This window comes from Gorilla gorilla, chromosome 6 (assembly GCF_029281585.2).
Source record: "Gorilla gorilla gorilla isolate KB3781 chromosome 6, NHGRI_mGorGor1-v2.1_pri, whole genome shotgun sequence".
Classification (NCBI taxonomy): domain Eukaryota; kingdom Metazoa; phylum Chordata; class Mammalia; order Primates; family Hominidae; genus Gorilla; species Gorilla gorilla.
Genome location: NC_073230.2, coordinates 64,189,242 through 64,307,562, shown reverse-complemented (window position 1 = coordinate 64,307,562; position 118,321 = coordinate 64,189,242). Strand labels below are relative to the sequence as shown.

The window sequence follows — 118,321 nt, the reverse complement described above, 5'->3', positions numbered from 1 at the left end:
TTTTTTTTTTTTTTTTTTTGAGACAGGGTCTTGCTCTGTTACCCAGGCTGGAGTGCAGTGGTGCGATCTTGGCTCACCGCAACTTCTGCCTCCCGCACTCAAGTGATTCTTCTGCCTCAGCTTCCCAAGTAGCTGGGATTACAGGTGCCACCATGCCTGGCTAATTTTGGTTTTTGTTTTTTTGTGGGTTTTTTTGTTTATTTTTTGAGATGGAGTTTTGCTCTTGTTGCCCAGGCTGGAGTGCAATGACACAATCTCGGCTCACCACAACCTCTGCCTCCTGGGTTCAAGCGATTATCCTGCCTTAGCCTGTTGAGTAGCTGGGATTACAGGCATGCACCACCACTCCTGGCTAATTTTGTACTTTTAGTAGAGACGGGGGTTTCTCCATGTTAGTCAGGCTGGTCTCAAACCCCCGACCTCAGGTGTTCCACCCGCCTTGGCCTCCCAAAGTGCTAGGATCACAGGCATTAGCCACCGCACCCAGCCTAATTTTTGTACTTTTAGTAGAGATGGGGTTTTACCATGCTGGCCAGGCTGGCTCGATTTTCTAACCTTAAGTGATCCGCCTGCCTCGGCCTTTCCAAGTGTTGGAATTACAGGCGTGAGTCACCACGCCCAGGCAGCCCTATTTCTTTAAACCTATATAGTTTGCACTTGTTAAAAGTATTTGCACATACACTTATCCAGCTTCCCTTGTTTATGTATGCTTGAATTTTGTATAAGCTTAAATATTTTTTCCAATGTAAGCTTTATTTTATCCCCTTTCTTCTACATTTGTATAACTTTAGGTGACTGTCTTTGTTAAAGTTTTTTCTGAAAAGGCTTAAAATAGAATATAGTTCTTGGCATCAACTTGAAAGTTATTTGAGGAGAAAGGGAGATTTATAATGATGATTCAAATGAAGCAAACTAAAAAATAATGAAGCAAGACGAGGAAAAAGCAGTATTCACTTGAGCACATCCCAAAAGAGTAACATTTCAAATGTAACTAGAAAAAGTATACTGAAGTTCACAATACAGAAAGAATTATTAATACTCAAAATAGCTTTAAAGCCCTGCTCAGCTTTTGAATGTTGGGAATTGACCCGGAGGTGGCTGTAACCTAAGATGGTTCCTTCAGTAATGACCATTTTTTCTTTTTCAAGATGATGATTATTCTCCACCTTCTAAGAGACAAAGACCAACGAGCCACCACAGCCACCAGTCCCGGAACCCGCCAATGCTGGGGAACGGAAAGTGAGGGAGTTCAACTCTGGTAAGTTCTCAGTGAAATCCACAACCTTTTCCTTCATCTTCCGGACTCTCAATGTGACTGATTAAACTTACAACATGCTCTGCAGGGGGAAACGCTTTAGCATGTATTACTACATTTTAATCACATCTTTGTAAAGCCAGGAGCATTTTGAAAGCCACATTACATACATTGTTTAAACATGGTTTCTATTTACCAAAGCATAAGACGTTGTATCATCTCATATTAATTAGTTAGTTGGCTCAAAATTAGTGGTAATGACTTAGTAATTCAATAATTTCTCTTAGCTTTAAAACCTTGTTTATTTCAGAACTATTTCACCTCTTGGTTTTTGTTTTTGCTGTGCATCACTGCCTGCCAGCTGCTAAACTCTTATCTCCTAGTGGATTATGTGTCCTGTGAAGGGACTGAATGAGATATTAGTGGCAAATTATGTTGATGATTCATATTTTGAATCAATAGATTAAGCTTGTATACATTTTGAAAATAGTATTTTAATATTTTACTGTCATAGTCAATACCTGGGGGTACTCTTAGGCTCCCCAAGTTTCCCTGGCCGTGGCCGGCTGTGCTGCTGGCCTGGGCATCTGATGAGCCTGCAAGGGTGACTCCCGAGAGGCAGGTGGTCCAGGAGCTAGGGCAGGAACTTTGGAGTCACGCTGTTGGCTTTGAATCCAGACTCCTACACTTGGTAGCTGTGACCTCTCCATGCCTCAGTGACCTGGAGAACTGAGCTCTGTCTGAGCCAGGTCCCATTCAGGCTCTACGGATCCATCCAGAGGGAAACTGCCCCAGGTTGCTCACTGTTCACTGCCAGCCTTGTGCGATGTCTCAAGGGCTTTCCCAAGCAGATCCTTGTCTCCTTCAAGGCTCTCACAATCCAGTGAAGGAGGCAAAACTCATCTGCTTCTGTCCCTCTGGGCACACCTCATGCCAGGTGCATCTGTGGACATGGGCCGTGCTCCTGGGCTTCCAAAGTTGGAGAATGTTGCCAGGCTCAGGTGGGTACATCAGAGCAGCTGCTGCACTCTGGACACAGTGACAAAAAACACTCTTGGCCTGCCGGGCACGATGGCTCATGCCTGTAATCCCAGCACTTTGGGAGGCCGAGGCGGGCAGATCACCTGAGGTCAGGAGTTCGAGACCAGCCTGGCCAACACAGGGAAACCCTATCTCCAGTAAAAATACAAAAATTAGCTGAGTGTGTTGGCAGGCACCTGTAATCCCAGCTATTCAGGAGGCTGAGGCAGGAGAATCGCTTGAATCCGAGAGGTAAAGTTTGCAGTGAGCCGAGATGACGTCACTGCACTCCAGCCTGGGTGACAGAGTGAGACTCTGTCTCAAAAAAACAAAAAACAAAAACACTCTGGGCCTGGAGTCCTGGTCTGGGGCATTGGACAAGGCTCTTGCACTTCTTTGAGCTTGTTTCCCCATCTAGAAAGTGCGCTGATTGTATCTTCCTGTGGGCACTGAGGGCTCAGTGTTAGTTTGAGAGCCAGCACCTGGGGGGGTCTATAATTGGTCTATAATTCCCCTTTGGCCCTATAGCTGGGGGGAACCGGAGACTTTGTTGGGATTACCTTAGGCATCAGTCTAGATTCCTGCCCCTAGCTTGGGCTCAGCATCTGAAGTAGTCTGGGGGGCAGGTGGTCTCGGTGGAGGTTGGGGCTTTTCTCCAGACTGAGGTCACACCCAGAGCCAGAAATCTTGGCACCTGCTCTGGGCTAAGGATGCTCCTGGCCCCCAGGGTGCAGGTAACTTCCCACCTTACCTGGTTTCTGCCTTCCAGGGCCAATCTTCAGAACTTGGGACTTCTCAGCCTATTCCACCTCCCTCTCTGGCCAGCTTTGAATGCTTGTGGGTCCAGCACTTTTTCCAGGCTATCTCCTAGTTGTTCTCCTGGTTGTTCAGCCTGGGCTCATGCTGCTCCCGCTCCCACTCACCAAGACCCACAAGGACCACTCCACACCCAGCTCAGCCCCATCCCCTCAGATAGTCCTGTCTCTTTCCTCAGGTGACCAGGTGCATATTTTGGTGTAAGGACCTTCACTGCACCTGGGAATGCCTACTGGTCACCTTGGTCACAGAGACCAAGGCATTTACTTGATATGAGTGCCCTTGGTTCACTGTCTACATGGCCAGGGAGGGAGTGAATAATAGGCTTTTCACTTGCTGCAGGGGCCAGTTCTCCTGGCCCCATGGCTCTAGGGATGGAGGATGCTGCAGGAGACACACCCCTCACTTCCCAGCTGAGGAGTGTGGGTCATCTCAGGGCAATTTCACTGTCCCTGCATGCCCCATCTCCTCAGCTCTGCAAATACCAAGCAGTGCTGCCTGCCTACGGGACAGTGGGCTCAGGAGTGGCCAGGTAGTCCCCAGAATGCCCTTGGCAGGCTCCTCATCTAGCTTCTCCCACAGCTCTGTAGCAAGAGTTCTAAACTTTTTTGAGTGTGGAGAGACTGCTGAGAGTAAGAGCTGTGGACCGTTTTCCAAGAAACGCATGTACACGCTCTCCACACAAAACCTTACATTGTTTCAGGGGGCTCACACCTTCCTAAGGGCCCAGTAATTGTACCCGTGGACCTGAGGTGAGAAACCTTACCTCAGCTCTTCCCCAGTTGATCACCCCAGGAGTAAGGGAGGAGAGGCCAGAAAGCAGAACCCATGGGGAGGGCCCCCTCCTGGAGTTTGAGGCCCACTCCCTCCTGCCCCTGCCTCTCCTCTGTCCAGAACTCCTCCCTATTCTGCCCTACTCCTGGGGCCATGGCCAGGGGGGGTCTGCATTTTGATATAGGCCCCAGTGGCAACCCTGGGCCCAAAGTGGGCAGGCTCACCTGGAGGGGATCAGAGTAACATGGCAGGAAGTGAGGGGGAAAGCCGCCCTGGAACCGCGCCTCTCTACCCCCTGACGTCACTGGCGTGCACTCCTCCCTCCCCTCACTCAGGCAGTGGCATGAGTTCCATGCGAGTGCTGTCCTGCTCCCTCTGCTGCCTCTTTCTAGTCTTAGGGCTATCATAACACTTTCCCTTCCCCAGCCCTGCCAACCCGGTGGGACATTGGGCTTCCCTCTCACAGAGTCCTTGGGACAGGCCCATCCTGTATCATACCCACAGAGAGACCCTTTTTTTCTTCAGGGCCTGGGGAGCAGCCAGGTTCCATGAGTTAAATGTAGGTCTGACCCATACCAAGCTGGGATTGGGAAACACACTCTCTTCTACCGAAAAGTAGCTAGGGATTCCAACTTGGTGAGAGGGAAAGTGGGGCAGAACCAGACCAGACAAGAACTGATCACCTGGAAAAGGCCTGCCATCAAAGGTCTTGGCAAGTGCTGGGTGTAGTGGCTCACTCCTGTAATCCCAGCACTTTGGGAGGCTGAGACACGTCGATCACTTGAGGCCAGGTGTTCGAGTCCAGCCTGAGCAACATGGTGAAAATTCGTCTCTACTAAAAATACAAAAATTAGCTAGGCATGCTATGCTCCTGTAATCCCAGCTACTCGGGAGGCTGAGGCAGGAGAATCACTTGAACTGGGGAGCCAGAAGTTGAAGTGAGCTGAGATCTTGCCACTGCACTCCAGCCTGGGAGACAGAGTGAAACTGTGTAAAGAAAATGGCCTTGTCAGAGGGGATGGCCCGGCAGTACCTTCCCTTGGGTTTCTCCTGGGTAGGCCTCTGCCATGAGGAGGTGCTTCCTTCTGCCTGTCCATGGCCCACAGCAAAGGAATGTCTGCTTCTGGGGGTTGGGTGGGAGATGGCTGACAGAACTGGAAATCTTCTTCAGGTGGGTTGTTTTCTTGTTTTGTTTTGTTTTGTTTTTTTGTTTTTGAGACAGAGTCTCGCTCTGTTGCCCAGGCTGGAGTGCAGTGGTGCAATCTTGGCTCACTGCAACCTTCACCACCCTGGGTTCAAGCAATTCCCATGTCTCAGCCTCCTGAGCAGCTGAGATTACAGGCATGTGCCACCATGCCTGGCTAATTTTTGTACTCTTTGTAGAGACGGGATTTCACCATGTTGGCCAGGCTGGTCTGAAACTCCTGACCTCAAGTGATCTGCCCACCTTGGCCTCAGAAAGTGCTGGGATTACAGGCATGAGCCGCCACCCGCCGGCCCCTTCAGGTGGGTTTTGAGGCTTCACTACAATACTAGTTTCTAGTTGCTGCTGCAACAAATTACCACACACTTAGTGGCTTAAAATTACACAGATGTATTCCCTTAGAGTTCTGAAGGCCAGAATTCTAGTCAGTCCCACTGAGTGAAGGTGGGAGCAGGTTCGATGCCTTGCAAGGCTCTCCGGGAGAATCCATTTCCTGGTCCTGGGGGCGGCCTTCACTCATCAGCTTTTGCTGCCCTTTTTCAATGACTCATGTTTCCTGCTTCCATCACTACACCTCCCACCCTCTCCATCACCTGCTCTTCTAAGGATCCTGGTGAGTACATCAACCCCGCAGGGACAAGCTGGGATAATCCTCCTGGCCAAAAATCCTTAACTTCATTATATCTGCAAAGCTCCTTTTGCCATATACGGTCATGTTCACCGATCCCTGGGATTGGGATATGAGCATTTTGGGGGGGTCACTATCAGTCTACTACAGCTAGGCTGCAAAACTATTATACTCTCCTGGTGTTTCAGTGATTGGGATTGGGAGACAAAGTGTTGGGATTTTTTGCTTTGGGGTCTCTCTTTTTTTTTTTTTTTTTGAGAGGGAGTCTTGCTCTGTTGCCAGGCTGGAGTGTGGTGGCGCGATCTTGGCTCACTGTCACCTCCGCCTCCTGGGGTCACGCCATTCTCCTGCCTCAGCCTCCTGAATAGCTAGGACTACAGGTGTGTGCCACCACACCTGGCTAATTTTTTGTATACATTTTTAGTAGAGATGGGGTTTCACCATGTTGACCAGGATGGTCTAGATCTTTTGACCTCGTGATCCACCCACCTCAGCCTCCCATATCCCAGGCATGAGCCACCATGCTCAGCCAGGGTCCCTCTTAAACTTGTATTTTTAAGGTTTGGGGTCCCTCTTAACCTTTTTTTTTTTTTCCTTCTTTCTTTTTTGAGATGGAGTCTTGTTCTGTCACCCAGGCCGGCAGTGGGGCATGGTCTCGGCTCACTGCAATGTTCACCTTCTGGGCTCAAGCGATTCTCCTGCCTCGGCCTCCTGAGTAGCTGGGACTACAGGCACCTGCCACAACACCTGGCTTAGTTTCATATTTTTGGTAGAGATGGGGGCAGGGGTGGAGGTGGGGAGGGGGGTTTCTGCTATGTTGCCCTGAGCTCAAAGCGATCCGCCCACCTCTGCTCCCAAAGTGCTAGGATTACAGGCCTGAACCGTCACACCCAGCTGCTGTAAAGTCTTATTTCCACACAGCTGAGACATGTTTTAGGAAGTTTGCTAACAGACCCCTGGAGACCTCCTCATTGTGGCCTCCCTGTTGTTTTTGATTCATCTTTTCTGCCCTCCTGCTTTTCAGAAATTAAAAGGCTAAAAAGAGGTACTAAACTTTAAAACTTCTCTTATAGTCTCCCATTAAAATAATTCTAAGAACCACCAAAAAAGGGAAAAAAAATTTCAAAAGCAGTGAAATGATATGGACTGTGAGGATGTAAAATATTGGAAATAAGTCATTATATGTTAGTGCTGCTCTGACATAGGGACATATTATTGAGAATCAACTTTTGCTCAATTTTCAGAGAAATGGAATAATCTTATCGCTGATCTATGTAAACAAGTTGAAGAATTGTCTGAAAGAAAATATGGTATGTCTAAACTGGAAAAGTCCTGTAATCCTTTGTTCATGGGCATTTACACAATGGAGTTACTGTTCATCATGGGGTACTGTGGACAAGCCCAGGGCTGCTGGTGAATCCTGCCATACTTACAGGTTTCTCCTTGTAAGGTTCTTTGTAGTGTCTAAATATTAGAAACATTCTTTGTTTCTAGATTACTGCAAAGCTAAGGAAAAGTTGTACTTCTTTAATTATCATTATCATTTCTTTTAAACTTTCAGCATGGATATTGGAGATTTACTTACATATTTATTGCAAAGCCCTGGATCTTAGGGATTTAATTGAATTTTTTAATACTGTTTCTCTTAATCTGCTTTGTTAAATTTGGTATTCACCAAGATGCCCCTATTGTCTCTACTTTTATCTTTTTTTTTTTTTTTTTTGGGGGACAGTCTCGCACTGTTGCCCAGGCTGCAGTGCAATGGTGCGATCTCGGCTCACTGCAACTTCTGCCTCCCGGGTTCAACCCACACTCCTGTCTCAGCCTCCTGAGTAACTGGGATTACAGATGCCCACCACCACACCCCGCTAATTTTTTTTGTAGTTTTTAGTAGAGACGGAGTTTCACTATGTTGGCCAGGCTGGTCTCGAACTCCTGACCTCATGACACACCCGCCTTGGCCTCCCAAAGTGCTGGGATTACAGGTGTGAGCCACCGCGCCCAGCCTCTACTTTTATCTTGATGCATCACCGAGTTGATGTTAGATTTCAAATTCTTCTTTGCCCTTATGCCATTCTATCCTGAACCCACCTTTATATGATGATGAAAGAAATTAGCAATATGTTATTATCTATCTGTTGGTATATATCAAATGCTCACCTAAAAATAGCAACAACCAGTGAAAAACATCATGTGCTTTGGTGTTTTTATTTGGATGACTATTTACTTTGCAATCTACTAGAGCAAGCTATAATATTGTGTGATATGCAGAATTTTAACTGAATTGCTTTAAGTGAACATTTAAACATGATAAACCATATTGATGGTATTTATGTTAATATACTTGAAATGAACATTTTTTCTTCATCATGAGTAATATATCCCTCAATGAAAATCTAGAATTAGAGTAAATTTGCTAATGAATTCAATAACTTTTCCATAATATTTTTAGTCAAGTGCTTAAGGTTCTCTTAGTGTTTCTCCCACTTTTTAACAGCTTATGCCTTTTTTGCCTTTGTTTTTTATTGGTTCATTTTAAAGCAAAAACCTCACAACATGTGCTCCCCAGAAGCACTGTAACCTAGTGGTAAGATCATAGACTCTGGGGACACAGGCTGGCCACGTCTCTTCTCCTGTCTGAGCCTTAGTATCCTCTTGTAGTCATGAGAACTGAAGATTTATCCTGAAGATTTGATAAGATAGTAAAGTGCTTCACATAATATCGGGCATATAAATACATAATAAATGCTTCCTGACCTCAGGTGATCCTCCCACCTCAGCCTCCCAAAGTGCTGGGATTACAGGTGTGAGCCACCACACCCAACCAAGAAATTCTTATGTAAAAAGAGGCTGGGCTCAGTGCCTCAATCCTAGCACTTTGGGAGGTCAGGGCAGGTGGATCACTTGAGGTCGGAAGTTTGAGACCGGCACGGGCAACATGATGAAACCCCATCTCTACTAAAAAATAAAAATAATTATCCAGGTGTGGTAGTGGGCGCCTATAATCCCAGCTTCTCAGGAGGCTGAGGCAGGAGAATCACTTGAACCTAAGAGGCGGAGGTTGCAGTGAGCCGAGATCATGCCACTGCACTCCAGCCTGGGCAACAACAGCAAGACTCCATATCAAAAAAAAAAAAAAAAAAAAAAAGACTCCATCTCAAACAAAAACAAAACACAACAAAAATGTGGTATGGCAATGAAAATAATTGCTGTGTTAAAGACAGTTTCATAGAAAATAAAAGACCACTCAAATACAATAAGCTGTCTTTTTAGATGGGTATAATTATTATTCTTATTTAACAGCTAAAGAAACAGGCTCAGAGAATGTTATTTGATTGGACTGTGTTGCATCTCTGGACAGTGCAGCTGAGATCAGACTTCATGTGTAACTCCACTAGCCTACCAGGGTGCCTCTCATAAAGGTAAAAAATGTAAATCTGGCCTAATCTACAAAGTTGCCAGGGCAGCACTGGGTCAATTCTACATACAGTACTTCTATATTCATAAAGAGAAACATTAAGGGAAGGTGAAAATGCTTCTAGAAGGCGACTGGACACCAGCACCCTTGCTTACTACCTTTGGGCTCTTCTTTAAGGCCAACAGTGACCCGAAATTATTGACTGACTTTTCCAATCAACTGGAGAAAATGGTACCAAGGTCACCAACATCAGACAAATTCACTTGAGGACCTATCTATGTGCTTTGAAAGACAAAACTGCTTTTGTAAAGGATACAGTATTTCAGAAAAACAATCATATTAACAACTAATAACACTGTAAAATACTGATGTGTTGAACGCTACTTTAGAAAAACAGGTTCAAATCTAGGAAAAAAATTTCCGACAGAAAACTATGTATCAATTATCTAGCTAGCTATCTAGAGACATGGTCTCATTCTATTGCTCAGGATGGAGAGCAGTGGGATGATCATAGCTCACTGCAGCCTTGAGTTGCTGGCCCCAAGTGATCCCCCTGCCTCAGCCTCCTAAGTAGCTGGGGCCACAGGTGGACACAGGTACACCTGGCTTTTTTTGTCTGTTTTGTAGAAACAAGGTTTCACTACATTGCCCAGGCTGGTCTCATACTCTGGAGTCTCGATCTGTCACCCAGGCTAAGATGCAGTGGTGCGACCTCGGCTCACTGCAACCTCCACCTCCCAGGTTCAAGCAATTCTCCCGTCTCAGCTTTCTGAGTAGCTGGGATTACAGGCATGTGCCACCACACACAGCTAATTTTTGCGTTTTTTGTAGAGACCAGGTTTCACCACATGGGCCAAGATGGTCTCGAACTCCTGACCTCAGGTGATCCACCCGCCTTGGCCTCCCAAGGTGAGACGGAGTCACCACACTTTCTTATGTTATTAAATAGCCTAACCCAGGAAGGGTGTGGTGGCTTACAGCTGTAATCCCAACAACTCTAAAGGCCAAGGTGAGAAGATCACTTGAACCCAGGACGAAACCGGCCTGGGCAACATAGCGAGACCCCCATCTCTACAAAAAATACAAAAATTAGGCCAGGGGTGCACCGCACCCGGCTAATTTTTGTATCTTTTGTAGGGACGGGGTTTCGTCATGTTGCCCAAGCCATCCATTCTCCCGCCTCGGCCTCCCAAAATGCTGGGATTACAGGGCCCAGTCAGCCTCATGTTTTCTTTAAGCAGTCCCTCCCTATTGCACACTTGGATAGTTTTCTTTTTTATTTTTTTAGACAGAGTTTACCTCAGTCTCGCAGGCTGGGGTGATGTAGTGGGAACATAGCTCATTGGAGCCATGAACCTTGGAGTTCAAGTAGCTGGGAAGCTGACGTGGGACTTCAGAGATGGGGTCGCGCCATGTTGCCCAGGCTGCTCTTGACTGCCTGGCCTGAAGGGATCCACATCCGCCGCGCCTGAACATAGTTTCCTATTTTTGACCAACATAAACACTGTGCTGAGTTGGAGTTTGTCAGCTACCCTTCTCCAGCAACAACAGGACCTGGCGGGGAGGTCCGGGTTACCAGGCTGCACTCCAAGGAGAAGACAGCCCTGCTCCAGGCACTGTACCGCCACTGTGACGTCGTCGAAGGTCCGCCTCTGTGGCGTCGCCGAAGGCACCCCCACCTTCACGCGGAGCCCATCGGAAATCGAGGCGGGGCTGCTGGGTCTTCCAGGAGCGCCCAGACGCGGGCAGGTGGCCGCCGGTGGCCACAGGCCTGGGCAGGATGGCAGCGGCCACAAAGCGGGCGCTTCCACGTCTGCAGGCTCTGGCCCGGCCGCCGCCACCCATAAGCTACGAGGAGGAGCTTTATGACTGCCTGGACTACTACTACCTGCGCGACTTCCCGGCCTGCGGGGCCGGGCGCAGCAAGGGCCGGACTCGGCGCGAGCAGGCGCTACGCACCAACTGGCCTGCACCTGGCGGGCACCAGCGCAAGGTCGCGCAGAAGCTCCTCAATGGCCAGCGCAAGCGCCGCCAGCGCCAGCTGCAACCCGGGCTGCGCACTCGCCTCACCTGAGCCTGGGTACATGCGCCCAACACCTCCCCCAACCAGGGCCCCGGGGACCCTAGGAGCGTCCCCCCACCGCGCGGCGCTGCTCGCCCTGGGCAGAGTCGGCTGCCTCTGAGGGAACCGTATTAGGGAACCGCACCCGCCAGCTTGGCCTCTTATGGCCATAGCAATAGCATTAAAGCCTGCGGAACTTCATAGGAGGGTAGAAGGGGCTAGGAAACGAAGAAAACATCTTTTTAAAAATATAAGCGATCGATGCCTGGGTGCAGTGGCTCACGCCTGTAATCCCAGCACTTTGGGAGGCCGAGGCGGGCGGATCACAAGGTCAGGAGATCGAAACCATCCTGGCCAACATGGTGAAACCCCATCTCTACTAAAATATATATATATATTTAAAAAAATTAGCCAGGCACTGTGGTGCACGCCTGTAGTCCCAGCTACTTGGGAGGCTGAAGCAGGGGAATGGCTTGAACCCGGGAGGTGGAGGTTGCAGTTAGCCGAGATCGTGCCACTGCACTCCAGCCTGGCGACAGAGCGAGACTCCGTCACACACACACACACACACACACACACACACACACACACACACACACACACACACACTATATATGCGATCGAGCCCGGGAGGTTGAGGTTACAGTGAGCCGAGCGGAGATTGCGCCACTGCTCTCCAGCCTGGGTGACAGAGGGAGACCCTGTCTCTAAAAAAAATAGATGCAGGTAAGAGCTTTTCTTCCGGCGCTCATACTCAGACTGAAGAAAGTAATTGGGCTGGGCCGGGTGGCTCAGACCTGTAATTCCAGCACTTTGGGAGGCCCAGGCAGACGTATCACTTTAGCTCAGGAGTTCCAGACTAGCCTGGTCAACGTGGTGAAACCACGTCGCTACAAAAATACAAAAAATAAGCTGGGCGTGGTGGCGCGTGCTTGTAGTCTCCGCTACTTGCGTGGCTGAGGCGGCAGGATCGCTTGAATCCAGGAGGTCTAGGCTGCAGTGAGCCATGGTCGCCCCACTTCACTCCAGCCTAGGCGACAGAGTGAGACCCTGTGTCAAAAAAAGAAAAACAAAAAAAGTAACTGACCTGCGTTTTTGTCTGTATTTCCTACAGGATACCGAAGGACCTGTTCGAAGTATTTACTGTAACTCCAACTGTAACTTGGTTCTGAGGAGGAGAAAATCCATGTTTGGTCAACAGAACTTTTCGCTGTCACTTAAGTTTACTGCTTCGATATCTTTTCATTACTAATTGATTGTTAATTAAGTAGTGCCCAAGTGGATTAGGCTTTTTAGAGTTTATTAATTAAAAGAGAGCAGCAAGAATGCCATTTTAACTCTCCCGGGTTTTTTTTCAGTTACTATGGTAACTCTTTTCAAGTCCACAAATGATTTGTTCTTATCTGTAAAGAAAAGGTCACAAAGATAAGCGGAGAGAGACCAAAGATAGGAATATGTGTAAGATTTCTACCTAAATGTCGGCCGGGCACTGTAGCTCACTCCTGTAATCCCAGCACTTTGGGAGGCCGAGGCGGGGAGATCACCTGAGGTCAGGAGTTTGAGACCAACTTGGCAAACATGGCAAAACCCCATTTCTACTAAAAATACAAAAATTAGCTGGACATGGTGGTGGGTGCCTGTATCCCAGCTACTCGGGAGCCTGAGTCAGGAGAATTGCTTGAACCTTGGAGGCCAAGGTTGCAGTGAGCCGAGATCATGCCACTGTGCTACAGCCTGGGCGACAGAGCAAGACTACATCTCAAAAAAAAAAAAAAAAAAAAAAAAAGGATTTCTACCTAAATGTGATAGACTACTCTGAAGGTTAATATTTGCATATTATAATGTATATTGCACAGCGTGCCAACCTCAAATAATCAAAAGGGTCAGAATCTAAAGGGAGTTTATTCATGCACAGAGTTTTAGGAGGGCCACCTGGGAACCACAGATACCAAAGAGTGGAAGTCAGTGTTCCAAGGCTTAGAAGTTTGGGATCACTTACATAGACAAAGTTTAGAGAAGCTTAGCAGAATTAAAGCACCTCTCCGTTTAGTCCAGGTGGTCTTTCTTTCACTCTGTCACCCAGGCTGGAGTGCAGGGGCACAATTGCAGCTCACTACAGCCTCAACCTCTCAGGCTCAAGCCATCCTCCCACCTTAGCATCCCTAGTAGCTGGGACTACAGGCACACACCAACACACCCAACTAATTTTTGTATTTTTTGTAGAGACAGGGTTTTGCCACATTGCTCAGGTGGTCTCAAACTGCTGGGCTTAAGCAATCCACTCACCTCGGCCTCTCAAAGTACTAGGATTACAGGCATGAGTGACTATGCCCAGATGAGGTGGTCTTTTTTCCGGGAAAGGTGTGTTTAACCTTCCACACTGAAGATGTAAGTCATAGAGTCTTTTGTGCCATCTGGTGTGAGTTAGGTACAGAACAATAAAGGAGGCAGTTAGTCTCTTAACAAAGATGAGTGATTGGAAGGAGAGGAGGTCTAGTCTCTGGTCTCTCATAGTCATTTACAGAATGAAAATAATAAGGAAAGAATAAATTATAATTTAAGAACCAGAAGTTACAAACATGCTATGTGGCTCAATCAGGGTGTAACTTCCCCCTTGGTGTGATAAATTTATATGGGGTCCTGAAACTTTTCTTTATAGTTGGTAGGTTCTCCACACTATTGATCCCACAACAATTTTTCGAGGTAGATGCTGTTATCCACATTTTGGTTTTTTTTTGAGACAGTGTCTTGCTCTGTCGTCCAAGCTGGAGTACAGTGGCATGATCTCAGCTCACTGCAACCTCTGCTTCCTGGGTTCAAGCAATTCTCCAGACTCAGCCTCCCAACTAGCTGGGATTAAAGGTGCCCACAACCATGCCTGGCTAATTTTTGTATTTTTCATAAAGACCAGGTTTCACCTTGTTGGCCAGGCTGGTGTCGAACACCTGACCTCAGATGATCTACCCACCTCAGCCTCCCAAAGTGCTGGGATTACAGGCATGAGCCACTGCGCCCAGCCCACATTTTAGAAAAGGGATTCTAAGGCACAGAGAGTTCAAGTACCTTTCCAAAGATGACACAGCTAATTAGATAGCAGACCAGGTGGCCTGACCCCAGGACTTTTGCCTTTGGCCTCTATACTACCTTGTTGAGCACAGCAGTAAATATTTCATATGTAGTTTTATCCAGAATTTTCCTGTTGGTTGTGGTAAACCATGTTTTGTTCTTTTGAGACAGGGGCAAGCTCTGTTGCCCAGGCTTCTGGTGTGCAGTGGCACAAACACCAGCCTCAACCTCTTGGGCCCAGACAATCCATTTCAGCCTCCCAAAGTGCTGGGATTACAGGAATGAGCCATCATGCCCGGCCTCACACTATATTTTAATGCTTTTTTTGAAAATGGAAACTTTTACAGGCAATTCACTTCCTTGAAACTAATGATAAGGAAATGATGCTGTTCTGTTTTGTTTTGTTTTTACATGTTTTTTTTGTGTTTGTTTGTTTCTTTTTTGAGACAGGGTCTTGCTCTGTTGCCCAGGCTGGAGTGTGGTGGTGCAATCATGGCTCACTTCAGCCTTGACCTCCCAGGCTCAAGCAATCCTTCCCCCTAAGCCTCCCAAGTAGCTGGGACTGCAAGTGCATGCTACCACACTTGGCCAATTTTTGTATTTTTTGTAGAGACAGGTTTTCACCATGTTGCCGAGGCTGGTCTCAAACTCCTGGGCTCAGCTATCCTCTACCCTCGGCCTCCCAAAGTGCTGGGATTACAGGCATGAGCCACTGTGCCTGGCTGATGCTGTTCTTTTCAAATGCATTTGTTGGTTTTTTATGGTTTTTTTTTTTTTTTTTTGAGATGGGGTCTCTGTCTCCCAGGCTGGAGTGCAGTGGTGCAATCTCTGCTCACAGCAGGCTGGTCTCAAACTCCTGACGTCAGATGTTCTTCCCACCTCAATATCCCAAAGTGCTGAGATGACAGGTGTGATCAACTGCACCTGGTGATTTTGCTCATTTAGCTAGTAGAACTTTTTAATTTAAAAAAAAAATGTTGTCGAGCTGGAGTGCAGTGGCGTGATCTGGGCTCACTGCAACCTCTGCCTACCGGCTTCAAGTGATTATCCTGCCTCAGCCTCTCAAGTAGCTGGGACTACAGGTGCATGCCACCACACCCAGGTAATTTTTGTATTTTTAGCAGAGATGGGGTTTCACCATGTTGGCAAGGATAGTCTCGATCTCTTGACCTTGTGATCCGCCCGCCTCGGCCTCCCAAAGTGCTGGGATTACAGGCATGAGCCACCACCCCTGGCCAAAAAAAATTTTCTTTTGAGACACAGTCTCACTGTCCCACAGGCTAGAGTACCGTTGCACAGTCACAGCTCACAGCAGCCTCAACTTCCTGGACTCAAGTGATTCTCCCACCATAGTCTCCCAAGTATCTGAGACCACAGGTACACACCACCACACCCGGCTAATTTTTTTTGTATTTTGTAGAGCAGGGGTTTTGCCATGTTGCCCAGACTGGTCTCAAACCCCTGGGCTCAAGCGATCTTCCAGACTCAGCCTCCCAAAGTGCTGGGATTACAGGCATGAGCCACTGCACCTGGCCTTTTTAATTAAATTTAAATTGTAAATGTGGTCACTGTAGGAAATATGTGTATTACTTATCTACTGCTATATAACAAATTACTCCAAACCTAGTGGCTTAAAATAAATACTTAGGGCCGGGCACAGTGGCTCATGACTGTAATCCCAACACTTTGGGAGGCCGAGGTGGGCACATCACAAGTCCAGAAGTTCAATACCAGCCTGGGCGACATCATGAGACTCCATCTCTACAGAAAATGCAAAAATTAGCCAAGCATGGTGGTGCGCACCTGTGGTCCCAGCTACTCAGGAGGCTGACGCAGGAGAATCAGTTGAGCCCGGGGGGCAGAGGTTGTAGTGAGCCAAGATCACACCACTGCACTCCAGCCTGGGTGACAGAGTGAGAGACTGTCTCAAAAATAAATAAATATTAAAAAAACTTAGATCTCCATTTCTGTGGGTCAGGAATTCGGGAGTGACATAGCTGGGTCATTTGGGCTCAGGGTGTCTCACGACATTGCAGTCAAGCTGTCGACTGAGACTGCAGTCACCTAAAGCCTGTTTCCAAGGTGGCTCACTTAAGGTGACTGCTGACCTGAGGCCTCACTTCCTGTCACATGAGCCTCTCTACAGGCTGCTTAGGTGTCATGGTGTGACAGCTGGCTTTCCCAAGTGAGTAATCAAAGAGTGAACAAGGAGGAAGCCACAGTACCTTTTATGATGTAGTTTGCAAAGTTGCAAACCATCACTTTTGCTTTTTCCTATCTGTCAGAAGGGAATCAGGTAACCCAGCCCCCACTCAAGGGGATAGGGACTGGGCTCCACCTTTTGAAGAGAATATCAAAGAATTTGTGGACATATTTTAAACTACCATGCTATGTTTAATTATGGGAAGTATGGTCACTGTAGAAAAACTGGAAAATAGGGACAAGCAAAAAAAAAAAAGTCACTTATAATTCCATGACTCAATGGATGACATTACTAGTTGGGTATATATAATTCCAATATTCAAAATATATATTTACTTTCTCAAACTATAAACACACTGTGTACTATTGTGTAATCTTCTCTTTCACACAATGTATTGTATGTATTGTAAACATACCTTTCATGTCAAATATTCTTTCCTAACTTTTTTTTTTCTTGAGACGGAGTTTCCTTCTCGTCGCCCAGGCTGGAGTGCAGTGGTGCAATCTCTACTCACTGCAACCTCCGCCTCCCAGCTTCAAGCAATTCTCCTGTCTCAGCCTCCCAAGTAGCTGGGATTACAAGCATGAGCCACCCACACCCAGCTAATTTTTTGTATTTTTAGTAGAGATGGGGTTTCACCATGTTGGCCAGGCTAGTCTCAAACTCCTGACTTCAAGTGATCCACCCACCTTAGCTCCCCAAAGTGCTGAGATTACAGGTTTGATCCACCGTGCCCAGCCCCTCATAATATTTTTTAATGGCTGCATACATTTCATCATATGTGTGTATCATAACTTATTTAACGAATTCTATTATAGGACACTTAGGTTGTTTACAAGTTTTTCCTGTTTTACACATTTTGTTAAATAAACATCCCTACGACACATTTATTTGTACAATCTTGACTGTTTCTTAAATTCCTAGAAGTAAAATTTCTGGAATACAGTTTGCATAATTTTAAAACTTCAAACACCTGTTACCTAATTTGAGCAGAATGTTTACTACAATATTCAAGAGTCCATTCAGCCAATGTTATATCTATGATGAAACCTGCAAAAGTTCGGATATTAATAACTGTAAGTAAATTTGTTGAGAGTGACTGAAATCACTATGGGATGAGAAGTTGCTATAGAAATTTTACTAAAGAGCGAACTAGCCAGGCACAGTGGCTCACACTTGTAATTCTAGCACTTTGGGAGGCCGAGGTGGGTGGATCACTTGAGGTCAGGAGTTTGAGACCAGCCTAACCAACATGGTGAAACCCCATCTCTACTAAAAATACAAAATTAGTCAGGTATGGTGGTGCACACCTGTAATCCCAGCTACTTGCGAGGCTGAGGCAGGAGAATTGCTTCAACCTGTGAGGCAGAGGTTGCAGCAAGCCAAGATTGCGCCTGGGCAACAAGAGCGAAACTCCGTCTCAAAAAAACAGAGTGAACTTCACACATCTGTCCCAGCAAACTATAAATGGTATATAGCAGAATTCTGGTATTTTCCATTCTGAGTTTTTTGTTCTTTGTTTTAATTAACTTTTTCTTAATTTGTTTTTTGGATAGAATACATTAACTGCTTCAAAATCCAAAAGCTACTGACTGCCCCCCCACCACCACAGACACCCAGTCCCACTGCCTGAAGGCAACCAGTGTTATCAACTTCAGATAGTTTATGCATATCCAATATGGTCTTTTCTGTTTTACACAAATAATAGCACACTGTACTCAATTCTACCCCTTCCTTTTTTTAATCACTTGTAGTTTATTTTGGAAATCATTTCACATCAATATACAGAGAAGATTCCTCATTCTTTTTTTATAGTTGCATATTATGTGAATGTGTCTTTTTTTTTTTTTTTTTTGAGACGGAGTCTTGCTGTGTCGCCCAGGCTGGAATGCAGTGGTGCAATCTTGGCTCACTGCAACCTCCGCCTCCTGGGATCACGCCATTCTTCTGCCTCAGCCTCCCCAGTAGCTGGGACTACAGGCACGTGCCACCTCGCCCGGCTAATTTTTGTATTTTTACTAGAGACAGGGTTTCACCATGTTAGCCAGGATGGTCTCGATCTGCTGACCTTGTGATCCGCCCACCTCGGCATCCCAAAGTGCTGGGATTACAGGCGTGAGCCACCGCGCCCAGCCTGCCATTATTTTTTTAACCAATATTCTATTGGCAGGAATTTAGGTTTTCTCCAATCCCTTACCAACACAAAATAACTTTGTGTGAACATCTAATAGTCTTTCAATTTAGGAATGAATGACTTAGCCACGTTTGAGTAAAACGGTGCCTGTTCTGGTCTGGATTCCTTTCTGTCTTGAACTGTCCAAAGTTCTCCTCACTCTAAACCCTTCTTGTGCCAGAATGTATCCTTTATAAGACTGCTTTTCTTCATCTCTGCTTCTGAATTATCTAAAAGCAAGTAAAAAGTCTTATTATTTGTAAAGCATTCATTCTTTTAAGAAGTTATGTAAAAATAAAGCTTTGTTTTTTACAAAAGATTTTTGTATAATTCACCCTTTTTATTGTTTGAAATCTTTTTATTTCAATACTTTTGGGGGAACAGGTGGTGTTTGGTTACATGGAAAAGTTCTTTAGTGGTGATTTGTGAGGTTTTGATGCACCCATCACCCGAGCAGTGTACACCGTACTCAACAGTGTAGTCTTTTATCCCTTACCCCCCTAGCACATCCCTCCAAATCCCCAGAGCCCATTATATCATTCTTTTGCCTTTGCATCCTCATAGCTTAGCTCCCACATTATTCACCCTTTAGTTCCAAGTACATTCTGCTGTTGCTGGGACACAGGAAGGCTGTTTTAAACTCTACTTCCTCTGATGGAAGGGAGAAATTTCTGATTGACATCAAGCAGAAATGGTTCCATGTCTGCTTCCTCTCCTCAATAAACCTCACTCCAACCGCAAGGGACTTTCCCATGAGCCCCTTATGAAATGCCACTAGCCAAATTTCCCCTTATTTTAGCGATGTTTAATGTAACTGTTGAAAGCATTTCAGGCTGGGCCTGGTGGCTTATGCCTGTAATCCCAGCACTTGCAGGCCGAGGTAGATGGATCACCTGAGGTCAAGAGCTCAAGACCAGCCTGACCAACATGGCGAAACCCTGTTTCTACTAAAATAAAAAATTAGCCAGGCGGGTTGACGTGCGCCTGTAATCCCAACTACTCGGAAGGCTGAGGCAGGAGAATCGCTTGAATCCGGGAGGCGGAGGCTGCAGTGAGCTGAGAACGCGCCACTGCACTCCAGCCTGGGCGACAGAGCCAGACTCCGTCTCAAAAAAAAAAAAAAAAAAAAAGCATTTCACACCAAGTATCACTAAAGCACAGATCCTTGGGGCCTTTGCAATTGCTGTTCTCTCTTCCTCTAATGTTCTTATCTTCATAAACACATGGCTTGCTTCCCCACCTCTTCAAGGGCTCCGTTCAAATGACCTCCCCCCTCGCCTAACCTCTAATTTCCAGTCTCCTTCCTCTCTTTTCATGTCACCACCACCTGATTTACGTAGGCGTTTGTGTCTCCCCTCCTTGAAACTTAACTTCGTGAAGGTAGAATTTTATCTGATTTGGTGCAGTATCTCCAGAACCCAGCTAGACAGTAAATTTTTGTTGAATTTACCAGTGTATGGTTACTGTCCCAATTCTGGACACAAATTCTATAATACATACGAAAAGGAGCTGAAAATATATAGTAATACATAAATGTAAAACATTATTGCTGCCTGAATTTAACTTTTGCTGACTGGATCCACAGACAAGAAAGAGAAATAGAAAATACAACTAATTCAACTCTGTTTATTTTTGACGAAACCGATTTCTTTCATTCAGTTCATACTACGCGTCCACACTGTGCCTCCAAAAATATTTGCCCTTATAACCGAATGCTCAGAAAGGCTAAGAAATCTGCCCAAGAGGCCAGGCGCGGTGGCTCACGCCTGTAATCCCAGCACTTTGGGAGGCCGAGGCGGGTGGATCACGAGGTCAGGAGATCGAGACCATCCTGGCTAACACGGTGAAACCCCGTCTCTACTAAAAATACTAAAAAAATTAGCCGGGCGTGGTGGCGGGCGCCTGTAGTCCCAGCTACTCGGGAGGCTGAGGCAGGAGAATGGCGTGAACCCAGGAGGCGGAGCTTGCAGTGAGCCGAGATCGCGCCACTGCACTCCAGCCTGGGCGACAGAGCGAGACTCCGTCTCAAAAAAAGAAATCTGCCCAAGGTCCCCTGGCAATCCAGCCAGAGATGTGAGTCACTCTTAAGGTTGCATTTAATACAAATGTTTGAAGGACGGAGCGACAGTCCAGCTGCCCTAGGGAAGCAAAATGCTAAGTGCTCTGATGCGAGGACCAGAGGACAAGGTTCGCGGATGAACCACAGGAACTTCCGGGTTTTAAAGAGCCTGGCGCCAAGTTCTGGGCGTTGACCGCGAAGGACGAGGCGTCCCCGTGACTTCCTGCTCTTCCAATGACCTTCAGGCCTGCGGAGACGTCGGAGAACGGAAGTTCTCTGCCTGTGTGCTGGTTGGTTGCGCGTTGAGGCCAGCCCCGCCTCCCATCTTCCGGTCTCCTCAGAAGTCGCTTAGCTCTTCAGTGGTTGTCACACGTCCGGAGGCCTAGCCGTCGTGTACCTAGGATGCCGCGTGGAAGCCGAAGCCGCACCTCCCGCATGGCCCCTCCGGCCAGGTGAGACCATCGCAGGGTTTGAGACCAAAGCGCGGCCGTCCGGACTCTACTGGGGCAATGACGCAGAGGGAGGCCGCGGGCGGGGGCGAACCAAGGTCGGCTGCGGCGTGGGCTCGCCTCTGCCAGGCGGGGGTAGATTGAACGTAAAGCCTATGTTAGGGGAGTGTGGGGAGGGAATTCACTTACGGAAAAAGCTTCCTATCCAAACAACGGGAAAGGCATAACGTTATGGCCAGGTGGTAGGAAGGCATAAATTTTGACCTAGCTTGATTTCGGGGAAAAGAGCACCCAAGGAAATAATCCGGAAATGGTCAGAGGGAGCGTGATACATATGAAGATTTTTAAATACGTGCAGGACATAATTAGTCTTTTGTTATTTGAGAAGGGGTCTCGAAATTGTTGAAAGCATCTGAACGTTGAACAGATGAGGAATAGTTGAAGTTGCTTTTGGTATAATAGTTCAGACGAGTTACTTTGGCCAGTCTTGTTTTGTAATGTGTAAAATGAAGGAATTGGACTAGATTATTTCCCCAGTTGACCATCTTTAGGTCTTAATTAGAATGTTTATTTATTTATATTTTGAGTCAGAGTCTAACTCAGGCTGTAGTGCAGTGACGTAATCATGGCTAACTGCAGCCTTGACTTTCTGGGCTCAAGCTATTCTACCACGTCAGCCTCCAGAGTAACTGGGACTACAGGCATGCGCCACCTGTGCACCACACCTGGCGACTTTATTCTATTTTATATTTTAGCAGAGACAGGGTCTCATTATGTGGCCCTGGCTGGTCTCAAAGTCCTGGCCTCAAATGATCCTTTCGCCTCCACTTCCCTAATCACTGGGATTACAGGCAAGAGCCACCACTCCGCAGCCTGTGTTAATTATTTGATCCGTCAATAAAATGTAAACTCCATGAATGCAGAGATTTTTGTCTCTAGTTCACAGTTACATTACCAGCGCCTTGTAGTTACCTAATACTTGAATGAATGAATCCTGTAAGAATCTTTCTAACTTTTAGTAGTCTGTATTTCTTATGACATGTTGGATATGTCTTTAAAGATACTGTGGGCTATGCGAATACATGGAAATGGTTGTAAAGAAGCAGAAAAAACTAGTATGTCCTAGGCTATTACTATTATAAGAAAAGATTAAGGTGGCCGGGCGTGGTGGCTCATGCCTGTAATCCCAACACTTTGGGAGGTCGAGGCGGGTGGATCACTTGAGGTCGGGAGTTCGAGACCAGCCTGGCCAACATGGTGAAACTCCGTCTCTACTAGAAATACAAAAATTAGCCAGGTGTGGTGGTGCGCGCCTGTAATCCCAGCTACTTGGGAAGCGGAGGCAGAAGAATCGGTTGAACCCAGGAGGCAGAGGTTGCAGTGAGATTGGATCGTGACACTGCACTCCAGTCTGGGCATCAGAGTGAGGCCCTGTCTCAAAAAAAAAAAAATTAGGCCGTGCGCGGTGGTTCACACCTGTAATCCCAGCACTTTGGGAGTCCGAGGCGGGTGGATCACCTGAGGTCAGGAGCTTGAGACCAGCCATGGTCACCATAGTGAAACCTCGTCTCTACTAAAAATACAAAAAATTAGCCGGAGGTGGTCGCAGGTGCCTGTTATCCCAGCTACTCGGAAGGCTGAGGCAAGAGAATCGATTGAGTCTGGAGGTGGAGGTTGCAATGAGCTGAGATTGCGCCATTGCACTCCAGCCTGGGCAACAAGAGCGAAGCTCCATCTCAAAAAAAAAAAAAAATTGAAGAGAGAAAATGATGTAAATAATTTGAAATGAAAATCTTGAGGTCCATTTTAATATGTAAGTTATTTTAAGTTGACAATTTCCAAAACTGGTTGGAATTGGGAACTTGATGTTTTTTTCTTTTCTTTCACAGCCGGGCCCCTCAGATGAGAGCTGCACCCAGGCCAGCACCAGTCGCTCAGCCACCAGCAGCGGCACCCCCATCTGCAGTTGGTTCTTCTGCTGCTGCGCCCCGGCAGCCAGGTCTGATGGCCCAGATGGCAACCACTGCAGCTGGCGTGGCTGTGGGCTCTGCTGTGGGGCACACACTGGGTCACGCCATTACTGGGGGCTTCAGTGGAGGAAGTAATGCTGAGCCTGCGAGGCCTGACATCACTTACCAGGTGGGAATTTAGGCAGCATTTCCCTTCCATGGGTGGATTTTATGAGAAAAGCCAGATGTTTGTAAGTTCCTTAAGTGTAGGAATTGTCTTTGATTTTAGAACCCATTGTGCTGTTAATAGACAATGGGTTTTAAAGCCACATTTGGCCATTGAGTTATTGCCTTAGGCCAGCACCAACAAGTACTGTACAAATTGTGTTTCTTCCCAAGGAGGAGACTTACAACAGTCCACTTGACTCACTGTAAAACAACCACTTTTCCCTTTGAATATTTCATCCCAGTGACACTTCCTACTAATCCTGTCTTGATCTTAGTTAACAAATCAAAAATCTCGCATAACTGTGTGTTCTTTTATGTGATGTTTGCCATTACCCATCTTTCTGATGGGTGTGGGCTTTCTAGTCTAATGAGCATAGGTGTGTATACTCTTGTATTTCCGGTGTGCTTGAAACTGCTACATCCATTTTTCTATAATAGTACCATTTTTCCTCCCTGAAGCTTCAGTAAACCATTTAGTCTTGATAACAAGATAATAATTCCACTTTATTTAGGAATCTTTCTGGCTGTAATTGGAATTTTGTTAAAACTGTTGGCTTTCAGCTTTTAAATATTTTCACTTTTGGCTGGGCACGGAGGCTCATGCCTATAATCCCAGCACATTGGGAGGCTGAAGTGAGGGGATTGCTTGAACCCAGAAGTTTGAGACCAGGCTGGGCAACATAGCGCAACCCTGTCTTTACTAAAAGTATTTATTTAAATTCTTCTTTTTTGGAGGTGGAGTCTCGCTCTGTTATCCAGGCTCCACCGCCCGGGTTCAAGCAATTCTCCTGCCTCAGCCTCCCAAGTAGCTGGGATTACAGGTGCCTGCTACCACGCCCGGCTAATTTTTGTATTTTTAGTAGGGACAGGGTTTCACCATATTGGCCAGGCTGGTCTCAAACGCCTGACCTCAAGTGATCCACCCTTCTCGGCTTCCCAAAGTGTTGGAGTTAACAGGCGTGAGCCACCATGTTTGGCCTAAAATATTTTTTAAGTAAATGAAGATTTAAATGTTTTCACTTTCCATGTTAATAGATGGAAACTTTAATTTGCATCTGGTGCTAGTTCCATTTTCCATTAACCTCAAAGAGGATGGATACTCTTCATTGTCTAGGCATAAGTATGATTTTCTTTCTCAGCAGCGTTGAATGTTTTGCCTTTGCAGGAGCCTCAGGGAACCCAGCCAGCACAGCAGCAGCAGCCTTGCCTCTATGAGATCAAACAGTTTCTGGAGTGTGCCCAGAACCAGGGTGACATCAAGCTCTGTGAGGGTTTCAATGAGGTGCTGAAACAGTGCCGACTTGCAAACGGTAGGTAATTTGTCCAATTTACATCTGCTTAATTCACAGTGGAATTCCTGGATCCTGTAGAACTTAGGGGAATCTGTGTTTAATAAATTAATAAATTAGAGAAGACTTTGTTGAAATTTCTCTAGAATTAACTCCTAACAACTGGGCCAGAGGTTTCTAGTCATTTTTATGAGTAATTTTCTGAATTTTCTTCCTTTAGAAGGTAAAGGCCAGGCACAGTGGCTCACGCTTGTAATCCCAGCACTTTGGGAGGCCAAGACAGGTGGATCACCTGATGTCAGGAGTTTGAGGCCAGCCTGGCCAACATGGCAAAACCCCATCTGTACTAAAAATACAAAAAATTAGCTGGGTGTGGTGGCAGGCACCTGTAATCCCAGCTACTCAGGAGGCTGAGGCAGGAGAATTGCTTGAACCCGGGAGGCGGAGGTTGCAGTGAGCCAAGATCCCACCACTGCATTCCAGCCTGGGCAACAGTGGGAGACTCCGTCTCAAATTTAAAAGAAAAAAAAAGAGAAGGTATAAATCAGTATGCCAGATCTTACTGTGATTACTGGATGTAAGTGACCTTCTAACCTTAAGGCTGCGAATATAAGATTAGATTCTGTTTTCACCAAAATCCAAGAATAGACAAAAAGACTGATACCTGGTATCTGTACCTCATTGAGTGAAATGAGTTAATTAAGTTCCTCAGGGGAACTCCGAAGATTTAGGGTGTCTTGTTAGTTGTAGGATGCCTTCAGTAGCTTACAAACAAAACCATAACCTTCCTGGAACCCAGCACTCTGGAAGGCCAAGGTGGGAGGATTGCTTGAGTCCAGGAATTCGAGACCAGCCTGGGCAACATAGCAAGACCTCATCTCTTTTTTATCAAAAAAAAAAAAAAAAAAGCCATAGCCTTGGCCTTTTGTCGCTGCTTTCATAATTTGGAAGGCTTCTGTTTTATTGAGTATATGAAGCTAGCATTCTTCTAACTTAATCTTTTCTGTTTGCAGGATTGGCCTAATGAAGAAGTTCAACCTGGAAAGATGGAAAATCAGCTCTCATAACTAAGTTAATTTAGTATAAAAATAGAATTGATAGTGAGGGTATAAAGTGTAACCATCAGTTAAACCTCTCCTGTCATTCCTAGCTTCCTTGCTTCAGAATTGAAATGGAAGTGGGGGTGTCCCTACTCTGTAGAATCTGGGACTGGGCAAATGTTTGTGTGGCCTCCTTAAACTAGCTGTTATGTTATGATTTTATTCTTTGTGAGTTAATTAGAATAAAGTCATTTTCTTCCAAGGGATGGTTCATTTAGTCTATAGTCTCTGGTTATGAAATTAGCATCTTCCCAGATCTGACAGCTCCCTGAGGGGTTATATAAGGAGTAGCTCAATTGCAAACATAACATGCTGCTCAATTCAAAGGTTCTAGGTGCTGTGGGTCTGGAGTTACGTAAGCTAAGCAGTAGCAGGAAACTCTGCTTAAAATATTGTTTAAAGCTGTGCGTGCTGGCATGTGCCTGTAATCCCAGCTACTTGGGAGACTGAGGCGGGAGAATCGCTTGAACCCAGGAGGTGGAGGTTGCAGTGAACTGAGACCATGCCACTGCACTCACTGACAGAGCAAGACTCTGTCTCAAAAAAAAGAAAAAAAAACATTGTTTTAATCAGGTGAATGATAAAGGAAACAGGAATAGGTCTATTTGGGGTGGGTTCCCTGTGGCTAGGTCAGCACTGCATGTCACTGTTCCTCTACTGTTTCCAAGCAAGCTTGTGCAACCCACCTTTTGTTCTGTTTTCTTTTGCTTTAGGCTTTTAGCAGCCTGGAGTCATAGTTTGTCTCTAGTGATAAGTGGAAAAGAGGGATGAGGAAGGGGTTTTACTGGCCTAACCATAAACTGTAACTAAACCCATGACTGTATTCTCTCCCTTGGATGCCCCTGATTGAAGATAAAAAACCATTCTTAATATATGCAGTTCCCCTGAAGGTGCTTTTCCTCTGTTTAAGGTGTTGTAGCCTCCTCTTCCTAAAACACTCAGACTAACTGCCATCCCCCACTCCGTGCTAGGGAAGAACTTTAAGGGGATGGAATTCAATTTGGAGTAGGCCACTTTTTTCATGTCAGATGGGTAATGTGTCAATGCAACCAGTTTTGAGGGAGGCACACTTCATGAGCGTGAAAACCCTGTCATCACACTTAACTACAAAAGGATCAGCAGGTCTTTTTTTTTCTTTTTTTAAAGTGAGCAGCAGAGATGGTTTCACTATGTTGATCAGGCTGGTATAGAACTCCTGACCTCAGGTGATCCTCCAGCCTCGGCATCCCAAAGTGCTGGGATTGTAGGCATGAGCCACCACACCTGGCCTCCGTAGGTTCTGTTTTCTGATTTTTTTTCTGAGTTTCAGAGCCCTACATCACTGCCAGGTGAGTGAAATGCTGGTGATTGAGGGAATTAGCCAGTTGCTATCTCGCCTCCTATCAGCTGTGTTCCTGGAGTGCCTAAACATTTCAGTTCCTGAAAGAGGCTCCCTTTCAGAAAGAGGGTCTCAGCACGGTTCACTCCTGGCCAGTTCCCCGGCATATTCCCTCCTGGGTTTATAGAAGACACTTTTGCTCATTTTCCTGGAGGCTCAGGACCTCTGTGAGTCTGTAGTGTTAATGCTCAGATGTCCCTCGTGTCCAGGTGTAGTGGTGATTCAAATAAATTGAATCAAAGAAAAATGACAAAATGTAAGCGTGACTGGCCAGGCCTACTCCCTGGTAGGAGTCATTGCTACAAGGAGAAAGGTGTGGAATAATCCTCTAGGTGCACTGGCCTTTTGCCCTAAAGTCAGAAAGGATTTTGTGATGCATTCATTTATTGTCCAGTTGGTGCTCCAATTCCCTGAGTTTGGTGTCCATGGATTCAGCCAATCAAGGATTGAGAATATTTGAAGTCTGTGCAATAAAGTGAGATCCCTACAAAAAATAAATCAACCAGGTGCAGTAGCATGCACCTGTAGTCCCAGCCACTAGGGAGGCCGAGGTGGGGGGATCGCAGAAGCCCAGTTCAAGGTTGCAGTGATCTATGATCACACCACTGAACTCCAGCCCAGAGTGAGACCCTGTCTCAAAATAGTTGTTTGGAAAAATTCATGGTCATTTCTGTAGGAAACATGTAGACTATTTTCCTTGTCATTCCCTAAACAATACAGTGTAACAACTTTACATCCTGTTTACATTATACTAGGTATTATAAGTAATCTAGAGATGATTTAAAGTATACAGCAGGAAATGCATAGGTTATATGCAAGTAATGTGGCATTTTATGTAAGGGACGTGAGCATCCGTGGATTTTTGTTATCCATAGGAGCCTTGGAACCAATCATCTGAAGATACCTTAGAAACCAGCAAGAGTCAAATCTGTAGCTTAGAAATGTGAGGGAGAAAATAGGTTTTTAATGGTAAATTAGGCAGGGCTCAGTGGCTCATGCCTGTAATCCCAGCACGTTGGGAGGCTGAGGAGGGCGGATCACCTGAGTTCAGGAGTTTGAGACCAGCCTAGCTAACATGGTGAAATCTCATCTCTACTAAAAACAAAAATTAGCAAGCATGGTGGTGGGTGCCTGTAATCCCAGCTACTTGGGAGGCTGAGGCAGGGGAATTGATTGAACCTGGGAAGCAGAGGTTGCAGTGAGACGAGATTGTGCCACTGCACTCCAGCCTGGGCAACAGAGCAGGACTGTCTCAAAAAAAAAAAAAAAAATTAGCCAGGCCTGGTGGCACACACTTGTAGTCTCAGCTACTCAGGCTGAGGCAAGGAGAATTGCTTGAACCCTGGATGCAGTGTGCCAGGATCGTGCTACTGCACTCCAGCCTGGGTGACAGAGTGAGACTCTTCTCTCAAAAAAAAAAAAAAAAAAAAAAAGCAAATTAGACCTGGCACAGTGGCTCATGCCTGTGATCCCAGCACTTTGGGATGCTGAGGTGGGCAGATAACCTGAGGTCAGGAGTTCAAGACCAGCCTGGCTAACATGGTGAAACCCCATCTCTACTAAAAATAAAAATAAATTAGCCAGGTGTGGTGATGTACGCCTGTAATCCTAGCTACTCAGGAGGCTGAGGCAGGAGAATTGCTTGAACCCGGGAGGCAGAGGTTACAGTGAGCCAAGATTGTGCCATTGCACTCCAGCCTGGGCTACAAGAGTGAAACTCCGTCTCAAAAAAAAAAAAGAAAAAACAATTGCTGGCCATGGTGTTGCCCGCTTTTGGTCTCAGCTATTCAGGAGCCTGAGGCAAGAAGATCTCTTGAGTCCAAGAGGTCAAGGCTGTAGTGAGCCATGTTTGCACCACTGCACTGCAGCCTGGGCAACAGAGCAAGACCCTGTATAAAAAGCAAAAAAAAGAGAAAACAGTAAGTTAAAGAGTTCCAGGTATTTAAAACCTTGCAGAATTTGTGTTTCAATGTGTTGCATTTCAGTAAGTTGGAGGCTTTTATGCTTAGCACTCATTCCCTGAAGTATTTTTCAGCTCTTTTGTATGTAGACAATTCAACAAAAATTTTCCCCAAAGTGAAAGAAATAGATGGTCAGCATTATTATTTTTTTTTATTTTTGGGACAGAGTCTAGCATTATTATTATTATTATTATTTTATTATTGAGACGGAGTCTAGCTCTGTTGCCAGGCTGGAGTTCAGTGGTGCGATCTCGGCTCACTGCAGTGCCTCCCGGGTTCAAACAATTCACCTGCCTCAGCCTCCTGAGTAGTTGGGATTACAGGCATGTGCCACTGTGCCCAGTTAATTTTTGTATTTTTAGTAGAGACGGTTTCACCATGTTGGACAGGATGGTCTCAATCTCCTGACCTCATGATCCGCCCACCTCAGCCTCCCAAAATGCTGGGATTACAGATGTGAGCCACCGCACCCAGCCAGATGGTCAGCATTATAAGGAACTGCTGGCGCCCACAACATCCGGGGTTAATCTAGGCTCTCCGACTCACCTACTTGGCAACCTTGACCACGTTGCAATCTCTCTAAAATTGGCTTAATACCAGGGTTTCGTTGTCCAAGTGAAACTGTATGAAGTGCTTTGTAAAATGTGTATCAATTAGGTATCTGTGGTCAAGTGTGGTTTCTCACACCTGTAATCCCAGCACTTTGGGAGGACCAAAACAGGAGGATTGCTTAAGCCCAGAACTTTGAGACCAGTCTAGGCAACATCGTGAGACCCCTATCTGTTGTTATTTTATTTTTTATTTTTTATTTTTTTTGAGGCAGAGTCTCGCTCTGTCACCCAGGCTGGAGTGCAGTGGCACGATCTCGGCTCACTGAAACCTCTGCCTCCCGGGTTCAAGCAATTCTCCTGCTTCAACGTCCAGAGTACCTGGGACTACAGGCACCCACCACCACGCTGGACTAATTTTTGTTTTGTTTGTTTGTTTGTTTGTTTCTTGAGACGGAGTCTCGCTCTATTGCCCAGGCTGGAGTGCAGTGGCGCAATCTCGGCTGACTGCAAGCTTCATCTCCCAGGTTCACGCCATTCTCCTGACTCAGCCTCCTGAGTAGCTGGGACTGCAGGCATCCACCACCATGCCCGGCTACTTTTTGTATTTTCAGTAGAGACGGGGTTTCACCGTGTTAGCCAGGATGGTCTCGATATCCTGACCTCGTGATCCACCTGCCTCGGCCTCCCAAAGTGCTGGGATTACAGGCGTGAGCCACCACGCCCAGCCTAATTTTTGTATTTTTAGTAGAGATGGGGTTTCACCATGTTGGCCAGGCTGGCCTCGAACTCCTGACCTCAGGTGATCCGCCCACCTCAGCCTCCCGAAGTGCTGGGATTGCAGATGTGAGCCATCGCACGCAGCTCCCATCTCTATTTTAAAAATTAAAAATACATACAAAATTAAAAACAGCCAGGCGCCATGGCACGCGCCTGTAGTGCCAACTACTCGGGAGACTGAGGCAGGGGAATCACTTGAACTTGGGAGGCGGAGGTTGCAGTGAGACAAGATCTCACCATTGCACTCCATCCTGCCAACAGAGGGAGACTCCATCTCAAAAAAAAAAAAAAAAGAAAGAAAAAAATTAAAAACATATTTGTGGGCTCAGATCATGGGTAAAGCACTGTCTCCCCTACGTTCACCCCCTGCCATCAATTTGGAATATTAGGGGTTTGGAAAAAGGTAGTTTTAGAATGAGAGGGAACAATGAAAACTAAGTGTCCACTGTGTGCCTGCATGCTGCACAGTGCTGCCAGTTTTGTCAACTCCCTGTAAGGTAGACTCATACTGATGAGGACCCTGGCAGGAAGTCGCATGCACCGAGAGACCACGTTTTTCCTGGCTTATGAAACTCCTCACAATAGAAACTGCAGGCTGAAAATGAAATGGGTAAGAAAGGTTCTTTAAAAAAATAAAAATAGGGCTGGGGGTGGTGGCTCACACCTGTAATCCGAGCACTTTGGGAGGCCAAGGCAGGCGGATCATGAGGTCAGGGGTTCGAAACCAGACTGACCAACATGGTGAAACCTCGTCTCTACTAAAAACAAAAATCAGCCGGGCGTGGGGGCACGTGCCTATAGTCCCAGCTACTCAGGTGGCTGAGGCCAGAGAATCGCTTGAACCCGGGAGGCAGAGGTTGCAGTAAGCCGAGATTGCGCCACTGCACTCCAACCTGAGTGACACAGTGAGACTCTGTTTCAATAAATAAATAAATACATAAATAAAATAATAAAAGTCCGGGCACAGTGGCTCACGCCTGTAATCCCAGCACTTTGGGAGGCTGAGGCGAGCAGATCACCTGTCAGGAGTTCGAGACCAGCCTGTTCAATATGGTGAAACCCTGTCTCTACTACAAATACAAAAATTAGCCGGGCATGGTGGCATCTATAATCCCAGGTACTCAAGAGGCTGAGGCAGGAGAATCGCTTGAACCCGGGAGGCAGAGGTTGCAGTGAGCCAAGATCGCACCGTTGCACTCCAGCCTGGGCGACAAGAGTGAGACTCCATCTCAAAAAAAAAAAAAAAAAGAAAAGAAATGCAAAAATTAGCCGGGCATGGTGGCTTGCACCTGTAATCCCAGCTACTCGGGAGGCTGAGGCAGGAGAATCACCTGAACCCCAAAGGCGGAGGTTGCAGTGAGCCGAGATGGCACCACTGCAGTCCAGCCTGGGCAACAGAGCAAGACTCCATCTCAAAAAAATAAAATAGGCCAGGTGTGGTGGCTCACGCCTGTAATCCCAGCACTTTGGGAGGCTGAGGCAGGCGGATCACGAAGTCAGGAATTCGAGACCAGCCTGGCCAAAATGGTGAAACCCCGTCTCTACTAAAAATACAAAAATTAGCCTGGCATGGTGGTGCGTGCTTGTAATCCCAGCTACTCAGGAGGCTAAAGCAGGAGAATCATTTGAACCTGGGAGGCGGAGGTTGCAGTGAACCAAGACCGTGCCACTGCACTCCAGCCTGGGTGACAGAGCAAGACTCTGTCTCATAAAAATAAACAAATAAAATAAATAAATAAATAAATAAAATAAAATAATAAAAATAAAAGGCTGGGCATGGTGGCTCACGCCTGTAATCCCAACACTTTGGGAGGCCAAGGCGAGTGGATCATCTGAGGTCAGGAGTTTGAGACCAGCCTGGTCAACATGGTGAAATCCTTTCTTTACTAGAAATACAAAAATTAGCCAGGTGTGGTGGCAAGCATCTGTAATCCCAGGTACTCAGGAGGCTGAGGCAGGAGAATCGCTTGAACCTGGGAGGCAGAGGTTGCAGTGAGCCGAGACTGTGCCATTGCACTCCAGCCTGGGCAACAAGAGTGAGACTCCATCCCCCCAAAAAAAGGGCCAGGCACGGTGGCTCACGCCTGTAATTCCAGCACTTTGGGAGGTCGAGGCAGGCGGATCACCTGAGGTCAGGAGTTCGAGACCAGCCTGACCAACATGGAGAAACCCCGTCTCTACTAAAAATACAAAATTAGCCAGGTGTGGTGGCACATGCCTGAGTAATCCCAGCTACTTGGGAGGCTGAGGCAGGAGAATTGCTTGAACCCGGGAGGTGGATGTTGCAGTGAGCCAAGATCACGCCATTGCACTCCAGCCTGGGCAACAAGAGCAAAACTCTGTTTCAAAAAAAAAAAAAGAAAGAAATACAAAAATTAGCCGGGCATGGTGGCTTGCGCCTATAATCCCAGCTACTCGGGAGGCTGAGGCAGGAGAATCGCTTGAACCCCAGAGGCAGAGGTTGCAGTGTGCCAAGATCAAACCACTGCACTCCAGCCTGGGCAACAGAGCGAGACTCCATCTCAAAAAAATAAAATAGGCTGGGTGTGGTGGCTTACGCCTGTAGTCTCAGGAATTTGGGAGGCCAAGGCGGGCAGATCACCTGAGGTCAGGAATTCGAGACCAGCCTGGCCAACATGGCGAACGAACCCCCATCTGTACTAAAAATACAAAAATTGCTCGGTGTGGTGGTGGGCACCTGTAATCCCAGCTACTTGGGAGACTGAGGCAGGAGAACCGCTTGAACATGGGAGGCAGAGGTTGCAGTGAGCCGAGATCATGCCACTGCCCTCCAGCCCAGGCAACAGAGCAAGACTCCGTCTCAATAAAATAAAATAAATAAAACACATAAATAATTTTAAAAACCCACACATCTGATGTAAGATTAAAGGAAGGTTTTTTTGTTTTGAGACAGGGTCTCCGTTTGTCACCCTGGCTGGAGTGCAGTGGCATGACTTCGGCTCACTGCAACTTCCGCTTTCCAGGTTTAAGTGATTCTCCTGTCTCAGCCTCCTGAGTAGCTGGGATTACAGGTGCGCACTACCACACCTGGCTAATTTTTGTATTCTTGGTAGAGATAGGGTTTCGTCATGTTGTCCAGGCTAGTCTCGAACTCCTGACTTCAGGTGATCCACCCGCCGTGGCCTCCCAAAGTGCTGGGATTACAGGCATGAGCCACCGTGCCTGGCCTTAAAGGAAGGCTTTTTAGATGAAATTATGGAGGGTAGATCAGAGGTGGATTCCTGCAGGGGAAGGTCCCTTATTGATTGATTGATTGATTGAGACTGAGTCTCTGTTGCTCAGGCTGGAGTGCAGTGGCACGATCATAGCTCACTGAAGCCTTGACCTCCCAGGCTCAAGTGATCCTCCCCACTAAGCCTCTTGAGTAGCTGGGACCACAGGTGTGTGCCACTACACCTGGCTAATTTTTTAATTTTTTTGTAGAGCCAGGGTCTCACTTTGTTGCCCAGGCTGCTGTCAAATTCTTGGACTTAAACAATCCTCCTGCCTCGGTCTCCCAAAGCGCTGGGTGTGAGCCACTGCACCCGGCCTCCCTAACCTGTACAGGTCTGCATTATGTAGGGTGATCATGCACACTGTCCCTGCGACAGCCCGGGCAGTCAGCTGCTGTAGTCATGCATTGAGAAAGCCTCCAGGGCAGTGCTCTCAGCATACGTGGAAATCAAAATTGCTCCCAGAGAAGCAAGTGCCCTCCGCACAAGGCTGGATTTACGTTCTCTGGGCCTGGAGGCCAAGGGAGCTCCAGAGGGGAGACTGATCACTATTACATCCTGTCTGAGACCAGGCCACCCAAGCTTCCCTCACCCTCCACCAGAGGTCCCCCACCTCCCGCCAGGAGACTCGGCTCCATGCCCTGTCCCTGCGGAGCCTTGGCCTGCCTCCCGGGTTTGCAGTTGTGATTTATTTTTGGCACGTTAGCCTCCGGTCATCAAATAGCAAAACCCAAAACAACAGCAGATGATATCTTCCAAGTGTCTGCTCAGGACTCGGCTTCAGCCCTCTGTGGTCCCCTCTCCCCGGGGGCTTTGGGATTCTTGTCAAGCTCCTTCAAGAGCCTGCAAGCACTTAACCGTGAGTAGCTAGCCCAGTGATGGACAAAAGCCAGGTGACAGGCAGGGAGCGGGGAGGACTGGGGGTGGAGAAGATAGAAACCCCCACATCCATTCCATCCATGTCTCTTTTCTGAAGGCGGATGGACCCGGGAGAGTGGCAGCATTGACCCTTGAAACCCCCATCTGGGGGACTTTCCTACAGAAAAGAGGTCCCCAGGGCTGATCTGGTTTTTGGACTCTCAGAGTTCAGGGGAGGGAAGTTATGTGCCAAAAAGTACCAGGCCAGGCAGGCGCGATGGCTCATGCCTATAATCCCAGCACTTTGGGAGGCCAAGGAGGGAGGGTCACTTGAGGTCAGGAGTTCAAGACCAGCCTGGCCAACATGGTGAAACCCCGTATCTACTAAAAATACAAAAATTAGCTGGGTATGGTGGTTCGTGCCTGTAGTCCTAGCTACTCAGGAGGCTGAGGCAAGAGAATCGCTTGAACCCGGAAAGCAGAAGTTGCAGTGAGCTGAGATCTCACCACTGCACTCCAGCCTGGGCGACAGAGCGAAATTCTGTCTAAAAAAAGGACTGGGCCACCTACTCCCATGTGGTGACCCTGTCCACAGGGGTCTTGGGAAAGGTGTGAGGGGGGGGTGGGCCAGTAGACAGAGGCACAAAGTTGGCCCCAGTCAGAGCTGGGGCTGGAGCAAGATAACCGCCTCCTCAGCCCCCCAGGAAAGGTGAGTGCAGCCACAAGTTGGCCAAATTGGCTGTGCCAAGGACTGGAGGCTTGCGCCTAGGCTGGCATCTCATATGGGGGTCCAAGTGTACTTTCTGCTCATGGAGGGCTGGGGGAGAGAAGAGAGCTGGCACTACCCAGCTTTGGGAGGTGATGAGGCAAAGGTGCCCATTGTGAGGACTTAGGACTTACCAGCAAATGGGCTTGTTTTTATGGGAAACAGACAGTCCCAGGCTCCGCCGAGTTGCTGATAGGGCAGGCAGAGAAGGCCTGTGTGTGAGCAGCCCAGGGGCCTGGCACCAGCAGAGGGGACTTGTTATTCTAAACCTTCTTCTGGTAACCAGGCACCCAGTAGTGGGGCCACCAGGATTCCTGGAACAGCCTGCCCAATCCCGGAGGCAGCCAGAGCTGCTGTTGGCTGGTCAGCAAATTGGCTCCTGTATGAGACCAGGCCTTCTTAGGCCCAGAAGTAGTGGGGGAAAGGGGGTTGGAGGCAGCTTTGGCACTGCTGAGTGGCAGGTTGGGCCTGTTTTCTATCTGCCCTTTTCCCTGTTGGTTTTCTGCATTCCTCAAATCCTGCATCTGATTTTGTTTTGTTTTGTCTTTTTTTTTTTTTTGAGGTGGAGTCTCACTCTGTTGCCCAGGCTGGAGTGCAATGGCATGATCTCAGCTCACTGCAAGCTCCACCTCCCGGGTTCACACCATTCTCCTGCCTCAGCCTCCTGAGTAGCTGGGACTACAGGTGCCTGCCACCACGCCCGGCTAATTTTTTGTATTTTTTAGTAGAAACAGGGTTTCACTGTGTTAGCCAGGATGGTCTCGATTTCCTGACCTCGTGATCCTCCTGCCTCGGCCTCCCAAAGTGCTGGGATTACAGGCATGAGCCACTGCGCCCAGCCTGTTTTGTCTTGTTTTTTGAGACAGAGTCTCACTCACTCCGTCACCTAGGCTGGAGTGCACTGGTGCGCTCTCAGCTCACTGCAACCCCACCTCCTGGGTTCAAGTGATCCTCCTGCCTCAGCCTCCCAAGTAGCTGGGACCACAGGCCCGAGAGCCATCATGCCTGGCTAATTTTTGTATTTTTTGCAGAGATGGGGTTTCGCCATGTAGCCCAGGCTGGTCTTGAACTCCTGACCTCAAGTGATCTGCCCACCTCAGCCTCCCAAAGTGCTGGGATGACAGGTGTGAGCCATCACGCCAGGCCTAAATCCTACATCTGAAGCAGGAGTTGAGTTCCCTGGTAGGAGCCTCCATGTTCCTGACACAAGGCGGGGTAGCTCAGCACCTCTGTGTACAGGCCTGAGTGTCCTGGCTCTGTACTGCCTCTATCCTGCAGCAGGACCACTCAGGGCTCACTGGCCATTGTTAAGTAGGACATGGGGCATTCATCCGGCAGGACCCTGAGCCAAAGGGGTACCTGCCCAACCCTTGACTCACATTCAAGGTATAGCCCCTGCCGGACACCTGCACTGGGTATGGGGGGCAGAGATGGCTAGGACATCCTAGAGATAATAATCTAGTGGGGGAGGTAACAGCATACACTGACAAGTGACACCAGAGGCAGGGACCAGGATGGACCCACCCAGCTCTCCATCCCTCAGAGCACCCAGCATGGTGGCTGGCAAAGAGTGGGTGTTCAGTGTCTGCAGAATGGAGATGTAATGAATGAATGAGTGAGTGATTATGAAAGTCCCAGTTATGGATAGAATACATGAGGAAGGGCCGGGTGCGGTGGCTCATGCCTGTAATCCCAGCACTTTGGGAGGCCAAGGTGTGTGGATCATTTGCGGTCAGGAGTTCGAGACCATCCCGGCCAACATAGTGAAACCCCATCTCTACTAAAAATACAAAAATTAGCCAGGCATGGTGGTGTATGTCTGTAATCCCAGCTACTCTGGAGGCTGAGGCAGGAGAATTGCTTGAACCTGGGAGGTGGAGGTTGCAGTGAACCAAGACCACACCACTGCACTTCAGCCTGGGTGACAGACTGAGACTCCATCTCCACAAAAAACACCAAAAACAAAAACAAACAAACAAAAAAACATGAGGAAGGAGCAGTGGGATGGAGTGCAGGAAGCCTGTCCTAGAAGGGGGTGTGTTTTCAGGGAACACAGTCACAACAAGGGGAGATAAGGAGAGGCTACAGGAGTGGCCTATTTAAAAGGAAATTGTGGCCAGGTCCAGTGGTGGTTCATGCCTATAATCTCATCTCTTTGGGAGGCTGAGGCGGGAAGATTGCTTGAGGCCAGGAGTTTGAGACTAGCTTGGGCAACATAGGGAGACCCCGTCTCTACAAAAAAACTTAAATATTAGGGCCGGGCGTGGTGTTTCACACCTTTAATCCCAGCACTTTGGGAGACCAAGGTGGGAGGATCACCTGAGGTGAGGAGTTCGAGACCAGCCTGGCCAACATGGCGAAACCGTGTCTCTAATAAAAATACAACAGTTAGCCGGGCGTGGTGGTAGGTGCTTGTAATTCCAGCTACTTGGGAGGCTGAGGCAGGAGAATCGCTTGAACCTGGGAGGTGGAGGGTGCAGTGAGCTGAGAGCCAAGATTGTGCCACTGCATTCCAGCCTGGGGGATACTTTAGTCCCAGCTACTCAGGAGGCTAGGGTGTGAGGATCACTTGAGCCCAGGTGGTTGAGGTGGCAGTGAGCTATAATCGTACCACTGCACTCTAGCCTGGGTAACAGAGCATGACCCCATCTCTACAAAGAGGATTTTTTTTTTTTTTTGAGCCGGAGTCTGGCTGTGTCGCCCAGGCTGGAGGGCAGTGATGCAATCTCGGCTCACGGCAACCTCTGCCTCCTGGGTTCAAGCAATTCTCCTGCCTCAGCCTCCCAATAAGCTGAGACTACAAGCGTGTGCCACCACACCCGGCTAATTTTTGTATAGTAGAGATGAGGTTTCACCATGTTGGCCAGGCTGGTCTCGAAATCCTGGCCTCAAGTGATCTGTCTGCCTCAGCCTCCCAAAGTCTGGGATTATAGGTGTGAGCCACCACACCCGGCCTCAATTCACAAACATTTATTTGGAACATTCACTATAGGCCAGTGTGGTGCCAGGAGATGTAAGGATGAGTGAGAAACAGTTCCAGATCCCAAGGAGAATAGCCCCTGGGTCAGGAAGGCTGACAGCTTCTTTCTTTTCCCCTCTCAGAGCCACCCAGAGTTCCCTCACTGAAGATCTGAGCATGACCCGGGACGAGGCACTGCCGGACTCTCATTCTGCACAGGACTTCTATGAGAATTATGAGCCCAAAGAGATCCTGGGCAGGTAAAGCCCAAGCTTTCCCCACGAAGTGCGGTCCTAGGCAGGCCCTGTGGGCTACAGCCAGCTCTGCTCCACCCCGAGTACTAACGCCACTTTCATCCCCAAAGTGCTGTTCACTTGGAGAAACCTTTGTTTGGGGTCCTGCCCTCCTGAAGCCAGGACAGATAAGAGAAACCTCTCCCAGCAAAAAGTTCCCAGGGGCAGGCGCAATGGCTCACACCTGTAATCCCAGCACTTTGGGAGGCTGAGGTGGGAGGATTGCTTGAGGCCAAGAGTTCAAGATCAACCTGGGCAACATAGCAAGACCCCGTATCTTTTTTTTTTTTTTTTTTAAGATAGGGTCTTGCCCTGTCATCCAGGTTGGAATACAGTGGCATGATCTTGACTCACTACGATCTCTGCCTCCTAGGCTCAAGTGATCCTCCCACCTCAGCCTCCCTAGTAGCTGGGACAACAGGTATGTGCCACCAGGTCTGGCTAACCATCTCTATTTTTTTTTTTAAAAAGGGGGGGCCAGGCACAGTGGCTCATGCCTGCAATAGCAGCACTTCCTGCAATAGCAGGGAAGCCGAGGCAGGAGGATCACCTGAGATCAGGAGTTTGAGACCAGCCTGGCCAACATGTTGAAACCCCGTCTCCAGTAAAAATACAAAAATTAGCTCTGTGTGGTGGCAGGCACCTGTAGTCCCAGCTACTCAGGAGGCTGAGGCAAGAGAATTGCTTGAACCCGAGAGGTGGAGGTTGCAGTGAACCAAGATTGTGCCACTGCACTCCAGCCTGGCAATAGAGTGAGACTCCGTCTCAAAAAAAAAAAAAAAGCACTGAACGGCTCAAAAAGGAAAAAAAAATAAGAGTCACATGGCCTGAGAGCAGGCTTGTTACTCACCAGTTCTGGGCAAATCACCTGTCTGTGCCTGTATTTATTCATCCACCATTTCCAAAAGCTCAGAGGAAGTTGGGGGAAAGTGTAAATCTCTGTCAAGGGCAGGACATCTCTGCTGCAGCCTCTAATCTGGGACCCCCCATGGGGTGAGGGGCCCCCCGAGGCCATCTGTCCTCTGCACTCCCAGGGGCGTTAGCAGTGTGGTCAGGCGATGCATCCACAAGCCCACGAGCCAGGAGTACGCCGTGAAGGTCATCGACGTCACCGGTGGAGGCAGCTTCAGCCCGGAGGAGGTGCGGGAGCTGCGAGAAGCCACGCTGAAGGAGGTGGACATCCTGCGCAAGGTCTCAGGGCACCCCAACATCAGTGAGTGATGGCCCCAAACCACACGGCGGGGTGCCCCCCTGTGATTCTGCCCTGACAGCCCAAGCCAGGGAGTGTGGCCCCACAGCACAGCCAGCTAGAACCACCGAGGCTCAAGGCTCCCAGCTCCACCCTTGCTGCTCTGATAGAAGGGGTCCCAGGCAGGGATGGATGCAGGCAGGGGAATGGGGGTTTGATGTCCCTGGGCTGAATTAGCCAGGCGTGCTGGTGCATGCCTGTAATCCCAGCCACTCGGGAGGCTGAAGCAGGAGCATCACTCAAGCCCAGTAGTTTGAGGCTGCAGTGAGTTATGATTGCACTATTACACTCCAGCCTGGGTGAGACAGTGAGATCCTGTCTCTAATAATAATAATAATAATAAAGTCCCTGGGCCTGCCCACATCCCAGGTTGATGTCTTTGAGCACCCTCCTGATTCCCCTGTCAGCTTTTGAAGTTAGCCCACAGCAGCCTCGGTCCCTGACCCCCGTGCCCCGGCTGCCCCTGCCTGGGCTCCCCTGCTACTTGAGACAAGCTAGCTATTTCCATTTCAGTACAGCTGAAGGACACTTATGAGACCAACACTTTCTTCTTCTTGGTGTTTGACCTGTAAGTACCCAGCGCTGGAGCAAGCCACACCTGAGAGAACCTCTGACTGTTGTCCCTTCCCCAACTCCAGGGCTGCCTGGAGACCACAGCCAGCTCCTGCGCTGAGGATGCCAAATACAATCACGGTGTTTAGACAGATCAGCCCCTGGGGTCAGGCTGTCAGGTTTGGAAACCTAGGTTCACCACTTGTGGGCTGGATCATTTCTTTAAATCTTGGTTTTCTCATCAGTATTATGGGAGTGATAATAGCACAGTGACTGGCATAGTGTGAATACTAGTAATTATTAGCTACAGGCAGGCTCAGTAGCTCACAACTGTAATCCCAGCAGTTTGGGAGGCTGAGGCCACAGCTACATGGGAGGCTGAGGCAGGAGAATCGCTTGAACCCAGGAGGTGGAGGTTGAAGTGAGCCGAGATCGCGCCGTTGAACTCCAGCCTGGGCTACGAGAGCGAAACTCCATCTCAAAAACAAAAACAAAACAAAACAAAAAAAACCCCAAAACTCTTGGCCTCACGTGATTCTCCCACCTCGGCCTCCCAAAGTGCTGGGATTACAGGCATAAGCCACCGTGCCTGGCACAGTATAGTGATATAATTGTTCTATTTTATTATTGGTTGTTAGTCTCTGACTGTGCCTAACTTATAAACTTCACTTAGGTATGTACATACAGGAAAAGCATAGTAAGTATAGGCATCAGTGCTATCCATGGTTTCAGGCATCCACTGGGGGTCTTGGAACATATCCTATGCAGATAAAGAGGGATGACTGTAGACATATATAAAGTAGAACAAGGGGTTAGCAAGAGACAGGGGCTTCCTTAGACCGAGTGGTCAGGAAAGCATGTCCAGGAAGTGACCCAAGCAGAGGGTGGCAGGATGTAAGGTCGGTCAGCACCAAAGACCAGGTCCTGCAGGCATTTTAGCCATGGTAAGGAGTTTGGAGGGTCAAGACTGGGAGGGTGACATGATCTACTTTTTTTTTTTTTTTTTTGAGACAGTTTTGCTATTGTCGCCCAGGCTGGAGTATAGTGGTGCGATCTAGGCTCACTGCAACCTCCGTCTCCTGGGTTCAAGTGATTCTCCTGCCTCAGCCTCCCAAGTAGCTGGGATTACAGGCACCCACCACCATGCCCAGCAAATTTTTTATGTGTGTACTGTTTTAGTAGAGACAGGGTTTTGCCATGTTGGCCAGTCTGGTCTCGAACTCCTGACTTCAAGTGATCCACTCGCCTCGGCCTCCCAAAGTGCTGGGATTACAGGCATGAGCCACCGCACCCAGGCTGACTTCCTTTTGAAAAGATCTCACTGACTATCTAGGGATGACTGTAATGAGGCGGGATTGGAAAAAGGGAGGCCAGCAGTATTGAGGAGAGAGGCAGGTGGTAGAGGTTGCATCTGGGGTGTGGTCCAAAGATCAATATCATCATCACCATCACCACCATCATCATGCCCCTGCTTTGGCATCAATAGGATTAGTAAGATGAGCCCCTTATTGCTGAGCATCAAATGTGAACAACACAAAGTGCTCTGTGAAATGCAAATTCCAGACTTATCATGGGCCAGGCACAGTGCCTGTGTCACACCTGTAATCTCAACACTTTGGGAGGCTGTGGTGGGAGGATTGCTTGAGGCCAGGAGTTTGAGGCCAGCCTGGGCAACAAAGTGAGACCCCATCTCTACAAAAAAATATAAAATTAAGGCCGGGCATGGTGGTTCACCCCTGTAATCCCAGTACTTTGGGAGGCTGAGGCAGGCGGATCAGATGAAGCCTGGAGTTCGAGACTAGCCTGGGCAACATGGCGAAACCCCATCTCTACAAAAAATACAAAAGTTAGCCCAGCATGGTGACAGATATCTGTAATCCCAGTCACTCAGGAGGATGAGGCACAAGAATGGCATGAACCCAGGAAGCAGAGGTTGCAGTTAGCTGAGATCGTGCCACTGCACTCCAGCCTGGGCAACAGAGGGAGACTTTCTCGGACCCCTCCAGACTCACCAGCTGCAGCTGTCTCGACTGCTCTGTGGCACTGTCCTGTATAGCCCTTGGGGACAGCTCAAATGTCTTTAACCTTTGAAGAAGTTGCTGGGGGAAGCTATTTTTAATGCTGCCCTGAGGAGCCCTCCAGGGTATAACTAGATTGTTCTAGCAGAGTTCTTTCTAGATCATCCCAGGAGGTAAGAAGATTGCACCTCAATTCTTAATCCCGTAATTGGCAAACTTTGCTCCTGCAACTCTTGCACAGCCGATTCTTCCCATTTGTTTCCTGGGAAAAAATCGGGATACTCGGCCAGGCGTGGTGGCTCATGCCTGTAATCCCAACACTTTGGGAGGCTGAGGCGGGTGATCACCTGAGGTCAGGAGTTGAAGACCAGCCTGGGCAACATGATGAAACGCTGTCTCTACTAAAAATACAAAAATTAGCTGAGTGTGGTAGTGGGCACCTGTAATCCCAGCTACTCGGGAGGCTGAGGCAGGAGAATTGCTTGAACCTGGGAGGCAGAGGTTGCAGTGAGCCGAGATTACATCATTGCACTCCAGCCTGGGTGACGAGCAAAAACTCCATCTCAAAAAAAAAAAAAAAAAAAAAAAAATCGGGATACTCACGTCCTTCTGATCTGGGTCTGGGGTCCTGGGCCAGTGGTTCATAGTCCCCTCTTTCAGCCTCCAGCCATCATTTAGGCCCCGATACATCCCAGTCCACACTGTCACTTCCACAGATGGGAAGACACTGATACAATGGAGATGGAACAGAAATGGTGCTTGGACTGGGACTCCCCCAAGTCCACCAACTTCAGGGCCCAGGGCAGGGCAAGGTACTGCTCACAGGGCCACCAGTTCGGGGCCCATTGCTTCCCTGGTCACTTCTAGCCATCCTGGCCTGGAACTAGGGTAATGGGAACCTGGGGAGGGGACTTAGCTGAAGAAATGCCTACCTCATGAAATGGTGGGAAAAATTTTTCCAGGGGAAAAATTCAGTCAGAGGAGAAACCTAGGCCATCTCTATTCCTCGGAGGGTTGATGAGAGCCTGAGCCCCTGATGTGGGCCACCTCTCCAGCCTCCTCTGCTTTTCTCCCAGTTCTTCCAGAACACTTCTCTCCTCACTTCCCCAGCTCCTCTCCCCAGACTGTGGTTCTCCATGGAGAGTGGCCCACTTAGCTTCTAGAGGTATCAGGGCGGAAGGCAGCTCTCTGGGAGCAGGGTAAGGGCAGTGGTGGTCTTGGGACCGATCCAGCTATCAACCCTCTGTTTCCACAGGATGAAGAGAGGGGAGCTCTTTGACTACCTCACTGAGAAGGTCACCTTGAGTGAGAAGGAAACCAGGTGAGGGTCCCTTTGCCCTTCTCTCCGCTCCCTCCCACTTGGCTTAGGGCCACAGGCACTGGGGTCTCAGGGGAGGCAGGGCGTGCATGTGTCTGGGCTGGGCGTGTGTGCTGCTCCCTTGCAGTGTGGCTGAAATGTGAGCTGCGTCTCCCTGCCTGTTACCTGACCCTGAGCAGAGGAAGAGTAACAAGTGTGTGCCCCACCCTAGAAAGATCATGCGAGCTCTGCTGGAGGTGATCTGCACCTTGCACAAACTCAACATCGTGCACCGGGACCTGAAGCCCGAGAACATTCTCTTGGATGACAACATGAACATCAAGCTTACAGACTTTGGCTTTTCCTGCCAGCTGGAGCCGGGAGAGAGGCTGCGAGGTCTGGTAACATGGTCTTGGCCCACGTCCAGGCCTCGGGTGCTCAATCAACCGTCCACAGAATAGAGATGGTCTGGGTTTCTCCCCTAACTTAATTGTTCCCTGGAATAAAAATTCCACCATTTCAAGGGCTAGGGATTTTTTTTTTCTTTTTCTTTCTTTTTTTTTTTTTTGAGATGGAGTCTCACTCTGTCGCCCAGGCTGGAGTGCAGTGGCACGATGTCGGCTCACTGCAACTTCCACCTCCCGAGTTCAAGCGATTCTCCTGCCTCAACCTCCTGAGTAGCTGGGATTGCAGGCACGCGCCACAACGCTCGGCTAATTTTTGTATTTTTAGTAGAGACAGGGTTTCACCATGTTGGTCAGGCTGGTCTTGAACTCCTGACCTTATGATCCGCCCGCCTCGGCCTCCCAAAGTGCTGTGATTACAGGCGTGAGCCACCGCGCCCAGCAGGGCTAGGCATTTCTTCAGGTAAGTCCTCTCCCAGGTTCCCATTACCCTTGTTCCAGGCCAGGATGGCTAGAAGTGACCAGGGAAGCAATGGGCCATGAGCTGGTGGCCCTGTGGGCAGTATCCCGCCCTGCCCTGGGCCTTGAAGTTGGTGGATATTGGGGGAGTCCCAGCCCGAGTGCCATTTCTGTTCCATCTCCATTGTCTCTTTGGACTTCCTTTTCCTTTTTTTTTTTTTTTTTTGAGACAGAGTCTCACTCTGTCACCAGGCTGGAGTGAAGTGGGGCGATCTCAGCTCACTGCAACCTCCACCTCCCAGGTTCAAGCGATTCTCCTGCCTCAGCCTCCTGAGCAGCTGGGACTACAGGCACATGCCACCACGCCCAGCTAATTTTTGTATTTTTAGTAGAGATGGAGTTTTGCCATGTTGGCCAGGCTGGTCTCGAACTCCTGGCCTCAGGTGAGCCGCCTGCCTTGGCCTCCCAAAGTGCTAGGCTTATAGAAATGAGCCACTGCAGCCAGCCTGGACTTCCTCTTCTGAGCGCCCTGCTGACCTGCCCTGATGATGACTGTTCCTGCAGAGGTCTGCGGGACCCCCAGTTACCTGGCCCCTGAGATTATCGAGTGCTCCATGAATGAGGACCACCCGGGCTACGGGAAAGAGGTGGACATGTGAGTGCGCCGGGAAAGGAGGAGCACCCAGCTAGGCTGGGCAAGGGAGGAAGTAGGCAGCGCTGGGCCGGTGCCCCTGGCGCTGGGTAAGTGGCCCTGGGCCCTCGCATGTCCAGGTGGAGCACTGGCGTCATCATGTACACGCTGCTGGCCGGCTCCCCGCCCTTCTGGCACCGGAAGCAGATGCTGATGCTGAGGATGATCATGAGCGGCAACTACCAGTTTGGCTCGCCCGAGTGGGATGATTACTCGGACACCGTGAAGGACCTGGTGAGAGGCCAGGCCAACTGGCTCCTGGGCTCAGGGCCGCGATGCCAGGCGCCCCTGCCCAGGGAGGCCCCGCCTCTCCTGACATGCTGGAGGGGACCTGCCTTGACATTCTCAGTTCCCCTCTCCTCCTCTCACAGGTGTCCCGATTCCTGGTGGTGCAACCCCAGAACCGCTACACAGCAGAAGAGGCCTTGGCACACCCCTTCTTCCAGCAGTACGTGGTGGAGGAAGTGCGGCACTTCAGCCCCCGGGGGAAGTTCAAGGTACTAAGCGTCCTGATCCAGGCCCGCCAGCTCCCTAAGTGCAAACCTCTAAGCCCTCTCCTCTCCCAGGAGTCCTTACACCCCGTGAATTTCCAGAGTACCCATCCCTCCCCTCCCAGCTGCCCCGTGATGGCTTCAAAGACAGCAGGTGTCAGCCCACTGGCTCGGTCCCTGAGGATGCTGGCCAAGTGGGAAGTGGGGGACACTAGGAAGGCCCCGCAGAAGCCACCCAAGGCTTCGTGGCAAACGAGCCCAGAGCGTCCCTGTGCTGGAGGGGCAGGGCCTGGCAGGGCAGGGGCTGCAGCCCAGCTTCTCCGCCTGGCCCTGCAGGTGATCGCTCTTACCGTGCTGGCTTCAGTGCGGATCTACTACCAGTACCGCCGGGTGAAGCCTGTGACCCGGGAGATCGTCATCCGAGACCCCTATGCCCTCCGGCCTCTGCGCCGGCTCATCGACGCCTACGCTTTCCGAATCTATGGCCACTGGGTGAAGAAGGGGCAGCAGCAGAACCGGGCAGCCCTTTTCGAGAACACACCCAAGGCCGTGCTCCTCTCCCTGGCTGAGGAGGACTACTGAGGGGCTGGCCAGTCAGGGAGGGCTAGGGGGCAGGTGGGGAGGGGAAGCCACGGAAATACAAGTCAAAGGGGTGAGACGCGTGCAGACCTCTGCAGAAGGAGCACTTGGCCCTGGCCAGGAACCCCTGGGGCTGAGGCCATGATCCCCTCTCAAAGGCTGTGCACAAGGGAAGCGGGTGTTCCCACCACACAGCAATACCTGCAGGCTGGGGCAGGCCCTGGGTGGGCAGAGATCACACGTGGCCTGAGAACCAGGAACCCCCTGCTCCTCCACTTCCTAGATGAGCCACCATCTCCATTTCTCTTTAGGGGAGGCCCAGAGTTACTGACACTCAGGCTTTCTTCCCTTAGGGTCACAGGGTGAGGATCAAAGACACACAAATGTCTGAGATACACAATTGCAGGAGATTTTATTGGCCCCATGACATCCAGTGACAGTGTGGGAGCAGGCTACTCTCCAGGGACATGTTTTTGGAGGCATATGGAGAAGGGGGCCCAGGCGAGGTGGCTCACACCTGTAATCCCAGCACTTTGGGAGGTCGAGGTGGGAGGATCGCTTGAGGCCAGGAGTTCGAGACCACCCTGGGCAACAGAGTGAGATCCCATCACTACAAAAATTCAAAAAATTAGCCAGGCATGGTGGTGCACACTTGTAGTCCCAGCTACTCAGGAGGCTGAGGTGGGAGAATTGCTTGGGCCCAGGAGTTCAAGGCTACAGTGAGCCGTGATCACCACTGCACTCTAGCCTGGGCAACAGAGAAAGACCCTGTCTCAAAAAAAAAAAAAAGAATAGGAAGCTTCTGATATTTGTCTTTCTGGAGTACTATTTGCTTTGTGATTCCCACAATGCACTGCTTCACTTAGTACATCATCTGGTTCTCCCAGACCCTTTTAGGACTGAACTGTGCTTTAAATAGTTACATGTTTGCCTGTTACACAGTGGAAACTAGTTTCCTTCAGAGGGACACGAAACCACAGATGAGGCCACGAAGAAAGCATTCTCCTTCCACAGCAACTGGCTGAGAAAACAGAACCAGGAAAATTCTGCCTTGAGGAAACAATGTCAGCTTCCTGAATCATCCAGGGAGAAAGGGGGAGAGAATAGATTTTAAAATGCTTAACAAATGGCCTTTCAGAGCACTCTGTTCCAATTGTTTGTATGTTTGCAATCCTGTGTCAATAATACTTGGCCTCTAACAGAAACACCTGGCCCCCAGCCATCGTCAACACACACTGGGGCCCTTCTCCAAAACACAGGAGGCTGAGTCCTCTCCTGCCCTGGTGAGAGGCGCCTGCCACAGAGGGATGGGAGACAGGGAAGGGGAAGTTCTTTCCTGAGGCTGAAGCTCTTGAGCTTGGAATTGCGCTGTTTGCAACATGGCCAGGGAATGACAGTGACCCTAGAAGGCTTTTCTCCTTGTCACCACCCGGCTGCTTACAGCTCCCCTGGCGGCCGGCCTGCGTCTGCAGCACAGCGGAAACCGAGGTTGTCTGAGGCTGAATCTGGAGTGTTGCCCATCCTGCCAGCAGAGAAGGGGAGAGAGGACAGACACGTCCTGAGAAAGAGGCCTAGGGCTTACCCATCTTCCCTGCTTCATCCGCAGGGCCGGCCATGATCAGGGAGCATGAGGGGTGGGGAGAGCATGGTCTGGAAAGAAGCCTAGTGTGAGGACAGGTCCTGAGCCTGTGCCAGTCCTGGGAGAAAGGGGACAAGAAGGGGCTTGGGGACAAAAGGAGCCTTGCAAGAGTAGGGGGAGGGACAGTGGCCCCAAGAGACAGCACTGGAGAGCAGAAAAGACAGTGACTAACTTCTATGTTAGCAGTTGACAACAGCTCAGTAGAGAAAACCTGTCCACAAGCAATGAGAATATCACGGCCGGGTGCAGTGGCTCACGCCTGTAATCCTAGCATTCTGGGAGGCCAAGGCGGGCTGATTGCTTGAGTCCAGGAGTATGAGACAAACCTAGGCAGCATGGCAAAAACTCATCTCTACAAAAATTAGCCATGCCTGTAGTCCCAGATACTTGAGGAGCTGAGGTGGGAGAATCGCTAGAGTCTGGCAGTTTGAGGCTGTAGTGAGCTGAGACTGTGCCACTGCACTCCAGCCTGGACAACAGAGCAAGACTCTGTCTCAAAAAAAAAAAGATTTTTCGTGTGCCCACCAGTTTGAAGAGTCAGTAAGTCTATGACCACCAGTAATGACCTACTGGTGTGGTCATTCTACTTCCCTCCCTTTGCCCACCTAGTGGTAAGGACAAGAAGAGAAACCCCATAATTAAGATGCCACACACAGTCTCCCTGGGTACCAAGAGCTGGCAGGAGAGTCACAAGGTGTCCTGGGTCCCTCTGCTTTTCATAGCAAGTGCTGCTGGCTTTCTTTTCTGTACCCACAACTGGGCACAGGCTCAGGGAGATGCTGGGACCAGCTCATTACACACTGACGGTTGGTGGTGTGAAGGTGGGGACACTCTGGGACCGGGATTCAGACCTCAGCCCCCAGCTACAAGGCCCCGTGTTGCCTGGGACCAAGCCCCTTACCTGGTGGTGACCCGGGCCCGGTGATTGGCAGAGCCATCAGCTGTGTCGATCCAGGATGCCCCCCGGAGGACGCGCATGTCCTGCTCAGCAGCCTGGTACGGTGATGCTGTCCACTCCCACACGTTCCCCAGGAGGTCATAGAGCCCTGCAGCCCCACCGGCGGGTCAGGCCAGGCTGGGACCCGCCGACCACCCCGCCTACCCTCTGAGGTCCTGGGGGCCAAATGGCAGAAGGGAGGTGCTTCCCTCTGCCTCCTCTCTCAGACACGATGGTCCCAACAGCCAGTTCATGGGCACAGCTGCAAGCCCAAGACAGCTCTTACCGTAGTTGTTCTGGGCGGGGAAAGCATTCACTGGGGAGACTCCATGGAAGCCATCCTCAGCTTTGTCTCCCTTGGGGAACTTTCCCTGATGGGAGAAAGGAAGGGTAAAGGATTTACCACCTGTCCCAAAGCAGGTCCTCATGCCTATCCAGAGGAAAACCAAGATCGTCTTGCTGTCGCATCTGGGGAAGGGGAAGGGCACAGGGCGGTGACCTAAGATTCCTATCTAGAGCTCCCAAACCCATCACCTCACATCCCCAGGGTGACCCCCGCTGCTGGATTAGGAAGAGTGTTTCCCCTGTACCCACAGGGCTCCAGGTCAAGCCCAGCCCACACGTGACTTCTCCACTCTTAGCAACATCCTGCCCTCTGCCTGGAACCCCACATGCCACAGTGCCTCAAGAAGACAGGATCCTCCACATCCTGCCCCCGTGTCTCATGCCTGAGCACTGCAGCCTATTCCTGCTGGCCTTCTCAGGACAGTGCTTTTTTATTTGCTTATTTTAGTTTTATTTATTATTTATTCACTTTTTTTTTTTGAGGCAGGGTCTCATTCTGTCGCCAAGGCTAGAGTACAGTGGTAGCATGATCTTAGCTCACTGCAACCTCCGCCTCCTGGGTTCAAATGATTCTCCTGCCCAAGGCCCAAGCAGCTGGGATTACAGGTGCATGCCACCATGCCCAGCTAATCTTTTATTTTTTGTAGAAGCAGGGTTTCACCATATTGGGCAGGCTGGTCTTGAACTCCTGACCTCAGGTGATCCACCCGCCTCGGCCTCCCAAAGTGCTGGGATTACAGGCGTGAGCCACTGCACCCAGCCCTACAACTCTTTAATAGAAAGTACTTATGCTGGCTGGGCACAGTGGCTCATGCCTGTAATCCCAGCACTTTAGGAGGCCAAGGCGGGTGGATCACCTGAGGTCAGGAGTTTGAGACCAGCTTGGCCAACATGGCAAAACCCCATCTCTACTAAAAATACAAAAAAATTAGCCGGGCATGGTGGCAGGCACCTGTAATGCCAACTACTTGGGAGACTGGGGCAGGAGAATCGCTTGAACCTGGGAGGCGGAGGTTGCAGTGAGCCAAGATCGCACCACTGCACTCCAGCGTGGGCAACAGAGAGAGACTCTGTCTCAAAAAAAAAAGAAAGCACTTATGACCCATTGTCTTTTGCTTTACCAGCTTATGAGTCATCAGTTGCATTAGAACCCAAGCCTTCTGGATGCCGCGGCCTAACAACACAGTGCCCAGCCTCCAGCAGGTCTCTGTCAATGCTTGGTGAAAGGAGGAACATAGGTCTTACCTGCCACAGGTTGGTGCGGTTTGGCTGGAACCGGTTCCCCCATGGGTAAACTTGACCTGCGAGGAGAGCAAGGAGGCAGCAGAGGAGGGGGAGGTGAAGAATTAGGGAAGGAAAAAAGAACACAGAAAGAGTGAGGGAATCAAAAGGAAGTTAGAGGGTGATGAGAAAAAAGAGTGAATGACCTGCTTTTATTTCCCATGCCCATCCTCTCCACTCGCTGAACTACATTAGAGGGCCCTGGCCTCCTCATGTGCTCCAGGGCAATGCAATCCTAAGCATGGTTCTGGGACCTGAGCCAGTTTATAAAGCATCTGTTATCAGTTTATGTTGAGAAAAGTACAGAAATCGAGAAACTTGAAATTGGACTTAGATTGCATAAATGAATGAGCCAGAGGCAACCTCACAGGTCATATTAAAAACTTCGATCACTGGCTGGGTGCGGTGGCTCACACTTGTAATCCCAGCACTTTGGGAGACCGAGGCAGATGGATCACGAGGTCAGAAGTTCGAGACCAGCCTGGCCAACACAGTGAAATCCCGCCTCTACTAAAAATACAAAAATTATGCAGGGCGTGGTGGCTCACGCCTGTAATCCCAGCACTTTGGGAGGCCAAGGCAGACGGATCAGGAGGTCGGGAGATCGAGATCATCCTGGCTAACACGGTGAAACCCTGTCTCTACTAAAAATACAAAAAATTAGCCGGGCGAGGTGGCGGGCGCATGTAGTCCCAGCTACTTGGGAGGCTAAGGCAGGAGAATGGCGTGAACCCGGGAGGCGGAGCTTGCAGTGAGCCGAGATCGTGCCACCACACTCCAGCCTGGGCGACAGAGCGACACGCTGTCTCAAAAAAAAAAAAAAAAAAATAGCCGGGCATGGTGGCAGGTGCCTGTAATCCCAGGTACTAGGGAGGTTGAGGCAGGAGAATCCCTTGAACCCGGGAGGCACAGGTTGCAGGAAGCTGAGATTGTGCCACTGTACTCCAGCCTTGGGCGACAGAGCTAGACTGTCTCAAAACAAAAAACAAAAAACAAAAAACAAAAAACTTTGATCACTGATGTACCTGGTGTTCACTGAAAGATTGTGTAGAGGGGTTTAATGTGCAGAGTTGCTTTTTGCTGTCCTAACTTTTTGTGTAATTAGGATTGCAGAATGACAAATGACTGAGTTAGGAGCAAACAGTGATTCTTTTTTTTTTTTTTTTTGAGACGGAGTCTCACTCTGTCGCCCAGGCTGGAGTGCAGTGGCGTGATCTCGGCTCACTGCAACCTCCACCTGCCAGGTTCACGCCATTCTCCTGCCTCAGCCTCCCAAGTAGCTGGGACTACAGGCGCCCACCACCAAGCCCAGCTAATTTTTTTTTGTATTTTTAGTAGAGACGGGGTTTCACTGTGTCAGCCAGGATGGTCTCAACCTCCTGACCTCGTGATCCACCCGCCTCGGCCTCCCAAAGTGCTTTGATTACAGGTGTGAGCCACTGCGCCCGGCCGCAAACAGTGATTCTTAACATTAATCCCTGTACCCCAGAGGCAGAAGTGTGTAGTCTTGGTAATTCTTCTTTTTCCTTATGCTATGTTGCTCTAGTTATAGTTATTGAAATGTAACATGTCTGTGGAATTTCCAATAAAATATTTTATGTCTGTTCTTTCAATTTTCCAGTTATTAATTTTTATGGTATTTTATAAATATATCAGTCTGAGACGGACTAGAAATTAAAAAAAAAAAAAAAAACACTGGTCCTCCACCACAGATAGCTTAAGAAGCACTGCTCTAGGGAACACAGACCCTTCCTGCCCCATCCCCCCTGCTTTTTCTTTTGAGACAGGGTCTTGTTCTGTCACTCAGGCCAGACAGCAGTGGTGCGATCATAGCTCGCTGCAGCTTTGAACTCCTAGGCTCAAAGGATCTTCCCACCTCAGCCTCCTGAGTAGCTGGGACTACAGGCACATGCCACCAGGCCCAGCTCATTTTTGTATTTTTCGGAGAGACAGGGTCTCCCTATATTGCCCAGGCTAGTCTTTTACTCCTGGCCTCAAGCGATCCTCCTGCCCCAGCCTCCCAAAGTGTTGGGATTACAGGCATGAGCCACCGCGCCCAGCCCCCTTCCACCCTTTAAAGCCCCTCATGCTGGGCAGGATGGGGAGAAGAATAAAGGAAAATCGCCTTATCATCTGGATACCCTTCAAGCCCCCTCGGGCGGCAAACTCCCACTCTTCCTCCGTGGGCAGTCGTTTTCCCCGCCAAACACAGTAGGCACGGGCGTCATTCCAGCTCACATGTAACACTGGGTGCTCCAGTCTCTCTCGGATGCCAGAGCCAGGACCTGCAGGCTGACAGCCAGGATTAAGTGAGACAGGCTTCCGGGAGCGCATTAAGTCGGAGGCAGGCTAGGTTTAGGGCGCCCGCGTTCAGCTTTTACCACTAGATGGAGCAAGAGAGCTGGAAGAGAGCCGGGTGAGTGACGAGTGGTCGGAGTCAGAAAAAAGAGACTACAGGAGGCTGAAGGGAGAAATGGATGGGTAACAGGAAGCAGGATTCGGGCAGGCGAAACAGGCCTGCTGAGCGCTTTCCCTGATATTCTCCTATCCTCCTTTGAAACTCAGTGTTCCTGGATGTACGAGGGGTAGAGAGGAGGCTGGGCCTGGAGAATAAGAGTCAAGCAGGGGTAGAAAATGAGGTAGCGGAATCAGCCCTTACCTGCCTCCAAAATGCCTTTTCCACTGGAAGCCACCAGAGTACAGACTGCAAAAAAGAAGGAGACCGACTGCAAGATGCTCCGGCCCAGCAAAGGCACCTCCCCGACTGAGCCACAGGACGCAGAACAGAGACGTCAGGCTGAGACTCAGGCGGTCTAAGTGAGGTTGTGGCTGAATTTTTTTTTTTTTTTTTTTTTTGAGACAAGATCTTGCTCTGTCACTCAGGCTAGAGTGCAGTGGCACCATCACAGCTCACTGCAGTCTCAACCTCCTGGACTCAGGTAATCCTCCCACCTCAACCTCCTGAGTAGCTGGGACTACAGGTGTGCATGACCATGCCCAGCTAATTTTCTTTTTTTTCTTTTTTTTGTAGATATGGGATCTATGTTGCCCAGGCTGGTCTTGAATTCTTGGGCTCAAGCAATTGTCCCACCTCGGCCTCCCAAAGTGCTGGGGTTACAGGCGTGAGCTGCTGCGCCCAGCTGAGACTGGAATCTTTATAGAGCCCATCTTACCACCCTTATTATAGGTTGGCTTGCCAAGGTGATCTCTCTTTTTTTTTTTTCTTTTGAGACACAGTCTCACTCTGTCACCCAGGCTGGAGTGCAGTGGCGCCATCTCGGCTCACTGCAACCTCTGCCTCCCAGGTTCAAGCGATTCTCATGCCTCAGCCTCCTGAGTAGCTCGGATTACAGGAGCGTGCCACCACGCCTGTCTAATTTTTGTATTTTTAGTATAGACGGGGTTTCGCCATGTTGGTCTTGAACTCCTGACCTCAGGTGATCCACTCACCTCAGCCTCTCAAAGTGCTGGGATTATAGGCATGAGCCACCATGCTCGGCCCACCAAGGTGATCTCTTGATTCAAGTTCCTTGGACCCTATCCTGACTTGGACATTTAGGCAAGAGCTGACTTGGGTTCAGGGTTAACTTCTTGGGAGTGTGTACTGATTTGACGCTCCATGGTGAGTTTCTCTTGCTTCCCCTCTGCCTCCACCTCTCAGGTCTGATTCTCCACTGTGTCCCAGGTAACCCATGTCCCACAGGATTCCCTGTCCAGGTCCCACTCCTATCCGCTCAGCTGCAAGACCGGGTTCTCTCACCTTCATTGGCTGGGTGGCTTTGTTTCTCAGCTCATCAGAGACAAAGTCCTCAAAGACAAAGCTCCATCCAAACATCTCAGCTTCTGTCCGATACTTTTTCTCCCTGACAAAATCCCTGTAAAGACATAGTTCAGCTGGTTCAGCTGGTGAGGTTCTGTGCCCACCCCATCTCCTCCTGCTCCAGGAAACTTCAGATATCCCTGTCCTGTAAGTTATACACCACAGTGTGTTCATGATTGCCAAGGAATTAACCTGAAGCCTGAGTGATTTTCTTTTAAATTAGAATACAACGAATTCACATACAGTAAAATTCACTCTCTTCAGTGTTTAGTTCTGTGAGGTTAATTAATTTTTTATTTTATTTGTTTATTTGTGTATTTATTTAGAGATGGAGTCTCACTCTGTCGCCCAGGCTGGAGTGCAATGGTGTGATCTCGGCTCACTGCAAGCTCTGCCTCCCGGTTTCACGTCATTCTCCTGCCTCAGCCTCCCAAGTAGCTGGGATTACAGGCGTCTGCCACCACGCCCAGGTAATTTTTGTATTTTTAGTAGTGACAGGGTTTCACCATGTTGGCCAGGCTGGTCTCGAACTCCTGACCTAGTGATCCACCTGCCTCGGCCTCCCAAAGGGCTGAGATTACAGGCGTGAGCCACCACACCTGTCCTATTTATTTATTTTTTTGAGACAAAGTCTCACTCTGTTGCCCAGGCTGGAGTGCAGTGGCACAATCTCAGCTCACTGCAACCTCCACCTCCCAGGTTCAAGTGATTCTCTAGCCTCAGTCTCTTAAGTAGCTGGGATTACAGACGCATACCACCACGCCCAGCTAATTTTTGTATTTTTTGTAAAGATAGGGTTTCGCAATGTTAGCCAGGCTGGTCTCGAACTCCTAACTTCAGGTGATCCACCCAAAGTGGCCTCCCAAAGTGTTGGGATTACAGGTGTGAGGCACAACACCTGGCCAATATATTTTTTTTTTTTTTTTTGACATAGAGTCTTGCTCTGTCTCAAAAAGACTGTTGCCCAGGCTGGAGTGCAGTGGTGCAATCTCAGCTCACTGCAACCTCCACCTCCTGGGTTCAAGCGATTCTCTTGCCTCAGCTTCCCCAGTAGCTAGGATTACAGGTGCACACCACCATGCCCGCTAATTTTTGTCTTTTTAGTAGAGACGGGTTTCACCATGTTGGCCAGGCTGGTCTCAAACTCCTGACCTCATGATCTGCCCGCCTCGGCCTCCCAAAGTGCTGGGATTGCAGGCATGAGCCACTGTGCCCAAATTATTTTTTATTTAATTATTTAATTAATTATTTATTTATTTATTTTTAGACGGAGTCTCACTCTATGGCCCAGGCTTGAGTGCAGTGGCGTGATCTCAGCTCACTGCAACCTCTACCTCCTGGGTTCAAGCGATACTCCTGCCTCAGCCTCCTGAGTAGCTGGGATTACAGGTGTATGCCAGCACACCCGGCTAATTTTTGTATTTTTAGTAGTGATGGGGTTTCACCATGTTGGTCAGGTTGGTCTCGAACTCCTGACCTTGTGATCTGCCTGCCTCAGCCTCCCAAAGTGCTGGGATTACACATGTGAGCCACCGCGCCCAGCCAATCATTTATTTTTTTGAGACCAGGTCTCACTCTGTCACCCAGGCTGGAGTGCAGTGGCACAATCATGGCTCACTGTAGCATCGACCTCCTGGGTTCAAGCGATTCTCGTGCCTCAGCCTCCCGATTTATTTTAATTATTTATATTTTGAGACTGGGTCTCACTCTGTCACCCAGACTGGAGTGCAGTGGCATAATCACAGCTCACTGCAGCCTTGACCTCCTGGGCCCAAGCAATTTTCCCTCCTCAGCCTCCCAAGTAGCTGTGACTACAGGTGCATGCCACCATGCCTAGCTAATTTTGTAGAGATGGGGTCTCACTATGTTGCCCAGGCTGGTCTAAAAATTCTGAGCTCAAGTGATCCACACACCTCAGGCTCCCAAAGTGTTGGGATTACAGGCATGAGCCCTGTGCTCAGCAGTTCTGTGAGTTTGACAAAGCATATAGTCACTACAATAATCAAGATACAGAATAGTTCCATCGGTCACCTCCAAAAAAATTTCCCTGCAACTCACCAACCACGGACCAGGTTTTTTTGTCCCTATAGTTTTGCCTTTCCCAGAACACCATATAACTTGAATCATACAGTATGTAGTCTTCTGGGTCTGGCAGAGGTTTCCTTCACTTAGCAAAAGGCTTCTGAGATTCATCCATGTTGTTGCCATTAGTAGTCTGTCCCTTTTTATCGATGAGTAGTATCTTATTGTATGGACATACCATATTTTGTTCATACACTTACCAGCTGAAGATCATGTGAGTTATCTCCTGTTTTTGGAGATCATGAATAAAGCCACTGAGCAGGAGATTTAAGGGTGGGGAATGTGTCTCTTTACTGAAAGGTCTCCAGCACATCTTTTTTTTTTTTTCTTTTTTTTGAGAAAGGATGTCTCTCTGTTGCCCAGGCTGGAGTGCAGTGGTGCAATCATGGCTCACTACAGCCTCAACCTTCCACACTCAAGTGATCCTCCTGCCTCAACCTCCCTACTAGCTGAGACTACAAGTGTGTGCTACCATGAAGGGCTAATTTTTTTTTTTTAATTTTTAGTAGAGATGGGGTCTGTGTTGCCCAGGATGGTCTCGAACTCCTGGGCTCAAGTGATCCTCCCACCTCAGCCTCCCAAATTGTTGGGATTACAGACGTGAGCCACTGCATCCAGCCCTTCATCACATATCTAATCTCACAACAACCATCAGAGATAGATGTAACAGGTGTTATTGTTATTAACTCCATTTAAGAGGTGAAAAACACTGAACCAAATAGAAGTGAAAAATTGGGCTTTTAAAATGGATTTTCGGCCGGGCATGGTGGCTCACAGCTGTAATCCCAACACTTCAGGAGGCCAAGGCAGGCGGATCACCTGAGGTCAAGAGTTCAAGACCAGCCTGACCAACATGGAGAAACCCTGTCTCTACTAAAACTACAAAAAATAGCTGGGCGTGGTGGTGCATGCCTGTAATCCCAGCTACTCAGGAGGCTGAGGTAGGAGAATCGCTTGAACCCAGGAGGTGGAGGTTGTGGTGAGCTGAGATCGCACCATTGCACTCCAGCCTAGGCAACAAGAGGAAAACTGTGTCTCTAAATAAATAAATAAATAAAAATAAATAAAATGGATTTTCAAGGCCAGGCATGGTGGGTCACACCTATAATCCCAGCATTTTGGGAGGCCACAGAGAAGGATCACTTGAGCCCAGGAGTTCGAGACCAGCCTGGGCAACAGGGCAAAACCCTGTCTCTACCAAAAATACAAAACAAAATAAGCCGGGTGTGGTAGTGCGCACCTGTAGTCCCAGCTACTCAGGAGGCTGAGATGGGAGGATGGTTTGAGCCTGGGACGCAGAGGCTGCAGCAAGTTGAGATCATACCACTGAACTTCAGCCTGGGTGACAGAGCCAGACCCTGTCTCAAAAAAATAATTACAATAATAATAATAAAATGAATTTTCATATACTTTGGTATGGTTTAGTAAGTTTCAGGGGGCAGATTGTCAGGGTAAGATGGATTGTTATATATATATATTTATATATATATATGTGTGTGTGTGTGTGTATTTATATACTTATTTACTTATTTATTTATTTTAGCAGAGATAGGGTCTCCCTATGTTACCAGCCTGGTCTCAGACTCCTGAGCTCAAGCAATCCTCCCACCTCGGCCTCCCAAAGTGCTCACATTGCAGGTGTGAGCCAGCACACCTGGCCTATAAGGGGAATTTAAAGGACTCTCTACTATGATGTCCCTTCTCCCAATCCCTTTCCCCATGTAGAAGAGGGTTCTGTTGAGTGACTGGCGTTTGCTTATATTTCTCAGTGCTATGCCCAGTGTAATGGAAAATGCACTGGCTCAAGAGCCCAGGGATTTGAGTTCCAGGCCAAGCTCATCCACTAACTGAGAGAGTCAGTCAAACCTCTTTGGATTTCAGGTTCTTCATCTGAATAACATATCCCATAGTACACTGCAAAGATGACACGTGACAGTGAACAAGTTAGTTTTCCTTTAGATATTAAGAATGAGGCCAGGTGCAGTGGCTCATGCCTGTAATCCCAGCACTTTGGGAGGCTGAGGTGGGCAGATCAGTTGAGGTCAGGAGTTCGAGCCCAGCCTGGCCAACGTGGTGAAACCCCGTCTCTACTAAAAAAATACAAAAAAAAAAAAATTAGCCGGGCGTGGTGGTGAACACCTGTAATTCCAGCTGCTCGGGAGGCAAAGGCAGGAGAATTGCTTGAACCCGGGAGGTGGAGGTTGCAGTGAGCAAGATTTGCGCCACTGCACTCCAGCACCTGGGTGACAGAGGGAGTCAGTCTCAAAAAACAAAAAAAAAAAAAAAAAAAAGAAAAAAGAATGAGATTAGAGAGGGTATTCATTCCTCCTGGAAGAATACCTGATGTACCTGAAATCTCTGTTGGTGACAGGAAATATGTCGATGGCAAAGGGTTTCACTGTCACCTCCCGCACAGGCCCTTCATCTCTGCTGTCTGGAGAATTTGTTCCCATCAGGAATCTCCCACCCTGCAGTTGGACCATGCTAGTAGCCTGTCCATTTCCTGCAGAGAAAAAAGAGAGTTACCAGTAATACATGCATATATATAAAACAAGTGGTAATATTTGGATCATATGCAATACTCATGATGGTATAACAAAACACAACAAAAAATGTGGAGGCTTAAAAATCTGGCTTTAAATTCCTTTTGGGCTGGGCACGGCGGCTCACACCTGTAATCCCAGCACTTTGAGAGGCCGAGGCGGGCAGATGACGAGGTCAGATCAAGACCATCCTGGCTAACACGGTGAAACCCCTTCTCTACTAAAAATACAAAAAAAAAATTAGCCGGGTGTGGTGGCAGGCGCCTGTGGTCCCAGCTACTTGGGAGGCTGAGGCAGGAGAATGGTGTAAACCCAGGAGGCAGAGCTTGCAGTGAGCCGAGATTGTGCCACTGCACTCCACCTGGGCAACAGAGCGAGACTCTGTCTCAAAAAAAAAAAAAAAAAAGAAAAAAGAAAAAAAGAAAATTCCTTTTGCGTTTTGTTTGTTTGGCTTCACATTCTTGTTCTGCCACTTAATTTGCTGGGAAACCTTAGGCAAATTACTTAATCTGAGATTCAATTTCTTTTTTTTTTTTTTTCATGACAGGATCTCGCTGTGTCACCCAGACTGGAGTGCAGTGGTGCACTCTTGGTTCATTGCAACCTCTGCCCCCATCAGCTCAAGCAATCCTCCCACCTCAGCCTCGTGAGTAGCTGGGACCACAAGTGTGCACCACCACACCTGGCTAATTTTTGTATTTTTTGTAGAGATGGGGTTTTGTTATGTCGCCCAGGCTGGTCTCAAACTCCTGAGCTCAAATGATCCTTCCACCTCAGCCTCCCAAAGTGCTGGGATTATAGGTGTGAGCCAGCACGCCCAGCTGAGATTCAATTTCTTCATCTGAAAAATGGGGATATCTATGGACGACCATAGCTTATTAATAAAAGAAAAAAATAAGTATGAAAAATAGTGATAATATCTCACTATCTCTTAGGTAGCAGCTGTATCAATTAAAATAACATGGAACCAGGAGCAATGGCTCAGAGACAGGGTGCAGAGGCTAAGGCAGGAGGATTGCTTGAGCCCAGGAGTTCAAGGTTGTAGTGAGCTATCATTGTGTCACTGCATTCCAGCCTGGGTGACAGAGTGAGACCCTGTCTCAAAAAATAAAAAATAAAACGATAATAATAACAATAAAATAGCATGAGTGAAATGTTGAACACATGGTAGATTTGCACTTACCTCTTTCTTCCTCTACACAAGTCCTTTTCTTCCTCTACACAAGCCCTTGTCCCAGCTAGGTGAATTTAGACACTCTATCCTAAAATACATCTAGCACTTTCTTTCCATCCTTCTGCTCATGCTGTTTCTCTGCCTCTTCCTCTCCACTTACTGAACTCTTATCAGTTCTTAGTGATTCTCACCATTATATGCACCAGAAGAGAAGCATATAATACATATATGTTTGACAGTATATCCCTGGCCTCTGCCATAAGTGCATAATTATTGCCAAATAGTTGAATGAGCACCTTTAGACTTGTAGGAATGCCTCAGAAAATCATAGAATTAAAAAGGACCGGCCAGGTGCGATGGCTCACACCTGGAATCCCAGCACTTTGGGAGGCCGAGGCGGGCAGATTACCTGAGGTCAGGAGTTGGAGACCAGTCTGGCCAACATGGCGAAACCCCGTCTCTACTAAAAATACAAAAATCAGCCAGGCGTGGTGTCAGGTGCCTGTAATCCCAGCTCTCAGGAGGCTGAGGCGGAGAATCGCTTGCACCCGGGAGGCGGAGGTTGCAGTGAGCCGAGATCACGCCACTGCACTCCAGCCTGGGCGACAGGAGCGAGACTCTGTCTCAAAGAAACAAACAAAACCAAAAATAAGCCAGGTATGATGGTGTACACCTGTAATCCCAACTACTCCGGAAGCTGAGGCAGGAGAATCACTTGAACCTGGCGGGGCGGAGGTTGCAATGAGCCAAGATCGCGCCACTGCACTCCAGCCTGGAGGGACACAGAAAGACTCTGTCTCAAAATAAATAAATAATAATAAAGGGTCTTTGCTTCAACCTCCTTATTCCACAGGAGCAAACCAAGACCCAAAAAAGAAATATGACTTAAAGAGCTGGTTAGCAGGAGACAGGACTAGATTTAGGTCTCTTTACGGTGCTGTTTCCAATAAGCCATACTGCTTCAGCTGATGCACCACTTCAGTGTCTTTCCAAGAAAGGATGTCTAAGCACTACAACTTCTTTCAAGGCAGAGTCCTGGTCTTTTGATGTTCCTCAAGATCCTATCTTTGGATCTCTTATTCTGACACACTCACAGTGATTTCATCCATTTTCAGTTTTTCGTTTTTTTTGTTTTGTTTTGTTTTGTTTTGTGAGGCGGAGCCTTGCTCTCTTGCCCCGGTCAGAGTGCAGTGGCCCGATCTCGGAAAACTGCAACCTCCGCCTCCTGGGTTCAAGCGATTCTCCCGCCTCAGCCTCCTGAATAGCTGGGACTACAGGCGCCCGCCACCACGCCCGGCTAATTTTTTTGTATTTTTAGTAGAGACGGGGTTTCACCATGTTGGGCAGGCTGCTCGAACTCCTGACCTTGTGATCCGCCCGCCTCAGGCTCTTAAAGTGCTGGGATTTCAAGCGTGAGCCACCTCACCTGGCCCATTTTCAGTTTCTTTCACAAATATATTGCAAAGGGAAAAAACGGATCATCCTGGCATGGTGGCTTACGCCTGTAATCCCAGCACTTTGGAAAACTGAGGCAGGGATTGCTTGAGGCTGCAGTCAGCTATGATGGAACCATTCACTCCAGCCTGGGCAACACGTCGAGACCTTGCCCCCCGTCCCACCAAAAATAAATAAATAAATAAATAAATAAATAAATAAATAAATAAATAAATAAAAGGAGTAAGTAGGGAAATCTCAGATTGAATCGGAATTAAGAAATAACAAACAATTGCAATGTATGAGCTTTATTTTGTCCCTAATTCGCCAGCAAACGTTAAAAACCATTTATGAGATAATAGATGAATCTGAACAGACTGAATATATTATTAAGAAGCACTGTCAATTTTTTTAGGTGAGAAACGGTTTGACTATTCAAGCTTAATAAATCCCTAGAATAAAATGGGATAATGTCTGGACCCACTTCCAAATGGCTCCAGGAGAGGGGGAATGTGCGATTCCGCAGGAGCAGGACTGGCCACAAACTGGCAGCTATTTAAGCTGGCCGAGGAGTACGTGGGGGCGGGGGTCGTTCCTCGTTATATTCTCCTCTTTCCTTTTTTTTTTTTTTTTTTTTGAGACGGAGTCTCCCTGTCGCCCAGGCTGGAGTGCAGTGGCGCTATCTCCGCTCACTGCAGGCTCCACCCCCCGGGGTTCACGCCATTCTCCTGCCTCAGCCTCCCTAGTAGCTGGGACTACAAGCGCCCGCCATCACGCCCGGCTAATTTTTTGTATTTTTAGTAGAGACGGGGTTTCACTGTGTTAGCCAGGATGGTCTCGATCTCCTGACCTCGTGATCCGCCCGCCTCGGCCTCCCAAAGTGCTGGGATTACAGGCGTGAGCCACCGCGTCCGGCCTTTTTTTTTTTTTTTTTTTTTTTTTTTTGAGATAAAGTATCGATCTGTCGCCCAGGCTGGAATGCAATGGCACGATCTCGGCTCACTGCAACCTCCGCCTCCTGGGTTCAAGCGAGTCTCCTGTCTCAGCCTCCCGAGTAGGTGGGATTACAGGCACCCGCCGCCACGCCCGGATAGTTGTGTTTTTTTGTTTTTGTATTTTTGTAGAGACGGGGTTTCACGTTGGCCAGGCTGGTCTCCAACTCCTGACCTCAAGTGATCCACCCGCCTCGGCCTCCCAAAGTGCTGGGATTACAGGCTCGAGCCACCGCGCCCGGCCTCTCTTTCCCTTTTTTAGGTTTGAAAGATTCCACAGCAAGAAGTTGAAAAGTATAAGGCGGTGAGGCGCCACGCGCACCGAGAGCTACCTCCCGAGCCGGCCGCTGCAGCCGCATCCCGGAAGCCGGCAGAAGGGCCTAGGGCTCTCTCCCGTCAGGGCGGAGCGCCCCAACCCCTTCCCAGCGCCCCCAGGATGGACGGCTGGTTCACTGACCTAGCTTGAGCCACGCGCCGACCAGGAGCGACAGCAGGGGCATCAGCGGTAACCCATGCCGGGCCATCAGGACTGCCGCGCTGCGCCGCGTACACCCACGGCCCCGCTGCGCATGCGCCCTCATGCACCGCAGCGGCAGTCGACCCCTATGCACATGCGCAGGCTGCTCCACCACCCGCCCCGCACCCGACAGTTCAGCAGGGGGAAACTTACGGAGCGAGGCGGAGGACTGGCCACACCACCTTCAGGACCGCCCAGGGAATTAAGGATAACCACGTTGAGGGTCCCCAGCCGTTCCAGAGGCCCCTTCACTACTTTTCTGAACCTTTGGACAGTTTTCATTCCCCTTAAGATTGCTTTTGTGCGTCATACCATTCCAAGAACAGAAAGGAGGTTTCAACTTAACATTTATTGCACAACTCACTTCAGGCCACTGCTGACATCCCAAAACACAGCCTAGTAACACACAACTTCACCTTCAAGGACTGCAGAGATAGACCAACTATATATAAATAATCTCGTGGAAACGTAGTAATTTGGGTGAGAAAAATGTGACGCTAGAGACTTTGGGATGAATATTTTGCCTAAGTTCAGAAGCTTGAAAATACAGTTGGCCTACAATCTCAAATTTCACCCAATAACCGTGGCCCTTAGTCACCACACCTTCCATCATCTTTTTACCTCTGCCTGTTTTTGCCCTTTACACTTGCAGCTCTCTCAACTCCCTTGCCTCTAGTTGACTCCTCTTCCCATTTCCTACAACTTTGTGGCGGGAGCATTTTAGCAAAGCCATTTCAAAGGTTCAAAGTCCAACTGATCCAATGCATTTACTCATAAATTTATACCAACAGGGATGCTTTCAATATTTTAAATTACTTGAGCATTTATATTAGCATAAAAATTTTAAAACCAAATGCTTAACAATAGGGTACTGTTGGATAATTTAACATACGTCCACATAAAATTAAACCATTAAAATTTGCTTTTCAAGAAATATTTAATAACAAGGTAAGTAACATATGCTTATCTAACATGGAATTTTATGTCACTGCTGCTAAAGCAAAACATCCTGTTCACTGGATAAAAGACCTGCTTTATGTGTATACACTTCAGTGCAATTTTTTAAAATACTATAATTTCAGAACTTCCAAATTTCAACAGATGCCAGTGTTCTCTCCTTTTTTCATATGGGAAAATTTCTTTCAAAATTATTTGAAGCTTGGACAAAAATTCCACAGCTGTATTCCTCAGGATCACTTTGCAGTCTTCAAGATTCAGATACAGAGGAAGCTTCAATTCAACCTTTCAGAGAAGACATTCCAGCTCGCATGATCTCATCAACCAAGAGAATGTTGGTGGCAATCACAGTGCTGAAAGGGGGACAAAAATAAGATGGCTCAGATGATTAGGAGCCCTAATTCGACTCAACTTCCCACTTCCAACCAAGCTGCACACATTACATCCTATTAAATTTCCCCCTTCCCCTCTACACATCAGAGGGCTAGTTCAGTTTCCATACTTCCAGCTGATCACATTATTCATGGCGGGGAAAGGACCAACTAAACAGAGAACACCAAATGAAAAAAGTATGATTCTCTAACAGTTTAGTTTTCATTTTCCCAAACTTACCAAGAGTGAAGAAGCTGTTTCTTTACACAATAGTTATCCCATACGCCTACTTCTGCTGCTACCATTGGCTCACCTAAAAGGCAACCAGATCTTAAAATAAGTTCAGTCAGTAAGAACCAACAATATTGTGTGCAGCTTTGCTTATCACTGATGACTCAATTCCTCCAGTATTAACTATGAGAATTCAAAGCTTCTCTGTTAGCCCAATTTTCTACTCTAAACCATGACCCCCGTCCACAATATTTGATGAATGTCTGACTTATACTCAGAAGTCCTGAACACCCCTCTCTTCTTCTGGATACATTTCTGTTTACTCATACTGAAGTATATAGCACTTCAACTATAATCTGACTAAAATGGACTGATCATTTCCCTCATTCCAGAAGCCTTTTCTATTAAATAATAATGTTGACAACAATAGGTCTTGCACATACTGCATGGAGGTACCTGTTATCTCCTACTTTGTACTTAATTTGTGTTGTTTTGTTACAGGAACCTAAGATCAGGGCTGTCACCATTTCACTAGATTTCTAGATCCCCTTTTCTGGCATTAATTGCTATCTTTAGCTGGTTTTCACCCATGAATATAATCACCACATCTATTTTCTTATCATAGTACTTGATTAAAAACTGAGTAAGGCAAATGCAATATGAAAATCCTTCAACATTAATCTGAACCATCTACCACCACTCAACATCTCCAAAATTGTATCCCCAAATTACTCGTCTACTCGTCCCTTAATTATACCTAGTCATTCCATTTTTTATCAATATCCTATTTTATCCCATTTTAGAACCCAGAGTTCCCTAACAGCACTGGTGTCAAATTGCAAAGCAAAACATTTTTAATCTTTCCTGGCTTCAACTCACACGTATTACATCTAGTTTTCCCTCTACAACAGTTGCATTCTCTTACCTGTGTTCAGGTCCACACCCACAAGCTGACCTGATTCTGAATGTTCTGCTTGAATTTTAACTAATGTTTCCTGAAGGTCAAAACCAGAGTTCTGAGCAAGAACCTAAAGTAAACAAATTTAATTCTTGAGAAAATAGGAACTAATAACTGATAGTAAAAAAAAAAAAAAAAGAAAAGAAAAAGAAAATCTCGGCCTGGTGCAGTGACTCACGCCTGTAATCCCAGGACTTTGGGAGGCCGTGGAAGGTGGATCACCTGAGGTCAGGAGTTCGAGACCAGCCTGGCCAACATGGTGAAACCCCATCTCTACTAAAAATTAAAAAAAACCTGGCCGGGTGTGGTGGCAGGTGCCTGTAATCCCAGCTACTCGAGAGGCTGAGGCTGCAGTGAGCTGAGATCGCACCATTGCACTCCAGCCTGGGAAACAAGAACAAAACTCTGTCTCAAAAAAAAAAAAAAAAAAAAAACTCATTGCATGAAGACAGAACATTTATGTTCCCTTCAGAGAATACCAGACACAAGTTACTGATCAACGCTCTCAACTACCCCAAACCCAGCAGCAATATACCAGTCATAAATTATACATCAAAACTGGTATATAATAGAAAACAATGATATCAGTCTAAAACAAAAGCAAAAAGCAAGTTTGTACTCAAGTATAACCCCTAATACTGCAAATATTAAACTACAGGTTATCTCTTGCCATCTGCAATGTCAGCTATTCAGGCCTCCCAGAGAAACCAAATACATCTGGATGATGAGGAACACCTGTTCTAGAGTCAGAAAGAAAACTGATCAAACTTGCTTATCCAAAATCCACTTTATGAATAAATCCTACATTATCAAAAAGGTTTGATCAGCTGAATCTTTTGGAAGACTGACTGTTAAAAGCATGCACACCTTGGGAATAATGAGCAATGCATCAGCAAATGCTTGGACTCCAAGCTGTGCCCTGCCCTTTACACTGGGCTTATGTTTAATCAGGGCTTCTGCCATTGCCACTTCCACGGCACCAGCACCTGGAACCACACAGCCTGTTGGATGGGGGAAAAGGAAAAATGCTAAGAAAACTGCAGAACTAATTATGAATAACAAATAAAATATACATATGAAAGCCATTAATTTCTTACAAATTTACTATGACAAAATACAAGTGACTAACGTACCAAATAGGAGAATGGTTCAACCAGAATGGCTTCACTAGCCACTGGCAGCTTTCAACAGATCAGTATTAGTTCATTTATTTGTATTCACCTTTAATAATGATATGCTATGAAAAACCTTAGCATACCATCAGTCATTCTAAAGGGAAGACTGCTTTTGCATGGTGTCTGGCTGTGTAAACTACTGATAAAAACACAGTATTCGGCCATGCCTTTCAGACCAACAAAACAATATAAAAGAATTGAAATACAGTGAGGATCTTACCATCATCAATAGCATTTTTGACAGCCCTCAAACCATCCCTCACTGCATCTTTGATCTGAGTGAGTGTGTGCTTATTTGGTCCTTTGATCAATAATGTGACAGAACGAGGGTTGTTACATTTCTCAATAAAGGTAAACTTCTCTTCTCCCTATGTGTAGAAAAAATATGATTTTCAAAAACAAGATTTGTGCAGAGTGAAGAGAGAAGAGGGACTTACAGAGAATGACAAGTAGCATATTAATAAGGAACAAACTTGATCACATTAAAGCAAATTATCTCCTTTTGAAAAATCACATATAAAAGAAATGTGATTTTCCCCATCAATGGCTTCCCATTACTACACATAAACCTTCAAAATGTATATAAACAAAAATCTGATCCTGAATTTCAATTAATTTTTCTGCTAAAGACTTCATGAACCAGGCACGGTGGCTCATGCTTGTAATCTCAGCACTTTGGGAGGCTGAGGGTGAAGGACAGCCTGAGCCCGGGAGTTTAAGACCAGCCTGGGCAACACAATTATGAACCTGTTTCTACAAAAATTACCGAGAAAAAAAAAAATTAGCCAGTCATGGTAGCACACACGTCTGTGGTCCCATCTGCTCAGAAGCCTGAGGCGGGAGGATCACTTGAACCCAGGAAGATGAGGCTGCAGTGAACTGTGATCACACCACTGCACTCCAGCCCGGGCAGGAGTGAGACCCCACCTCAAACAAACAAACAAAAATAATTCAAGAGCTAAAAGGTTCTATTACCTTTAAGAAAAAAATACACTTACCAATGTATACTCATATACAAGTCCTGCATGTCCCAAGCAGTCAGGACTTAGGTCGTCAAAAGAATTCAGGGCTACCCCACCACAAGCAAGAGTCAGCCTGAAATAGCATTTTAAGGGAGATGGATAAGCAATGTTACCAGTGAATTTCAAAGATAAGACCAGTAATTTTTAGGAAGGAATTTTTCAGAATTACACACAAAATTAAATTTTAAAATGTACTTTAAGCCTTTCCATTTGCCATCAACCAGCTAAAAACTAGTCTTTTCTCTTAACCCTCCATTTAAACCATTCTCCCCAAGTTAGCAAATGAAATCTAAAAGGTGGACAAGAGCTCTTTATTAGCCAGGCATGGTGGCTCACACCTGTAATCCCAACACTTTGGGAGGTTGAGGTGGGTGGATCACTTGAGGCCAGGAGTTTGAGACCAGCCTAGCTAACATGGCAAAACCCCATCTCTACTAAAAAAACACAAAACAATTCAGTGGGCATTGTGGCAGACACCCGTAATCCCAACTACTCGGGAGGCTGAGAATCCTATGAACCCAGGAAGTGGTAGTCGCAATGAACCAAGATCATGCCACTGCACAAAAGAGCAAGACTGTCTCAAAAAATAATAATAAAATAAAAATTTTTTTTAAAAAGCGTTTTATTGTGGGGAGCTCTTTGGAAAAAAGTATACTGAATTCAGAAACAAAAAGTAAAATAATGTTTACAAGGGGCAAGGGGGAGGGAGAAATGGGGAGTAACTATTTAATGGGTATACAGTTTCAGTTTGTGATGATGAAAAAAGTCCTAGAGATGGACAGTGCTGACGGGGTGCACAATGTGAATACAGTTAATGCCAATTAACTATACAGTTGAAAAACCCGAAAATAAAGTATAAGGAAAAAGAAATAATCCCAATTCACTTGCAAAATGAGTAAAAGTCAAATTACTCGGATACCTCTCCATATTTCTCCTTTTAGCTCTGCGCAGAGCGACTATGCCTTCTTTTGAAAGAGCATCTAAGGAAAACGGGTCAATTCCCTATAACAAAAATAAAAATTAATTTCAACATCTTTCACCTTAAAAGTAAAAAGGATGATACATACTATTTAGTTTATACATTGAGTTTTCATTCTCACCTTTTGATTAATAACAACAAATCCTTTATCTGAATCGCCACAGACTTTCCTTTTCAGTTCTATTATTTTTTTAACTCTATCTTCAATGAATTTTCTTTCAGCTTTCACGAGTTTTTCTCTCTCTTCTGCACTCTTGTAAAAAAAGCCAGAATTCACTTCTCTATTAAGAAAAAAAAAAAAGTTACAGAAAGCAGGGAAACATTAAGAAAGTAGCTTCTGAAACTGGATTAGTCCTAAGATTTAACAGTTCACTGAGCTCCAATCCTGCCCCTTATGCATCTTCAGAGACTGTTTCCTGTAGCTCCCCCAAACCAATTTGAGCATTATTGTCCTTACAGTGGCAAACAAAGCTTCACAAAAAAGTAACTCGCCTAAAATACGAAGCTTCTCCATTTCACTGTTAAAGGGCTATAAACTTACGTTTTTTCATACTCTAATGACACGTTACAAGTGAGGATGTATGCATCCTCCACCCTTTTCTTCATATCAGGATGCCGTGCTCCGTGGTCCAAAACAAGCCCTCTGATTAAGCTGTTTAAACACACACAAAATTATGGTTATTGATTTTCAGATGGGTGTTTAATATATTAAACACTGAAATGAGAAGGTATTGATATTTCACACAGTCACATTTTTCTTTTTTGAGATGAAGTCTCGCTCTGTTGCCCAGGATGGAGTGTAGTGGTGCCATCTTGGCTCACCGCAAGCTCCACCTCCTGGGTTCACACCATTCTCCTACCTCAGCCTCTCAAGCAGCTGGGACTACAGGCGCCCACCACCATGCCCAGCTAATTCTTTTGTATTTTTAGTAGAGACGGGGTTTCACCGTGTTAGCCAGGATGGTTTCGATCTCCTGATCTCGTGATCCGCCCGCCTTGGCCTCCCAAAGTGCTGGGATTACAGGCATGAGCCACCACGCCCGGCCTATTTCTTGAATTACTTGAAGATCCTATGCTGTACAGAAAAGTCTGCAGAGATAGTCTCACTGGTAGGCTGTCAAACTGTGATGACGTCCTTTAAACACGTTTTCCACCAAGCACCTGTAATCCCAGCACTTACGGAGGCAGAAGTGAGAGGACACCTTAATCCCAGGAATTTAAAACCAGCCTGGGCAACATAGGGAGACTCCATTCTCCACACAGACACACACACACCCCCCCCCAAAGGGAAAACAAACATGTTTTCTAACTAAGTCTTTGAAAAAAATATTTTTTTAAATTCCTCTACTACTTCTCATTATGCTTTGTACCTAGCAATTCAATAAATGCCAAATGACTGATGTTGTTCACTTTTCAGAATCATTCTAACCATAAACATTCACCTTATTTCAGGAGAAATTACTAAAAACAATATTCTCCTAGCAATTTATCCAACTTATATCTTCAGGTAAATATATAACATTTTATATCCAAAGATATTTTTAAAATTGCCATCTCACGCCTGTAATCCCAGCACTTTGGGAGGCCGAGGTGGGTGCATCACGAGGTCAGGAGATCGAGATCATCCTGGTTAACATGGTGAAACCCCGTCTCTACTAAAAATACAAAAATTATCCAGGTGTGGTGGCGGGCGCCTGTAGTCCCAGCTACTCGGGAGGCTGAGGCAGGAGAATGGTGTGAACCCGGGAGGCAGAGCTTGCAGTGAGCCGAGATCACGCCACTGTACACTCCAGGATGGGCGACAGAGCAAGACTCCATCTCAAAAAAAAAAAAGCCAACTATCTATATTGTACAAAGCACCCCTAAATTTCTAAACACAGTTTTTTTGTTTTTGTTTTTTTTTAATGGGACGGAGTTTTGCTCTTGTCACCCAGGCTGGAGTGCAATGGTGTGGTCTCAGCTCACTGCAACCTCCGCCTCCCAGGTTCAAGCTATTCTGCTGCCTCAGCCTCCACAGTAGCTGGGATTACAGCCATGCCCAGCACGCCTGGCTAATTTTTGTAATTTTAATAGAGACGGGGTTTCCCCATGTTGGACAGGCTGGTCTGGAACTCCTGACCTGAGGTGATTTGCCCACCACAGCCTCCCAAAGTGCTGGGATTACAGGTGTGAGCCTCCATGCCCATTAGTATTTCACAGTCTTCTACCACCTACCTTGTATCAGTTTCAGATTTATGTTTCATCTCCATGATCTCAATCATGAAGAGATCAATAGGTTCATCTTGCTTTTTAATGGCCAAAATGGAGTCCACTACAGCCTGCAATTGGAGGAGCATAACCATTAAGTAAATTCAATTTGCAGCAGAAACATGTTGCTTTTCAGAAGGCTAAAGTAGACAGTTTCATTTTACAATTCTACACTGATTTAAATCTTTTTCTATGAGCAAATAGAATACATTATATGTAAAAGGCAACAGCTGAAGTCATTTACATTTCTGAAATCTCCGTCTGTAATTCCCAAACATTAATATTAATTAACATTAACATTCCTCCTGTTTTATTAAAAACACTGGTAACTGGAAGCTTTCTAATAAAAAAATCTCCACTTTATAAACCTTTTAATGAAAGCTTCAATTTTACTTTTATAACCTGGTTAGGTATACTATTATTTGAATTTCCTCATTTTTAGAGACACAGATTAGGTATCATTGCCACAAAAATGAACCTACACAGCACCTTGTAATTGAAATTGGTAATCATATTCATGTTTCTACTATCAGAGATTTTCTATATAGGTGGACTATACCAGACACAAGACAAAATTTAATACATACCTCTGTTAAGACATCTGCAAGTTCAGCATGAACTTTAGTACGAAGAGATGTTCTGGCCACATCTATAAGTGTTTCCCTGTCCATCTCTCTGCTTACTTTGACTTCTTCCAAAAACTGAAGGGCCTTTTCCTTTGCAGCTTCAAATCCTTCAGTGATTATTCTGGGATGAAGGCCCTAAAATAAACACACATTAACACTTGCATCTTCAATTAGGTGCAACCATAGTTCATGATAAAGTTCAGGTAATTATTGAAGGAGTGTTCTGGATCATCATACCTTTGAACACGAGGTAATATAATGTGCTGGCTTTCTGAATACATTTAAAAGGACAAATATCCCTTTCAACGCAGAGCAGATGAACAGGTAATGAATGCTCTAGCACAGGGTCAAAGCCAAGGGAACTATAAAGCACACTTGAGTGTTCACTGTGCAAACCACTCTGAATCATTTCAAAACCAACACTGTGTCCCAACAACTCACAGATGGTAACATTATCCCATTTTTATTTTCTTTTTTTTTTTGAGATGGAGTTTCGCACTTGTTACCCAGGCTGGAGTACAATGGCACAATCTCGACTCACCACAACCTCCGCCTCCTGGGTTCAAGCAATTCTCCTGCCTCAGCCTCCCAAGTAGCTGGGATTACAGGCATGCACCACCAAGCCCAGCTAATTTTTGTATTTTTAGTAGACACGGGGTTTCTCCATGTTGGTCAGACTGGTCTCGAACTCCCAACCTCAGGTGATCCGCCCACCTCGGCCTCTCAAAGTGCTGGGATTATGGGCGTGAGCCACTGCGCCTGGACTATTCTATCTTTTCTATAGGTAATCTCAAACTAACTCACGTCATTTACTAATAAAAATAAAGACTGTCTGCTCTCTTTCTCCAGGAAATTCTGACAATACATTCATATTCACTGAGGTTTGCTTTAACCTTGGAACTAGTCAGGGCTAAAAAAGTGGAATTTATCCAAATATAAGCTTTTGGTTGCCTTTTTCCTAACAAATATGCCTAGTCCTAAACATTCCACTTTTAGATCTCAATTATTAGTCTACACTAAAGACAGATGCAAATCACACAGGCAATGCAACTTGATTACAAAATTATTTTCAGGCCAAGAAAGGTTCTATAACCTGTCCAAGGTCACAATTTGTTTTAGACCAGGATAAAGACCCAGATTTAAGCCCCCTAATTCTACTGTATGACCTCAGCTACTATTAACAGCACACCAATTTGTATAAATCAGACACTCCTATATACAAAAAAAAATTACAGAAACAAGAGTTGTGCATACTTCAGAAATGTAGAGATCCGCCTGTTTCAGCAGCTCTCCAATGATTAGGACATTAGAAGTCGTACCATCACCAGTTATATCATCCTGGGCTGTTGCTACCTTTGCTATTAAGGAAGCTGTTGGGTGTTGAATTTGCTGAAAGTAGAAAAAGAATGAATCACTTAAAACAATATGAAGCAGTCTAAATATACCACAAACAAAATGCAGGAAGGGCCTCTTTGAGTGCTATCTACTTGAAAAAGCTACCCAAATGTTTGGCTACAAATTACTTCCATTAACTATCATGCACATGCAATTATAATGATTGAAACGTCTTCATGTGTAATTTATTTCCCAGGTTATCTCTACTTCACAGATGAGGAAGCTTGAGACTCAGTAGAAGTTTACTCAAGATGACAGAGCTACCAGTTAACAGTAACACATAATTGTACATCCTTGCCTCTTTATGGCAAGTGTAGAGCTCTAGTGAGAATAAGCCAGGTATCTCCTAAAGGGCACACACATTATAATTATTTTTGTAGGTTTGTAATTTTTTCAAAGAAAACTGAAAAACAGACTTCTGGAGATTGGAGAGAGGTTCCAATGGAACGAGACTTCTGAGGTGGTTAGCAACAATTTATTAGCTACAGTGGTGGTTGTGTGTGTCCATTTTATAATTATTTCTTAAATTGTAAATGTTCAATGTGCTTCTCTCTACCTACGCTGTATTTCTCACACACTAAAACCCAAATAATTTTTTGTTTTGTTTTGGAGATAGCCTCACTCTGTCTCCCACACTGGAATGCAGTGGCACAATCTTGGCTTACTGAAACCTCAGTCTCCCAGGTTTAAGCGATCGATTCTCCTGCGTCAGCCTCTGAAGCAGCTGGGACTACAGGCGTGCAGGACCACACCCGGCTAATTTTTGTATTTTTAGTTGAGTCGGAGTTTTAACCATGTTGGCCAGGGCTGGTCGTGAACTCCTTGCCTCAAATGATCCACCTACCTTGGCCTTCCAAAGTGCTGGGATTACAAGCATAAGCCACCACACCCAGCCCCCAAACAATTCTGAAGTCAAGTTTAACTGTGGCTCCACTTTTCAAACACGGGCCACCACTGAGCCCACTAAAGACAAAAACTACACCTCCTAGGTTAGCAAGTCCTTACTAAAGATATTTCATCTGGATGTTGATGGCATGGTATACCACTAGCAAAACCCTACATATTATTCTGAACTCAAATCAGCAGGAAATAATTTCCTTTTCTTGGATTTGAACTGCTAAGTTTTGGGAATTTAGGGATGAGTAAAAAGCATACTCCCCTCAATAATCTCATATTCTCCATCCCTAAGACTTGCAAAGAGACAGATTTATCTCCCCTCCAGTCGGAGATAGAGATGAGACCTAACAGAGAAACTGCTGTTTTAAAAAGAGAAAACCCGGCTGGGCACGGGCCTGGTAATCCCAGCACTTTGGGAGGCTGATGCGGGGGGATCGCCTGAAGTCAGGCGTTCAAGACCAGCCTGGCCAACACGGTGAAATCCTGTCTCTACTAAAAATACAAAAATCAACTGGGCGTAGTGGCGCGAGCCTGTAATCCTAGCTACTTGGGAGACTGAGACAAGAATCGCTTGAACCCGGGAGGGAGAGGTTGCACTGAGTTGAGATTGTGCCACCGGACTCCAGGCTGGTCGACAGAGCGAGACTTCGTCTAATAAAAAAAAAAAAAAAAGAAAAGAAAAATCATCCTCATGCATTTTGCCCATGTGATTGTGTCAACCTCTCTTAATTTTTCAAGTTTTAAAATAATTAACTTTAATATACAATTACAGCCCTTTAGCCCAGACTGTGAATGGCAAAAAAGCAGGGATTCAAAGGCAGGGCTGTCAGACTCCAGGCACTCAGTACTATTACTGATTACACGCCACTTCTGAATGTTCTCCTACCTTGAAAATAGACACTGCAAATCTTTCTACAAAGAAAACATTCTACGGAAAATCAAGACCTTTCTGACCTAGCCCAGAGCACCTCTCACCATTTCGTGAAGCAGTACATTGCCGTCTTTAGTAAGTTTGATGTCTCCAGCGCCAGAAACGAGCCTGTTTAAAGGACAGAAATGAACCAGACTATGACTTTTTCAACGATAACTAAAAGTCCCATTAGAAAACGAGCTTTTCCCAGATTTTAGGGAGCCAGGGATGTGGGGCTAGTTATCTCCAGCAGGATGGAGGACAGGTGTAGTGCCCACCCCGTCCCCGCAGAGATTGTGCCGAGTCCTCAGGGTGCCTGGAAGCCCCAGAGGGCGGGGAACGCCGCGCTCTAGAGCCGCTTTGTTCTCCGCGGAGACTGCATCGACGCGGGAAAAAATGGCCGGGACGGTGGGGCTTAGCAGGGACACAGGACCGACCCCGGAGGACGCGGAGAAGGACGGCTGCGCAGCCCCGAGGCGGCGGGCTCCAGTCCGCGGTCCCGGGCCCGCCAGGTGCGCGGCGGCGCGCGGTGCCCGCCCGGCCCTCCGGTTCAGCCCCGCCTTACATCTTCATGGTGCCCTTGGGCCCCAGGTTGGTCCTTAGCACGTCCTGCAGACCCCGCGCCGCGCTGATGTTAACCGCCAGCGCCGCCTGCGCTCGGGCCACCTCTGCCTTGGGGTTCAGGGTCTTCACCGCCGCCATAGCTGCTCCAGCGGAGGAAAAGGAAACGATGCTGAGTGCCCAGAGCCGGCGCGGCGTGGCCGGGAGGAACTATCCGGGTCTTCTGGAAAAGTCGGCCCGTCTGGCCGGCCCCCAGCGTGCCTGCGCGCCGCCGCCATTGGGCCACAGGTCGTCCGGCCCCCGCTCATTGGTCCGCGGCTGCACGGCTCCTGCGGTCCCACCCTTCGCGCCGCGGCCTCGTCGTCATCGCGCACGGGAGGAGCTTGTTCCCGGCAGTCCGTGCTCCTTGGTTCCGGCGCTGGAGCTCTTTGGGGCCCAGCTTTGCGGACCCGGGAGCTCGGGACGCAGGCGGGGCTTGTGTTCCGCGGGGGCAGGGCGTAGGGTGGGCCTCCTGCCGCCCCTAATCTCGCGGTTTGTTCCGTTTCATTGGAGCTTCCCGGACCGTGTGCTCGACGGTGCCCTAGGTGCCGTGGGGCCACACGCGAGTCTTGATAAGCACCCTCCCCCGGGATCATGCGGTGCTGTGAGGCCTAGCGAAGATGAAGATAGAATGCAAGGTAGAAAGTGCTGGATACCTTTAGAAAGCTGCAGGACTGGTGCGATGGGAGTTGAGACGTAAGAACCTGCCCGCCCGTAGGGCTCTGGATGCTGCTGAGGCCCGAGGCCCCTATGGCAGATGTGAAAATTCACCCTTGTAGAGTCATTCCTGCCTTTGAGCGGACTCCCTTTTAAGGTAAATTTCCAAAGAGCTCCACAATTGTTTCCAGTATCCAGTGTCCCGCCAAATACCAGGGATTCAGTAACACGTGGTATTTTACTTTATTTATTTTCTTTTTGTAAACACAGGGTCTCACTATGTTGCCCAGGGTGGTCTCAAACTCCTGAGCTCAAGTGATACTCCCTCCCGCCTCGGCCTTCCAAAGTGTTGGGATTACAGGCGTGAGCCACCGCGCCCGGCCGTATTTTATTTTTAATAAATAACGGAAATTGTTCTGAATTCAAAAGGCACCAAAGGGCATGTAGTGAAAATTAAATCTTCCTCCCACTTCTAGTTCGACACTAGAGACAAGCAAAGTTGCCCCTGGGTACTCTGAATTTTCGGAATGCTTTCTGAATTTATAAACTTACATATGAATATAATCATTTCCCCACACAAATGGCAATTCATAATACACACTGCAGGGTGTGTTATACTTTAAGTGTCTTGGAGATTGTGCCATATCAAGACTAATGGGAAGTTCTCGGTAACAGCTGCGTGATGTTCTTTGTAAGAATGACTCAACTAGGGGCCAGGGCTGGGTGGCTCACGCCTGTAATCCCAGCACTTTGGGAGGATGAGGCGGGGGCATCACTTGTGCCCGGGAGTTCAAGACCAGTCTGGGTAACATAGCGAGACTCCATCTATACAAAAAATACAAAAATTAGCCGGGCGTGGTGGTGCACGTCTGTGATCCCAGCTACTTGGGAGGCTGAGGTGGGAGGATCGCTGGAATCTGGGAGGCGGAGGTTGCAGTCAGCTATGATCTTGCCACTGCACTTCAGCCTGGGCTACGGAGCTGACCCTTTCTCAAAAAGAATGACACAACTAACCGGTCACCTACTGACTGATGTTTAAGTTGTTCGCAATCTGCTATTCAGACTGCAGTGAATATCTGGGTATATGATGCTCTTAGGTGGGTTTGTGTATTTGAGAATCACAAAAACATCTATATATGTGACTAGTAGCACTGCACGATAGAAGACTAGTGATTAGTTCCATAGGCATTACATGGTGTGTATGCAGATTTATTATAACTGCTGTTAAAAATGTTATGAGGAGGCCAAGCATGGTGGCGCACGCTTGTAATCCCAGTACTTTGGGAAGCTGAGGTGGGCGGATCACTTGAGGTCAGGAGTTCAAGACCATCCTGGCCAACATGGTGAAACCCCATCTCTGTAAAAATACATTAGCCTGGCCTGGTGGTGTGCATCTGTGATCCAAGCTACTTGGGAGGCTGAGGCATGAGAATTGCTTGAACTCAGGAAGCAGAGGTTGCAGTGAGCCAAGATCGTGTCACTGCACTCCAGCCTGGGCAACAGAGCGAGATTCCTCAAAATAATAATAATAATAATAAAGGCCAGGTACAGTGATTCACACCTGTAATCCCAGCATTTTGGGAGGCTGAGGCGGGTGGATCACCTGAGGTCAGGAGTTCGAGACCAGCCTGGCCAACATAGTGAAACCCGTCTCTACTAAAAATACAAAAATTAGCTGGTGGCGGCTGCCTGTAATCCCAGTTCCTCAGGAGGCTGAGGCGGGAGAATCACTTAAACCTGGGAGTTGGAGATTGCAGTGAGCGGAGACTGCATTACTGCACTCCAGCCTGGGCAACAACAGCGAGACTTGTCTCCCAGGCGACATCTGATGGAAGCATATTAAATACATAAATAGGTGTTCTTGATAAGGGGAAAAAACATTTTAAATAACATGTATAAGAAGTTCTCACTTTTGAAACATTTCCCATGGGTCTGTACAGGGAGGGGAACATCACACACGGGGACCTGTCAGGGGGTGGGAGCAAGGGGAGGGAGAGCATTAAGACAAATACCTAATGAAAGCGGGGTTTAAAATTAGAGGATGGGGGCTGGACGCAGTGGCTTACGCCTGTAATCCCAGCACTTTGGAAGGCCGAGGCGGGCCGATCACAAGGTTAGGAGATCGACACTATCCTGGCTAACACAGTGAAACCTCGTCTCTACTAAAAATACAAAAAAAAAAAAAAAATTAGCTGGGCATAGTGGCGGGTGCCTGTGGTTCCAGCTACTGGGGAGGCTGAGGTGAGAGAATGGCATGAATCCAAGAGGCGGAGCTTGCAATGAGCTGAGATGGAGCCACTGCACTCCAGCCTGGGCGACAGAGTGAGACTCTGTCTCAAAGAAAAAAACAACCACCAAAAAAACCCTAGAGGATGGGTTGAAGGGTGCAGCAAACCACCGTGGGATATGTATACCTATCTAACAAAACTGCTCATTCTGCACATGTATCCCTGAACTTAAAGCAAAAAAAGAAAAAAAAAAGCCAGGTGTGGTGGCACACGCCTGTAATCCCAGCTACTTGTGTGGCTGAGGTGGAATTGCTTGAACCCAGGAGGCGGAGGTTGCAGTGAGCCAGAATCACAGCACTGCACTCCCAGTCTTGGCGACAGAGTGAGACCTTGTCTCAAAAATGGAAGGAATTTGTAAAAAACAGAAGAATTCCCATACTCTACCCACAGATCCCCCAGTGTAAACATCACATTTAACCCAGGAATAAGAAATTACATTGATGCAGGATCCAATCTATAGATTTCATTCAAATTTTGCTAATTATGTCATGAATCTTCTATCTCTGGCCCAGGATTCTATTTATCCAAAATTACATTTCACATTTAGTTGTCATGTTCTTCAGTCTGGAACAGTTCTGCAATTTTTCAGTCTTTAATGATCTTGGCATTTTTTTGAATACTGGCCAGTTATTTTACAGACTGTCCCTTACTTTAGGGTTATTTGATGTTTCCTTATGATTTTTTTTTTTCAAATTTTTTAAAGACGGAGTGTTGCTCTTTTGCCCAGGCTGGAGTGCAGTGGCATGATCTCTGCTCACTGCAGCCTCCGCCTCCTCGGGTTCAAGTGATTCTCCTGTCTCAGCCTCCAGAGTAGCTGGGATTACAGGCACCCACCACCATGCCGGGCTAATTTTTGTACTTTTAGTAGAAATGGGGTTTCACCATGTTAGCCAGGCTGGTTTTGAACTCCTGACCTCAGGTGATTCTGCCTTGGCCTCCCAAAGTGCCGGGATTACAGGCATGAGCCACCACGCCTGGCCTGATGTTTCCTTATGTTTAAATGCAGATTATGGCCGGGCACAGTGGCTCACACCTGTAATCCCAGCACTTTGGGAGGCCAAGGCGGGCGGATCGTGAGGTGAAGAGATCGAGACCATCCTGGCCAACATGGTGCAACACCGTCTCTACTAAAAATACAAAAAATTAGCTGGGCGTGGTGGTGCACGCCTGTAATCCCAGTTACTCAGTAGGCTGAGGCAGGACAATCACTTGAACCCAGGAGGCGGAGATTGCAGTGAGTCAAGATCACGCCACTGCACTCCAGCCTGGGTGACAGAGCGAGACTCTTATCAAAAAAAAAAAAAAAAAAAAAGCAGGTTATTCATTTTTGGCAAGAACACCAGAGAAATTAACGTGTCCTTTTCAAGGCATCATAGGAAGAGTCACATGATGTCAGTTTTTCCCATTCCTGGTGATGTTAACTTTGTTCACTTGGTTAATATTTGCCAGATTGCTCTACTTTAAAGTTAGTAGTTTTTCTTTGTATTTAATAAGCATTTAATAAGCATCTTATGGGAAAATATGTGACTGTTCTGTTTTTCATCATAACAATGCCTACTAATTTAAGCATCCATTTTTTCTTTCTTTTTTTTTTTTTTTTGAGACAGGGTCTCACCCTGTCGCCCAGGCTGGAGTGCAGTAGCTCAATCACACAGCTTACTGCAGCCTGAACCTCCTGGGCTCAGCTTCCTATCTCAGCCTCTTGAGTAGCTGAGACTACAGACGTGCACCACTATGGCTGGCTAATTTAAAACTTTTTTTTTTTTTTCTGTAGAGAGAAGGTCATGCTATGTTGTCTGGGTGAGTTTCAAACTTCTGGGCTCAAGCAGTCCTCCTGCCTCAGCCTCCCAAAGTGCTGGGGTTACAGGCGTGAGCCACTGTACCCAGCCCATCAATAATTTTTGCCTGAAACAATTATTACTGTGATCTTTGTATTGAAAGTCCTCTGTGGATCTGTTGTGTGCTTACATGTCTTGCTGTGTGTGCCAAGAATGCAAGGCCCAAGAATGCTCTTTATCTGGGGCTTTTCTCAGGGTTGTTTATACAGCTGCTAATCTTCAGAGACAAGTTAATGTTTCTTCCTGGACAAAGAGCAGGCTTGCCCACTGCTTGGTATGAAAACAATAGATTTCAGCTGGGTGTAGTGGCTCATGTCTATAATCCTAGCACTTTTTTTTTTTTTTTTATGAGGTGGAGTCTCACTCTGCTCACTCTCACTCTGTTGCCCAGGCTGGAGTGTAGTGGTGCGATACCGGCTCACTGCAATCTCCACCTTCTGGGTTCAAGTGATTCTCCTGCCTCAGCCTCTTGAGTAGCTGGGACTACAGGCTCCCGCCACCATGCCCAGCTAATTTGTGTATTTTTGTAGAGACACGGCTTCACCATGTTGGCCAGGCTGGTCTCGAACCCTTGACTTCAGGTGATTTGTCCCCTCGGCCTCCCAAAGTCCTGGGATTACAGGTGTAAGCCACCGTGCAAAGCCATCCCAGCACTTTGGAAGGCCAAGGTGGGAGGATCCTTTGAGGCCAGGAGTTCAAGACCAGCCTAGACAACATGGTGAGACCCCATCTCTACAAAAATAAAACAATAAAACACCGAGGTGGGCAGATCACCTGAGGTCAGGAGTTCGAGACCAGCCTGACCAACATGGAGAAACTCCATCTCTACTAAAAAAATAGACAATTAGCCAGGCGTGATGGTGCATTCCTGTAATCCCAGCTACTCAGGAGGCTGAGGCAGGAGAATAGCTTGAACCCAGGAAGCAGAGGTTGCGGTGAGCCAAAATAGCGCCATTGCACTCCAGCCTGGGCGACGAGTGAAACTCTATCTCTAAAAAATAAAAAATAAATAAATAATAAAAACCAATAAAACAACAACAACAAAAGCAATAGATTCCCCGAGCTGAGTGTTCCTTAGCTGTGATCCAAACCCACCATCTTTGAGGCATCCATCTGGGCCACATTGTGTTACCCCATGGAAGTTGGAGGGAAAGGGGAACTGATGCAAATATCCTACTGCCCACACTGCTTGCTGTGCTGTAAGCAATAAAGTTCTTTGTCTCTGACACAGGAGACTTGTTTCTTTCTTTTTTTTTTTTTTTGAGACAAAGTCTTGCTCTGTCACCCAGGCTAGAGTGCAGTGGCATGATCTCGGCTCACTGCAGCTTCTGCTTCCTGGGTTTAAGCGATTCTTCTTGCCTCAACCTCCTGAGTAGCTGGGACTACAGGCATGCACCACCACACCCAGCTAATTTTTGTATTTTTAGTAGAGGTGGGGTTTCACCATGTTGGCCAGGATGGTCTCGATATCCTGACCTCATGATCCGCCTGCCTCGGCCTCCCAAAGTCCTGGGATTACAGGCCTGGAGCCACCGCGCCTGGCCAGGAGTCTTCTTTCTTAGACCACATCCATAAAACAAGCAAGAGGCTAACGTATTAGTTTGTAAGTAGGGTAAAGTCAAATCTCAGACCTAACCGTTTGCAAGTGGTAATTTTCTATTAATTTTTTCTTTTATATATTTTTTCGAGATAGAGTCTCACTCTGGTGCCCAGGCTGGAGTGCAGTGGCGCAATCACTGCTTACTGCAACCTCGACCTTCTGGGCTCAAGTGATCCACCATCGTGCCTGGCTAATTTTTTTTCAGAGACAAGTTCTCTGAAAAACTATGTTGCTCAGGCTGTTCTTGAACTCCTGGCCTCAAGTGATCCTCCCACTTTGGCCTACCAAATTGCTAGGATTACAGGAGTGAGCCACTGCACCTGGCCAACTTTCTCCTTTCATCATTCATTATACATTTATTGGTTGAAATTCTGCTGTAAGGAAGAACTTTCCCTTCTCCTCCATGAATAACTGAATGAATGAATTTGTATCAGTATGGATTCAAGAATTCTATTTTTTTTTTTTTTTTTTTTTTTGAGGCAGAGTTTCATTCTTGTTGCCCAGGCTGGAGTGCAATGGCACGATCTCAGCTCACTGCAGTCTCCACCTCCCGAGTTCAAGCAATTGTCCTGCCTCAGCCTCCCAAGTAGCTGGGATTACAGGCATGCACACAAGCATGCCCAGCTAATTTTGTATTTTTAGTAGAGATGGGGTTTCTCCATGTTGGTCAGGCTGGTCTCAAACTCCTAACCTCAAGTGATCTGCCTGCCTGGATTACAAGCATGAGCCACCACACCTGGCCCTTTTTTTTTCCAGTCTCAATGTGTCACCCAGGCTAAATAAAGTGCAGTGGCACAATCATTAGCTCACTGCAGCTTTTAACTCCTGGGCTCAAGTGATCCTCCCACCTCAGCCTCCCAAGTAGCTAGCCTCAAGCAATCCTCCTGCCTCAGCCTCCCAAAGTGCTGGGATTACAGGTGTCAGCCACCATGATTTACCTATTATCTGATTTCAGCCAGCAATGTTGTTTTTCTTAATATTATTCTTACACTGTTAATTAAATGTGATTTAAATAATCTTTTAACTCTCAGTTATTATAGATGAAACAGCCTGCAGAAACTCACCCTACTTCATTTATTCCATAATCTTTGTCCTCCTAATTTTTCTATTGCATCATTTCTATATTGTCAGAGTAGGTAACATTTACATTCTGTTTTTTCTCCCCCAAACCTGGGTTTGTTTAGTCTTAGTTTTGCAATGATGTACACTCAATGCTCTTGCTTGTCCCTTTGCTGAAGTTCCCTTTGCTATCCATTGGTGAGTAATGTTTATTCATTAGCAGTGTCCTCAAGAAAAATATTCCCATGGGAGGCCAGGCACAGTGGCTCATGCCTGTAATCCCAGCACTTTGTGAGGCCAAGGTAGACAGACCACCTGAGGTCAGGAGTTCAAGACCAGCCTTATCAACATGGAGAAACCCCGTCTCTACTAAAAATACAAAATTAGCCAGGCGTGTATTCCCAGCTACGCGGGAGGCTGAGGCAGGAGAATCACTTGAACCCACGAGGCAAAAGTTGCGGTGCACCAAGATCGCGCCATTGCACTTCAGCCTGGGCAACAAGACGAAACTCCATCTCAAAAAAAAGAAAAATATTCTCATGGGAAAAATATCCCCAGAATTCCTGTATGTTCAAAACTATCGTTTGTAGCCTTTGTGTGTGAATGATGGCTTGGCTTGTTTTAAAACAAAAAAATCACTGGCTCATAACTTTATTCATTTGTTTTTTTGAGACAGGGTCTTGCTCTGTTGCTCAGGCTGGAGTGCAGTGGCATGATCACAGCTCACTGCAGCTTCCACCCTGGAGCTCAAGCTATCCTCCCACCTTAGCCTCCCAACAGGTGTGCGCCACCACGCCCAGTGAATTTTTTTTGTTTTATTGTAGAGACAGGGGTTGGGGTGGGTGGCGGGGTTGGAGGGGGAGGGGGTCTCATGTTGCCCAGGCTGGTCTCGAACTCCTGACCTCCAGTGATCCTCCTGCTTTGGCCTCCCAAAGTGCTAGGATTACAGGTATGAGCCACCACGCCCAGCCTCTATATCTTTAAATATTTATTTATTTATTTATTTATTTATTTATTTTTAGAGATATGGGGTCTTACTCTGTTGCTGAGGCTAGCCGTGAACTCCTGGCCTCGTGTGATCCTCCTACCTCAGCCTACCTAGTAGCTGGGACTACAGGTTCAAGTCACCACACCCAGTTAAATACTTATTTGTTCTAATGTTTGGGTTATCTTCGTTGGAAATTTTAATTGTGCATGTTGGCTCTCTTTGGTCTGTCCTCTACAGCTGTCTTTTTTTTTTTTGAGATAGAGTCTCACTCTATTGCCCAGGCTGGAGTGCAGTGGTGCCATCTCAGCTCACTGTAACCTCCCCTTCCCAAGTTCAAGCAGTTTTCATGCCGCAGCCTCCTAGCTGGGATTACAGGCATGCACCACCTCCCCTCGCAAATTCTAATTTTTGTATTTTTAGTAGAGACAGGTTTCACCATGTTGGCCAGGCTGGTCTTGAACTCCCGATCTCAGGTGATCCACCAACCTTGGCCTCCCAAAGTGCTGGGATTACAAGCGTGAGGCACTGCACCCCGCCAACTATCATTTTTTCTCTAATTTCATTTAATTCCTTTTGTTTATATTATTTGCTTTTCTCATTTTTATCATCCATATTGGTTAATATATTTTTCATAGTGTCCACTTTTATTTTTCCTCTTTTTAGCTTCATATTCACTTCTGTGATGGTTATTTTACCTGTTTTTTGGAGATGGTGTCTCAATATGTTTCCTAGGTTGGATCTGAACGCCTAGGCTCAAGTGATCCTCCTGCCTCAGCCTCCTGAGTAGTTGGCATTATAGGCATGTGCCACCATGCCCAGTGTGATAGTTATGTGTTTTCCTTCTACATCCTTTTTTTTTTTTTCCCTTCTGAGACAGGGTCCCACTCTGTTGCCCAGGCTGGAGTGCGGTGGCACGAACATGTCTCACTGCAGCCTCAACCTCCTGGGCTCAAGCTTTCCTCCTGCCTCAGCCTCCTGTGTAGCTGGGACCACAAGCACTCGTCACCACACCTGGATAATTTTTTGATGTTTTGTAGAGACAGTGCTTCAGTTTGTTGCCTGTGCTGGTCTTGAACTCCTGGCCTCAAGCAATCCTTCTGCTTTGGCCTCCCAGATTGCTGAGATTACAGGTGTGAGTCACCGTGCCCGGCTCCCTTCTGCTTCTTTCCTGGATTTTGTCAGTTTTGTCTTGCCTTATTTTGTCATCTTTTCCATGAATCTCTATATTTGTATTTTTGTTTGTCCTTCTTGGAAATAATTCATTAAGTTTTTTTTCAGACAGATTTTTTTTTTTTTTTTTTTGAGACAGAATCTCGCTCTGTCGCCCAGGCTGGAGTGCGGGGATCTTGGCTCACTGTAAACCTCCGCCTCCCGGATTCAAGCGATTCTCCTGCTTCAGCCTCCCAAGTAGCTGGGATTACAGGTGCACGACACCACACCCTGCTAATTTTTGTAGTTTTAGTAGAGACGAGGTTTCACCCTGTTGGCCAGGCTGGTCTCGAACTCCTGACCTCAGGTGATCCACCAGCCTCGGCCACCCAAAGTGCTGGAATTACAGGCATGAGCCACTGTGCCCGGCCCGGATCTTTTTTTTTTGAGACAGAGTCTCGCTCTGTTGCCCAGGCTGGAGTGCCAGTGGCACAATCTCAGCTGACTGCAACCTCTGCCTCCCAGTTCAAGCAGTTCTCCTGCCTCAGCCTCAGGAATAGCTGGGATTGCAGGCATGCACTACCACACCGGGCTAATTTTTGTATTTTTATTAGAGACAGGGTTTTGCCATGTTGCCCCAGCTGGTCTTGAACTCCTGGCCTCAAGTGATCTGCCCACCTCGGCCTCCCAAAGTGCTGGGATTACAAGTGTGAGCCACCGTGCCCGGAGCATTCACACGTTTCTGATGTCTCTCCATGTCCAAATTTTCTCTTCTTACAAGGACACCGGTCACATTAGATTAGGGCTCACTCTGAACACCTCATTTTAACATAATCACCTCTTTAAAGACCTTGTCTCCAGGCCAGACTAGGTGGCTCATGCCTGTAATCCCAGCACTTCGGGAGGCCTAGGCAGGCAGATCACAAGGTCAAGAGATCGAGACCATCCTGGCCAACATGGTGAAACCCCATCTCTACTAAAAATACAAAAATTAGCTGGGCATGGTGGCAGGCACCTGTGGTCCCAGCTATTTGGGAGGCTGAGGCAGAAGAATCGCTTGAACCTGGGAGGCAGAGGTTGCAGTGAGCTGAGATTGTGCCACTGCACTCCAGCCTGGGCCACAGAGCGAGATTCTGTCTCAAAAAAAAAAAAAAAAGAGAGAGAGAGATAGAGTCTTGCTATGATAATCAAGCTGGTCTTGCATTCCTGGGCTCAAGCAATCCTCTCACCTTGGCCTCCCAAAGTGTTTGGATTACAGGCGTGAGCTTCTGTGCTGGCCAAAACAGAATGTTAGAGACACACATTGAATTTACTTGGAAGGCTGATTGTTTTCCCACACCCTCCCTAGGAGGGTGAGCTGGGTGTTGGGACCTTAACTCTGCCCATAAGATGTTCAGGCCAGGAGAGATGCCCTTTACCCCTTGGGTTACAAGGGTTTCCACTCCCTTTCTGCTTGATTGAGGCTTGCCCTCAGTTCTTTGTATCCCTGCTCTGCTCTGCTTGTTTCAAACAACATATTTTTGCACTGTGGCATGAACAGCTCATCTTCAGAGAGTCTGTTTTTGCTGGTGTTTTCTGGGGTCTGCATGTGCCTCTTCCCATGTAACTTTGGTAGCCCTTGTGCAGGTCTTGGAGTTTCCAGTGACTTTTTGTCTTCTAGTTTTGTTGAATATGGGATTTCTGCCTCATTCCCCCCCTCACCACCATATCTCCCTATCACTTTGCATAATTTCTAGGAGGAGGAAGGGGACAATTCAGTCAAATATTGCCACACTTCTTATACTATAATCATATCGCTTTGTAATACAAATTTCTCCCACTTTTTCCATTATGAGATTAAAGATAGCTCACACCAAAATCCCATCGCTTGAACCCAGAAGGCAGAAATTGTAGTGTGTTGAGATTACACCACGGAACTCCAGCCTGGACAGAGACAGAGCCAGACCCTGTCCCAAAAAAATAAAAATAAAAAAGTAAATAAATGAATAATGTTTCCTTTTTTATATAGATATATAGACATAGATATATAACCATATATCATACCTGGATATAGACACACATAGAGATTTCTTTGTTAAAAAATGGCTCAAACGATATATACATTCTGCAAATTCCTTTATTCATGTGACATATCATGGGCATATTTCCATGGCATGACTTATTTTGAATGCCAATGTTTATATTAAATCACATTTCAAACTGTGTTCACTGTGTTCTTTCAAGACATTTATATTATTTTAATGTATTGGTATTTTTTTTCTTTTTTTGATGGAGTCTTGCTCTGTCACCCAGGCTGGAGTGCAGTGGCACGATCTCAGCTCACTGCAAGCTCTGCCTCCCAGGTTCACGCCATTCTCCTGCCTCAGCCTCCCAAGTAGCTGGGACTACAGACGCCCGCCACCACGCCCGGCTAATTTTTTTGTATTTTTAGTAGATATGGGGTTTCACCATGTTAGCGAGGATGGTCTTGATCTCCTGACCTCGTGATCCGCCCACCTCGGCCTCCCAAAGTGCTGGGATTACAGGCGTGAGCTACTGCGCCCAGCCATATATTGGTATTTTTTTTTAATTTTTTTTTTTTTTTTTGAGACAGAGTCTTTCTCTGTCACCAGGTTGGAGTGCAGTGGTGCAATCTCGGCTTACTGCAACCTCTGCTTCCTGGGTTCAAGCGATTCCCCTGCTTCAGCCTCCCAAGTAGGTGGGACTACAGGCACGTACTACCATGCCCAGCTAATTTTTTGTATTTTAGTAGAGATGGGCTTTCACCATGTTGGCCAGGATGGTCTCGATCTCCTGACATCGTGATCTGCCTGCCTCGGCCTCCCAAAGTGCTGGGATTACAGGTGTGAGCCACCGTGCCCGGCCAGCAATGTATTGGTATTTAACGTATTGATAAGAAATATTACAATTGTTAGCAAATATTTTATACACACAAATATAAAAAGCATCTGTATACCTACCATCCTACTTAAAGGAAAATTATTATAATATCATTGATTAACTACATACCTTTTCTCAATCTCATTTCCTTTCTTACTTTCAGAAGTAACTACTGTCCTGAATTTTATGTTGTAAATTATCATTTATGACATAATGATAGTCTCTTTTTAAAGTTTCCAGTGGCTATTGGAGCATCACAGTAACTGAGAATGTTCACAGTACTGCTGTGAGAATTCTTATATATGTGTCATTTTTTTTTTGAGACAGAGTTTTGTTCTTGTTGCCCGGGTGGGTATGCAATGGCATGATCACAGGTCACTACAACCTCTGCCTCCCGGGTTCAAGCGATTATCTTGCCTTGGCCTCCTGAGTAACCAGGATTACAGGTATGCACCACTATACCCAGCTAATTTTGTATTTTTAGTGGAGACGGGGTTTCTCCATGTTGGTCAGGCTGGTCTTGAACTCCTGACCTCAGGTGATCTGCCCGCCTCAGCCTCTCAAAGTGCTGTGATTACAGGTGTGAGCCACTGCACCCAGCCTCTTTTTTTTCTTTTTTTTGGGGGGCGGAGTCTCACTCTGTCACCCAGGCTGGAGTGCAGTGGCGTGATCTTAGCACAGCCTCAACCTCCCAGGCTCAAGCCATCCTCCCACCTCAGCCTCCCAAGTACCTGGGATTCGAGGTGTGTGCCTTGAGGTGTGTGCAAGTCCAGCTAATTTTGTTTATTTTTTGTACAGATTAGGTCTTAATATATTGCCCAGGGTGGTCTTGAACTCCTGGGCTCAAGTGATCCTCCCACCTAGGCCTCCCAAAGTGCTAGGATTAGAAGCATGAGGCACCACACCCAGCTTACTCATGCAAGTTTCTCCTGAGTGTCTTCCTCAGGTGGGATTGCTGGGTCATAGAAACTGCACGTGTTCAATGTTTTTTGTCTGTTTGTTTTTTAGACGGAGTCTCGCTTTATCGCCCAGGCTGGAGTGCAGTGGCGCGATCTCCGCTCACTGCAAGCTCCGCCTCTTGGGTTCATGCCATTCTCCTCCCTCAGCCTCCCAAGTAGCTGGGACTGCAGGCACCCACCACTACGCCTGGCTAATTTTTTTTTTTTTTTGTATTTTTTGTATTTTTAGTAGAGACGGGGTTTCACCGTGTTAGCCAGGATGGTTTCCATCTCGTGACTTTGTGATCTGCCCTCCTCGGCCTCCCAAAGTGCTGGGATTACAGGTGTGAGCCACCGCACCTGGCCGCATGTGTTCAATGTTACTGAATAACACCATATTGTTTTCCAGAGGGCTTGTTCCAATTTACTATACTTTAGAAGGCTATTAGCACTGAATGACTTATAAAAAGAGTACATGATTCTAACATAATTAGCCATGAGAAAATTTGTGGCTGGGCACGGTGGCTCACTCTTGTAATCCCAGCACTTTGGGAGGCCAAGGCGAGTGGATCACCTGAGGCCAGGGGTTCAAGACCAGCCTATCCAACATGGTGAAACCCCGTCTGTACTAAAAATACAAAAATTAGCCGGGCATGGTGGTGCATGCTTGTAATCCCACCTACTTGGGAGGCTGAGGCAGGAGAATCACTTGAACCCAGGAGGCAGAGGTTGCAGAGAGCCAAGATCACGCTACTGCACTCCAGCCTAGGTGACAGAGCAAGACTCCATCTCAAAAAAAAAAAAAAAAAAAAAAAAAATTTGTTAGCTTATAAAAATGTGATCTATAGAAAACCTTTCAGAGCTGGGTAAAGTGGATCACACTTGGGCTTGAGCCCAGGAGTTGGAGACCAATGAGACCCAGACTCTACTAAACATAAAAACCAGCCTGGTGTGGTGGCACACACCTGTGGTCCAACCTACTCAGAAGGCTGAGGCAGGAAGATTGCTTGAGCCCAGGAGTTCGAAGCTTCAGTGAGCTATGATCGTGCCACTGCACTCCAGCCTGGGTTACAGTGAGACCCTGCCTCAAAAGAAAAAAAAAAAAAAAAAAGGAAAGAAAACCTTTCCGGAACAGTAGTATGACCTGTATTACTTTTGACTAACCAATTGTGATTAAAACTTTGCAAAATAATTTGCTAATATTTTTATTACACCTTCGTTATGCTGTATTGTATTTGGTTCTTATGTGCTATTATTCCAGTAATTATGCCTTTGCCTTCATTATGCTGTATTGTATTTGGTTCACATGTCCTATCATTCCACTAAGAACAGCAATGAAGCTTTTTTTTTTTTTTTTGAAACAGAGTCTGGCTTTGTCACACAGGCTGGAGTGCAGTGGTGTAATCTCAGTTCACTGCAACCTCTGCCTCCCGGGTTCAAGTGATTCTCCTGCCTCAGCCTCCTCAGTAGCTGAGATTACAGGCGCCTGCCATCAGGCCTGGCTCCTTTTTGTATTTTTAGTTGAGATGGGGTTTCGCCATGTTGGCCAGGCTGGTCTCGAACTCCTGACCTCAGGTGATCCTCCCGCCTCAGCCTCCCTAAGTGCTGGGATTACAGGCATGAGCCACTGTGCCCGGCCTGATGAAGCATATTTTAATCTGTTTCACAGTTTTGCCTTGTCTGGCAAGATTACCTCCTGGTTGTTACACTTGTATGTGACCACTCATTAGTGTCTTCTAGGCAACTATATATATATATTTTTAATCTGATGCGCTCTAGCAAAACAATGTCTACAATACAGCCATCTCATGCCCACAAGTATCAGTATAGGTGTGAATGTGAGGTGGATTCCAGGACCATGAAGAGGTGGCAGATTTTAATTAATTAACTAATTAATTTTTCAGAGACAAGGGCTTGCTCTGTTACCCAGACTGGAGTACAGTGGCATGATCACGGCTCACTGTAACCTCGAAATCCTGGGCTCAAATGATCCTCCCGCCTCAGCCTCCCAAGTAGCTGGGACTATAGGCATGCACCACCACACCCAGCCAGATTTTAGTAAATATAAATATTTTATCTGAAATTTTTAAGAATATTTAATATTTTAAAGAATACTTAATATTAAACATTTATGAAATACAAATAATAGCATAAGTTAACTCTTCTAGCCTTCCACATTTACTTACTTGAGTTTCTTTTCACCTCAAAAATTCTGTTACCACTTACACTTAGATACAAACATTTGGTGTTTAACATTTTGTTTCTTTTATTATGCTTTTTATTTGTTTATTTGTGGTTTTTTTTGAGATGGATTCTCGCTCTGTTGCCCAGGCTGGAGTGCAGTGGCATGATCTCGGCTCACTGCAACCTCTGCCTCCCAGGTTCAAACGATTCTTCTGCCTCAGCCTCCCGAGTAGCTGGGATTATGCATGCACCACCATGCCAGGCTAATGTTTATATTTGTAGTAGAGATGGGGTTTCAACTTGTTGGCCAGGCTAGTCTTGAACTCCTGGCCTCAGATGATACGCCCACCTCGGCCTCCCAAAGTGCTGAGATCACAGGCGTGAGCCAAGGTGCCCGGCCTATTATGCTTTTTAAAAAACTACTGCAGGCTGGGCATGGTGGCTCATGCCTGTAATCCCAGCACTTTGGGAGGCCGAGGTGGGCAGATCATTTGAGGTCAGGAGTTTGAGACCAGCCTGGCCAACATGGTGAAACCCCATCTCTACTAAAAATACAAAAATTAGCTGGGCACAGTAGTGTGCGCTTGTAATCCCAGCTACTGGGGAGGTTGAGGCAGGAGAATCGCTTGAACCCAGGAGGCGGAGGTTGCAATGAGCTGAGATAGCACCACTGCACTCCAGCCTGGGCAACAGAGTGAGACTCAGTCTCAGGGGAAAAAAAAATTGTGTTTTGGTAGGGAGGGTCCCGTAGCTAAGGGTAGAGATGCTGTGACCAAGTGTCCTGCCCCAGGGATTGCATCCTCTGCGTGGGTGAGCATCTTAGAGTGAGCCTGGAGTGCAGACTGTCAGCCTTTGAGGTTTCAGGTTGTGTTTTTGAGTGGATCTCAATGCCCAGCTCCAGCCAGCTAACTCCAGTGGTAAATGTTTGGGGGAAACACCCCTTATTTGTTGTAGTTAACATACAAGGAGCTGGGCAAGTGACACATGGAATAATTTTTTTTTTAAATGGAGTCTCACTCTGTTGCTCAGGCTGTAGTGCAGTGGCACGATCTTGGCTCACTGCAACCTCCTCCCCCCACCCGGGTTCAAGCAATTCTCCTGCCTCAGCCTACCAAGTAGCCGGGACTACAGGCATGCACCACCATGCCCCGCTAATTTTTGTATTTTTGCTGGAGACGGAGTTTTGCCATGTTGGCCAGGCTGGTCTCGAACTCCTGACCTCAGGTGATCCGCTTGCCTCAGCCTCCCAAAGTGCTGGGATTACATGTTTGAGCCACCGCGCCTGGCCAGAAAATTTTTAAAAAGAAATAGGCCGGGCGCAGTATCTCACATCTGTAATCCCAACACTTTAGGAGGCCAAGGAGGAAGGATCGCTTGAGCCCAGGTGTTTGAGCCCAGCCTGGGAAACACAGTGAGACCCCCCCCATCTCTATTTAAAAACATAAATAAAAATTAAAAATAAAAGTAAGGTGCAAAGACTCATTTTGTTACTCATGGTTGCATTTTAATTAAGAATATAAGTAGTCTTGGCCGGGCGTGGTGGCTCACGCCTATAATCCCAGCACTTTGGGAGGCCAAGGCGGGAGGTCAGGAAATCGAGACCATCCTGGCTAACACGGTGAAACCCCGTCTCTATTAAAAAATACAAAAAATTAGCCGGGCGTGGTGGCGGGCGCCTGTAGTCCCGGCTACTTGGGTGGCTGAGGCAGGAGAATACCGTGAATCCAGGAGGCGGAGCTTGCAGTGAGCCGAGATCGTGCCACTGCACTCCAGCCCAGGCGACAGAGCGAGACTCCGTCTCAAAAAAAAAAAAAAAAAAAAAAAAAGAATATATGTAGTCTTTGAAGTTCTTTTGGGACCTACACTGCTGCAAGCGTATAATGCCAAACGTGGATTTCAAAAGAGGCCCCCCGACGGAGATTTCATTAATTGCTAAATCAGTGCAGCAGTCCCTTGCTTCCCTCACCTATCCTTATCCTAAGTGGTGGTGGCGGCAGCGCGGAGCAGCTTCTGAAGGTCCGGGAGCTCTTTTCCTCTGCAAAGCGGAGGTGCTACAGGCACCGTGCACCTCTCAGACTGCAGGGGCTGAGCCCCCGGAGGAGGAGGGGGCTGGTTCAGGGAGCCCCTCCCCTGGGGCGGGGCCAAATCGTCCTCCCAGCCCGGCTTTGCAGAGCAGAGAGATCTGGTGTCTCCAGTTTACAGAAGCACTTGCAGAACTCATCAGAAGCCACCCCGCTTATCAGCAGATCTCAAGAGAGCGTCCGGTGGAGGCCCTGGGTCTGCACAGCTCACCTCCCTGGGAACTGCTCGCCCGAGCGTTGGAGCCGGCGCTGGCCCCTGCAGCCGGAAGGTTGCAGCCGCAGGAGCCCCGGAGGCCCAGGACACAGGGTAAGTCCCGGCTTGTGCCTTCCCTGCGCCCAACTTTCAGATTTTGCCCACTTTCCTTTTCCTCTTCCAGGCTTCCTCTCTGAGTCTACGTTTCTTCTTAATCGCGTAGGCAGATCATTTCCTAAAATCTCCAGGCTTTCTTTTCATTGATTTATTTTTTGGGTAGCTTCACTTGTCTAATCTTACAGCAGCTGCCTGTTGCCAAACAGCATGAATGAATGATGCAATCCTACACAGGAGCACCCTTAGTGCAAGATTGGAACAATCCCCAAACTCAGAGTTGAAGTGTCCGACTTTGTCTTCTTTCCCATTAGAATTAGAATTTTAAAATAAGTACTTACCAGATACATTGTTATAACGATACAGCCTTAAGTTGGGAATTAAATAAATCATGCTTTCATTCATTAAATATATTTATTTTCTTTTCTTTTTTTTATTTTTATTTATTTATTTATTTATTTCAGACAGAGTCTCGTTCTGTCGCCCAGGCTGGAGTGCAGTGGTGCGATCTCGGCTCACTTCAACCTCCGCCTACAGGGTTCAGGGGATTCTCCTGCCTCAGCCTCCTGAGTATCTGGGTGCCCGCCATCATGCCTAACTAATTTTTTAATTTTTGTATTTTTAGTAGAGACAGGGTTTCACCATGTTAGCCAGGCTGGTCTCAAACTCCTGGCCTCAAGCGATCCACCCGCCTCCACGTCTGCCTCCCAAAGTGCTGGGATTACAGGCATGACCACTGTACCTGGTCACTATATTTTCTTTATGTATGATTTGCATATTATTACTTTTTAAATATTTGATGACTGATATTGGAATGAGGATCAGGGAGGAAAATAATAAAATCCAAGATTTCTGTATTACCGTGCCGGGTAGGTTTTCAATATCATGACCATATAGCCCTGTCACTTTCATGTCGGTGAAACAAAGTAGTCAGGACTTTTAAAATTTTCAAATGATTTAATATATGCCTGATACCTACCCTCCTTTCCTTCCTTCTTTTCTTTTTTTTTTTTTTTTAAGAGACAGGGTCTTACTTGGTCACCCAGGCTAGAGTGCAGCGGTGCAATCATAGCTCATTGGAATCTCAAACTCCTGAGCCCAAACTCCTGCCTCAGCCTCCCAAGTAGCTGGGACTACAAATACGCACCACCATGCCTGGCTCATTTATTTTATTTTTTGTGGAGATGGCATTTCACTATGTTGCCCAGGCTTATCTTGAACTCCTGGGCTCAAGCAGTCCTCCCTCCTCGGCCTCCCGAAGTGCTGGGATTACAGGTGTGAGTCCCCATGCCCGGCCTTTTTTTTTTTTTTTTGAGACGGAGTCTCACTCTGTCACCCAGGCTGAAGTGCAGTGGCACGATCTCAGCTCACTGCAAGATCTGCCTCCTGGGTTCATGCCATTCTCCTGCCTCAGCCTCCCGAGTAGCTGGGACTACAGGTGCCCAGTACCACGCCTGGCTAAATTTTTTTTGTATTTTTGGTAGAGACGGGGTTTCGCCATGTTAGCCAGGATGGTCCTAATCTCCTGACTTCGTGATCCGCCCTCCTTAGCCTCCCAAAGTGCTGGGATTACAGGTGTGAGCCATCATGCCCGCCCGAGTCTGCTTCTTTGTCTATGCATTTAGTTCTCCTAAGAGATTCTCTTTCCCTCTCCCTTGTCTTTGTACCCTGCTAATCAGGTGTACATGATTTCCTATCAGACCTGAACCTTGCAGAATTGAAGCCATAGAAGAGTATGTTGACTCTACAGTGCTTGAAGGGGGGTAGGAGTAAAGCATTTCCCAGAGGAAGCAGTCTTAGGAAATTTTGCCTCTGACCCATTTTTGTGCCAGTCCCGCCAGGAGAGAGAGTGAAGCCAGTCTCCCTCTTTCCTGTTTTGTGTGTGGACTTCGATGTTCATTTCCTCATTCTCTCTTTCTAGGCTCTTACTCTTACAGAATCCACAGGTCTTTCTTGAGGAAATCTGTAGACAGAACTTTGTGCTGCGTTTTTACCTAGGGAAGGAACAGAAGAGTGTCGTCTCCTAGAAATCTAGCACTGGAGAAACGTGAGTCTGATTTGCCTTTTCTTGGTTTTGTTTTGGTTTTTTGCTGTCATTGTAATGTTTTTTATGCATTGAACTGTTACACGTTTGTCTATCTGCTAGCAGTTTACTCTTTTTTGAGACAGAGTCTTGCTTTGTCGCCTAGGCTGGAGTGCAGTGGCGCAATTTTGGCTTACTGCAACCTCCACCTCCTGGGTTCAAGTGATATCTCCTGTCTCAGCCTCCTGAGTAGCTGGGATTACAGGTGCGGGCCACCACACCTGGCTAATTTTTGTATGTTTAGTAGAGACAGGGTTTTGCCATGTTAGCCAGGCTGGTCTCGAACTCCTGACCTCAGGTCATCCATCCACCTCGGCCTCCCAAAGTACTGGGATTACAGGCATGAGCCACTGCACCCGGCCAGCAGTTTACTCCTCACCTGAATTTTAAAAATTGATGTCAACTATGTGGCATGCAGAAGATCTCAGCTTCCCAGAATAGCTGGTTATATTACATATCATTTCAACTTTTATTTTAGCTTTAAGGAGTACATGTGCAGGTTTGTTACATGGGTATATCACATGATGCTGAAGTTTGGGGTACAATTGATCCCATCACCCAGGGTTTGAGCGCAGTACCCAGTAGGTAGTTTCTCAGTCCTTGCCCTCCTTCCCCTGCCTTCTTGTAGTCCTCAGTTTTTTGTTGTTGTTGTTTTTTGTTTTCACAGAGTCTCGCTCTGTCACCCAGGCTGGAGTACAATGGTGTGATCTCGGCTCACTGCAACCTCCACCTCCAAGGTTCAAGTGATTCTCCTGCCTCAGCCTCCTGAGTAGCTGGGATTACAGGTGCCCACCACCATGCCTGGCTAATTTTTGTATATTTAGTAGGGACAGCATTTCACCATGTTGGCCAGGCTGGTCTTGAACTCTTGATCTCAAGTGAGTTGCCCGCCTTGGCCTCCCAAAGTGCTGGGATTACAGGTGTGAGCCACCGCACCTGGCCATCACTGTATGTTTTTCCCGTCTTTGTATCCTCATGTACCCAGTTTAGCTCCCACTTATAAGTGAGAACATGTGGTATTTGGTTTTCTGTTCCTGCGCTAATTCACTTAGGATAACGGCCTCCAGCTGCATCTGTGTTGCAGCAAAGGACATGTTTTCATTCTTTTTTATGGCTGTGCTGGCTTTTTTTTTTTAGGCCGGGCATGGTGGCTCACACTTTGGGAGGCCAAGGTGAGCTCCCAGCACTTTGGGAGGCCGAGGTGAGCAGTTCACCTGAGGTCAGGAGTTCAAGACTAGCCTGTCCAACATGGTGAATCCCCATCTCCACTAAAAATACAAAAATTACCTGGGTGTGGTGGCGCACACTTCTGATCCCAGCTATTCGGGAGGCTGAGGCATGAGAATCACTTGAACCCGGGAAGCAGAGATTGCAGTGAGCCAAAATCATACCACTGCACTCCAGCCTGAGTGACAGAGCAGGACTCCATCTCTAAACAAAAGATAAAATAAAATATAGTGTAAGTGCATGTGCTGGGGATCCCAGCCCTTGTTACAGGGAACCTCTTTGACTCTCCTCTGATTCAGAACCTTTTCAGAATCTACTGTGTACTCTTTTTTTTTTCTTTTTTTTTTTTTTTGAGATGGAGTCTCGCTCTGTCGCCCAGGCTAGACTGCAGTGTAGCACAATCTCGGCTCACTGCAACCTCTGCCTCCCAGGTCCAAGCAATTCTCCTGCCTCAGCCTCCCCAGTAGCTGGAACTACACACACGTGCCACCACGCCCGGCTATACTTTGTACTCTTTCAATGCCCGGGGACCTGAACAAATTTATCCCTACTACCAAAGCAAATAAGCTTGGTTCTCGCAACTATGCGTGACCTTCACAACTCTGTACAGGCTTTTATTTTTTCTTACACAGGTGAAGATAAGAGGTCAGTCCTAACAAGGTGAAGGAAGTAAGGTGATCTTAGAAGGCTCTTGAAAGATACAGAGATTGAGAAGTTGGGAAAGCATTTCTTTGGGCAAGGAGATTTTTCCTCTTGTCCAAAATCAGACCTCTGAAGGCTGGCCCTGCAGGAAAGCTTGCTTTTGTACTTTGGAACTAGGGATGAGAAGGCCTTGTCAGCAGTGGCTTTTTTTTTTTTTTTTTTTTAATCAGTTGGTCCTTTGCTTGCCAAGAGATGAACTAGCTGGGGCCAGCCAGGCAGAAGTTCTGTTCTGAGCTGCAGAAGGCAGTGGTCCGGATGGGACCTGGGAGCTGCTGTGTCTGAGAATCTGAGAATAGACCTTCCCACCAGCATGTCTTCTACCCTGGCCCTGCCCTCTCCCTCCCTGTTAGAGCCAAATACGAAGAATCCAGAGTCCATTCTCTGGCAATGATTTTTCTGTGTGTGGAATTCTAATGTACACAATTTACTTTGAAGCAACTGACCTTACTCAGCAGACTTTTTTCCCCTATAGCCACGAGAATTTTAAATACACATAGATTGTGAGTCACTCCTGGTGGAGACAATGAAAAGAGGAGGAAATTGGCCAGGCTTGGTGGCTCACACCTGTCATCCCAGCACTTTGGGAGGCCGAGGCAGGTGAATCACTTGAGGTCAGGAGTTTGAGACCAGCCTGGCCAATATGGTGAAACCCCATCTCTACTAAAAATGCAGAAGAATTAGCCAGGCGTGGTGGCAGGCACCTGTAATTCCAGCTACTCAGGAGGCAGGAGAATCGCTTGAACCCGGGAGGCGGAGGTTGCAGTGAGCCAAGATCACATCACTGCACTCCAGCCTGGGTGACAGAGTGAGACCCCATCTCAAAAAAAGTAAAAATAAAAATTAAGAAGGAGGAAATCAAAAGTGTACAGGGAGGTACACCATTTTGCAGAGCAGGATGGGAAGAGCTAAAAGGAGCTGTGGCCGAGTTTGCTCTGCTGCCCAATCAAGCAGGGAGGGAGTTGATACTCTTGTAACCCAATGGGTGAAGGCCATCTCCCCTGGCCTGACCATTTCATGGGCAGAGTTAAGGTCCTAAAATCCAGCTCAGTCTCCTAGGGAGGGTGTGGAAAAAGAATCAGCCTTCCAAGTAAATTCATTGTAAAGTGAGTCTCTAACATTCTATTTTGGCCAGCACGGTGGCTCACACTTATAATCCCAGCACTTTGGGAGGCTGAGATGGGAGGATCATTTGAGGCCAGGAATTCAAGACCAGCCTGGGTAACATAGTGAGACCTCATCTCTACAAAAATAATAATAATAGTAACTGAGCTGGGTGTGGTGGTGCGTGCCTGTGGTCTCTGCTACTCAGGAGGCTGAGGCAGGAGGATCACTTCACCTAGGAGGTTGAGGCCACAGTGAGCTATGATTATACCATTGGCACTCCAGTGTGGGCAACAGAGTGAGACCTTGTCTCTAAAAAAAGCCAAAAATATTCTGTTTTCTCCTTGGGACCACGTTACAACCCAGGAGGCAGGTGTCAACAATTCTGAGCTGTAAGTCAGGCCTAGTGTTCAGCTGGGGATGTGTAAATCAGTTCTCACTTTTAGTGAAGGAAATATACCTTTCCTTTCAAACTCAAGGCTGATGGTCTTGCTTTTTTTTTTTGAGACAGGGTCTCACTCTGTCACCCAGGCTGGAGTGCTGTGGCCTGATCTCAGCTCACTGCACCCTTGAACTCCTGGACTCAAGCCATCCTCCCACCACAGGCTCTTGACTATCTGGGACCACAGGCATGCACCACCATGCCCCACATTTTTTTTTTTTTTTTTTAGAGAAAGAATCTTACTGTGTTCTCAAGAACTGATCTCAAACTCCTGGGCTCAAGTGATCCTGCTGTCTTAGCCTCCCAAAGTGCTGGGATTATTACAAGTGTGAGCCACTGCACTTGGCCAATCTCATTGAAACTATTGCTAGTGTCAGTGGTTGGAAAGAGGTTCAAGTACCTGGTTTGCCTTTTTTTTTTTTTTTTTTGAAATGGAGTCTTGCTCTTGTCGTCCAGGCTGGAGTGCAGTGGTGGGATCTCGGCTCACTGCAACCTCCACCTCCCGCGTTCAAGCAATTCTCCTGCCTCAGCATCCTGAGTAGCTGGGATTACAGGCACCCGACTAATTTTTGTACTTTTGGCCAGGGTGGTCTCGAACTCCTGACCTTGTGATTCGCCTGCCTTGGCCTCCCAAAGTGCTGGGATTACAGGCGTGAGCCACCTCTCCCGGCCAAAGTAAGTGGTTTTTCAAACATAGCCGGTAATTATTTGTCTAATCATTTCGACAAGACTGGAAACCTCTTGAAGATGGCACCCATGCATTATGCATTCCTCTTTGGGTCTTGTGTCAGGGTCCCTGGGGACCTGGCTTTGAGATTCTGGTGCCCATCAGTCATTCTCAGGAGCATTGCCCATTCTTAGTTATGTTGTGTTGCCTCATCATCTTCTTTTTTTTTTTTTTTTTTTGAGACAGAGTTTCGCTCTTGTTGCCCAGGCTGGAGTGCAACAGCGCAATCTCGGCTCGCCGCAACTTCTGCCTCCCGGGTTCAAGCAATTCTCTTGCCTCAGCCTCCTGAGTAGCTGGGATGACAGGCATGTGGCACCATGCCCAGCTAATTTTGTATTTTTAGTAGAGACGGGGTTTCACCATGTTGGTCAGGCTGGTCTCGAACTCCCGACCTCAGGTGATCCACCCGCCTCAGCCTCCCAAAGTGCTGGGATTACAGGCATGAGCCACCGCGCCCGGCCTTCTCATGCACCTTCTTAAAAAGTTCTTTAGCTTATCCCACTTATCTCATTTTAGCTCCTCTTACACCATTTGTCTGTTTCTGGCTTCCTCTTCACTCACCTATGGTTCATTCTCCATTCTTAGTGGACTTGCACTACAGTAAGTGCTGCTTCTCTGCTGATAGACCTGCTGACTTCAAGGTCTTTACAGTGAGCCTGCCTGGGCATGTAGTATGAATTAGCTTGATTCCTGCTGGACCAAAGCCAAATGACTGGTTTCTTATTATTTTTTATCTTTTTTTTTTTTTAATAGAGACAGGGTTTCACCATGTTGGCCAGGCTGGTCTCAAACTCCTAGCCTTAAGCAATCCACCTGTCTTGGCTGCCCAAAGTCCTGGGAACAGGCATCAGCCACCACGCTGGCCCTTGTTGAGTTCTTTTTTTTTTTTTTTTTTGAGATGGAGTCTCGCTCTGTCACCCAGGCTGCAGTGCAGTGCAGTGGTGCAATCTCGGCTCACTGCAATCTCCAGGTCTCCACCTCCCAGATTCAAGCGGTTCTCCTGCCTCTCCATCCCAAGTAGCTGGGATTACATGTGCCTGCCACCATGTCCGGCTAATTTTTGTATTTTTAGTAGAGATGGGGTTTCACCATGTTGGCCAGGCGGGTCTCGAACTCCTGACCTCAAGTGATCCTCCTGCTTCAGCCTCCCAAAGTGCTGAGATTACAAGTGTGAGCCACTGCAGCCGGCCCCTTGTTGAGTTCTTAATAACTGCTTAGGTTCAACTCTATTTAATTCATAAAATATTTAATTCATGAAACATTTAACTAACACCTATTGGGTGCTGGGTGCAGAGATAGAAGATAATTCAACTGGAGTGATTGACTGATTTTCTGGGTTGATGGGGAGGAAATAATGTAGTATAAGGGAGGCCACTTGATCTGCACGGTGAAGAAGTAGGACTTTCTTCATGACATGGGGGATATGGTGATTCCAGGCAGAGGAGCAGCATTTGAAATGGTGTAGAGGAATAAAAAAACACATGACATAGGCCGGGTGCGGTGATTCCAGGCAGAGGAGCAGCATTTGAAATGGTGTAGAGGAATAAAAAAACACATGACATAGGCCGGGTGCGGTGGCTCATGCCTATAATCCCAGCAGTTTTGAGAGGCCAAGGCAGGTGGATTGCCTGAGGTCAGGAATTCGAGACCAGCCTGGGCAACATGGTGAAACCTCGTCTCTACTCAAAATACAAAAATTAGCTGGATGTGGTGGCACGTGCCTATAGTCTCAACTACTCAGAACGCTGAGGGAGGAGAATTGCTTGAACCCGGGATGGGGAGGTTGCAGTGAGCCGAGATTGCACCACTGCACTACACTCCAGCCTGGGTGACAGAGCAAGACTCCGTCTCAAAAAAAAAAAAGTCCTTAGTATTCCTTGAGCCATAAATTGTGTGTGTCACCAGGCACGGTTGCTCACGCCTGTAGTTCCAGCACTTTGGGAGGCTGAGTCGCATGGATCATTTTAGCCCAAAAGTTTGAGACCACCCTGGGCAACATGGTAAAACACCATCTCTACTAAAAATACAAAAAATTAGCCAGATATCATGCCTGCCTGTAGTCCCAACTGCTCAGGAGGCCGAGCCAGGGAGGCAGAGGTTGCAGTGAGCTGAGATTGCACCACTGCCCTCCAGCCTGGGTGACAGAGTGAGGCCCTAACTCAAAATAAAAAAAAAATGTGTATGTGTGTGCATGTGCATGTGAATAATGTGTGTGTGTAAAAATGTGTGTGTGTGTATGTGTATTTGTGCGGACTGAGGTTGGTAAAATCCATAGGCATAGGAGCCAGATCGTGAAGGGCATAAATTATGTAATAAAGACATTATGTTAATGGCTGGGTACGGTGGCTCTGGTAGGGCACGGTGGCTCACACCTGTAATCCCAGCTCTTTGGGAGGCCGAGGCAGGAGGATCATTTGAGGTCAGGAGTTCGAGACCAGACAGGCCAACATGGTGAAACCCCATCTCTACTAAAAATGCAAAAATTAGCTGGGCGTGGTGGCATGCACCTATAATCCCAGCTACTTGGGAGGCTGAGGCAGGAGAATCACTTGAACCTGGGAGGCAGAGGTTGCAGTGAGTCAAGATTGTGCCACTGCACTCCAGCCTGGGTGACAGAGCGAGACTCCTTCTCAAAAAAAAAAAAAAAAAAAAAAGATTTATTAATAGACACTGAAATTTGAATTTCATTTTTATTTATTATTATTACTTTTGAGACAGGGTCTCACTCTGTCACCCAGGCTGCAGTGCAGTGTCATGGTCGTAGCTCACTGCAGCCTCAAACTCCTGTGCTCAAGCAATCCTTCTGCCTCACCCTCCTGAGTAGCTAGGTCTATAGGTGTGTGCCACTACACCTGGCTAATTTTAAAAATACTTTTGTAGAGATGAGGTCTTGGTATGTTGCCCAGATAGGTGTTGAACTCCTGGCTTCAAGTAATCCTCCCACCTCAGCCTCCCAAAGTACTAGAATTACAGGTGTGAGCCACTGCAGCCAGCCTGAAATTTGAATTTCATTAGTTTTTACATGTCAAAAAATATTATTCTTCTTTTGATTTTTTTTCAAGTGTTTAAAATGTAAAAATCAGCCAGTCGTGGTGGCTCACACCTGTAGTCCCAGCTACTCAAGAGGCCATGATGGAAGGTTCACTTGAGCCCAGGAGATTGAGGCTGCAGTGAGCTATGATGGCACCACTGCACTCCAGCCTAGGTGACAGAATGAGATCCTGTCTCAAAAAAAGTAAAGTAGGCCGGGCGCGGTGGCTCACGCTTGTAATCCCAGCACTTTGAGAGGCCGAGGCGGGCGGATCACGAGGTCAGGAGATCGAGACCACAGTGAAACCCCGTCTCTACTAAAAATACAAAAAATTAGCTGGGCGTGGTGGCAGGCATCTGTAGTCCCAGCTACTTAGAGAGGCTGAGGCAGGAGAATGGCGTGAACCCGGGAGGCGGAGCTTGCAGTGAGCGGAGATCGTGCCACTGCACTCCAGCCTGGGCGACAGAGCCAGACTCTGTCTCAAACAAAAAAAACAACAAAAAAAAGTAAAGTAAAATAAAATAAATGTAAAAATCATTCTTACTTGTGAGCCATACCAAACCAGGTGGCAGGGTGGATTTGGCCTACAAGCTATAGTTTGCTGACCCCCGACTTAAAATATTTTTTTTTCCAGGTCAACTTAAAATGGCCTTATTCTGCCAACTGCATTGGTTGGAAATCAGTTGAGCAGTGGGTTGTTCAACTGCTTTGAGTCTGTTTTTAACTGCAGTCTATTCTAAATATAGATTACTTACATCATCTGTGTAGCCTTGTATATGACATATTAGTCTCTGATAGGAGGCTGGTCTAGGCAATCTTGAGGGTCCCTTTCATCCTAATTCTAGTCCAAAGATTTTCTAAAAAATAAAGGCCAGTCATGGGGGCTCATGCCTGTAATCCCAGCAATTTGGGAGACCTAGGTGGGAGGATTGCTTGAGTCCAGGAGTTGAAGACCAGTCTGGGCAACATAGCAAGACCCCCATCTCTTCAAAAAAAAATTTAAAAATTAGCCAAGCATAGTGGTGTGCACCTGTAGTCCCAGCTACTTGGGAGACTGAGGCAGGAGGATCACTTGAGCCCTGGATTTGGAGGCTGCAGTGAGCCATGATTGTACCACTGCACTCCAGCGTGGGTGACAGAGTGAGAACTTGTCTAAAAAAAAAAAAAAATTTGTTTTGACTGTCTGTCCTCTGCAGCTTCTGTAGCAGTGTGGCTTCCAGAGTTTCTTCCTGTACCTTCACCATTTTCCTTCTCCTTCCCAGGCTCAAGTCAGGACGTAAAGGTGGTGGTCCTGCAGGCTCTGTCCTTAGCACTCTTTTCTTCTCCCTCTCTCTATTCTCCCTGGACTTTATTTTTATGATTTTTTCTTTTCTTGAGACAGGGTCTCATTCTGTGGCCCCATGCTGGAGTGCAGTGGCGTGATCTTGGCTCACTGCAATCTCCACCTCCCAGGTTCAAGAGAGTCTCCTGCCTCAGCCTTCTGAGTAGCTGGGACTACAGGTGCACGCCATCCTGCCTGGCTAATTTTTAGTTTTTTAGTAGAGATGGGGTTTTGCCATGTTGGCCAGGATGGTCTTGAACTCCTGGCTTCAAGTGATGCTCCCGCCTCAGCCTCCCAGAGTGCTGGGATTACAGGCGTGAGCCACCGCGCCCAGCCTCTTCCTGGACTTTAATCAGACCATGTCTTCAACTAGCCCCTGTACATTGGCGACATTGTGTATGTTTAGCCCTCATATTTAGCTCTGACCTTTTTTCTGAGGCTTAAAGCCTTTCCCAGTATCTGGAAGTTAAAGTCTAAACTCCTTAGCCTGGCCCTAGGACCTGCTTAGTCTGAATTCCTGATGCACAGCCAGGCCCCTGGGCCAAGCCGTGGGGTAGCTTCCAGCAGGTCATCTGCTTCCTCCTCCTTGTCTTTGCTCACACTCCTCGCTCTGCCATCACAAGCCTCCCTCCTTGTCTCCACCCCCGCTCCCTCTCCTCCCAGCACATGCCAAATCGATGCCCTGCCCTTTGACAACCCACTCAGAGGGCCACTTACCTGTCAGATTCAGCTCAAATACTTGTGCCTCCTTGAAGCCTTCTTTTTTTATCTTTTAGTTAGAGTCAGGGTCTTGCTCTGTTGCCCAGGCCGGAGTGCAGTGGCACGATCTCAGCTCACTGCAGCTCTACCTCCTGGGTTCAAGTAATTCTCCTGCTTCAGTCTCCCAAGTAGCTGGGATTACAGACGTGCACCACCATGCCCAGCTAATTTTTTGTATTATTATTTTTAGTAGAGACTTGGTCTCTCTATGTTGCCCACGCTGGTCTTGAACTCCTGGCCTCAAGCAATCCTCCTCCTGCCTTAGCCTCCCAAAGTGCTGGGATTACAGGGATAAGCCACTGTGCCCAGTCTGAAGCCCTGTTTCATAGATAAGGCTAAACATTTTTCCTGTGTTCCCACAGAGCCTTATGCACACCTCTGCTTTTTTTTTTTTTTTTTTTTTTTTGAGACGGAGTCTCGCTCTGTCACCCAGGCTGGAGTGCAGTGGCACGATCTCGGCTCACTGCAAGCTCCACCTCCCAGGTTCACGCCATTCTCCTGCCTCAGCCTCCCGAGTGGCTGGGACTACAGGCGCCTGCCACCACGCCCGGCTAATTTTTTTATATTTTTAGTAGAGACAGGGTTTCACTGTGTTAGCCAGGATGATCTCGGATCTCCTGACCTCGTGATCCGCCTGCCTCAGCCTCCCAAAGTGCTGGGATTACAGGCCTGAGCCACCACGCCCAGCCTCACACCTCCGCTTTAATGCTTGCTTCCTCGCTACAATTAGGTCAGAAAAAAAAAAAAAACTATATATATATCTAAAAGAAAAGAAAGAAGGCTTCAAGGAGGCACAGGTATTTGAGCTACTCAGGAGGCTGAGGCAGGAGAATCACTTGAACCTGAGAGGTGGAGGTTGCAGTAAGCCAAGATCGTACCACTGCCCTCCAGCCTGGGCAACAGAGTAAGACTCCACCTAAAAAAAAAAAAAAAGAAAGAAAGAAAGAAGAAACTGGTGTAGTGTGGGAAGTAAACAAAAAGAAAAGGAAAAAAAAATGAATCTGTGAGAACACTCTTATGTGGCCTGCACTGACTTTGACACAAATTAGATTGGCTTAATAGGCAAGGTGGGATCTTTTCATAATTTTATTTGATGTCTTTAAATATATTTATCTTTTAAATACATTTATCTTTTTTCTTGTAGGAGGAAAATTCTTCCAGCGATGGTCTCCCACTCAGAGCTGAGGAAGGTTTTCTACTCAGCAGATGCTGTGTGTTTTGATGTTGACAGCACGGTCATCAGAGAAGAAGGAATCGATGAGCTAGCCAAAATCTGTGGCGTTGAGGACGCGGTGTCAGAAATGTAGGGATAGCATTTATTCACTTTATGAAATGATAAAGACTTTCTAAAGAGTGACTGTTTTGGATGAAGTGCTAGACCCTGGCTATGGAACATGAGCACTAGGCTTTTTCTTTCATTCCTTAGAGCTGAATTTGACATATTCATTTATTTATATAAATATTTATGGCAAACAAACATGGATAAGACATGTTCTTAGCTTGATCGGGGAATGACAACCGTCACTAACTAAAGAAGATGGCCTGGGGGGCGAGGTCCAAGTGTCCAGTGGCTTTGTGTCATGGTTGAAAGTGTGGCCTTAGTGGTTCCCTGGAAAGCTTCAGAGTCTCTTGGTGGATCCTGGGTCAGATCCCCTCTCTCCCTCCTGCCCTCCCGCCCTGCAGCTGGGGACCTCCCTCTGCAGTCCCAGTCCCCCAGTCATGCACCATGTCATTTTCTTTTTTTTTTTTTTTTGAGACAGAGTCTCATTTTGTCACCCAGGCTGGAGTGCAGTGACCCAATCTCGGCTCACTGCAACCTCTGCCTCCCGGATTCAAGCAATTCTCCTGCCTCAGCCTTTTGAGTAGCTGGGATTACAGGCGCATGCCACCACGCTCGGCTAATTTTTGTATTTTTAGTAGAAATGGGGTTTCACCATGTTGGCCAGAATGGTCTCGATCTCCTGACCTCGTGATCTGCCCACCTTGGGCTACCAAAGTGCTAGGATTACAGGCATGAGCTGCTGCACCCGGACACTATTTCATTTTCAACTGCCTTTCATGGAAGAATGTTTAACCTTTGGTCTCTTTCTTGATTTATGACAGCTCACAGCTTGCAAGAAAAATACCTATGGATAGGCTGTGTGCCTTTTTTTTTTTTAGATGGAATCTTAACTCTGTCATCCAGGCTGGGGTGCAGTGGTGAGATCTTGGCTCACTGCAACCTCCGCCTCCCGGGTTCCAGCAATTCTCCTGCCTCAGCCTCCTAAGTAGCTGGGATTACAGGCGTGCACCACCACACCTGGCTAATTTTTGCATTTTTTTAGTAGAGATGGGGTTTTGTCATGTTGGCCAGGCTGGTCTCAGACTCCTGGCTTCAGGTGATCTGCCCACCTCAGCTTCCCAAAGTGTTTGGGATTATGGGCATGAGTCACTGCACCCAGCCTGTTAATGTTATTTTCAAGCAATCCTTCAAAAGTTTATTCCAAGGCCTTGCTCTCCTAGTAGCAAAGCCTGTCTGTTGCACACTGGGGCTCTTGGTAGCATCTTCCTTTTGGTGGATGTGCAGACCTGGGGCAGTAAGGCATGTTAACCTTGAGGACATAGGACCTGGCTGGCCTGACTGTTGGGTCTCCCTCCTAGGACACGGCGAGCCATGGGCGGGGCAGTGCCTTTCAAAGCTGCTCTCACAGAGCGCTTAGCCCTCATCCAGCCCTCCAGGGAGCAGGTGCAGAGACTCATAGCAGAGCAACCCCCCCACCTGACCCCCGGCATAAGGTAAGAGGAGCCCCGGCTCCAGGTGTATTTCAGCACCAGTGTTGGGGGGCACATCCTCCCAAGAGCATCTAACTATTCCTTTAGAGTGCCCTCTGGGTGGTTTATTTATTTTCATTTTCATTTTTTAATTATTTTTTTAAATTGTATTTTTTCGAGATGAAGTCTCACTCTGTCACTCAGGCTGGAGTGCAGTGGTGAAATCTCAGCTCACTGCAGCTTCTGCCTCCCAAGTTCATGCAATTCTCCTGCCTCAGCCTCCCGAGTAGCTGAGATTACAGGTGCCCACCAGCACACCTAGGTAATTTTTGTATTTTTAGTAGAGATGGGTTTCGCCATGTTGACCACACCGGTCTTGAACTCTTGACCTCAAATGATCTGCCTGCCTGGGCCTCCCAAAGTGCTGGGATTATAGCTGTGAGCCACTGCACCCGGCCTATTATTATTTTTTTTAGAGTCAGCGTCTCATTCTGTTGCCCATGTTGGAGTACAGTGTTATAATCATGGCTTACTACAGCGTTGAACTCCTGGTGTCAAGTGGCCCTCCCTCCCTAGCCTCCTTAATAGTGGGGACTACAGGTGCATGCCACCATGCCCAGCTAATTTTTAAAAAAAAATTTTTTTTGAGAGACAGGGTCTCACTTTGTCACCCAGGCTGGAGTGCAGTGGCATGAATAGAGCTCACTGCAGCATCAGCCTTCTGGGCTCAAGGGATCCTCCTGCCTCAGCTTCCTAAGTAGCTGGGACTACAGACGTAGGCCACCATGCCTAATTTTTTTTTTTTAATTTTCTATAGACACAGGGTCTCACTGTGTTGCCCAGGCTGGTCTTGAACTTGTGGGCTCAAATGATCAATTTTCCCACCTCAGCCTCCCAAAGTGTTGGAATTATAGGTTTGAGCCACTATACCCAGCCTTTAAAATATTTTTTGTAGAGATGGGGGTCTTGCTATGTTGCCCAGGCTGTTCTCAAGCTCCTGGCCTCAAGTGATTTTCTACCTTGGCCTCCCAAACTGCTGGATTTAAAGGCGTGGCCTGTGTGGTGCTTTTGGCACTTACACGTGGTCTTGTCTGGCCAGTTGTCTGGTCCTGTCGGTTTCTGCCTTTCCTCTTTCTCCAGGGAAAACCTAAGCTTTCCTTGTTTGTCCTCATCTTGTGTTTTTCTGGGTCCATGGGCAGAGTAGAGTTCTGGAACGGTTTCCTAAAGTAGACAAACCCTACCCATTGATTTTTTTTTTTTTTTTTTTTTTTTTTTGAGACAGAGTCTTGCACTGTTGCCAAGCTGGTGTGCAGTGGTGCAGTCTCGGCTCACTGCAACCTCCACCTCCCAGGTTGAAGCAATTCTCCTGCCTCAGCCTCCCAGGTAGCTGGGATTACAGGCATGTGCCAACATGCCCAGCTAATTTTTGTATTTTTAGTAGAGATGGAGTTTCACTATTTTGGTCAGGCTGGTCTCGAATGCCTGACCTCGTGATCCACCCGCCTCGGCCTCCCAAAATGCTGGGATTACAGGCGTGAGCCACCACGCCCAGCCCCTACCCATTGATTTCTAAGTGCATTTAGAAAAACATATATAAGGCTGGGCATGGTGGCTCATGCATGTAATCCCAGCACTTTGGGAGGCCAAGGTGGGCAGATCACCTGAGGTCAGGAGTTCAAGACCAGCCTGGCCAACATGGTGAAACCCCATGTCTACTAAAAATACAAAAATTAGCTGGGCGTGGTGGTGCGCATCTGTTGTCCCAGCTACTCGGGAGGCTGACACAAGAGAATCGCTTGAACCCTGTAGGAGGAGGTTGCAGTGAGCTGAGATCGCACCACTGCACTCCAGCCTGGTGACAGAGACAGAGCGAGACTCCATCTCAAAAAAAAAAAAAAAAAAAAAAAGTAACTGGGTATGGTGGCAGGTGCCTGTAATCCCAGCTACCTGTGAGGCTGAGAGAGGAGAATCGCTGGAACCCTGGAGGCAGAGGTTGCAGTGAGCCGAGATCGCACCACTGCACTCCAGCCTGGGCGACAGAGCGAGACTCTATCTCAAAAAAACAGAAAAAGAAAAACATATATAAAACATTAACACCCCAGGCAGTATACCTTGTCAAACATACCTCAGGCAAATGCATTCAGGAGAAGAAAATATATCTTATTTCCCTCTTCATGTTTCGTGTTTTTTTTTTTCTTTTGTATTACTCAGTGTTGGGTATTTTGTATTTTATTTTGCAGGGAGCTGGTAAGTCGCCTACAGGAGCGAAATGTTCAGGTTTTCCTAATATCTGGTGGCTTTAGGAGTATTGTAGAGCATGTTGCTTCAAAGCTCAATATCCCAGCAACCAATGTATTTGCCAATAGGCTGAAATTCTACTTTAACGGTAAGATGTTAACGGTAACATGTTCCCTTTCTTAGCAGTTCCATTGTTCAGTATTCTGGGTAATGTCTTTTGGAATGCAACTTGAACAGTCACATCAGAGTTAAATATTGGGATGAATGGTTCTCTTAATTGATGTCTTTTGCCCTTTGGTACCCTTTGCTCAGCAAAATAGACTTAGGTCATCACCTGTCCTAGCTTTGGTATCTATAACATCACCTGTCTGTACATAAATGTCTGCATTTCGTGAAACATTAACTCCTACGAAGCCCCCTATGACTTACTTTGCTATATGTTATATTTCAACTTTATGGGAGCTTCTATGCATTTGAAGCAATTTAGACTCAAGAAGGAGACTTTTGACTGGGCACGGTGGCTCACGCCTGTAATCCCAGAACTTTGGGAGCCTGAGGCGGGAGGATCACTTGAGGTCAGGAGTTCAAGACCAGCCTGGCCAACATGGTGAAACCCCAACTCTGCTAAAAAAAAAAAAAATACAAAAATTAGCTGGGCATGGTGGCACATGCCTATAGTCCCAGCTACTTGGGAGGCTGAGGGAGGACAATCACTTGAAGCTGGGAGGCGGAGGCTGCAGTGAGCTGAGATCTCGCCACTGCACTTCCAGCCTGGGTGACAGAGTGAGACCCTGTCTTTAAAAAAAAAACAAGACAGAGACTTTAGAAGGGAGACTTTTGTTAATGGATTACTGAACTACAGCCCTTGGGGAAGCCTCCTGTCCCCTCTCTGGTCCATAGTGGTGCCACAGCTGTTATATTATCTCAGATCACCAGTTACATCAAGGAGTGACTGATAGTGTTTTTTTTTTTTTTTTTTTGAGACGGGGTCTCACTCTGTTGCTCTGGCTGAAGTGCAGTGGCTCCATCTCGGCTCACTGCAACCTCTGCCTCCTGGGTGCAAGCGATTCTCCTGCCTCAGCCTCCCAAGTAGCTGGGATTACAGGTGCCCACCACCACACCTGGCTAATTTTTGTATTTTTTTTTTAGTAGAGTCGGGGTTTCACCATGTTAGTCACACTGGTCTCAAACTCCTGGCCTGAGATGATCCACCTGCCTTGGCCTCCCAAAGTGTTGGGATTACAGGCGTGAGCCACTGTATGTTAACAGAACATTCTTGAATGATCTAGAGATAGAGATCATTGAAAAAAGAAGTCAAGAATGAGTGTGGTAATTACTGTAAAAATAGAAATAATTGATAAAAAATAAGCTGGAATTTCCTCTTGGGTGACATAATATATTAATATTTTAAATTTAATATATTAAGGCTGGGTGTGGTGGCTCATGCCTGTAATCCCAGAACTTTGGGAGGCCGAGGCAAGTCTGATCACCTGCGGTCAGGAGTTTGAGACCAGCCTGGCCAATGTGGCAAAACCCCATCTCTACTAAAAATACAAAACTTAGCTGGTGTGGTGGCATGCGCCTGTAATCCCAGCTACTTGGGAGGCTGAGACACGAGAATGGTTTGAACCTGGGAGGCGGATATTGCAGTGAGCCGAGATCACACCATTGCACTCCAGCCTGGGCAACAGAGTGAGACACTGTCTCAAAAATAAATAAATTAATTAATTAATTTGATACTACTATTTTATGGTGTTCTGCCACCTCAACAAGGTTTAAGAAATACTGGAAGTTTAAAGGATACAACAAAATTCACCTAATTTATTTATGACCTAATAGAGCCATCTCTACAATTGATAGTTATAATTTAAAAGCAAAGGTTGGCTATGTGTGATGGCTCACACCTGTAATCCCAGCACTTTGGGAGGCTGAGGCAGGAGGATCACATGAGCCTAGGAGTTCCAGACCAACCTGGGCAACATACCAAGACCCCATTTCTATAATCATAATCATAATCATAATCATAATCATAAAAGGAAATAAAAGCAAAGCAAAGCTTGTTTATTCCCAGGAACAGGTGTGGAGCTCCAGGCTGTCTGACTTTACTGACGGCCATTTTTAGCCTTCTCAGTGATATTTAAGTGAAGATATCATCTATGCAGAAAGCTGGCTTTGGTCAGATACTTCTCTGGGTCTTTAACCCTATTTTTATTTCTCTTTTAAGGTGAATATGCAGGTTTTGATGAGACGCAGCCAACAGCTGAATCTGGTGGAAAAGGAAAAGTGATTAAACTTTTAAAGGAAAAATTTCATTTTAAGAAAATAATCATGATTGGAGATGGTGCCACAGATATGGAAGCCTGTCCTCCTGCTGTATGTATTAAGAGTGCTAATTTTTTTTCAGGTTGTACTTTTGTTTTATTTATTTATTTATTATTTCTTTATTTTTTTTGAGACGGAGTTTCGCTCTTGTTGCCCAGGTTGGAGTGCAGTGGCGTGATCTCGGCTTACTGCAATATCCGCCCCCTGGGTTCAAACCATTCTTGTGTCTCAGCCTCCCAAGTAGCTGGGATTACAGGCATACGCCACCATGCCAGCTAAGTTTTGTATTTTTAGTAGAGACGATGTTTCGCCACGTTGGCCAGGCTGGTCTCGAACTCCTGACCTCAGGTGATCTGCCTGCTTCGGCCTCCCAAAGTGCTGGGATTACAGGCATGAGCCACCGTGCCCGGCCGTACTTTTGTTTTAGACAGCTGATGCATCCTATATTCCCAACACTTTGGGAGGTCGAGGCAGGAAGATGGCTTGAGCACAGGAATTTGAGACCAGCCTGGTCAACATAGTGAAACCCCATCTCTACAAAATAAATAAATAAAATAAAATAAAAACAGCTGATTTCGAACTACATAAGATTTAAAACAGGAGTTAAACAAAAACAACTCTCATTACAAGATAAAAATGAAGTAATAAAAACACATTCAATCTTGTTTTGTCAACTTTGTGCAAACCCAAGAAAAGTTGTGAATAAGGAACTAAAAACCTTTTAAAACTTTTAACAATGCCTTATCCCTGTAGCATGGGCACCACCTTTTAGCCTAGGTGTGTGCTCAATAAGAGTTGATTTCATTTCCCCAAATAATACCATCAACAACTCATAACCAAGATTTTAACGTCATTTTATGCTTTATATACTAGCTCCTCATACATTACCTCATTTAATCTTCATAACAGCCCTGTGAAGTCAAATATTATGTTTTGTTTTGTTTTTTCTTAGATAGAGTCTCACTCTGTCACCCAGGCTGGAGTGCAGTGGTGTGCTCTCAGCTCACTGCAACCTCCGCCCTCTGGGCTCAAGTGATTCTCCCACCTTAGCCTCCCAAGTAGCTGGGACCACAGACGCATTCCACCACACCCAGCTAAGATTTTGTGTTTTTGGTAGAGGCAGAGTTATGCCATATTTCCCAGGCTGGTCTCAAATTCCTGAGCTCAAGCGATCTCCCCCGCTTTGGCCTCCCAAAGTGCTGGTATCACAGGTATAAACCACCATGCCCGGCCACATGTTGTGTTCTTCTTACTGATAGGGGAACTGAGGCTTGCAGAGATTATATGATTTACCTGTAACATATCAGAGCATTTTGTTTTTATTTACTTATTTATTTTTATTTTTTGGAGACAGGGTCTTGCTATGTTGCCCAGGCTGGAGTGCATGTTGCGATCATAGCTTATCACAGCCCTGAACTTCTGGGCTCAAATGATCCTCCCGCCTCAGCCTCCTTGGTAGCTGGGATTACAGGTGTGTGCCACTGCATCCCACACCACCACAGCGTTTTATTCCTCTGAATTAATGTCATTTTCTGAGACTAGCAGAGGTTTTATTTATTCTTTGAGACAGGTTCTTGCTCTGTCACCCAGGCCGGAGTGCAGTGGTGCAATCTCAGCTCATTGCAGCCTCAACCTCCCAGACCAAGCGATCTTCCCATCTCAGCCTCCTGAGTAGCTGGGACTGCAGGCGCATGCCACCACACCTATCTAATTTTGTTTATGTTTTGTAGAGATGAGGTCTCACTATGTTGCCCAGGCTAATCGTGAACTCCTGGCTTAAGTGATCTTCCTGCCTTGGCCTGCCAGAGTGCTGGGATTACAGGTGTGAGCCAACATGCCCGGCCAGGGATTTTATTTCTAAGCATTTTAAAATCAATGCTATATATATATATATATGTGTGTGTGTGTGTGTGTGTGTGTGTGTGTGTGTGTGTACACATACACATATACGTATATATATGTGTGTGTACACATACACATATACGTATATATATGTGTGTATATAAATACATACACACATATGTATATATATGTGTATATAAATATATACACACACATATACATATATGTGTGTGTATATATAATCAAATGCTATATAGCAAGTGTCATAAATATCAAATGTGTCCATTTCACATAGGGCTTTGCCTTTGCCATGTCATTCGAACGTAAGAAAAACTACACCAAAAATATAGTGTGGCCAGGCACAGTGGCTCATGCCTGTAATCCCAGCACTTTGGGAGGCTGAGGCAGGTGGATCACCTGAGGCCAGGAGTTTGAGACCGGCCTGGGCAACACGGTGAAACCCCGTCTCTACAAAAATACAAAAAAATTAGAGACAGGGTTTCACCATGTTGGCCAGGCTAGTGTCAAACTCCTGACCTCAGGTGATCCACCCACCTCAGCCTCCCAAAGTGCTGGATTACAAGCATGAGCTACCACACCCAGCCGCCTTTGAGTCTTTTTACTGTTAGCTTAGATAATTTATAACCAATGTTGGGGTTGTCTAAGTAGTGAACATTGGGCTACTAGTTTAATGAGGAATACATAAAAGTAAAATGAAGAGATTTCTCAGGGAGCTCCCAATCTCATTTTCAAGAAATGACAAAATCAGCCAGGAGCGGTGGCTCACGCCTGTGATCCCAGCACTTTGGGAGGCTGAGGCGGGAGGATTGCTTAAGCACAGAGTTTCAAGACCAGCTGAGCAACGTGGCAAAACTCTGTCTCTAAAAAATTATTCAGGGATTGTGGTGTGCACCTGTCATCCTGGCTACTCAGGAGGCTGAGGCAGGATGATCACTTGAGCCCAGAAGTTCAAGGCTGCAGTGAGCCATGACTGTGCCACTGCACTCCAGCCTGGGTGACAGGGTGAGACTCTGTCTCAAGAAACAAAAAAGGAATGACAAAATTAGATGGGTGCAGTGGACCATACCTGTAATCCCAGCACTTTGGAAGCTGAGGCAGGAGGAGGTTGAGAGCAGCCTGGCAACATAGCAAGACCCTACAAAAAATAAAAAAAAGTAGCCAGGCGAGGTGGGGCACACCTGGAGTCACAGCTACTCAGGAGGCTGAGGCATGAGAATCACTTGAACCCGGGAGGCAGAGGTTGCAGTGAGTGGAGATTGTGTCACTGCACTCCAGCCTGGGTGACAGAGCGAGACTCCAAAAAATAAATAAATAAATAAAAATAAAAATCATTTCTCTCTCTTTTCTTACTTCTTAGGATGCTTTCATTGGATTTGGAGGAAATGTGATCAGGCAACAAGTCAAGGATAACGCCAAATGGTATATCACTGATTTTGTAGAGCTGCTGGGAGAACTGGAAGAATAACATCCATTGTCGTACAGCTCCAAACAACTTCAGATGAATTTTTACAAGTTATACAGATTGATACTGTTTGCTTACAATTGCCTATTACAACTTGCTATAGAAAGTCGGTACAGATGATCTGTACTTTAAACTACAGTTAGGAATCCTAGAAGATTGCTTTTTTTTTTTTTTAACTGTAGTTCCAGTATTATATGATGACTATTGATTTCCTGGAGAGGTTTTTTTTTTTTTTTTTTTTTTGAGACAGAATCTCGCTCTGTTGCCCAGGCTGGAGTGCAGTGGCGCGGTCTCGGCTCACTGCAAGCTCTGCCTCCCAGGTTCACGCCATTCTCCTGCCTCAGCCTCCCAAGTAGCTGGGACTACAGGCGCCCGCCACCACACCCGGCTAATTTTTTGTATTTTTAGTAGAGACGGGGTTTCACCATGTTAGCCAGGATGGTCTTGATCTCCTGACCTTGTGATCCGCCTGCCTCAGCCTCCCAAAGTGCTGGGATTACAGGCTTGGGCCACCGCGCCCAGCCAATGTCCTGGAGAGTTTTGTAATCTGAATTCTTTATGTATATTCGTAGCTATATTTCATACAAAGTGCTTTAAGTGTGGAGAGTCAATTAAACACCTTTACTCTTAGAAATACGGATTCGGCAGCCTTCAGTGAATATTGGTTTCTCTTTGGTATGTCAATAAAAGTTTATCCATATGTCAGAATGGATTTGTGGAATTTGCAGTTCTGCCTCTTGCATATTGGAATACCCAATATTTCAGGTACCGTGTTGATGCATAAATAGCCCCCAGGCAAGAAACAGGCTTAAGACTCTACTTTGCTTAGTGCTGGGTACAATGTCCTCACCCCATGAGCCCACTCCCACTTCCTGAAGCCCTGGGACCTGGAAAGTCCTTTTTTTTACTTCTTGGGATTTGTCATATATGAAATGTTACAAAAGTTTTTTGTTTTTTGTTTTACTCCAATATAACAATAGAGTCTTAAACAAAAGTACTAATTAAAAATGGATATTTGGGCTCAGGCCTATAATCTCAGCACTCTGGGAGGACAAGGTAAGAGGATCACTTGAAGACAGGAATTCGAGACCAGCCTGGACAACAGAACAAGACCCTGTCTCTACAAAAAATAAAAACATTAGCTGGATGTGGCGGCACGCACCTGTAGTCCCAGCTACTTGGTGGGCTGAGATGGGAGGATCCCTTGAACTCAGGAGTTCAAGGCTGCAGTGAGCTGTGACTCCGCCATTGTACTCCAGCCTGGGTGACAGTGAGACCCCATCTCTTAAAAAAAAAAAAGATATTCGAAAATCACATAAAGTAAAAGAAATAAAAACAAGTTTTACTAATCACAAAGGCCAGCATTTTCCCCTAAATGAATTAAATATTAATAACTCCTAACAGCCTATATAAACCATTTCTTTTTTATAAATGACTTGGAAATACTCGAAAGCCAGGTTTATGTTTGTTTTGAGCAGAGCCAAGCAAGGGAAATTTCAGAACATGCTTTGAATGTGTGAGATTCTATACCCTCCCTGGAGGAAAAATGGGGGGAGGGAAAGCTACGGGGTTAATATTGAGAATTAGTTGAAAAATTTATCATTTAACCAAATTTGGCCAAATAATTAAATAATTATTCAGCCACATAAGCAAATCAGATGAATCAAATTTCCTCCAAATCAGTTTCTGAAGGAGAGACATGAAATAAGTTTGGCACCATTTAAATGAGATTCCAAACAATGAGGCTGTTGTTCCCAACTGTGAATACCTCCTGGCCGCTCTCCTAGAAACTGTTTTGTGGTGTTTGCACTTTTCAGTAGTGCCAAGCTCTGGGCAGGACAAGGCATGCCAGGACCTTGAAAAGTGCTGCAAACGGCATCAGCCTCTGCACCGCCCGGTGTGCATGGCAGGAGCAGGCCATGGGTGGACGGGTGGGAGGACTGATCCCCCACTGGTTTTCACTGTCTGACCGTCACAGCTGCTATTGCCCCACAGGTTCTTCTTGCCTGCGGCCCAGAGAGAGCCCATTTCTCAATACAGGGGAATTGCAATAGAGACAGAGATTAATTCATGCAGAACCGGCCGAACAGGAGGCCGGAGCTTTATTCTTACATCAATCACCCCAAAAATTCGGAGGCTAGACTTTTTCAAGGATACTTTGGCAGGCCAGGGGATTCACTTCCGGCTGGGGCCATGGGGTGGGGTGGGGTGAGGTGGTGGGGCGGCAGGGGTGGGGAGGTCATTGGATCCAGGTGGAGCTACTGATGGTCAGAAATGCAAAAACCTGAGCCAGGCACGGTGGCTCACGCCTGTAATCCCAGCACTTTGGGAGGCCGAGGCGAGCAGATCACTTGAGATCAGGAGTTGAAGACCAGCCTGGCCAACACGGTGAAACTCCATCTCTACTAAAAATACAAAAACTAGTGGGGCATGGTGGAGCACACCTGTTATCCCAGGTACTTGGGTGGCTGAGGCAGGAGAATCACTTGAAAAAATCCAGGAGGCAGAGGCTGCAGTGAGCGGAGAGATCACACCACTGCACTCCAGCCTGGGCGACAGAGTGAAACTCTGTCTCAAAAAAAAAGAAAAAAAGAAATGCGAAAATCTGAAAAGACATCTCAAAAGGCCAATCTTAGGTTCTACAGTGGTGATGTAACCCGCAGGAGTAACGGGGAATTGCAAATCTTGTGCCTGCCCTCTGGAATAATAACTGGAAATGGTGTTGATGTGTACACCTTGGCAGAATTTAGGCTTCTCTCATCCTCCTTGCCTGGTGGTCTCTCATTAGCTTTATGAAGGTGGTTGAGTTTTGGGGAAGGGCTGTTATCTTTTTTTTCTTTTTTTTTTGAGACGAGTCTCGCTCTGTCACCCAGGGTGGAGTGCAGTGGCGCAATCTTGCCTCACTGCAACCTCCGCCTCCTGGGTTCAAGTGATTCTCCTGCCACAGCCTCCTGAGTAGCTGGGATTACAGGCATGTGCCA

The 118,321-nt window shown here is 47.1% G+C and overlaps 6 protein-coding genes, 2 non-coding genes and 1 pseudogene across 16 annotated transcripts; 4 read left to right on the top strand and 5 right to left on the bottom strand.

Annotated features, from left to right (window-relative positions):
• Nucleotides 1-10,792: 10,792 nt before the first annotated feature.
• Nucleotides 10,793-12,508, top strand: NUPR2 (nuclear protein 2, transcriptional regulator). The gene is made up of 2 exons (XM_004045484.5): nt 10,793-11,195; nt 12,292-12,508. The coding sequence occupies exon 1, from the start codon at nt 10,896-10,898 to the stop codon at nt 11,187-11,189; it is 294 nt and encodes a 97-aa protein (XP_004045532.3). The 5' UTR covers nt 10,793-10,895; the 3' UTR covers nt 11,190-11,195; nt 12,292-12,508.
• Nucleotides 12,509-20,633: 8,125 nt separating this feature from the next.
• On the top strand, nt 20,634-25,895 carry CHCHD2 (coiled-coil-helix-coiled-coil-helix domain containing 2). 2 transcript variants are annotated; one of them, XM_004045482.4, is made up of 4 exons: nt 20,634-21,130; nt 23,017-23,266; nt 24,470-24,614; nt 25,607-25,895. In XM_004045482.4, exons 1-4 carry the CDS (start codon nt 21,081-21,083, stop codon nt 25,615-25,617), a joined length of 456 nt encoding a protein of 151 aa, XP_004045530.1. In that variant the 5' UTR covers nt 20,634-21,080; the 3' UTR covers nt 25,618-25,895. The 2 variants fall into 2 exon arrangements, with proteins under 2 accessions (XP_004045530.1, XP_018886298.1); XM_019030753.3 differs by having other exon boundaries at nt 20,972-21,130; nt 24,470-24,618.
• Nucleotides 25,896-26,715: 820 nt separating this feature from the next.
• On the bottom strand, nt 26,716-26,809 carry LOC115933346 (uncharacterized; annotated as a pseudogene).
• A 5,678-nt stretch (nt 26,810-32,487) lies between these two features.
• Nucleotides 32,488-47,336, top strand: PHKG1 (phosphorylase kinase catalytic subunit gamma 1). Of its 3 annotated transcripts, XM_063708111.1 has the most exons (11): nt 34,332-34,452; nt 38,320-38,436; nt 39,504-39,682; nt 40,232-40,286; nt 43,005-43,100; nt 43,544-43,609; nt 43,818-43,981; nt 45,013-45,103; nt 45,220-45,373; nt 45,511-45,636; nt 45,967-46,512. In XM_063708111.1, exons 2-11 carry the CDS (start codon nt 38,354-38,356, stop codon nt 46,210-46,212), a joined length of 1,260 nt encoding a protein of 419 aa, XP_063564181.1. In that variant the 5' UTR covers nt 34,332-34,452; nt 38,320-38,353; the 3' UTR covers nt 46,213-46,512. The 3 variants fall into 3 exon arrangements, with proteins under 3 accessions (XP_055203081.1, XP_063564181.1, XP_055203083.1); XM_055347106.2 differs by lacking the exon at nt 43,005-43,100 and having other exon boundaries at nt 32,488-34,452; nt 45,967-47,336; XM_055347108.2 differs by lacking the exons at nt 34,332-34,452; nt 40,232-40,286; nt 43,005-43,100 and having other exon boundaries at nt 45,967-47,336.
• SUMF2 (sulfatase modifying factor 2) lies at nt 46,598-63,092 on the bottom strand. Of its 4 annotated transcripts, XM_055347114.2 has the most exons (10): nt 62,914-63,063; nt 58,663-58,816; nt 54,172-54,286; nt 53,071-53,115; nt 52,553-52,703; nt 50,376-50,431; nt 49,072-49,156; nt 48,750-48,894; nt 48,220-48,337; nt 47,612-47,731 (listed from the first exon to the last, which is right to left on the bottom strand). In XM_055347114.2, exons 1-10 carry the CDS (start codon nt 63,035-63,037, stop codon nt 47,612-47,614), a joined length of 1,113 nt encoding a protein of 370 aa, XP_055203089.1. In that variant the 5' UTR covers nt 63,038-63,063. The 4 variants fall into 4 exon arrangements, with proteins under 4 accessions (XP_055203086.1, XP_055203088.1, XP_063564182.1 ...); XM_055347111.2 differs by lacking the exon at nt 48,220-48,337 and having other exon boundaries at nt 46,598-47,731; nt 62,914-63,092; XM_055347113.2 differs by lacking the exons at nt 48,220-48,337; nt 48,750-48,894 and having other exon boundaries at nt 46,598-47,731.
• A 211-nt stretch (nt 63,093-63,303) lies between these two features.
• On the bottom strand, nt 63,304-75,975 carry CCT6A (chaperonin containing TCP1 subunit 6A). Its single transcript, XM_055347098.2, has 14 exons — nt 75,308-75,975; nt 74,808-74,871; nt 72,795-72,929; nt 71,502-71,675; nt 70,882-70,985; nt 69,209-69,319; nt 68,789-68,948; nt 68,608-68,690; nt 67,665-67,761; nt 66,887-67,034; nt 66,359-66,492; nt 65,459-65,561; nt 64,543-64,615; nt 63,304-64,283 (listed from the first exon to the last, which is right to left on the bottom strand). The coding sequence occupies exons 1-14, from the start codon at nt 75,442-75,444 to the stop codon at nt 64,211-64,213; spliced, it is 1,596 nt and encodes a 531-aa protein (XP_055203073.1). The 5' UTR covers nt 75,445-75,975; the 3' UTR covers nt 63,304-64,210.
• On the bottom strand, nt 66,701-66,833 carry LOC129523943 (small nucleolar RNA SNORA15). The gene has a single exon (XR_008667577.1). It is a non-coding gene; the product is annotated as a small nucleolar RNA SNORA15 (small nucleolar RNA).
• On the bottom strand, nt 71,797-71,934 carry LOC129523945 (small nucleolar RNA SNORA22). Its single transcript, XR_008667579.1, has one exon. It is a non-coding gene; the product is annotated as a small nucleolar RNA SNORA22 (small nucleolar RNA).
• PSPH (phosphoserine phosphatase) lies at nt 75,904-116,048 on the top strand. Of its 3 annotated transcripts, XM_063708114.1 has the most exons (8): nt 76,005-76,156; nt 93,119-93,311; nt 95,233-95,358; nt 105,849-106,007; nt 107,345-107,479; nt 109,696-109,841; nt 111,918-112,066; nt 115,236-116,048. In XM_063708114.1, exons 4-8 carry the CDS (start codon nt 105,868-105,870, stop codon nt 115,341-115,343), a joined length of 678 nt encoding a protein of 225 aa, XP_063564184.1. In that variant the 5' UTR covers nt 76,005-76,156; nt 93,119-93,311; nt 95,233-95,358; nt 105,849-105,867; the 3' UTR covers nt 115,344-116,048. The 3 variants fall into 3 exon arrangements, 2 of the variants coding, with proteins under 2 accessions (XP_063564183.1, XP_063564184.1); XM_063708113.1 differs by lacking the exons at nt 76,005-76,156; nt 95,233-95,358 and adding an exon at nt 75,904-75,980 and having other exon boundaries at nt 93,170-93,311; XR_010134447.1 differs by lacking the exons at nt 76,005-76,156; nt 95,233-95,358 and having other exon boundaries at nt 115,236-115,560; nt 115,879-116,048.
• The last annotated feature ends 2,273 nt before the right edge of the window (nt 116,049-118,321 follow it).

Excerpts from the sequence above, each read along its gene's own strand:
- PHKG1 (XM_063708111.1), top strand. The coding sequence starts at position 38,354 with ATGACCCGGGACGAGGCACTGCCGGACTCTCATTCTGCACAGGACTTC. Across the intron at positions 39,683-40,231 it reads CTCAGGGCACCCCAACATCA|TACAGCTGAAGGACACTTAT; the intron begins GTGAGTGATGGC and ends TTTCCATTTCAG. Across the intron at positions 45,374-45,510 it reads CGGACACCGTGAAGGACCTG|GTGTCCCGATTCCTGGTGGT; the intron begins GTGAGAGGCCAG and ends CTCCTCTCACAG.
- NUPR2 (XM_004045484.5), top strand. The coding sequence starts at position 10,896 with ATGGCAGCGGCCACAAAGCGGGCGCTTCCACGTCTGCAGGCTCTGGCC.
- SUMF2 (XM_055347114.2), bottom strand. The coding sequence starts at position 63,037 with ATGAGGGCGCATGCGCAGCGGGGCCGTGGGTGTACGCGGCGCAGCGCG. Across the intron at positions 52,704-53,070 it reads AAAAGGCATTTTGGAGGCAG|CCTGCAGGTCCTGGCTCTGG; the intron begins GTAAGGGCTGAT and ends CCTGGCTGTCAG. Across the intron at positions 48,338-48,749 it reads CGGGCCCGGGTCACCACCAG|AGTCTTGCTCTGTTGTCCAG; the intron begins GTAAGGGGCTTG and ends TTTTTGAGACAG.
- CCT6A (XM_055347098.2), bottom strand. The coding sequence starts at position 75,444 with ATGGCGGCGGTGAAGACCCTGAACCCCAAGGCAGAGGTGGCCCGAGCG. Across the intron at positions 69,320-70,881 it reads AAATCTGAAACTGATACAAG|CTTAATCAGAGGGCTTGTTT; the intron begins GTAGGTGGTAGA and ends GTGTTTAAACAG. Across the intron at positions 64,284-64,542 it reads AAACAGCTTCTTCACTCTTG|CACTGTGATTGCCACCAACA; the intron begins GTAAGTTTGGGA and ends TCCCCCTTTCAG.
- PSPH (XM_063708113.1), top strand. Across the intron at positions 93,312-105,848 it reads CCGGAGGCCCAGGACACAGG|GAGGAAAATTCTTCCAGCGA; the intron begins GTAAGTCCCGGC and ends TTTTTCTTGTAG. Across the intron at positions 107,480-109,695 it reads CACCTGACCCCCGGCATAAG|GGAGCTGGTAAGTCGCCTAC; the intron begins GTAAGAGGAGCC and ends TTTATTTTGCAG.
- CHCHD2 (XM_019030753.3), top strand. The coding sequence starts at position 21,081 with ATGCCGCGTGGAAGCCGAAGCCGCACCTCCCGCATGGCCCCTCCGGCC. Across the intron at positions 21,131-23,016 it reads CGCATGGCCCCTCCGGCCAG|CCGGGCCCCTCAGATGAGAG; the intron begins GTGAGACCATCG and ends TTTCTTTCACAG. Across the intron at positions 24,619-25,606 it reads TGCCGACTTGCAAACGGTAG|GATTGGCCTAATGAAGAAGT; the intron begins GTAATTTGTCCA and ends TTCTGTTTGCAG.